This window comes from Cyprinodon tularosa, unplaced genomic scaffold (assembly GCF_016077235.1).
Source record: "Cyprinodon tularosa strain WSP-4 unplaced genomic scaffold, ASM1607723v1 ctg185, whole genome shotgun sequence".
NCBI classification, from domain to species: domain Eukaryota; kingdom Metazoa; phylum Chordata; class Actinopteri; order Cyprinodontiformes; family Cyprinodontidae; genus Cyprinodon; species Cyprinodon tularosa.
The window spans coordinates 206,767-315,641 of record NW_024038643.1 but is presented as its reverse complement, the minus strand read 5'-3'; the positions used below and the strand labels follow the sequence as shown (position 1 = coordinate 315,641).

The window sequence follows — 108,875 nt, the reverse complement described above, 5'->3', positions numbered from 1 at the left end:
ATACTCTGTGCAGACTGTGGTTGTTAGGCAGTTGATGGGGCGGAGTCAGCAGATGAAACGTGTTGATAAAAACAGGCTGTTTGACTTCTCCTTGACCTCCCTGGGTCTGACCATGCTTCCTATGGGGTTGGCTTCTGGGCCACCTGACACGTGGGGTGCATACAGACACATACGCACTCCGCTGATGAGAAGATGTGAGTAGATGCAAGTCAAAGCCGCAGCTTCCTGAATAGAGACAGCCGACAGGAAAGTTCTCGTGGGAACTTTGTAAACTTTTTACCTCTCGACCTCTGAGGTCACGCTCGTGCACACACTGAGTTTCAGTGTAACCGGCTGCAATGGTGTAAAGTGAAATGCAAAACAGTAGAAAATAGCTTCCTGATTAAATATATGAAGGAAGTTATCAGTATTTAAAGTTAAGTGGTCTCTACTGATATAAACCGGATTGTGCCTTATTGAAACTTCATAACAGCTCCTCAGCAAACAGGTGAGCCGATTAGCAGGTGAGAAGGTATTTTTAGATCAAGGTAAAATTTATTAAACAAGAATTTCTCAATTGGGTTAAAGAGTGTTCTAAATGTTTCTGTGACTTTATTTTTATAGATTGAATTTATAAGTATAAAATATGTTTGTGATCTGAAGGAATCCTTTACGTTAATCTGGGGATGACTTAACTGTGTAGCTTATGAACTTCAAAATACAATAGTATGCAAGTAAATAAGTAAAAATGTATTTATATAGCACATTTTGGCCGAAAAAGTGCTTTACATCATAAAAGCATCAGAACAAATGTGCAGCAAATCATTAAATACGTCGATCACGTTCAGCAAAACCTCAAAACACCAGAATCATCGCATAATATGAAAATCTTTCAGCAGATACATGTGATAATCATAGGGAGATGGTCAGTGTGTATGAAGAGAATTTTTTTAGAGCAGCTTTTCATCTGTATTTGTCTTCAGACTACTAATGAAAGGCAGCTCTAAACAGGTGGGTCTTCAGTCTTGATTTAAAAGAATATTTTTTTTTGTTTTTTTAGCAGTTTTTGTCTGAGTTTGCTCAAGATTAACGGCGAATAAAAACAGAAAGCTGCTTTTCCACGTTTGACGCAAAGTAGACTGGACCCAAAAGACCTGAGTGTTCTTGGAAGTCTATAATATATTGTGGCACTAAACATTTGAGCCATTTAAAAACTAACAGAAGTATTTTAAAGGCTATTATCTGAGTAAAGACTTTAAATCCAGGGTGATGTGCTCTATTTTTCCAGTCCTAGTGAGAACATGAGCAGCAGAAGTTTTGGGTTAGGTGCAGCTCATTTTTTTGGCAGATGTGAAGATTCTGTTGCAGTAATCAATGTGACTAAATGTTGCATGAGTTTCTCTAGATCTTGTTGTGACATTAGTTCTGTAATTCTGGAAATCTTAAGGCGGTAGAAAGACGACTTTATTACTGTTTTATGTGTCTTCAAAGGTTCAGTTCTAAATTGATTAGTACATACAGATTTCAGGCGTGTTCTAAGGTTTCTAAATGTAGCATATCAGTATATCAATTTTGCAAAATAACTATTAAGGACTCTTTTACTCTGACTGTAACTTTAAGCTGTGTTACAAGCTTTCTGCTACGTCATCCCTCATGTAGCAGATGTTTTGCAGCTATTTCTGGTCAGCTTGAATCAGCTGCACCGTAAATGTCAGTCAGTTGCAAAGAGTGTAACCATAGACTCTGCATATCAAATACCAGAAATGTGTTTAAAGTCATATAACTGTTATTAGATTACATTTATATTGCAATATAGATATATTGATGTAGAATTACTTTCCAGTCCAATTATTAAAGGTTTATAATTGAGCTGTTTTGTAAAGATGAAAGGGAAAATAGTTCAATCTCTAGATGTGAGACATAGCCTAGGAGACTTGAAGCTATAAATATAGCAAATAAAATGGCTCAGCAGGTGAACATAAATACACACCACACTTTTAAGATTATTTTACTCCCTAAGATTCACAATTATCCACAAGTTTGTGTTGTTCTGTCAGATAAAAGGACAGCAAAATACATTGAAGTATGTGTGCATAACGTAACATAAAAATGCCGGCTATGTGAATATATATATATATTTTTTTTTTTTGTAAGCCAATATAACAGAAATAGCTCTAAAAACCACAATGTTTGTTTGGTGTTGGTCGTTATACTATGATCAGAGGTGTCCAAAGTATTATTAATGTTTATTACTTAATTAGAAATACAAGTCCTATTTATAATCACTTTTGCAGTTAGAAGAAGTGTCAAATTAAGCTTTTAACTAAAATAAAAGCAAAAAAGTACTTTTTTAAAACTGATTAAAGTATAAAAGTAAAAGTAATGCAGGAAAAAAGTTAAGGACAGATGATGTACAGATGCTGGTTACTGTGCTACCCTATTGAAGGAACATTTTTATACAATTCTTTATAGTTAATTTTCTTAGTTTTATAACAGCATCAAATTTAACTTTGCATCATCTTGGAAAACTATTTATCTTGGTATGTGGTAAACAAGAAGTTGGTGCAGCACCGAGTCCAACTACAAAGAAATTAATTGTCATAATAAAACAAATTATTTTGATGGATTTTATTGTTTTTAACGCCATCAGGCCATAACGAAAATGAGCTTAAATGAAACAGAACTAATGAGTTAATTTTTAAAATGTAAGGAGTATAAAGTAGAGATAATTGTAAAAAAAAAAAAAAAAAAAAAAAGTAAGGAGTAGAAGTAAAATGTTGTCAAAAAATAATTAATCCAGTTAAGTATAGATAGTCGAAATTTCTACTTAAGTAAGGTAACAAAGTATTTGTACTTTGTTACTTGACACCTCTATGATACAAGAAAAATAGAACCAGGCTCCCACTGGAGGGCGCTAGAGAGCTTAGTGAGGGATGTGAACCATCCATCCATTTTCCATCAGGCTTATTCAGCTGGGGTCCTGAGGGGTGCTGGTGCCTATCTCCAGCTGTCAATGGGCGAAAGGCGGGTTTCCCCCTGGACAGATCGCCAGTCCATCGCAGGGCAACACAGAGGTTCATTTCCCTGGGGGCGGCCCAGTGTTCCAGTGGGTAGCACTGCTGCCAGGACAAACAATCATTCAGTCACACACTCACACCTAAGGAATATTTAGAGAAGCCAATTAACCTAACAGTCATGTTTTTGGACTTTGAGAGGGAACTGAAGTACCCGGAGAGAACCCATGCATGCACAGAGAGAACATGCAAACTCAATGCAGAAAGACCCCAGGCTTGGAATCGAACCCCGAAACCTTCTTGCTGCAAGGCAAAATTAATAACATGCAAACATTTATATTGCATCAGATATCTTGGTACAATCTTAATTGGTTTTCCAAAGAGCTTCCTCTTAAGGGGTGTTTAGGAAATAGAACAAACAATATCTTTCAGTAAGCCAGATTAGCGCATTAATGATTAACATTATATTTCCTGCATTGATACTCAATTTGCGATGAGAGTAACAGGATAATACAGCCTCATAATTCAGTAATGTATTGAAACTACATTACAGAGTTATAGAAACATCATATTGAGAGAAACCAGGGATGGTGAATTGTTTGAGGGCATCTATACAAATCGTACTGATATATACATATATATATATATATATATATATATATATATATATATATATATATATATATATATATATATATATATATATATATATATATATATATATATATATATATATATTATATATATATATATATATATATTATATATATATGTGTGTGTGTGTGTGTGTGTGTGTGTGTGTGTGTGTGTGTGTCCATGTACATAAATACCCATGTAATCCCCTGTGCAATAACCCTGTATAATAATTATTCTACAAAAAAAGCTGTCATATGTGGACGCACTGTATATATTGTATTTATCCCATGCACCTTTTACTTCCTTTTGCACATTCTTCTCTTTTTGACTATTTGAGCTGATGTAACGAGTACATTTCTCCACTATGAGATAAAGTTAATCAATCAATATTTATCTATATATGTAGATATGTCTATATATACATACATATATTTATATATACACACACTTTGCTAGAGTTTGGAAAATATTTCCAGTATCACACTGTTAACTTGTTAGTGGACATCTCACTCCACCTAGTGGTTAGATGGAAGAATTTAAAAAAGCCTCCCGTTAAAGACTCAGTATTGTGAAGGCTTCATAAAACATTTATTATAATCTACAGATGAATTCAAATAGGTGAATGCTGGAAAGTCTACATGTAGGGCTATTAGTGTGTTTATCTGATTAACATTGTCTGGCTGCTACTGTACATAAAGTAAAGGGTTACTTTTTCTTTTTATTCTTTCTCCAGGCCTGTGTCCTCCCCTCCAGAGGAGGGCATTCAATTCAAGAGTTCTGAGTTTGATCGTTCTGACATTATTGTATTTCATTTTCTTGGTTTTTCTTTCCTGGGACATGTCTGTTATCCTAGAGATTCAATGTTCTGAAGAATCAAAAGAGAGATTTCTGTCCTCATGAGAAAGACCGTAAGAAACAAAGTAAATCCTCTTTCTTTTTATTTATTTAATCTAAATAATGATATTCAGCTCAGTGCTTTGTACAGATAACACTCAGACAGAAGAATTTGAAGCGATTAAAATCTCTAAACTTTTCCACCTTGGACTGATACTTCAAAATGAACTGCAAAGTTGAATTTTATCAGGGAGAAGTGTGCTGCAGTCTGCTTGGGTCACATCCGTAACACATTTTTTTTTATTTCCACAGGACTTCCGGTTACACCCAGCATCTTTGCCATAGAACTTTGTTTATTAACTCTTTGTGGCTGCGACTGCAGTGGAGTTGAGTCAGCAGTTTTCTACGCCACCTACAAAGCTTGTAGGCCATCATATGGCAATACATGTTTTCATTGGTCTGAATGTTTGCTTTTTATTAGCTATAAACAACAGGGATCAAATTGATAGAATAAAACATTCCTACATATAAAACGTTTTTGTGTAATGAACTATATATAAGTTTTTCCAGCCTAATTGTTCAAGTTCAATAACCACTCAGGTAAATATTTATGAAGATTACAAAATCATTCTGGTTTTAGTAGTAATAATTTTTGAAATAAAAAAATGTTTTGTTTTTTTGTAGACATAACTTATAATCGACATAATGGTGTCATCTCTTTCATGTCTAAAATAAGCTGTTGTGAATAGAAATGAACGGGTCTCTGTACATTTAAATTAGATAATCTCCAAACTCAGTTTCTCATTGAGATAACAAAAAAAAAAATAATGATTTGTACAGGTTTGTGGATGACAAGGCCTGGTGACTAAAATGAAAGTGAGTATAGTAGATGGGGAAGGTGAATTACAAGAGGAAGCAGTGGTCATGGGGACTGCTTCAGGAATCAAAACTAAAAGAAAAAAATGCCAACATGAGCACTTTCTGGCAAAGAAAGTCGTTATTTAGCAAAAAGGAAGACAGTTTCTATTCCACTTTAGACAGAAATGTTATCCAGCTAAGCATGCCTTTGCCTTATCACCTGTTTTACTGACCCCCCCCCCATCACACCCCTCTGGCTGGGTGGGAGTTGTCAGTGTTTCAGCCAATGAGAGGATGGTGTCCGCCCTTTAACATGAACCCTGATAAATCAAAGTGTGTCAGTGTGAGAAAAACAGAGAAAGGAAAAGACTGATAAGATTGAACCTAGAGAATGTAGAGTGTTGTGCTTCTGCGGAGATCAGTGTTTAGACTATCTGTAATTTTGTTACAAGGATTTTTTTTAGAAATATAGTTAAATAATAAAAAGTGAAAAAAATTGTTGCAATTAGTAAAAGCCCTTAAAATATTTGCTTAAGCACTTTTAAGTCATTGTCAGCATTCTAATTTTAGGGAACCGAGTCTCCCTGAGTTCATATCCAGCATCAGTTATCTTGAAACAAAAGAAAAATTGGCAGTGCTTCTAATTATATTATTATACACTTTGTCTCTTTGTTACTTTTTGCTAAAGGCCCACAACACAAATTAAACAGACATTGTTATCCCAAAATGTCTACAAATTTTTTTCTAGAAACTAGTCTAAAACTAGTTGAAGATGATGGAAAAACACCAGCAGTCTCCTGCACTCTTCATATGTCAAGACTAAGTAAAGTTCTTTTAAAAAAAGTTTTTCTCTTTAAGTGAAAAAGACAATCATTCTTCAAAATTCTTGTGTAATTTTAATTAATTTTGTAATTGATTTAGAGATAAACTGATTTACTTTGCCTTACCAAAACAACCGCCCCATTCGGAGTGAAATAGAGTGTTGACAGTATTATACTCTGGGGTCACTTTAATTATTTATTTATTTTTGTGTGTATATTGTTTTGCAAATGTAGCTCTTGGAGTAGATGTTCCACAGCTGCATGATATTCCAGCTTTCACAATCAGACCATTATGACTGTTGCCATAATAGATGTTCGTGTATGTGGAAGGTAAAACTCATGGTGATTACACAATATTATTCTGGGGTGTATATATCTGTAGCTGCAGCTAAGTATTTATTATTATAGTGTATCTGTTAACACCTGGAACCAAACACCTGTGATATGCATGCATGGGCATGGTCTTGTGTAAGGGATTAATAAAGCTTCTTCAGAAGGAAAATATATCCAATAGCAGGTGTGGGCAGCCCCAGACTAGCCCTACAGAGCCTAAGGCTGATAAAGATCCCGGCCCCAGATGTCAAGAGGCACCTCAGACCACGGGGACACAGGGAGGGTAGACATACGGAAGGCCATACCCACCAGAAAAGGGCAGACAAGAGCACCTAGAGCCCTACCTCAGAGGGGCCAAACCCCATAGGGGCCTAGTCCCTGAGGGGTCCGACCCCAAAGGCCATAGTGCTTATGTCCCACAGTAATGACGGTGGACCCATATGGAAGCTCAGGGGCCTGAGGGCACACCACCCCCTAGTGGGGATCCAGCAGGGCCGGGAGGCTCAAGTTCGGCCTGACAGCCACTAGGTATAAGACATCGCCAGACATGGGCAATGTGGAGTCAGCAAGTCATCTCAATGTCATGTATTTGTTCTACCCAGCCACTGAAGCAGGTGAGTCCAATCTTCACCGTGAATTAACCTGTGCAGATTGGACTCACCTGGTTAATTGGCTGGGTAGATTAAATACATGACATGGAGAGGACTTGTTGATTCCACATTGCCCATGTCTGGACAGCGCCCACTGAATTACCCAACCCTGCACCTAGAGAACCAACAGTGTGCCAGCAGACACAAGCAAACAGTCAACCTGACAAGTAGAGTCACATTCATACAATCGCACCCTTAGATCCATACGGATATCAAGCAATCAACGGAGATGGACAAAGAGGCAGATATTCTTACACTCCTTGTTCATAGACTATGATCCCGGGTCTAGGGGTCAATCCCCCCATGGGGAACAGGCCCATGGACCCAGGAGGAGATTCTCAGACTCCTCAGAGTGGGAAGGGAGCAGGCAGCTTGAACTACAAATAAAAAGGGTCCAGGAACCAGCATCCCTCATCCCAGCAGAAGGACAAGGCATAGAAGCCATAGGATGGGAACTAAAGGCAAGAGTCCAAGGAGAGTCAGAAACCTCAGCCAAGCCAATCACCAACCCCAAAAGCCCAGCCCTATCCCCAGATAGAACGGAGAGAACAGCGGTGTGAAAGACCCCATGCCAGCCCCCCTCTTGCACGGTTGTTGCCTGTTGGACTACTATGTATTTAAAACCGGGGGGGGACAATCGGTATGCATTGCCCACTTCTTCCACCCTAAAACCCTATCTAAATGCATTACAGCAACCAAAAATGTGCATGAGCATTGGAAGCAAATCCAGAAATGCTTACCCATCTCCAGTGCCCAAGATATGCCCACCCTGATTCCCTAAATATGTAGGACTTTAAAGTGTTATAAATAATGCTGAGTAGGGTGTTCATTAAAATTGGGACATCACCAACCAAACCACCCAGCATGGGAGAACCTGCCCTGGTGATGATCTCTTCTCGTGATATGTGTGCTAGTGTGGTAGAGCAGGTGTGGGGAAGCATCGGAGATGAGGATCAACGAACTGGGCAATGGGGTCTCCCCGGGAGCCAGCTCCCCTACTGACCCCAATAGGTACCCTGTTCTCCACCCTTCCCACCCTCTGCCAGGGAAGCAAGGCGCCACCCCTACTCAAGTAACTAACCCCAGCTCCAATACCCCATCCCCTGCCCGGGATACTCAAAGCCATTCCCTGGAAAAAATAGAGGCCAGGTACAGGGCACAGAGGCCCTGTTCTCTGTATCATTTAGTGGTGGTTTAACCTTTTTGCAGAATGCATCCACCTCTCTTTGTCATTTTGGATGCTTTTTTTCAGTCTGAATCTGCACCTGAGCTTATCTTTATTAATGTTTACTTATCTGTTTGAAAGAACAGAGAGAACAAACATATAAACGTATGAAATCTGTGTACTTTCTTTCCCTGCTCTGGTTTTAATAAGGTAAATGGAGAGGTTGTTTCATCTCAGTCTAAAGTCAGGATATCAGCTTTTAGAGCTGATAAAGTTTATGTTCCCTTCGAAGGGAGATAAGCTCAAGCAACATAGCATTAATTTAATGAACAACCCGATTGTGTATGAACAAAAGAGTTATGACTTGACATAAAAGATAAGTTTTATTCTTTATTCTCATTAAACAGATCTTCACTAACCTGTGTTGTTCTTCACGTAGAATAACGCCCAGTGGGGCCTTTGAGCTCATGCTTTTCATATGATGTTGTGTAATTTTGCACTTGTCCTGCTGTTTAGCTAAATGGATTGATATTTGCACTTGTATCCCAGAAAATGAACCTAATCTTATCACATGTGCAGAGTCCACCAGTGCAGGTTCGGGTCAGGGCCTCATACAGACGAGCTCAGCACTCAGTCAACGCCATTTGACCAGCACACAACTTACGCACAGAATTTTTTATTTTTTTTGTTCAATATGCATGAATGACTCTGTGTTCAGGAATATGAATGCACTGCCTCTCCATTTGTTGAAAATAAAGCAGACAAATTAAGTGGTTGTCTATCACTAACCCATGTTGTAACCCATGTTTTTATCTAGTTACTCAGAGAATTAAAGGCAGACCTGGACAGATTGCAATGCTCTATTGGCAATTTTCTAAAATATATACAGTAGATTTGTTGGGATTTAGACATACAATAGAGATGTCTATGGTTCTTAATTGCCACATGAGAACCTCAATGACTATTTAGCTCTACTGGAAAGACCTGTCCTGTATTGTCTCTAAAAATGACATAGAGCATCAACTGCTGTCTTTTGCCCACATAGGGAACTCTGTTGGAAAATAAAGCTCCTCCCAGTTATCAGTAATGCCAGATGGACAAAATAATTGATATCCTATTTAATCGCCATTGCTCTGGTTGTGTATTTCGCAGGTTAACATCTACTGCGAAATCCAATAACTTTTTTTCCAGGATTACCATACTCTCCTACCCCTTCAAACATATAGCATTCCAACATGATGCTGCCATCACCATGTTTTACTGTGTTTTTTTTCAAGGTGATAGGGTTTGTTTTCCATCAGCGATTTGTACATAAGCCAAAACATTAGTCTTTATTGGCATCAAAGGAATCTTCCACATGTGTGTTTCTTAAAAACTGCAAACAAAACATAATGTTCTTTTAAAGAAATGCTCCCCATAGAGGCTTACCAAACCCAGCCCAAAAAACAGAGGAAAGCAAGCCCTACCGCTCTCTGCCAGTCTTCACCAGATTGTCTCTTCCTTGCCCGTAGGAGGATATCTCCAGAGTCAGTATGCACCGTTTGCCTTCCTGTGTTCTTGTGCTCACCCTGCCCTCAATAGGGTGGCCAAAAAACTTTAGGCAGAAGGACATTTTTCAGGGTCAACTTACACTAATCATGCTGTACCAACAGGAAATTTGATAAGCACATTATTCATATATTCCAAATATATCATTGAAGACAGACTAGATTTTTCTAAAACCCTTGCTAAAAACATATAAATGTTGTCCTATTTAAAGGTATAGAGGACAATCTCTTGGCTTTAAGTTCTGAAGGCATCATCGTTTGTCACACACGCCAGTTTTTGTGATATGCTCACCTAATGCCAATGCATTTGCTCTTGCAACCTAGAGTTAATGTATCCAGTTACCTTTTGGCGTAGCTCTACTGGTATCACTCTATACTTTGGAAATGTCTGAGAGTCTCAAGAAGAAAACTATCTCCAAAGTTTATGGGAAGGCAATGAAGGCCTCAGAAGAAAGAAATAAGTCAAAATAAGTATTTGGGAGTTCCATCCCACTATGGCTGAAGAGCAGGAAGGATGGACTTGCATACATGCAGTTACTCAAATATAACTTGGGCATTTCTTACCTACATTTTCTGGAAATGATCCACTTTACAGAAACTAGATTATGGTTCTGCATAATATTAATATAAATTCATGGCCACTTTATTAGGTACACCTACCTAGTACCAGGTTGGAGTCCCTTTTGCCTTCAGAACTGCCTTAATACTTCAGGGCATAGTTTCTATAAGGTACTGAGCACATTCTTCAAAAACATGGGGAATTATTGATATGATAGCATGCAGAGTTGTTGGCTGCATTTCCATAATGCGATTCCTGTGTTCCACCACATCCCAAAGGTATATCTATTGGATCAAGACCTGGTCACTCTGGAGGCCATTTAAGTACAATGAACCCATTGTTATGTTCAAGAAAACAATCAGAGATATTCAGGCTTTATGACATAATGCGCTATCCTGCTGGAAATAGCCATTAAAGGATGGATGCATTCTGGTCATAAAGGGATGGACATGCTCAGCAACAATACTCAGGTAGGCTGTGATGTTGACAAGATGCTCAAATATTACTAAAGGCCCCAAACTGTGCTAAGAAAATATCCCCAACACCATTAAGCCAACGGCCTGAACCATTGATACAAAGCAGGTTTGACACATGCTTTCATGTTGTTGAGGCCAAATTCTGAGCCTACCATCAGCTTGAACCTGCTGATCACTGCATATTTTCTCTTTTTCAGAACATTGTCTGTAAATCCTAGAGATGGCTGTGTGTGGAAATCCCAGTAGATCAGCAGTTATCGAAATACTCAACCCAGCACATCTGGCACCACTAACTGTTTGGTTTGATTGCCTGAAAGCATTGAGTTGCTGCCATGTGATTGGCTGGTTAGAAATTTGCGTTAAAGAGCAGTTAGACAGATATACCTAATAATAGGGCTGGTGTGTGTAAATATACATTAAAGACAATTTGTGTTTTTTATCTCTAATTAGGTATGATACTTTGAGATGATTTACAAAAACATATACATTTGCCTTCTTCCCTATAAAACACCCACAAAAAATTGTTCTGAAAAGAGATTGAATTCTATATTTGTCATACTTAATGTTAGTATATTGATGTGAAAAAATTCTGTAGCCTACTGTATTTTGGTTCTCACTAATGATTAAAATGTCAAATTAGTTAGGACATTCCACTTGAGAGTACTACTGCTGCCACCATCTGTTTTAAAGGGGGACTGCTTTTCCCTTACGCTTGTTCCCACTCCCGTAACAACTAATCAGGGGGTGTAGGGGTAGCCACAGGGGTGGCAAGTAAGTGTACGTAGTGGCCCTGCAAGTAAGCCAGCCCCGGGCCATTATCTAACTATGCCCCTGCTCCAGGCTGCTCAAAGCCTGCCACCAGCCTGTCTGCCTTCTCATAGTCCGCAATCAATTTGCCAGCTTTTTCAGCTTCGTCAATCGTCATCTACATGTTGAAGCTCACTACCTGTCGGCATTCCTGATCATATCACAAACTCACACTTAACATTTAAGCACATGTCGGCCATATCTGCCAGATCATCAGATTTTGAGATTTCTCTAAAGAAAGATTTATTGATTGCACTACTAATACACCTGGCCTGAGCTCTGCTGCTCCTCAAGTTAGTTTGAGCCTCGTGGTTGCCTCTGATTAATGTGCATGGGTTACATCAAGTAAGATCAGTGGTCTGCAACATGTGGCTTTGAAGCTACATGTGTCTCTGAAGACCCACTACAAATGGCTCTTCTGGACTTAATCCAATAATGTTAAAGACATGAAAAGAACAGCCTTTAAACTTCCAGCAGCCTGAAGATGCCTTGGAATCCCCCAGAATGAGTTGGACAAACAAACAAACCTCTAGTCAGTGGGGCTTTTTTTTCATGAAATTTACTTTCAGAAGGCAAGGCAAGGCAAATTTATTTGTATAGCACAATTCAGTACAAAGACAATGCAAAGTGCTTTACATGATTAAAATATAGGAAAATAAAACAGAATCAAAGCAAGTAGGAAAAAAATGTTATCCTACTGTACCATCACAAAGAACACACACCAGTATAGCTCCTTCAGTAATGATTGGTACTAAGGAGAAAGTTAATGAATGACGAGATCTGGAGCTTCTCTGCAGATCCTATCTAGCTGTGTCATTCACCCAGCAGATGGAGGAAGTGCTGATGACAGCAGGCCTCCCATAGACCCTTTGATCAAACCACAAAGTACAAAACTGTTACCCTGTTGTTACTTTAAGTAAGCTAATGAATGACCAAGCAAGAGTACAGATTGTAACAGAAAGCTTCTGCTCACAAAATACATATCAGTGTTATCTACCTATTGAAGGAAGTATTTTATCAGTATCTACATATTTATTAATAAACTTTGCTGATCAGATATTTTGGTTTATTTATACAATATCTAATTTAGGGGGGTGAATGTGAGCTTGTTGGCATGGTATGCTTAGCAAGTGAAACACACTATAGTGCAGTTATGGTATATAATTCGAAAACACAATATAAAATACAAAATTCCCAAAGGGATTAATTCTCAGTTTCCAAATATACTGTAAATTAGAAAAACATTTTTTTTTCTTTTTTGTGTTCAATATATTTTCAGATATTATAGAAAGTTTTAGGCATTTTTTCATTGTATCATACTTTTTTACTCCCATATTTACTTAAGTAATATCTTTATGGAGGTAATGCTATTCTTACTTTAATATAGCTTTTGGCAATTCTACAGAAATCCCTGAGGACAGTAAACGCTTCTTTAAACCAAACATGCACAGACACAGAGACACACCTAGACTTTTATACACACGCTTCCTTGTTCTAGTGTTATTTTCTGTCTGCTGAGCTCATGTTACAATTCACAGAACAAGTATGTAGCGTATCTTTACACTGGAGCTGGAGCACTGCTCTTACACAGGTTACTTGCTGTAAGTATTAGTTTCAAGTCCTTGAGGTTTTAAATAGCGTGATTTGAACATTTGTGGTATTTGCTTAATTTGCTAATGTATATAAATGTTAGTTGTTTAATAAACATGGCTCTAAACACCACAAATACCGTAACTGCCGGTTCTGGATGAAATTTACCAAAGGGGCCCCAAGGGGACCAGTGTGAGGCCATTGTTTTTTTTTCTAATTTTTTTATTTTTTTTATCAGAACCAAAGAATAACAAACACACACACACAAAAAAGGGCTAAATAAATAACAGAGCCAAGGTTGCAGACTCCTGATGTAAAAGATAAAAACCATGATCCTATCTTAATACAGCTGGAGCTTCAAACGGACTGTAATTACTAATTAAATGTTCATCTTAAAGGGAAAATATAAAAACTGCTCCAAGGGACGTATGAGTTGGGGTCCTTTCCGTCAGTGCATATAATCACAAGATTTGTATTTAGTATTACACTAAAAAAAAAACTGATCTAAAACAGTAAGAATTTCTTAGAATAAGTGTGTGCGCCCATAATTTGAGCAGGTAAATAAGGCTACGTGAACACTGCAGGCCTTAATGCGTATCGGATTCAGGACCACATACACAAGTGGCATGGGTCGGATTGGAAAAATATCGGATCTGTGTTGTTCAGACAGCCATGAAAAGATCAGATTCAGGTCGCATATGGGCAAAAACATTGGATTTTGGTCACTTCAGGCTGCAGTATGAATGTAGCCTAAAATGAGACAACCAAAGTAATGAATATTATCTCCTTGAACCCCAGTCGGCCTCGGCAGATGGCCGCTCACACTGAGCCTGGTTCTGCTGGAGGTTTCTTCCTGTTAAAAGGGAGTTTTCCCTTTCCACTGTCGCTACAAGCATGCTTAGTGTGAGGGATACCGAGTCATTGAGTCGATGCAATCAACCGGTTTTCCTTAGATAGAAAACTTTGAATCAATTTGACTGTATGATCTGGTTAACTGTAAAGCGCCTTGAGATGACTTGGCACTATATAAATAAACTGAATTAAATATTTTTGCCCTGATATTAAGTTAGATATAATGGTCTTGAAAAGGGATAACAGAGTTGTTAGTTGAGTTGCTATTGAGTTTCTCTACTCATTAAAGTACATTACTTAAGTACAGTTTTTGGTAGGATACTCCGTCTTTTCCACACACAAAAAAAAAAAAACAAGAAAAAACTTGACAGCCCTGTAGGACTTTTTTGGGGGGTGGGTGGTATTTAAGCTCGGGAGCGCGCGCTGTCAGTGGACGCGCCCCCGTGCCCTCCTAGCGCTGCCTTTTAAAGCAAACTCTCACAGCATGCTATTTCCCACTTGGCCAGAGGAAGGGACACGGTGCGGAGCTCCTGTGTCTTTCATTCCACCACCCTTTCCTTCGTCACCTCCATCCTCCTGGTTGTTCAGTTTAACTCTATAATAGTCTAATTTCCTCAGTTAGCTTGTTTCCGTCATGTATCGGTATTTCGGGGAGCTGTTGAGCCGCTCTGCGGGAAGTGCCCTGGCCTCGGGATGCGTCGACTCCGCTCTCCCGGCGTCCTCCTCCCTGATGCGGGTTCGCCGCTATGCCGACGCGGCCGAGCAGCCCGACGACCCCAACTTCTTTAAGATGGTAGAGGGCTTTTTCGACCGCGGTGCTGCTATTGTGGAGGACAAGCTGGTGGAGGACCTGAAGACCAGGGAGAGCTCCGAGCAGAAAAGACACCGGGTCCGCGGCATCCTGCGCATCATCAAGCCGTGCAATCACGTCCTGAGCGTGTCTTTTCCAATCAAGAGGGATAACGGAGAGTGGGAGGTGGTGGAGGGGTACCGCGCCCAGCACAGCCAGCACAGGACACCATGCAAAGGGGGTGAGAAGCGATCCCTCTGCTCTGCTCACAGTTAGCTTTAGCATGTAGCTTCAGTTAGCAGGGTTAGCTTCCTAAACAAACTTCCAGGCACTGCAGCAGGTGTCCAAACAGAGCTTAACAGTTTCCTCCAACTTAATAAATTTTATCCCTCTTAAGTTGAAATAAAAAAACACATTACTTCTTTATAATAATCAGTATTTTTTGCTGTTTAGTGTAACAGTTTGCAGTGACCTTCCTGTTTACCTGTAGCTGCAATAGGCTATGTCACCCAGGCTGAACTTTACTCTCATTATAAACATGTTAGGAAAAGTTTCCAAAAGAGTTTAATGTTTCATTTGAGAGAAAATGGAAATATTCTAAAAATAATACCAAGATCATATAAGTAGACTTTGACATATAGATGATTAGAGCTTTTTTAATGTGACACATAAAGGATGTACCCCAAACTGACTTTAGATCAATGAAATTGACATAATGTCTACATTTATTTCCCTAATTTATGATGCATTAAATGTTTGGAGTTTTAACAGTGGTGGGAATAATTGACTTCTGGTGGTCCTTTGTGCATATTTTCTGGCTAAATCTGTTAATCTATAATGGGTCTGAGAAGTTTCTGAATAGACCGGCTGAATCTGGTTGTTTTGGTTTGTATCAATGATGATCTGAAGATTTCCACATATTAAGCTGTTTCTAAGGAAGCTGCACAATTAACACTGCTGTGATCAATCCAGCAGTGAAAGTAGGAGCTGCAGAAACAATGGTGGAAGCATGCTTTTTTTTTTATCATTAACAAAATAATCCTTTTAGCATTTGGTCACAAAGTTCTTTCCATGCCCCATGTATAATATATGCCTCCTTTTTTAAAATGACTTCCACACATTCAAAATAAGATGCAGCATGATCACAGCATCAAATACCTCTTTTGAATACTTTTCTCTGAACCAGAGTTTTCAAGAATGTAGTGAAATGCTAAAATCTTTCCCCACATAAGTCAGTCAGACAGAACATTTTGAAAGTTTAATGTAAGCTTGTGGACAGTTACTACTACTGATTACTAAAAAAAAGTGTTTCATTGAAATTTCAGTCTGACTTAAGTTCTTTTCCTTCTGTATGGAGCATGAAATAATGCTACACTGCTGGTCAGCTGGCTTAAAGAAGGCATCTAAGCATCTTTCCTTTTAGGATTGGTTGTTTGGAATTTACTTTCTAGTTGCAAAAACGCTGTCATGTGTGGAAACTACAGTGGTACGCTTTCAAACAGGCTTGATACAGGAGTAAATAGCCAGCCAATGAAATTCTATTGTATTGCTATGCTTTATTAAAAGTAAGAGTTATAATATTATACACAAAAAGCAATGATAAGCCTTACTAAATATAAGGTGTTAATCTTATCTTTGTTTACTACATACATACTACTTTATTCAATATATTTGTTTACTATAATACAAGCTTATGGTTTTATATATGTAAACGCTTCTTTTGTCACTATTAAAGCTGGGATTCTCCACATGACTCACTGTAGTACCACTAATAATTAAAGTGGCTGCTTTGTATATATTTTAACTTACAAATGTGTTTGGATTTGAGCTGGAATATTTGAATAAATGAGGGACGTGTGTATGGAAACAAATCGTGCACATGTGTGTAAAGAAGGCAGGAGGTGTGTTTGAATAGGCACTCCTATTTATTAGCAGTATTAGAGGAAGGGGGGCCCTCTTTGTAGAAAGGGAGACACCTTTCTGTTTGTCAGCCCTTTAGTGTTCATGGTTCAGTGCTGAGGAGTGGACGAAAAGGTGTGTAAACTCTTCAAACCTCTCCTGTCTGTAGACATATTCGGGGAAAATCAAATGTGCATAATACACAGTGGAGAGTTTGTCTATAGAGAGAGCATTAGCATCTAAACTTTAGATTGCTACTCAATCATTAATGCCACATGATAAGTAACTATTGCCATTTGCTCCTCTAGATGACTGAGTAGTAATGGGTGGTCTTTATGAATAATTAACTCTCTGTGAGTCTGTGTCCCATTGTAGAAATTTAAAAAAGTTGCATAAAAGAAGTCTGTTTGTATAATGAATACCTGTCATGAGCAGATGGGGTCCTTAGATTGCTAAAGTTGTTTTTTGCATAATAACCCCTTATGTGCATACATACATGGTAAGCTAACAGCTGCAGAGGTAGGTCAAACCATTTTCCCAAAGTTTAAGCCGTTCTTTAATCTGTTCTCACAGAGTAATAAAGATATAGAATAAAATATTGAAAGCACTATAGACAGTTGGACACTTTAGTATCAATGAGGTCTTTAAAAATGAAGCTTGAAGAGTCTAAAGATATGTGATTATCTCTGTTAAATGAAACGTTTTTAAGCATTTTTGTGGTCAATTCAGTGCTCCCCTGAAAGAGTGAGAAGAGCTTGAGTAGATGATGGGAAAGCTGCATGTGTTACAGGAAAGTTAACGGGAACGATGGTCGGTGAGGAAGTTATTACTAAAGGCTGAGATACACAGAGGCTGATTTGGCGTCTGATTGGATGGAAAAATGGATCGTATCATGAAAATGACATCTGGCTGAAGAGACACGTGGTGGCAAAGTAAAACATGTCCTCTTTGTGGGGAAAATACAAAGTGAATCATCTGAATTGCAAATTAAATATTAAATTAAACAGGATTTTTTTTTATTTTAAAAGATTTTTAGTAAGGAATTTTGATAAACGTTTTCAATAGATTCATTGATTACTAAACAATCTCTATCTGCCGCCGTAAAATAAGCAAGGCAACAAATGTTTTTTGGAGTTTATTAAAACTATCAGAGATCAAGACTTTCAACCGATTACTGGAATGCTGAAAGTGCTCTGATTTCTCTTTGTTCTCATAAAGAACAACATGAACATGAAGAACAACATTTTATAACAACCTAATTGCTTATTTGAAAAGTCTTTTAAAGGTAAAAGTAAGTCTGTGTTTAATAGTTACTGGTGTCCTACAGGCATCTACCTCATGAATGGTAAAAAAAAAAAATGTTCCAGGGTTGTTCTTATATTTGCTCATATTTTAACTAGTTTAAAACTGATATCAAAGTCGAACACGAACCAGAGATTTGAAATCATTCATAACGCTGCGATAGTTCCTCTATAAGATTTATAAACTGACCTAAAACTGAGGTGTTGGGAGTCACTTTATCACTTGCTGCTCTGCAGCAGTTCCTGGAATCAAAGTTCCAACAGTTTATATAGAAATCCATCAGATCTTACTTTGAGTTAGAGAAAAAAAAATTCTATTGTTTTTTTTTTTTTTTTTTTGACATTTGAGATGTGCAATATTTTGTTTCTGGTTTCCCATTATTCAAATTAGGATGGTGTAGCTGTTGTGTTGATTTTAAACCAAATTAGTTGATGATAAGGACATAAGCAACAGCTGTTATCTTTCATGCCGTTTAATGATTGATCCAATGTGTAGACCCTTGGCTAAGGTCAGATCAAACTACAAAGTGCAGGTGTTTGTGTGTGTATGCGCACTCATCCTCCCCTTTAAGATCCAAAATGACTAATAGACGTCAAACCGGACATTTACATGCTGGATGGGTGGGTGGGGGTATGCAGGATTTTAATTGGCTGCATAAAGATGGAGTAAATGTGTGGGACGATCTGGTGCATCTCTTGTCCTTCAGCTAGCAATGCACCAAAGGTCAGGCTCTGCTGATTTCAGCTCCATCAGCAGGTAAATCCTGAAATATCAGGTTTTGTTTATAAATGTTGCAAAATGAGGGAAAAAAACAACTCCTGCTTCATTCATGCAGTTGCTAGAAAAAAGATAAGATCCAAAAAATGTGGATGGCCATTTAATTAAAGGCATCATGTGGAAGATTTACCCACCTTTTTCTTTATTGTTATTTATATATCTGTGTATGTTTTTCAACCTACTCTGAGAGTAAAGACTATCAATTCCAGCAAATCTATTTGTCTTTGTAGACAAAATATCTTTATTTAAAGCACTGAGAAGTAAAATCAGAGATGCACCTAAAGCTGTTAGACGGCGTTAAAATATCTTTCTAATGAAAGGCCTACAGCCATTCAGCAGTGGTTTAACAAATAGAATCGATGCCTCCAAAAAAAAAATCCTATAAACTGTAATTTAGTTTAATTATGGCACAATGGTTTAACAAGTAAGTTGACTGAACCCAAGATTAGATCAGATCTTCCTTTGTTATTGCTCAGAGGGAGAATAAAATCTTTACAACAGTCAAACTTTATAGCAGATATAAGAATATGGTTTTGGTGCAAGGATGTTTTAATGGTGATAATGAAGTAGCGGTAATTGCAACGATGGAAAAGCTTATTAACTAGCTGGACCGTATAGAAATATGTATAATATCAAAGGTCTGATTGGTAAAGAAGCTTCAATTTTTAAAATGAGATTATATTTAGAAGAAAATACTACATAGTATATTAAATGAAATGTGCAGCTGGGTAGGATAAGCTGAAAAATGGCATGTAATAATTGTGCAGCAAGAGATTACTTCAAAGAAAAATGCTAAAAACTATAATTTCCTATTTGTTCCGAGCAGGGATGTTTACCAGCTGCTGGAAGGGATGATAACAGCCCAATTATAGCCAGATTTTACAGCCAGGTTCTGTCCTCTGTTAGAGCAAAGTGTTGTAGATTTGCTTGGCTGGATGTGTGGGTGGGGGATGGATAGATGGCCATGCCCCCCCCATTTAATTTGATCAGTATGCTCTGGCCTGAGTCAACTCGGCTGATCTTTGGATGAATGGAAAGGAAGAAAAAGGGAAAGGCTCAGCTGCTGCGCTCTCAGAGATGGAGCTTTGTTTTATGTTTCTTTCCTGTGACCTTTTTATTTAAATCTATTCTAATAATGTTAGTCCAGGATTTAAAGGTTATTCTGCAGAAACCAACAAAGAAGGCATTACAATAAGCTTAGATTTGCTTGCTATTGAATTTGCAGATGGAAAAATGCGACGTCACCCTCAGGTTTTTCTCAGAGCTCTTGCTCTGGATGTCCTATTTTTATAATTGCTCTTAAATTACACTCACACAGGCTATGTGCCAGTAAGACGGAGCGGTTTAAAACGCATAGCCTGGTTTATGATCTCACTGCAGGGCATATGTTACTGTAGCGACTGTAGTAAACGCCAGACAACAGGAAGCGATGAGTGCAAGTTGAGGGATGGGTTCAGAACGGAGGCCTGCGATTGGTTCACTCAGTTTTCACCCGTGCAGCAAAGCACACATGAATTCAGCGATGGGCACCTGAGTGTGGAGTGATTTTCGACCCCTTAATGTGGTGTTGAGTAATCATGAGTACAGTGTCCTTTGTTTTACCCTCCTATCTAATCTGTTTGCTCTTTTTTTCTGGCGCTGTGCTGCATTTACAGCAGACAGTATGTGGAAAACATAAACGTTTTAGAGCTTTCAGGTTATCTCACAATCCACTGACACAGCTCTGTGGCTGTGACTTTGATTCATTTAAATCTTAGAAAAAGCTGCTTAATAGTATTTTTTCTTAATAATTGGTCCTAATCAAATGTTGGACATTGAGACAGAAGTGAAAAACGCTGTACAGTCCCACACAGACTGGGACGTCTGTTTATTCGCCATATGTTTGCGGTGTCTGTTTGTCTCTTTGGAGTATTTTTGTTAATTGCTTCCCTGTTGGTGCTTCTTCCTCAGGTATCCGTTACAGCACCGACGTGTCTGTGGATGAGGTGAAAGCCTTGGCCTCTTTGATGACCTACAAATGTGCTGTTGTTGGTTAGTTTTTTTTTTTTTTTTGTATTTTGAAATCTACATCAAAGAGCTACATTTGCATGTTTTCATTACTGCTTATATACATGTTTACATCCTAATTATGCTACCCAATAATAAAACTTGCTTGCTCTGTTTTTTAACTGTAAATAATGTAATTCTGCACCATACTTTCCACAGATGTGCCATTTGGGGGTGCTAAAGCTGGAGTAAAGATCAACACCAGGAACTACTCTGTAAGACTTCTTATACTTTTCCCTTCCCTTTCCTCAGATGTGGAAAATAAATGCATGTTTAAGCATCATACATCTAAAGCTTTACTACTTTTTATGTGCCGCTGCGCTCCAGGATTTAGTTCATAAGGAAAATTTAATATTTTTTGCAGGATAATGAGCTGGAGAAGATAACCAGGAGGTTCACCATTGAACTCGCCAAGAAGGGTTTCATTGGTAAGTCTGTCTGGTTAGGATAGTTTGTTTGGGCTCAGTTTCTTTGAAATTTTATCGAAAAGCTTATTCAGTTACTGAGATAATTTGTATATCCCTTATGTTTTCTAAGAGATTTTATGGACTATATTTTCTCACTTGGTTGGACCTCCTCTTTTTTAGACTTAACTTTTCCTATAAAATTCCTGTATGCAGTACTGTGAACAACCAGTAGAATTAGCTTTTTGTGGCGTACACAGATTTTTTTTAGGCAATCAATGGTTTTCTCATGGATGGCTTTCTAGTTAACAGTGTTCTCTGAAAATATGTTGGCCTTCCCTGAGTCACAACCTAAAAAAAAAAATGTTTTATTAACTTTGATCTATAATCATTGTATCGAGAAGTAATAAATGCTTGAAATGCATAGTTCTGCATGTAATAAAATAGTATGATGTACAAGGTAAACTTTTGAATACCAGTTTGCATTGTAAATTAAATGGGTCAACAATGAAAATATAAAAAAACATTGAACCAGAAAATGAAACGACTGAATAGAAAAGCGAAAGAAAACTTCTGCTTGCTCACCAAAGGAGGAGAAAGTTGATGGAAGCTAGTTGTAATTGCTAAGCTGCTAAATGTACAGCACAAACATAAATTAGCTGGTTTAGCTTTGTGTTTGGGTCCCCCTTAACTGGTCACAGGCAGGTTTTATGTGTGTTCAGTGTTGTTGGTTAATTCCCTAGATCCAGTTTTAACTCTCATTTGGAGATAATTTTCACTCAATTTACCTTGAGTGAAACTAGTCATGTTTGCCTCTGAGTCGGAGCCTTCCTGCACCATAACTCGAACTGTTTAATGGAACTGCCTCTCCCTTTCTTCCTTCCTCTTTGTTTTCCAGGGCCTGGCATCGATGTCCCAGCGCCAGACATGAGCACCGGAGAGAGGGAAATGTCCTGGATAGCTGACACTTACGCCAACACCATTGCACACACTGTGAGTTCTCAAACAGGCATAACCGATCTTGTCTCTTAGATGGAAATGTGGTGCACGCTTTTTTTAAAAATAGGCCGAACCAAAAACAAGGAATGAGTCACATTTAAACCACGAGCACTGATTTCCTGCCTCTCCCTTCCCAGCTGACCTAAAAGACTCCCCTCCCTTTCTCTCTTAAAGCAGCTTTTGAAATTAAAGTCTCTTTTTGTTGTTTGTTCATCAGTTTCAGCCAAAGTCATGAGGGGAAAAACAAATTTCCCTTCAATGCTTCCTTTCTCTCATATATATATATTTGAAAGCATTTGCAAAGCAGAGAGTTCTTTGACCCTCCCAGGAGTTTTTTGTGGTTCTCTTCTTTGGGGAAGTGTATAATGGGAGTCTCTGCATAGAAGAGAAGCTTAAAGGCTGCTTGGTTTCAGATCCATGAAGATCAGACCAGATTCTTTTAGCTAACCAAACTTTTGACCGTATCTCTTCAGTAATAACCTTTTGCTTTTGCTTTTATTTACCTAAAAATGCATGCTTAAATATTTAAAAGAACCCTAGCATGATTGAAGATGTTGTCTCTACAACAAAAATGCTTAAACTTTAGTCATCCCAGCGTTGGTGCAGTACAAACCCCTTGTTAATGAGCTGCAAAAGAAAGCATTGGATTACTGGGAGTCTATTCTGACTTTGTAGAGCTGAGCATTGGGTCAGTGTGCTGCCCCCTCCCTACCTGTTTCTGTTCACTGACAGTCAGGTGACTCACAGCAGTTTACTTCACTTTTTTTTTTTCTCTCCTACCACACGAAAGTCTTGAACTATTTACATTTGCAAAAATCACAGTCATTAATATGGTGGAAACTAATGGAGAGCCACTAATCATATTTTATAGGTGCTGTTTTAAAAGCTATAGGGGACAAAATGGCAGCATGTCTGCTTAGCTGGCATCTGAATGTTTTGACCATATATACTGTTTTTTTTTTTTTTTTTGTAGATATATTTCTTAAGTTTATGTGTCTAAATAGAATTCACAAGAAATAAATGAATGAACTGTGATCATGAAACTGAAACATTAAGTTGTGCATCATCAGCTTATATATGGTAAGTTTTCTTAAGCTCTATAATCTAAACTATTGAACAGAATAGCATTGAAAAAACATTGTTTGTGATCCATTCCTTGGAAACGCAGACAGAATTTTTTATTTTTATTTTTTTAAGATTTATAAATTCCCATTTAAAGTTGTTCATATCTGCCAAGGAAGATCCAGGCTTATCTAGTAGAATATAAAACAATCCTTCCTACTTTTCCGGTCAGTAACCAGCATACTATGATTGACCACTTTAAAAGCATTAGAAATGCAGTTTTTTTTCTCCCATATAAAATTATAACATATAAAATTATAACATATTCAATTATTTGAAGAAATGTCTGAGAATTAGAGGGATGTTGACTTAAAATCATATTATCATATCAGATGATGTTATTGTGATGATTATTGTTGCGCCGATGCCATTTTTTTTTAGCCCCAATACAATATCCTATACCTGGCTGTGCAGTATCGGCCCAATATCAATAACATCTGTTTCAAATATATATATATCTATATATAGATATAGATATATATAGATGAAGAAGTGCATACTTCTTGGATGTAAAATAATTGACTAATACAAAGTGAATCCAGTTGAGCTTTTTTATTGCCTATCTGGGTGACAATAGTTGAATAAACTTTTGGCTCTCAAATGGTATTGGTGCCCTATTTGTTGGTACTGGCAAGATACCGATGCCACCATTTTAGTGCTGGATCGGGGCCCTGTCCGATACTGGTATCTGTATCAGTGCAACACTAGTGATGATAATGATAAAAGTGATGTTTAAAAACACCATTACTCCTTCAGTCTTTCTTAGGTAACACTGTATTTCTGTTCAGTCGTAGCCTCAAAATCACAAATAATACTAGTGGAAAAAAAATAAAACATACTTAAAATCACGCAAGTTATATTGAGCATCTCTTAGTAGCCGCATTTAATCATATTCTTCTACATTTTCAATGACCCAATGGGAAAATAATGAAAGAAAAAGGAAAAAAAATAGTTTGGTGAATTCACGCAGTTTTATTCAGTTTTATCATTTAGTTGATAAATCAAAATGCTTATGACTGGAAATTTATCACAATAAAAATAAACAATATGATAAATGCCCACTACTAGAGGTGGTTGACATATAGATGCACACAATCTTAACAAACATGGACTTTTAAAACCAAAAACAGGTTATTCTGGTATTATGGCTTATTAATTCTGTAGGAGGGGTTGTTAATCCTGCTAACTAATTTATTACATTTCTTTTATTAGGATACTCGTAATCAAGGCCCTTCAGAAGACGTCAAGATAAATAAAAGTTTTTACTATTAACTATTAATCCACAGCAGTTAACAAATGCATCATTTGTACAGGATTGTTTAACTGTGTCTGTCCTTTAAATGACGCCCTTTGATCCAGATGACTGAGCTTTCTGAGAGGTGACAGATTCCTGTGTGGGATAGCTAACAGCAGAGGGCTGTGGGTAGTTTTGTATTGATGTTTGGTGATATTTATTCTTTCTAAACATAAGGTAGTGCATCCATTTTTACTGCAGTCATAGCCAGACCCTCCCATTGATGTCATCCTCAGGCTGTTCAGTCCATTCATTTTCAAAATTCCCACATTCTCCATCTTAACACAAGAAAAGTCGAACTGAACTTTCTACCAAATATAACTTGGGCTGCAGTGATATGTGACCCCTGTGTGTGCTCTGTGCATGTATGTGAACATGTAATGGACTCCTCCTTGCATGTGTTCACAGGACATCAATGCTCATGCATGCGTGACAGGAAAACCCATCAGCCAGGGAGGAATCCACGGCCGCATCTCGGCCACCGGACGTGGAGTTTTCCACGGCATTGAGAACTTCATCAACGAGGCGTCCTACATGAGCATGCTGGGCCTTACACCTGGCTTCCAGGACAAGACCTTCATCATCCAGGTGCATAGTGCTCTGATTTATTATTATTATTATTTTTTTTTTTTTTTCTTTAACAGTGTCCCGTCTGGCAATGTGGCAATAAGAATAATTGTCTTGATGCCCATAAGAGCCCAACAGATTTTACTTTCACAAGTGTAGCAGTATGGCAATTGCCATATTGCTCCACTTGTTTCATGCCTATAAATTGCTTTATTATAATTTTGCAGGGAGTTTTAAAGTTTATTATATCGTTTTCTTTTTTCGACACCTTACATAAAATGCATTTCAGGCATCAACTCCCTTCAGACATCAGATGGTTGCAGAACATAATTGAGCAAAAATATTACGAAAACCAAAGAAATGCAGCAGAAACCTGTCAAATAAGTCATAAACTTTGCTACAATCCATCCAGTGAGGTAAATAAGACCAATATTCAAGTTTCTAGGTTAGACACAAAAACTCTATTTAGAGGTGAAAACTAACAGGACCCAAGCCAACTGTTGGTCGCAGCAGTGATGGCCTAATTCTTAGGGAATCTTTTTCCTTTGTAGGAACTGGTTTAAGTTGATAGATAAATCTTCATTGCAGGAAAATCATGGAGGAAAACCTTATCATGACCTAAAGAAGAGATGTTTTGATGGAAAGTGCAGTATAAATTAAATGTATTATTATTAGGAAGGAGCTCCACTTTGCAGCAGGACAATTAACCTTTTTTTTTTTTTTGCTGCCGGCTACTATAGAAAGATCTAGATCAGAGTTCAGGTCAAGGCTTTAATAAAAATCAAAAGAAGATTTGAACCTGTATGTTCAGATGCTTTCCAGCAAGTCTAACTCAGCTTTAGGTGTGTTTAGGACTGAATGGGCAAACATCTCCAGATGTGCACAGCTGGTAGAGACTTGCAGCTTTTCTTTTCTTTTTTTTTCCCCTTCTTTTTTGCTGCAAAATTTGGTTCTGCAAAGTTTTCATGAACCACACCCATCAGATTTGTACTTGTAGCAATTTTTTTTAAAACCAATTTCTTTCCCTTCCACTCCTAAACCATAATCTTCTTTGTTTCATGAAATACCCCTGAAAAGTGTCTTAAAGTTTTTGGTTGTAATGGGACCCAATGTGGAAAGGTTTAGGGGTAATGAATGCTTTTGAAGAGCTCTGCACTCAGCCTGTGAACTATTTAAACCACAGAGAGAAGAGAGCGGAAATTTTCCCTCCTCTGCTCATGGAAAAGTATGACTCAGTAAGAGAGGAATGAGTAAACAGCAGGAAAAGCCACACTCTTCAACTTCTAACAACTAGATTTGAGTAAGAAGTAAGGTATTTGGTAGAGAAGATGTCAGGTCTAACATGCATTCAGTAAAACGCAATAAACTGCATTAAATGTGTTTCTGCAGCTTTAGCCGCAGAGCTGGATTCTCTACAAGTTCAGCTTTCATCTAACTAATGAGGGTTTCCTCACATGCAACTCGGACATTAACGCATGGGTAGAAAACCCTCAGCAGTGGCCGCGCTGTTTTCCCAGAATGCTTTCTATAATTATCGCTTCACTAGACAACAATGCAATACGATACGCTTTCACTAATGCATTTCACTTGGTTTAATGTCTGTTTGGCAGCTGCAGCTTCTTTTTATCTCCACAGGCTTCTTTCTAATATCAGTTATTTGCCAAGTAGATTTTACTAATGCTTGTTTTAAGGAAGGGTGGTGCTTGCAGAGTTGGTGTTTCTTGGGGACAATGGAGTAGGGAGGTTTGGGAAGAAGTGGAGTCAGGGAGACAGCAGCTCAATCCTGATGGGGATTTTCTCAAACCTAATCCTGGTGTTTGTATCTGGGGATTACTTTGCTCTTAGATTAGTTTTCCTAGAGATTTGTTAGAATAGACAGAACAGGCCTCTTCTACCATATCAGGGCATGTTTTTCTTTTTCAAGCACTCTTAATTTTATGTTTTTCTTTTGTGAATTGTGTGCCTCTTTTTCATTTTTATTGCTGAAATTTATTTTTTTAATTAAAGCATGAGTATTGTTATCAAAGAAATATGACCCCATTTAAAAAGGCAGATTTGTTGTAGGAGTGCAGAGGTTTTTCTGGAAGCCTAGCTTGTTTTAAAAGCTTTCACCTTTACTTGTTTATTGCTTTATTGCTATAGTCTTTATCTCTGAGTATAACCTTTTAAGATAAGTTGCAATAAGATGCATAAATGGATAAAATTGCAAAGAAAACTACAACGGTCACAGAAATAACTTGAATTTAACAAAAAGTAATAGTAAATATTCTATGAAAACAGTAAAAATCAGACATTGCATTTTATCCATGCTTCTACAGAATAATAGAAAAGAAATAGAATTATAAAACCGGCCTGGACTGCGAACATAACAGTTATTTCAGCTTTATAATTCTTTGTCATCTTTTTTAGCCTCAGCTTTGTATTCATATGTTGAAATATAGTCTCTTGAGAAAAGCCTGCTTTGTGTTTCACTCTTTTTGAAAAGAGTGTGTGACTCTAGGATATCTGACTTTTGGTGAAACATGACCATAACAAAACATTTCTTGTGTGGAGATATTTTTTTTTTCAGGTTAGATGTGCAGATTCTAAGAATATTAAATGTGTTTTAATTTGCTCAATGTCTTGATCTTTTAAATTAACACACACAGGCTGTATATCACTATATAGGGCGTAGATGATCACTACTTTTCGCTTCCCGTTGGTCACGTAATTCCTCCTCCACTGCCAGGTGCCTGCGCCATCTTTATTAGTTGCCCCTGTCAGGTAGCGACAACCATCCGCTGTGGCAACAAATCCTATGATGCTGTGTGAGGAGAGCTCCCCTCGCAAAGCATTCTGGGATATATCTGCTCATCTTTTGAGCATGGATGATCATAACTTTTCAAAGTTGTTTATAGAAATTTCTAGTCCACTACTTTTTCATCAAATAGGCGTTCGGACACTCGTCTAAATTGCCGTAACCTCTATATAGTGCCCTATAATGTGTTTAGAGTGGACATTCGGACACAGCCTCAGTGATTTTATGTCAGGTATTATTGTTGGATTTTTAATTAATTACTAAAAACAAAACATATCTTATATTTTATTTTATCAAGGTGATCCATTGAATTTCAATAAATACAAAATTGGATATATTTTTTTGTACAATAAGGTTAAGCATTTATAGTGTCCAGGTTTATTGAACAGCTTCTATTCAGTATAACCGCTCAGAAGAGTTGTGTAATAACTTACTCTGGCCACATGATGGCACCAAAGTGTGAATCATTCCACATTTACCCAGGATGTTTAATGTCTGATGGATGACTGTTTAACTTCATTTAAAATGTAAACCTTTTTTTTTTTTCTTTTTCTGAGGCCATCAGTTGATCATCCTTCTGTGATTTCTTTCCACAGGGCTTTGGTAATGTGGGTCTCCACTCCATGAGGTACCTGCACCGGTTCGGTGCCAAGTGTGTGGGTGTCGGTGAAATTGATGGAGCCATCTACAACCCAGACGGCATCGACCCAAAACAACTGGAAGACTACAAACTGGTACCAGCTCAGCTGCCTTAGCGACCTTTTTGTAGAATGATCTTATCGCTTCATTTATAAGGAATAAATAATGTCTGCAGCAACACGGCACCATCGTGGGCTTCCCAGGAGCCAAGCCCTATGAAGGGAGCATTTTGGAGGCTGACTGCCACATCCTGATTCCTGCTGCTGGAGAAAAGCAGCTCACACGTAACAACGCCCGCAGGATTAAGGCCAAGGTAAAGACTTGCATCCTCTAACTCTAACTGCATTTTGAATTTCAATTAAAGTTGGACTCTTGTTTCTGTCAGATCATTGCTGAGGGTGCCAACGGACCCACCACCCCAGATGCAGACAAGATCTTCCTGGAGAACAACGTCATGGTTATTCCTGTAAGCAAACCAAACTTAGTTTCTTTAAACAGAAATTAAAGCAGTCAAACTCAATGGGAAGTTGTTTAAATGGCAAATTTAAATCAGAATGACTTATTCTGCTTTCCACATCTTGTTAGTTTGAGCTAACAAGATGAATGGCTGTTTGATGAAAAAAAAAAACTTCTTGAAATATTTTTATTTGGGTCCTGCTTGATATAAAAATCTACAGTCAGGCCTTCATCTTCATGATGAAATGGTAAAATGCTGCTTGAAATTTAATGCTGTACTCTGCTAAAGAAGCAGCATATGGATACAGTTCATAGGTGCTATTCTATTCAATTGAGTTTATTTATATAGCGCCAATTCACAACACATGTCATCTCAAGGCCTTTAACAGTTCACCAGATCATACAGTCAAATTAATTAAAAGTTTATCTACGGAAAACCAGTTGATTGCATGGACTCATTAATTTAAAGGCAATCCCTCACACTAAGCATGCTTGTAGCAACAGTGGAGAGGAAGAACTCCCTTTTAACAGGAGGAAACCTCCAGCAGAACCAGCCTTGATGTGAGAAATACTTTATTTCCTTACATTCTATGCCATATATCAGCACAGGGTCCAAAGTATGAAGATGAGAATCTGTGGGACTGTTCACATTTTGAACAAAGCCAATAGCATCTAGGATAGCATTAAAGGCTGCCCTTAACCCATTTAGGCCTAAAACGCCTGGACAAAACACCTTAAAAACCTATGGCCGATTTTAAAAAATACCCCTAAAACCTGAAGTTTTTCTGTAAATTCAGCAACTGTGTCAACGCCTAGTAAATTATTGATATCTCAGCTTCTGTAGCAGATAGAACTCAAAATATATTTTATCTTTGAAATTCTTCCAAAAAAAAAAAGTTAAAAGCAGTAATCAAAAAGAAAAAAAAAATTCAACCTTTTATTTTTTCCATATGTGATCATGTCTTCATTGAGAATGTGCAATATAAAACGTTTTTAAAATAAAGAACAAACATTACATAAATACCTAACTGATGATTACTTATTAACAGTATTGTTATGCATAATAATGCATATGTCTGTGTTATGAATTGCATACAACTTACCTCCAGATGGCCACAAATCTGTCCCGGGACATATTTTGGGGGAACTGCGTCCTGAAGAGAGGTTTACTCTGTCGCCAATAATCTCTTCATACTGGCAACACAAGAAGTCCCATGCCCATACACAGCCCAATAAATGTCTTTATCTCCGTCACAGTCACGGGTGACCACTTTGCCATCTTTGCTCTTGTTGGAGTTTGGTTTGTTTGGTCACTGTACCTATTCGTCTCGGTAACTAGATGCATCCAAAGTTCTTCATTAAAAATATGCTCAAATGCCTGCAGCGGTGTGGCGTCTGCAGGCAAAACAACTTTCACTCCAGGTGTGCGGTTGAAAACACTCCGTGCATTGCGGTGGTAGTTCTCCGTCTTCCAGTCACTATCAAAACCTTCAAACTCATCGTCGCTAGCGTCCGGCTCGTCGTCTTCGAACATATGTCTTAACCACAAATCCCGGTCGATTGGTTCAGCGCGTTCAAAGTCATCATTTTCATCTATACCGTCATTAAAGCTGACGTACTCCTCAAAATCACTGCCTTCCGACAACTCTTCTCTGTCAAACTCCTCCATGTTTGCTTGAAGAAAACTTCTTTCTTCTTGCTTGACTTATATGCTCTCCCGGCGTCAATGGTAGAATTACGCAACAGCGCCCCCGGCTTGAATGGTAGAAATGCGGTAATGCTTTCCCGGCCTAAATGGGTTAAAGCAGTGGTTCTCAAACTTTTTCTGTCATTCCCCACTTTGGACAAGGGGGAATTTTCAAGCCCCGCCTGTCCCCATCGCCCCAACACAATGCTAATGAAATATGAAACAATCTTAAAATGTTCCAATTTTATTGAAGTAACAAGTAGTATCTAAATACAAACTATCTACATCAAATAACAGCAAGCTCAAAAATAAAGAAAATAAAAACAAAAATAAAGAAAATAAAAATGCAACTCAAAGATAGAAAAAATTAAAGTGCCACTCTGCAATCTGTTAATAAAAGAAAAGAAGTGAAATCCATCTGGCAAGACAGGTCTATTTATCCCTGCATTAGTGGCTGCAATGAGCCTGTTTTGCATTGCACAGTTTATCAAAACGGGGTTGCAGGCTTGATACTGCCACTCTCAAGTCATGCTTTGTTTTCAGTGAAGCAACAGCTGAAAAGCCCATCTCACAGAGATATGATGTGGCAAAGGGAAGAAGAATGCACACGGCCCTCTGCCCGATGAGTGGATACTCCCTCTCCACTCCAAACCAGAATTCACTAAATAAATTCAGTTATTTATGATCAACCTGCACCGTCAAATCCCGGCGCATGTGCGCTTTATTTGCAGTCTGGACGCTGAGGGTAAACATGCTGTGTCTCTGACTGCAGCGCTGAGAGGGACTCCTGTGATAGCGGGGGAGAACGGGGTTGGGATGGGGGAGGCGCCCCACGGCAGCACCTGCCGCTGGAGGACAAGAAAAGGAACGATACGTGCTTTCACGTAAGAGTCTCCAAAAGTCGCTAGATTTGTCGCTAGTCGCTTTTTTGAAAAAGAGTCGCTGAAGGGGTCTGAAATATAGCCACAAAGTCGCTGAGTTGGCAACACTGGGGCGCGAAAGTTTATTCCGTTACAAATAATATGCCGACGTCACGTCAATCATTATTTTGGCACTTCAGTTCCAGGGGAAATTTTTCTCATATCTAATGTTCTTTTAATTAGACTGCATGTAGGCTAGTAATGATTACTTTTTGGGTTTGATTGGTCTAAACAGCGGCAACATACAGCTATAAGGACAGTTTGCTCTCACACGTTCTACATTTATAGTCACACAAAACACACACACACACACACACCGGAGCTTGGCGCGCCCCACCTGTCACGTCTCAATTCCCCACCAGTGGGTCGCGCCACACACTTTGAGAACCGCGGCCTTAAAGGAATAGTACACCCAAAACATGATTAGCCTTCATTTTCTACTCACCCCAATGCTGAACAACACTCTGGAGTACTTTTTTGATATCTCAAATGCATCTGGGGATCTGGGAGGCTTCTTGCTGTCTGCTGACATTCAAATAATGGAGGTCTATGGTGACCGAGACAGAAAGGTCCATAAAAGTCCACAAAAACGTGTCAATATTCCTCCATACTGCTCGTCCAATGTATTCCAAGTGTCCTGAGTGGGTAGCATCCAGAATTTACTCGAAACGAAGTCATTTAGAATGTTTTTAGAGCATAAACAGTAGTGTATAGGATTTCCTGAAAGCGCGCACATGCGCGTTCACGAGCCTACGGAAGCCGGCAGACCAAACCAGATGAAAGTGCGCATTCAGCGTCTGCTCTGCCAATAATGCAAGCGTAGAAGAAGAAATGTGCTGTTTACCTGTGCAAAGAAAGAAACAACGAAAGAAAAATGTCTGAGGACTTCAGTGTTGAGGAAGAGCATGAGTTCTTTGCCGAGCTGAATGCGCTGGTTTGGTCTGCCGTGGTTTCCGTAGGCTCGTGAACGCGCATGTGCGCGCTTTCAGGAAATCCTATACACTACTGTTTATGCTCTAAAAACATTCTAAATGACTTTGTTTCGAGTAAATTCTGGATGCTACCCACTCAGGACACTTGGAATACATTGGACGAGCAGTATGGAGGAATATTGACACGTTTTAGTGGACTTTTATGGACCTTTCTGTCTCGGTCACAATAGACCTCCATTATTTGAATGTCAGCAGACAGCAAGAAGCCTCCCAGATCTCCAGATGCATTTGAGATATCAAAAAAGTACTCCAGAGTGTTGTTCAGCATGGGGGTGAGTAGAAAATGAAGGCTAATCATGTTTTGGGTGTACTATTCCTTTAAGCTATAACCTTCAATGTCAGTATGGATGTTAAAATCCCCCACTATGATGACCCTGTCAGTACTTAACACCAAATCAGATAGGAACTCTGACAACTTATTTAAAAATTCAGAGTAAAAACCTGGTGGATGACACAAATTTACAAAACGAAGATTTTTTTCTTGCTTTGCAATTTGGATGAGGGAAGCTAAGGGTTAAATGTTCAAAAGAGTTGTAATTAACTGCCTTTGGACTAATCAGTAAGTAAGACTGAAAAATTGTTGCTACTCCTTGCCTGGAATTTCTGGGTATGTGAAAATGAAAATGACTAGAAGGAGCTGCCTCATTTATGCTCACATAATCCTCTTGCTAATGAGTGATAACAGTAGAGAAGCTGCAGACGTGTGTTAAACTACGACTCTGCTCCCTGGTCTGCACCCTGGGTTGTCAGAGTTTTGAAGGACTAATAAATTCGTCCAGATTCCTAGAAAGAAAAGCGGGATGGATGCCACCCTTGAATCAGACCAGGCTTTCCCCAAAAGGACTGCCAGTTATTAATGTAGCCCACGTTGTTTTCAGGACACCACCTAGACAACCAGTGGTTGAATGACATGTGGCTAAACCTGTAATCACTGGTCAGATCAGGCAGGGGACCAGAGAATATTATTGAGTTTGACATTGTTTTGGCAAACTTGCACACCAAAGCAGTTTTAGTTAGGATTTGATGTCGCCCGTTCTGGTCCCCGGCAAACATTTCACTATGGTCCCTGGTGTCTCTAATGTCACGTTTCTGACTATGGAGCTGCCAATCACCAGAGTGGTCTTCTTACTGAGTGCGTCACAGAGGGGGGGAAAATCTGTTAGAAACTTGCACTGGTTGGTGTTGACCAGTGGGCAGAGATCCGCGACTATGCTTTCTGTGTAGCGTTGCCCAATCGCCTGTGTGCTCTGGCACTTTTGGAGGACAGCTACGTGGGGGGCCTACTTTAACTCCATGATTTTCAACAGCCTGAAGCCTGGATTCTAACTCTGACACCCTCGCCTCCGAAGCTACAAATATACTACACTTATTACGAATACCATTATCACTAAAGAAGGCAGAGGAATAACTCAACATGTGACCTTTTTAAATATTTATTGATTATTTTTGTAGATTTGAGCTAAATTGAATTCTAATAGTCCCCCCAATTAAAGCGTTGCTGATATATCCACACTGTAATTGAAAACATTTCTTGTGCTTTAACTGAAATACCTTTGTCTTAAAACATTGCAAAGATTACATAAATACTCCATATTTTTGTAATCTCTGCAATGTTTTAAGATGTTAAGCCATTTGGAAATGTAACTGTTTTGAAAACAGTTTCTGAACTACTCATATGTCCCTTCAACCATACAAGTCCAGAAAACTGTCTGTGTTTTCAGGGAGAATTTTTTTTCCAGACTAAATAGACTCAAAGTTTTGTCTTTCTAAAGAATATAAAATCTGTTCATATATTTAGTCTGAAATGAATACTGTGAACCCATGTTTTTCAAGGGGTTACATTCTAAAAAGAACCTGTGATAGCTGAAATCCTTGACGTAGTAACCTTTATTTTTTTACAATTATTACAAACTTATTCAGGCTTCCTTCTTGTTCATCAATCCTTCTTCTCCAGCTGTAATCGCAGAGGCAGTTCCTCCATCCACAGAAACAATTTAAAGTTATGTATTCAGTTATTTTTAAAGTAATGACTGTTTCTATAGTTTTGCATTTGAGTTTTATTCCAATCATTATTCAACTAATCAGAGAAAAACAGATGAGGACACAAAGTCCTGAAAATCCCTGCAACTCTTCTTTACTGTTAATGTTTGAAGTTTCTGTTAATAATTCACATATGAAATAAAAAAAACAAACAAAAAAGTCATTTTAAAGAACAATTTATTGGACAGAAAAAGTACAGTTTAGGTTTGAAGAAGACATTTTGTTCACAAACAGAAGGGGAGCTCTAGATAACCTGATGTTTTTCCTCTTTTTCAGGACATGTACCTGAATGCTGGTGGTGTGACTGTTTCCTATTTCGAGTGGCTGAAAAATCTAAACCATGTCAGTTATGGAAGGTTGACGTTCAAGTATGAGAGGGACTCAAACTACCACCTCCTGAGTGAGTTAAAAATGTTACCTGATTCTCACATTACCTCCAGAACATGATTGAGGGGGAAAAAGGTTTGTGAGATTTAATTAGTAAAAACTACATCAAAATTCATAGGAAGGAAAAGAAACTCTCTCTTCTGAAGTCTATATCTAAAATAACTTTTTTTCTGTAATGATCATGAGGTTGATCAGTTTTGGTTTCTATCAGATGACTCGCAGGAGCTGATTTCTTATTCTTGAAGCAGTCGCTTTTTAACGTGGATCAATTGGGCCTCCGTAAAAAATCACTCTAAACCTTCTCCAAAATCTTTCCCTTTTTTCTGCTTTGCCCTGTATGAGACATGTCCCAGTTGTTTGTTATAATTTAATGGTGCCTTCTTCTGTCTTCCATGTAACACAGACTCTTACATCAGACTTTGGCTAGCCATAAGCTGCTATTAGTCTGTTGCGCCATGCTCCTGTGTCTTCGATATAAAACATAAATTTGTCTTCTTAATCTCCAATGAGAGTGGCATACAGAGTGTCCGGGTTTTCATGTAATTGTTCATCTCAATTTTTTTTTTCCTGTTCGGAACCTTGTTGTTGAAACCGGCTGGGCTTCTACTGATGATATTTTAGATTTTCTTTTTAAAACGGAGTTCGATTCATGTGGACTTAAAGTTTATTTAAAAGCTAACCTAAGAAGCTTCAGTTATTCAGGAATTGGATGGGTTTCCGTTCTAATAGATTGCAGTGAAAATTAGCTTCACTCACCTGTTCTTCCATGTTTTCCAGTTTTTGTTTCATAGTATCTTATGCTGGTGAAGATTCTATATCCAATGGACTTTGTTTCCAAGTTTGACAACGTTTTGCTTCTTATCCAGGAAGGTTTTTCAATTCGAAATGTCAGAAATGGTGTTGAGCTTGAGGCTTTATAGAGTGGACCAGAAACAAAGCCTTGTTTGGTCCTCCTCTTAGGAATGGGTGGTTCAATTTGCAGGTTTTCAATGAGCATTTTTCTAATGTGTTTTTTGAACCATTCCAACATGACAGACTGTTTTTTTCTTTTGAACCTTTTGTCGCCCTGTAGTGTCTGTACAGGAGAGTTTAGAGAGAAAGTTTGGGAAGCAAGGAGGACCCATCCCCATCGTTCCCACCGCTGATTTCCAGGCCAGAATTGCTGTGAGTAACATCTGATCTCTTGAAGTAAAGAAACTTAGAGGTAGAAATAATTTATTTCTCACAAGAGCAGCACCAGAAAATATTGCTTCGCTAACCAGTTTGAGTCCTTTCATTTGTTTATTAAAAGTGTGAAGAAAGGTTATTACCTTGACTCATATATTTTAAGTTAAAGAAATGGTTTCTAATGCATTTTAGATATATCAATTTGATTGACTGGTTGTTAAAAACTCCATGTTTGCAGGGTGCTTCAGAGAAGGACATCGTTCACTCTGGGCTGGCCTACACGATGGAGCGATCCGCTCGGGTATGTTTGGCGCCTCAGTTTGGAAGGCTGAACTTGTTTAAAAGACCAATTAAAAAACAAAAACAAAGTTTATTCAGATATTTTCTTCCAGTTTCACAAACTTGAGAGATTGAAGAGCTACAATCATAGTTTTGGACGATGGCATGAAGGAATATTAACCAATATAGTGCTGCTTATTTGGGTTTAGAGTTTGCTGATAATTTAGTTTTTGTATTAAATCAAACAGCAGCAGAAAAAAGGTTTTACTTTCTATTTACAATGTGCAATAAATGCAGTGTGGTTTTAAACCATATTTTTTTTTTTTACAGAAGAAATGCATAAGAATCCTATGTAACAACCTTTTTTTCAAAATATTTGTCTAAAACCTAAGTTCGACCAAGTCTTATACGGTCTTCAATTTTTCAATGTTTTTCAATAAAGAAAAGCAAAATTTTTAGTTTATTTTCTCCTTAATGGTTGATGTATTTCCTGCTGATTCTTGGTTTTGCACCAACTCATTAACTGAAATGAACATTCTGCTCTAGTGAATCATATTTTTCTCATCTTTATGACCAACAAGCCTGTGCCTTTAATGAAAAATTACCAAGCTTCTCTAACATCTGTCTTCATCTGATTTTTGCAGCAAATCATGCGCACGGCAAGCAAGTACAACCTGGGTCTGGACCTGCGGACGGCCGCCTACGTCAACGCCATCGAGAAGGTCTTCAAGGTCTACAACGAAGCTGGGCTCACCTTCACATAAAAGGCCCCTCCTGAACCCGCACTGTCCTCCTTTCCTGCTATCCTTCCCTCCCTCCAGCTTCCCTCTACCTCCTCCAACAGCCTTCCGAACATATCAGTTTACCGCAGCTCCCCACATATGCAGCCACAGCCTCGATCATTCTGTTTGCTCCCACATGCAGTTAACCTGAGTAGGAGGGGATATCTGCGTGCAGATAGAGGACTCCGTCGCTTCCTCTGCAGTCATATAAACGTTCATGTTGTATGGAAGCCATATTCGCGGCGCTCCTATTGTAGTTGCTGTATGCATGTGTAACCGTCTTGTTGCAGCCGTCTCTGATGGCGCTGCTGATGCCTTATTTCAGGAAGAGGTCAAAGCCTAAAGGGAGCTGACCGCTTCAGTCTTATGTTGATTAAAGAGATTTAGATTTAACCCCATTTGAATTAGTAAAATTGGTCATTTTAGTATTTCTGGTGTAAAGATTAGCCATTAGGCCTCTAAATTTTAGGGTTTATTTTTTTCACAAGGGTTTTTACTGTTCTCCTTTTTCCTCATGCTTTTCCCGTTGCTTTAGCTTAAACTCGCTAGCCACTAATGAGGAGCAGAGGGGGGCGAGTCTCTGTGATCGCCCCGTTAAGAGTTCTCCTCACTTTAACCGTCCTCATCTCCTGCATCAAAAGAATTTCGTGGAGGAAATTACTTTTTATTTGTATTGTATTCAATTTTTTTGGAAACAAATAAAATGTTCATACAAAGCCTAGTGTTATTTCTTTACACATTCCCCTCTCATCAGACTCATCAGAAATAGGGTGATGTTAAATAAAATCTGGGATCTTTCTACTTGGAATTTCCATGCATGGATGCTTAGGATTTCACTGGATGCTTCAGCTTCCTCATAAATGCATTAATCTGGTTTTAGCATTTTTTTCAGCCCTATGAGATCTAAAAAAACAAAACAAACAAAAAACAAAACACAGTTTCTCAGGATCGGTGTTTTATTATAATTATTATTTAAAGACTGCAAAAATGTGAGTTTCTGTGAAAAAATTGCTAACGAAGTTCATTTTGGATGTAAATTATATAATATTACTGCCTGATTGGCCTAGACAGCAGAAAGGGGAGACATTCAGCGCAGATAAACACACAGAGCTTTGCTACAATATTCATCCTTTTGATGAATATTTTTACACTGATTCATCGATATGGTTTCAATGTCCTCTCAAAACCACAGCAGCTAGTTTCTCTTAACTCACACATGAGAAAAACTGATTTATTTTGTTTGTCTTCCAAGAGATATACATTTTTTTTTTAAATCATGTTCAATCTTGCATCAAATCATCTGCTCTTCCAGTAGGGTATTGTTTTTTTTTTTTTTTTTTAGCTGTTGCTGAAATCAGCTCATGTATTACTAGAAGTCAGGACTTGGTTTCTGCCATTTCAACATGAAGCTTAGAAAATCCTGACCCTGATTTAATTCCTTTGGAAGAGATGATCCAAGTTTATTCTTCCCCTCAAACAGTCAGGATAGAGGTAATATGAGGGCTTTTTGTTTTAATAAAAAGGTCAAATTTACGTTGGAACAATTTTATTTTGCAGAAATATTGCATGACAGGCCAGCACCAAGCTGATACTGGATCCAGTAACTCCTTTTTAAATTATTTATTTTGATGCATGAAATTTAAATTGTTTTTGAAAAAAAATATTCAAGATACAATTGTTTATCATTGGTTTAAATTCTCAAGTGGAAACAGGCTTCTCATGTTTTCTGAAAATGTTTCACTTCTGATCCAACAGACATCTTCGGTTCTGATGCCTTCATCTAAGCTGCAGTCAGAAGACCAAAGGCGGCCCAGTTCAGTTCAATATTTGGGTCATTGGCGCTGGAAGGCCCAAACATGTCACCTAACGATGCCAACATGTGAGCTGTTGTGGTCATACGATTCACGCTAGGAATGATTATAAAACAGTTTAAGGTGACCAGTCAAAGGTTTTTCACCAGCCACCTGGAGCTCCAGAGGCTTTTGTTTATTTGCAAGTTTTCATTGAAACATTATTTACTTTAAATGACACATAAATTGTCCAAAGTTGCAGGGAAGCTTCCTCTTCACCCAAATCTAACCAGTAAACAAAAATCTGATTGTTGAACGCTCAAAGATCTTTCCTCTTACCCACACTTTGCAGACACAAACACTTCACGGCATGGACAGGTGTCGGAAAATGCTCATGCATAACATCACGTTGCACTGTGGACCACTTCTACTGCGCTAACCCTGTTCCTAAATGCTGAAGCGAACATATACACACAAAGCTGCACTTTGCAACACAGAACAGCCATTCTATAGAGAACACCGTGGGGAACATCTGCTCATGCATTCTACTGTCACAAACTGAAGCACACATCTTTAATGCACATATCCCTGCTGACAACACATGCACACGAGCTTAAACTAAACACTTGGCCTGGAGCACACTCACACCCTCTCATGCAGCTCCTTAGGTTTCAGAATGACTAATTTTTCTTCAACTAGACAGGCCTCTCTTGTAATGTCCTACAGCTACTTGTTTGCCTGGTGATTGGTCTGCTGGTATTTATGGTATGTATTGTTTGTGAGTGTGTCATGCTGGCACATTATTCCAGTTAGTCTCTCTCTGTGTTTGGGTAAGGGCATTTGAAATTTCTCAGTCGGGTGGCAACAACAACAAGGGTTTATCTACACGAACACACAGGTGAGGCCAGGGTGCAACGAGGGAAGCAGAGGGAAAGCTACAGGGAACTAGACGGTGAGGAGAGAGGTGGCACGGGAAGCAGATGTGTTGCATCTGGAAGAGTCTGTTCTGGTTTTGATTCTAAAAAATTTTTTTGCTGGAGTCTGGTACAGCGAGGCGAGGAGGGTGAGGGGAAGCTGAAGGGTGCTGAAGAAGACTAGTAGCCCTAAAAAAGAAGAGATGTAGAATGAGAATGACAGAATCAATCGTGGTTAATGACAGACATATATAGAGCTTTACCTGACACCTATCATTGGATTAGATTAAAGTTTGGTGTTATAGGTGGAAGACCATTGACATAATATTTATATTTTTTTCAGATTAGCCAATTATTTTCCTGAAAAACATCCACAGGTGTTGGAACATGGAGTAAACATATACAAAAGCTTTTTTTTATTTTCTTTTTTGTGTGATTCTTCAAAGAAGTACAGAGATAAAGTGATGTTATACATTTCTTAATTTCAAAATCATTTCCATGCCTAAAAACAAATATGTAAACAGTGGTTTTCCTAGAAAACATTTGGTTTTTCCATGCTGAAGTTGTTGACATGTAGAGCAGGGGTTTCTCTTTGCGGAATTACATAATAGTGCTCCAGTAATTTTGTATTATGGCAAACTCATTAACTTTGTTGTTTGTTTACTAAAAAGCCTGTGTATTTTGCTTTCATCGTTGTGGGGTTTCTTCCCGAAGTTTGCAGGGGGGGGGGGGTGGGGGTGGGGGGGGGTGGGGGGCAGTCCTAAAACATCCATACATACTGCTGATAAAACAGTGACCTTTAGACCTGCAGTATTTTATAAATGCATTAAAGAAATAAAACATACACGACCAACTCTCCTTTTTAGATTTTTCACTGAGTTCCTGCATCAGTCCAGTTGTGCTGTCAAATGAATTCCTGTGATGCTCATAAAGACACTCCAAAAAATGAAAATTAAAAACAATCCACCCGACTTTGTTTACAAGTTTGAAGCCATTTCGCTTCCCATCTTATACGTTGCTGAAGTTTCTGAAAAACTTGAAAAGATTTTCTCCAAACACAAAATCCCAGTACATTTCAAACCTAACAAGATCCTTAGACAAAGGCTATTTCATACCAAATACAAAACCCCCAAACCAAATATGAGTGGAGTGGTGTATGCAGTTCATTGCAGTGAGGAATGCTCTGATCTTTATATTGGAGAAACCAAAACCTCTCCACAGATGCATGGCCTAACACAGAAAAGCAACCTCCTTGGGACAAGACTCTGCTGTCCATCTACACCTTATGGACAAAGGACATTCTTTCAAGGACCAGAATGTTCACATTTTGGATAAATAAAATAGGTGGTTTGAGGGGGGCATGAAAGAAGCCATCTATGTTAAGAAAGAAAAACCAACCTTAGACAGAGAGGGTAGTCTCAGCTCCAGGACTCTGTTATCATTGCAGCCCCACCTCCTGTACAGTAGAGCGGAGGTCCTCGTCTTTTCAGCAAGGCCAAAAATCCAATTTAACGACCAACCTATCAGATACTTAGATGGGTATGGGGCATTGCAATCTAATAGAAGAAGCCAAACAACCCTCATTCCAAATGGGTGGACCCCTTCGTCTGTTCCAACTTGCATGTATTCTAAACAAAAACAAGTTGGACTACTGTAAAAACCTCAAACTCAACACTATTCCTGACATTTTGAATTGAAAAAGCTTCTTGGATGTCATGAATATCATCGCTGTCAGTTTGATATAGACTTCTAGCTTTTGTTCAGTTAATGTTCATATCCAGCGTGATGTTCTTTATTTCTGCAGTCATTAATTCACAAAGCTAATGCACACTCCATCCTTACCATGGTCCTGTTGCGGAGAGTTGCAACTCTTTTTCACATCGTTATTCCATTGACACACAGGTAGAGAAGAAAGGTGGAGACTGTTTAGCCAATAGGAATGCAGAACACAATGCCCCATGCAAATCCGTGAAGCAACGAGGCCGTGAAAAGTGAACCGCATTTTATCGAGGATTCACTGTATTAATCTTGTAAATGTTAGTGACTTTAAAAACAATAAGAGCAGAAATACTTAGTAATGAATGTTTTTTGTTTTTTAAATTTGAATTTATTCTGGTAAAATTTGTCTAGGACCCAATTATCTGTCTGTATTTAGTGTCTTTGTTTTTTATGATTATTTACTAGAAAGAAAAGGAAATGATGTGTTAAGTTTTTTTTAAACCAATGTCTGTTTCTATAGTTTTGCATTTGAGTTTTATTCCAATCAATATTCAACTAATCAGAGAAAAACAGATAAGGACACACAGCCCTGAAAAATCACTGCAACTCTTCTTTACTGTTAATGTTTACAGTTTCTGTTAATGATTCACATATCAAATAAATAAAAAACAGCCATTTTAAAGAACAATCTTTATTAGAAAGAAATGAAAAAGTACAGTTTAGGTTTGAAGAAGACATTTTGTTCACAAGCAGAAGGGGAGCTCTAGATAACCTGAGGTTTTTCCTCTTTTTCAGGACATGTACCTGAACGCTGGTGGTGTGACTGTTTCCTATTTCGAATGGCTGAAAAATCTAAACCATGTCAGTTATGGAAGGCTGACGTTCAAGTACGAGAGGGACTCAAACTACCACCTTCTGAGTGAGTTAAACATGATCCCTGGTCAAAATTCATAGGAAGGAAAAGAAACTCTCTCTTCTGAAGTTTATTTTTAAAGACATTTTTTTTCTGCATTGATCATGAGGTTGATCAGTTTTGGTTTCTATCAGATGACTCGCTGGAGCTGATTTCTGATTCTTGAAGCAGTCGTTGCTTTTTATTGTGGATCAACAGCTTCTCCGTTCAAAATCACTCTAAACCTTCTCCAAAATCTTTCTCTTCTTTCCGCTGTGCCCTGTATGAGACATGTCCCAGTTCGGAATAATTGAATGGTACCTTCTTTTGTCTGCCATGTAACACAGACTTCTGTAGTAGAACTTGGATCTCCATAAGCTGCATTTAGTCTTTTGCGCCATGCTCCTACATCTTTGGTATAAAACATAAATTTGTCTTCCTTATCTCCAATGAGAGTGGCATACAGAGTTTCTTGGTTGTCACGTAATTGTCGATCTCGTTGTCTTTTTCTTGCCCGTTTGGAACCATCTTGATGAAACCGCCTGGGCCTCTACATTAAAAGGAAAAACAAGAGACATATTAGACGCACCCCAGCTACTTTGACATGAGGAAAAGCAGGTCAGGTGATATACAGGTGCTGGTCATAAAATTAGAATATCATGAAAAAGTAGATTGATTTCAGTAATTCCATTTAAAAAGTGAAACTTGTATATTATATTCATACATTACATACAAACTCATATATTTCAGATGTTTATTTTGTTTAATTTTGATGATTACAAATGACAACAAATGAAAATCTCAAATTCATCATATCAGAAAATTAGAATATTACTGAAGACCAATAAAAACAAAGGATTTATAGAAATGTTGGCCAACTGAAAAGTATGAACATGAAAAGTATGAGCATGTACAGCACTCAGTATTTAGTTGGGCCTCCTTTGGCCTGTATTACTGCAGCAATGCGGCGTGGCATGGAGTCGATCAGTCTGTGGCACTGCTCAGGTGTTATGATAGCCCAGGTTGCTCTAATAGTGGCTTTTAGCTCTTCTGAATTGTTGGGTCTGGTGTATTGCATCTTCTTCTTCACAATACCCCATAGATTTTCTATGGGGTTAAGGTCAGGAGAGTTTGCTGGCCAATTAAGAACAGGGATACCATGGTCCTTCAACCAGGTACTGGTAGCTTTGGCACTGTGTGCAGGTGCCAAGTCCTGTTGGAAAATGAAATCTGCATCTCCAAAAAGTTGGTCAGCTGCAGGAAGCATGAAGTGCTCTAAAACTTCCTGGTATGTGGCTGCGTTGACCCTGGACCTCAGAAAACACAATGGACCAACACCAGCAGATGACATGGCACCCCAAACCATCACTGACTGTGGAAACTTTACACTGGACTTCAAGCAACGTGGATGAAGTGCCTCTCTTCTTTTCCTCCAGACTCTGGGACCTTGATTTCCAAAGGAAATGCAAAATTTACTTTCATCAGAGAACATGACTTTGGACCACTCACCAGCAGTCCAGTCCTGTTTCTCTTTAGACGCTTCTGACGCTGTCTGTGGTTCAAGAGTGGCTTGACACAAGGAATGCGACAGCAGAAACCCATGTCTTTCATACGTCTGTGTGTGGTGGTTCTTGAAGCACTCACTCCAGCTGCAGTCCACTCTTTGTGAATCTCCCCCACATTTTTGAATGGGTTTTGTTTCACAATCCTCTCCAGGGTGCGGTTATCTCTCTTGCTTGTACACTTTTTTCGACCACATCTTTTCCTTCCCTTCGCCTCTCTATTAATGTGCTTGGACACTGAGCTCTGTGAACAGCCAGCCTCTTTAGCGATGACCTTTTGTGTCTTGCCCTCCTTGTGCAAGGTGTCGATGGTCGTCTTTTGGACAACTGTCAAGTCAGCAGTCTTCCCCATGATTGTGTAGCCTATAGAACTAGACTGAAAGACCATTTAAAGGCTTTTGCAGGTGGTTTGAGTTAATTAGCTGATTAGAGTGTGGCACCAGGGGCCATCAATTTTGAACCTTTTCACAATATTCTAATTTTCTGATATGATGAATTTGAGATTTTCATTTGTTGTCATTTGTAATCATCAAAATTAAACAAAATAAACATCTAAAATATATGAGTTTGTATGTAATGTATGAATATAATATACAAGTTTCACTTTTTAAATGGAATTACTGAAATCAATCTACTTTTTCATGATATTCTAATTTTATGACCAGCACCTGTATTAGATTTTTTTTTAAACGGAGTTCGATTCATGTGGACTTAAGTTTATTTAAAAGGTGCCTTAGAAGCTTCAGTTATTCAGGAATTGGATGGGTTTCCGTTCTTATTGATTGCAGTGAAAATTAGCTTCACTCACCTGTTCTTCCATGTTTTCCAGTTTTCGTTTCAGAGTATCTTATGCTGGTGAAGATTCTCAATCCACTGGACTTTGTTTCCAAGTTTGAAGACGTTTTGCTTCTTATCCTCTCAATTCGAAATGTCAGAAATAGCGTTGAGCTCGAGGCTTTATAGAGTGGACCAGAAACAAAGCCTTGTTTGGTCCTCCCCTTAGGACTTAGTGGTTCAATTTTCATATTTTCAAAATGCTTGTTTTTCTGGTCCAACCGCTTCTAATTTAACACATCCTGTTAAAGCGACGAGTTAAATTTTTACCTAATTTAACCCCATTTGAATTGGTAACATTGACCATTTTAGTTTCTAAATTTTAGGGATTATATTCCTCCTCTCCTCCATCACCTCCTAGGACTCGTCAGAAATAAGGTGATGTAGAATAAAATCTGGGATCTTTCTACGTGGAATTTCAATGCATGGATGCTTAGGATTTAACTGGATGCTTCAGCTTCCTCATAAATGCATCAATCTGGTGTTAGAATTTTTTCAGCCTGATGAGAGCAAAAAAAAAAAAAAAAAAAAAGCTCTATATATATATATATATAGATATATCTATATCTCTCTCTCTATATATATATATATATAGATATATCTATATATCTATATATATATAGATATATAGATATTTATATATAGATATATAGATATATATATCTATATATCTATATAGTTATATATATATTAATGAATAAAATATGTGAATTTTAGTGACTGAAACCATTTTGTACGAGTTGTGTTGCCATAGATGCTGGTTTTGAACATTAGATAGTATTAAAGTAACAAATTAATTTAGAAATATTTTAACAGTGACGGTAACAAAATAAACCTTAAGAACATAAAACATATTTTGCTTCCCTTGGAGCAAACAGATTATTTCCTCTAAGTATCTTTCAAAATGTGTCTAGCTTGTGCATATGGTAAAGTTCAAGCGTTAGAATATTTTATCAAATTTTCCTTCTCTTTTAGTAATTTATTTCCTCTCTGTGTGCCTTTGATTGGCAGAGTCATTGGTTTCATTTTACTCTAAAATCAAAATGCCTGTTTTTCTTGTCCAACCTCTTCTAATTTTACACATCCTGTTAAAGCGATGAGTGATGCTGCCTAATCTGAAAAACAAGTACTTCCAGATTATTTGGATTGTTTTGAGACATCGTTGTTCAAACATTGCCAGACTCTCTGATTTATCTCTGAGTCTTTCTGAAAATCTTCCTAGAAAATGAAACTGAACCAGGCTTTGGACAGTTTCTGCTTTGAACAAGTTGTTTTCCAGACTGAGCTGTTTTCAATCCACCTTCCCATTAGCTGAGCCGCTCAGCTTCCCTGTTAATGAAACATATCCCCGTAGCATTACTGTGTCTCTACTTTGCTTCATGATAGGGATGAAGTGCTCAGTGTAACAATGTTTACCTCACATACTGTAGTATTTTGGTCTGATCTAACCAGAGCCTTCCGTCTTCCACAGGGCTTATGTGGCAAACCATAGAGGTTACTTCTTAATTTTAGCAATTAAATATTCTTGTCAGGCTTCCATAAAGATGACATCGATAGATCTACTGAGGCTGTGGTTTCCTAAAGCTCCTCCAGAGTTGCCAGGCTCTTCTTTGGTGATTCTCTGATTAATGTTCTGTTTCTGTTTGTGCAAAGGAAATAAATATTCAAACCAAGTTTTTCTTCTTCCAGTCCCTTAAGCAATAAATCTTCCTTGTATTTCTACAGCCTGCTTGTGAACTGAAGCTCTCAAACAGGACACCAAATAAAGACGTTGACTCCACAGCTGGACTTCAACAAAACCTTTTTTTTTATTATTATTTCACATTTACCGTTTATAAAATTAGCGAGTTTGACATGATACCAACTTAAACACAGTGCGTGACTCGGGTTTGTCGTGTTTTGTGTGGTTGGACTTGTGTGTCTTTTTTTTCTGTTTGTGTGCCTGTGCATTTGAATGTGTGTGTCGTTCTTCTGTAAGGCATCATGCAGTCGTTGGTTTCTGTTGTCCTTCAAAATAAAAATATACACACGCTTTTCTGGTAAATCCTCTATTATGACTCATACATACACTTACGCACACTCCTAAAGCGCTGGGTGGATAATCAATGGTGTGATTCTCAGCTACAGGGGAAGGGACTATCTGATTGGCCTAGACAGCAGAGAGGGGAGACATTCAGCGCAGATAAACACACAGAGCTTTGCTACAAGAAAAACTTCATTCCTTTCTTTTTGATGAATATTTTTACACTGATACATCAATGGTTTTTTTGTTGCTGAAATCAGGACATGTATTACTAGAAATGAGGACTTGGTTTCTGCCATTTCAATGTGAAGCTTAGAAAATCCTGACCCCGATTTAATTCCTACGGAAAAAATGATCCAAGTTGATTCTTTCCCTCAAACAGTCAGGATTGAGGTAAATTGAGGGTTTTTTGTTTTAATAAAAAGGTCAAATTTACATTGAAACTATTTTACTTTGAATAAATATTGAATGACAGGCCAGCACCAAACTGATACCGGATCCAGCAACTCCTTTTTAAATAATTTTTTATTAATTTTGATGCATGAAATTTAAATTGTTTTGGAAAGAAAAAAGTCTAGATACAATTATCATTGGTTTAAATTCTCAAGTAGAAACCAAACAGGCTTCTCATGTTTTCAGAAGATGTTAAACTTCTGATCCAACAGACGTCTTCGGTTCTGATGCTGTCATCTAAGCTGCAGTCAGAAGACCAAAGGCGGCCCAGTTCAGTTCAATATTTGGGTCATTGGCGCTGGAAGGCTCAAACTTGTCACCTAACGATGCCAACATGTGAGCTGTTGTGGTCATAAGATTCAAGCTGGGAATGATTATAAAACGGCTTAAGGTAACCAGTCAAAGTTTTTTCACCAGCCACCTGGAGCTCCAGAGGCTTTTGTTTATGTGCAAGTTTTCATTGAAACATTATTTACTTTAAAGGACAAATAAATTGTCCAAAGTTGCAGGGAAGCTTCCTCTTCACCCAAATCTAACCAGTAAACCAAAATCTGATTTTTGAACGCTCAAAGATCTTTCCTCTTACCCACACTTTGCAGACACAAACACTTTACGGCATGGACAGGCGTCGGAAAAAGCTTATGCATAACATCACGTTGCACTTTGACCACTTCTACTGTGCTAACCCTGTTCCTAAATGCTGAAGCAAACATGTACACACAAAGCTGCACTTTGCAACACAGAACAGCCATTCTATAGAGAATAGGGATGCACGATATTGGGATTTTGGCCGATATCCTATATGCCGATATTTTAAAACTCATGTAGCCGATAACCGATATCAATACCGATGTTAAAGCTGGACAAAAACAAGTAGTCATTGAAAATAGCAGTTTTGTTATCCATTTCTGACACTTTGAAAAATAATATACTCAAATATATTTTCATATGCTGATATCAAATTGATTTTTAAAAACGCGGTATCGATCTATTTTACTTTCAAAATCTCGTGAAATTTCATCGTTCTGTTACAAACTCTCGTGATATTTTGCGAATTCTTGTGAGATTTTGTTAGTAAAATAGATCGATACTGCATCAATATATCAACATATAAAAAAATGGCAAACTTTTGTGAATTTTCGGGGGATTTCGTAGCATAACGATGACATATAGCAATATTTCATTAGTAAAAGAGATTGATATGGTGTTTTTAAATGGCAATATATCAGCATATGAAGATATTGTGATATTTTAATGTATCAATATTTTTTCCCTTGTCTTTAGAAGTTTTTTAGTCTGTAAAAAAGAAATTTTTGAAGAAGAAGAAGTAGCATTTTATTTTTTTTTATTTTTTAGACTTTAGAAACTCAGAAGCTGATCAAATATCGGGTTAAATATCTGTGGGGTGGCCGATGTCGATAGGGGGCCGATTATATCGTGCATCCCTAATAGAGAACACCTTGGGGAACATCTGCTCATGCATTCTACTGTCACAAACTGAAGCACACATCTTTAATGCACATATCCCTGATGACAACACATGCACACGAGCTTAAACTAAACACTTGGCCTGCAGCACACTCACACCCTCTCATGCAGCTCCTTAGGTTTCAGAATGACTAATTTTTCTTCAACTAGACAGGCCTCTCTTGTAATGTCCTACAGCTACTTGTTTGCCTGGTGATTGGTCTGCTGGTATTTATGGTATGTATTGTTTGTGAGTGTGTCATGCTGGCACATTATTCCAGTTAGTCTCTCTCTGTGTTTGGGTAAGGGCGTTTGAAATTTCTCCGTCGGGTGGCAACAACAACAAGGGTTTATCTACACGAACACACAGGTGAGGCCAGGGTGCAACGAGGGAAGCAGAGGGAAAGCTACAGGGAACTAGACGGTGAGGAGAGAGGTGGCACGGGAAGCAGAGGTGTTGCATCTGGAAGAGTCTGTTCTGGTTTTGGTTCCGAAAAGTCACAAAAAAAAAATGTTGCTGAACAGCTGGAGTCTGGTATGTCGAAGCGAGGAGGGCGGGGGGAAGCTGAAGGGTGCTGAAGAAGACTAGTAGCTCTAAAAAAGAAGAGATGTAGAATGAGAATGACAGAATCAATCGTGTTATTAACAGACATATATAGAGCTTTACCTGACACCTATCATTGGATTAGATTAAAGTTTGGTGTTATAGGTGGAAGACTATTGACATAATATTTATATTTTTTTCAGATTAGCCAGTTATTTTCCAGAAAAACATCCACCATGTTCCATCCAGGTGTTGGAACATGGAGTAAACATATACAAAAGCTTTTTTTATTTTCTTTTTTGTGTGATTCTTCAAAGAAGTACAGAGATAAAGAGATGTTATACATTTCTTAATTTCAAAATCATTTCCATGTCTAAAAATAAATATGTAAACAATGCTTTTCCTAGAAAACATTTGGTTTTTTCATGCTGAAGTTGTTGACATGTAGAGCAGGGGTTTCTCTTTGCGGAATTACATAATAGTGCTCCAGTAATTTTGTATCATGGCAAACTTATCCAGGAAGCTTTTTCAATTCGAAATTTCAGAAATAGTGTTGAGCTCGAGGCTTTATAGAGTGGACCAGAAACAAAGCCTTGTTTGGTCCTCCCCTTAGGACTTAGTGGTTCAGTTTTCATATTTTCAAAATTCTTGTTTTTCTGGTCCAACCGCTTCTAATTTAACACATCCTGTTAAAGCGACGAGTTAAATTTTTACCTAATTTAACCCCATTTGAATTGGTAACATTGATCATTTTAGTATTTCTGGTGAAAAGATTAGCCATTAGGCTTCTAAATTTTAGGGATTATATTCCTCATCTCCTGCATCACCTCCTAGGACTCATCAGAAATAAGATGATGTAGAATAAAATCTGGGATCTTTCTACGTGGAATTTTCCTGCATGGATGCTTAGGATTTAACTGGATGCTTCAGCTTCCTCATAAATGCATCAACAATCTGGTGTTAGAATTTTTTCAGCCTGATGAGAGCAAAAAAAAAGCACTATATATATATATATATATATAAATATAAAAACTGTTTTCTCAACCCTCGTGGGGTGGTATGTGTCATCCTCAAGCTCGGGTCCTCTACCAGAGGCCTGGGAGTTTGAGGGTTCTGCGCAGTATCTTAGCTGTTCCTAGGACTGCGCTCTTCTGGACAGAGACCTCTGATGTTTTACCTGGAATCTGCTGTAGCCACTCTCCCAGTTTGGGGGTCACAGCCCCCAGTGCTCCAATTACCACTGGCACCACTGCTGCTCTTACTTTCCACATCTTTTCTAGCTCCTCCTTCAGCCCTTGGTATTTCTCAAGCTTCTCATGTTCTTTCTTCTTGATGTTGCCGTTGCTTGGGATTGCCACATCTATCACTGCTGCCTTCTTCTGCTGTTTGTCGATCAACACGATGTCTGGTTGGTTGGCCATCACCTGTTTGTCAGTCTGGATCTTGAAGTCCCATAGGATCTTAGCTTGGTCATTCTCAACTACCTTAGGAGGTGTCTTCCATTTTGACCTTGGGACTTCCAGCCCATACTCATGGCAGATTTTCCTGTACACTATGACAGCTACCTGGTTGTGGCGTTCCATGTATGCACTTCCTGCCTGCATTTTACACCCCGCTGTTATGTGCTGTATTGTTTCAGGGGCATCTTTGCACAGTCTGCATTGGGGGTCCTGCCTGGTGTGGTAGACCCTGGCCTCTATTGATCTTGTACTGAGTGCCTGTTCTTGTGCTGCCATGATTAGTGCCTCTAGGCTGTCCTTCAGTCCAGCCTTTTCCAGCCACTGGTAGGATTTTTTGATATCAGCCACTTTTACTATTTGTCTGTGGTATACGCCGTGCAGCCGCTTGTCCCTCCATGATGGTTCTCCTTCCTCTTTCTTGTCCTCACTTTCGGTTTTCTCCTGCCTGAGGTATTCACCAAGCCATTTGTCTTTGGGGGCCATCTTTCTGATGTACTCCTGGATCTTAGTTGTTTCATCCTGGACAGTGGTCTTGACACTCACTAGCCCTCGGCCTCCCTCGCTACGCTTGGTATACAGTCTCAGAGTGCTGGATTTGGGGTGGAACCCTCCATGCATTGTGAGGAGCTTTCTTGTCTTGATGTCAGTAGCCTCTATCTCCTCCTTTGGCCAGTTTCTTATACCAGCGGGGTACTTGATGACTGGTAGGGCATATGTGTTGATGGCTTGGATCTTGTTTTTCCCATTCAGCTGACTTTTCAGGACCTGCCTTACTCTTTGTAGCTATTTAGCTGTGGCAGTCTTTCTTGCCATCTCCTCGTGGTTTCCGTTAGCCTGTGGCACCCCAAGGTATTTGTAGCTGTCCTGCACATCTGTAATGTGGCCTTCTGGTAGTTCAACCCCCTCGGTTCTGATCATCTTCCCTCTCTTTGAGACCATGCGACCTCACTTGTCCAGTCCGAATGACATCCCAATGTCGTTGCTGTAGATCCTGGTAGTGTGGATCAGTGAATCGATGTCTCGCTCACTCCTGGCATACAGCTTGATGTCATCCATGTAGAGGAGGTGACTGATGATTGTTCCGCTTCGGAATTGGTATCCGTAGCCAGTCTTTGTGATGATCTGGCTGAGGGGGTTCAGGCCTATGCAGAACAGCAGCGGGGATAGTGCATCACCCTGGTATATGCCGCACTTGATGGTGACTTTTGCTATTGGCTTTGCATTGGCTTCCAGACTTGTTTTCCACAGCTTCATTGAGTTCTTGATGAAGGCTATTAGAGTCCTGTTGATCTTGTACATTTCCAGTTATTCCAGTATCCATGTATGTGGCATTGAGTCATAGGCTTTCTTATAGTCAATCCAGGCAGTGCACAGATTTGTCTGCCTGGTCTTACAGTCTCGAGTGACTGCTCTATCCACCAGTAGCTGGTGCTTGGCTCCTCTGGTGTTACTGCCTTTTCCCTTCTGGGAAGGGTGCATGTATTGAGCCATGTGCCTATTCATCTTAGCCGCTATGATGCCTGACAGGAGCTTCCATGTTGTACATAGGGAAGTTATTGGCCGGTAGTTGGATGGGGTTGTTCCCTTCTGGGGATCCTTCATGATCAGGATTGTCCGTCCTTGGGTTAACCATTCTGGGCGGGTCCCATCCATCAGCAGTTGGTTCATTTGTGCTGCGAGGCGTGCATGAAGTGCGGTTAGTTTTTTGAGCCAGTAGGTATGGATCATGTCAGGACCTGGTGCTGTCCAGCTCCTTATACCTGCCGCTCTTTCTGGGACACCTGCCGTTGTAACGGTTACTGGTTCTTGTTCTGGGAGATTGCTGTGATCTGTTCTTAGATCTTCTAGCCACTGAGCATTGGTGTTGTGAGATGCCTTCTTCTCCCATATGTTTCTCCAGTACTGTTCAGTCTCAGCCCTGGGTGGATCTGATCTTGAATTACCCTGCCACTGTGAGTACACTTTGGATGGGTTGGTGGAGAACACCTGGTTTATTCTCCTGGCTTCTGCTTCTCCCTTGTATCTCTTTAGGCGGGTGGCCAGGGCGGCGAGTCTTTGTTTGGCAGTTTCTAGAGCCTCGGGAATCGACAGCTTGTTGTACTTAGGTAACCTCTTCCCTACACCTTTCTGCAGGTCTGAGAGCTGACTAACCTCTCTTCGTGTTGCCTTGATCTTGGCTTCCAACCTTCTCCTCCATGGGGGCTCTGCTTTGTGGCCTGTGGTGTTTATCTTATAGCCAAGCATCTCTAGAATCACTGTAGCTGTGGCGTAGGTCAGCTCGTTGGTCTCAGTTCTATCTTTAGTAGGGATAGTATGTAGTGCTGCATTTACATCTTCTAGAAGACTTTCAGAGGGTACTCTGTCACTTAGCCTTGGCAGTCTTGGTCGTCGTACTAGGGAATCCAGTTTGGTTATGATCTGCTGTCGTAGGTCAGCCGCCCTTATGTTTAGTGGGCTTGTTGTTGTTGGGGCTGGGGACCCAATCTCTGTGTGTTGGGATGATGATATCTCCCTACTGACCTGTTGTCCTGACTCCCCCTTGCTGCAGCATGTCAGTTGTACCTCATCAATTTCTAGTTGTGATAGGAGCTGCCGTTTGCGGATGTTAGAACACTTAGTAGTTGTTTCTTTGTCAGTGTCGATGATGGTTGTTGGAGCTGCCATAATTCCCATAGTCTCTGCATGTAATCTCTCTCACTGGGGACGCTTGTATAGTAGCATTTCATCAGTACCAAGTTTTCTGCTCTAGTCCATCTATGTCTTGTTCCAGTAGCCAATTTGTCATCAAGTTGCCCTGGTTCCCTAGCAACTGACGCGGACCTTGTTAACCTGGGCAACGTCCGAGCCGGTATGGCTCTTGTATTTTTTTATTTGCCTGAGGTAGGCCACTAAGCACAAAGGACCTTGCCTAAGGGTCCACCTGGATGTCACCTGTCACCTGTGCCGAAGTCGTCGGTGTTACCTACCGAGCTATCCAGTTGTTATATATATATAAAATATGTGAATTTTAGTGACTGAAACCATTTTGTACGAGTGGTGTTGCCATAGATGCTGGTTTTGAACATTAGATAGTATTAAAGTAACAAATTAATTTAGAAATATTTTAACAGTGACGGTAACAAAATAAACCTTAAGAACATAAAACATATTTTGCTTCCCTTTGAGAAAACAGATTATTTCCTCTAAGTATCATTAACAATGTGTCTAGCTTGTGCATATGGTTAATTTCAAGGGTTGGATTATTTTATCAAATTTTCCTTCTCTTTTAGTAGTTTATTTCCTCTCTGTGTGCCTTTGATTGGCAGAGTCATTGGTTTCATTTTACTCCAAAATCAAAATGCCTGTTTTTCTTGTCCAACCTCTTCTAATTTTACACATCCTGTTAAAGCGATGAGTGATGCTGCCTAATCTGAAAAACAAGCACTTCCAGATTATTTGGATTGTTTTGAGACATCGTTGTTCAGACTCTCTGATTTATCTCTGAGTCTTTCTGAAAATCTTCCTGGAAAATGAAACTGAACCAGGCTTTGGACAGTTTCTGCTTTGAACAAGTTGTTTTCCAGACTGAGCTGTTTTCAATCCACCTTCCCATTAGCTGAGCCGCTCAGCTTCCCTGTTAATGAACCATATCCCCATAGCATTACTGTGTCTCTACTTTGCTTCATGATAGGGATAAAGTGCTCAGTGTGACAATGTTTACCTCACATACCGTAGTATTTTGGTCTGATCTAACCAGAGCCTTCCGTCTTCCTCAGGGCTTATGTGGCAAACCATAGAGGTTACTTCTTAATTTAAGCAATTAAATATTCTTGTCCGGCTTCCATAAAGATGACATCGATAGATCTACTGAGGCTGTGGTTTCCTAAAGCTCCTCCAGAGTTGCCAGGCTCTTCTTTGGTGATTCTCTGAATAATGTTCTGTTTCTATTTCTGCAAAGGAAATAAATATTCAAACCAAGTTTTTCTTCTTCCAGTCCCTTAAGGAATAAATCTTCCTTGTATTTCTACATCCTGCTTGTGAACTGAAGCTCTCAAACAGGACACCAAATAAAGACGTTGACTCCACAGCTGGATTTCAACAAAACCTTTTTTTTTATTATTTCATATTTACCGTTTATAAAATCAGCGAGTTTGACATGATACCAACTTAAACACAGTGCGTGACTCGGGTTTGTCGTGTTTTGTGTGGTTTGACTTGTGTGTCTTTTTTTTTTTCTGTGTTTGTGTGCCTGTGCATTTGAATGGGTGTGTCGTTCTTCTGTAAGGCATCATGCAGTCGTTGGTTTCTGTTGTCCTCCAAAATAAAAATATACACACGTTTTTCTGGTAAATCCTCTATTATGACTCACACATACACTTACGCACACTCCTAAAGCGCTGGGTGGATAATCAATGGTGTGATTCTCAGCTACAGGGAAGGGACTATCTGATCGGCCTAGACAGCAGAGAGGGGAGACATTCAGCGCAGATAAACTCACAGAGCTTTGCTACAAGAAAAACTTCATTCCTTTCTTTTTGATGAATATTTTTACACTGATACATCAATGGTTTTTTGTTGCTGAAATCAGTCAGAAGACCAAAGGCGGCCCAGTTCAGTTAAATATTTGGGTCATTGGCGCTGGAAGGCCCAAACTTGTCACCTAATGATGCCGACATGTGAGCTGTTGTGGTCATACGATTCAAGCTGGGAATGATCATAAAACAGCTTAAGGTGACTAGTCTAAGTTTTTTCACCAGCCACCTGGAGCTCCAGAGGCTTTTGTTTATTTGCAAGTTTTCATTGAAACTTTATTTACTTTAAAGGACAAATAAATTGTCCAAAGTTGCATGGAAGCTTCCTCTTCACCCAAATCTAACCAGTAAACAAAAATCTGATTGTTGAACGCTCAAAGATCTTTCCTCTTACCCACACTTTGCAGACACAAACACTTTACGGCATGGACAGGCTTCGGAAAAAGCTCATGCATAACATCACGTTGCACTGTGGACCACTTCTACTGCACTAACCCTGTTCCTAAATGCTGATGCGAACATATTGAGATTGTTTAGCCAATAGGTTGCAGAACACAATGCCCCATGCAAATCCGTGAAGCAGCGAGGCCGTGAAATGTGAACCGCGTTTTATCAAGGGTTCACTGTATTATTATTTTTTTTTCAAATTGTTTTTAATGAAGCAAATGGTAAGATAATCACATTAAGAAATACAATTCGCCTTTTTTTTTTTTTGGGATAAACATACTTATGCAGGTATAACTTCATATATATACACATAAGTACAAATGTTGAAATAGTCACACCTACTACATATACAGACAATAAAAACAAAACAAAATAAGAACAATAAAAGAAGAGAACAAAACACCCCATTCCCACCCTGTCTCAGCCCGACATGTTCAGCAGAGAAATAAAATAGATAATAATAATAGGGGAAAAAAAACAGCAGCCAAATGCAGCAACAGGCACATATGTTTAGTTAGGTAGGAGCTCCACATTTATCTTCAATTTCTGGATAGATTTTACTGAGTCTGGACTTCGAGAAATGGACTCTATGAAAAACTTTGAATTGAATTATACCGAGACGAGCACAAGAGGTAGTAGACCGTATTCTTTCAATTGCATCTGCCCAGAGATCTTCATGTAGCTGTATTCCTAACTCTGATTCCCATGCAGTCTTGATTTTGGTATCCCACTGACAGTTTAGTTTCAGAATGGAATTATATATCTTTGAAATGAGTCCTCTCTAAGAAGGACTATATAAAAGCAAGTTTTCCCAAGGCAATTCCTGGGGCATTGAAGGAAAACTGGGAAAGAGTTTTGAGACAAAACTACGAATCTGAAAGTAGCTAAATAAATGAGTACCTGGAAGATTATACTTAGAAGACAAATTAGTAAAACTATCAAACACTCCACGTACATACAGATTCTTTACATGTCTAATTCCTTTATCATACTAAACTGAAAAAAGTGAGTCTGAAAGAGATGGGGGAAATAAGTGGTTATTAGTTAAGGAATCAGAGAAGATGCAGTTAAAAATTTATGTCGCCGTCTAAACTGGTACCAGACCTTGAGGGTGTTAAGTACCACTTGATTATCTGTATATAGAGAAGGTTTTGTAGGCAGAGAAGAATATAACAAAGCAGGTATGGAGGACCCTATGCAAGATGATTGTTCTAATTTACACCAAGGGAAGTGAGGAGATTCCAACCAGCAACAGAGTTTTTGGATGTGAGCAGCCCAGTAATATATCTAAAAATTTGGTAATGCAAGTCCACCACTGAGTTTACACCTCTGCAAAAATGTTTTACGGATCCTAGGTGGCTTTCCATCCCATAAAAAATTAGCAATTGTTTTATCTAAAGAATCAAAAAAAGTTTTTGGCAGAAAAAGAGGTATTGATTGAAACAAAAACAAGAATTTTGGTAAAATATTCATCTTGACAACATTTACTTTGCCAATCAATAAAAGTGGGAGACTACGCCATCTTTGAATATCTGAGTTTATCTTCGAAATAAGGGGGGTAAAATTAGCTGTTAGTAGGCCTGATAAGGAACGTGTCACATTTATACCCGGATATTTGAACCCAGATAAAGTAAGCTTAAAAGGTAAGTCGGATTGTTGGAGATCACAAGCAGCACTGTTTACAGGAAAGCACTCACTTTTCTCCATTTTTAATTTATAACCTGAAACAGAGTTTTATTTTTCCTAGAATACTTAAAATGATAGGTAGGGAAGAAGCAGGATCAGTTACATATAACAACAAATCATCTGCGTATAATGACAGTTTGTATTCGGTTGTATTAAGTGTTATCCCTCTGAATAAGGGAGAAGATCGTAATGTTATAGACAGAGGCTCTATAGTGATAGCAAAGAGTAAAGGCGATAGCGGACACTCTTGATGAGTTTGGGTTCACTGTATTAACCTTGTAAATGTTAGTGACTGTAGTAATTTGTAAACCATTAATGAAGGACTCCGACAACAGCTTGTCTTTAGCCGGCAGGCATATTTACTCAATTGTCCTTTACCGGGCACCATACATGTACACAACCCGCCTCTGGTACGGAAAGCCCCGAGGGCCATAACACACCACAATGACTTTAAAAATAAGAGCAAAAATACTTAATAATGAATTTTTTTTGTTTTTTAAAGTTTAATTTATTTGGGTACAATTTTTCTAATACCCAATTATCTGTCTGGAAATAGTGTTTTTGTTTTTCACGATTATTTACTAGAAAGAAAAGGAAGCAATACATTTAGTTTTTGGTAAACCAATGTCTGTTTCTATAGTTTTGCATTTGAGTTTTATTCCAATCATTATTCATCTAATCAGAGAAAAACAGATGAGGACACACAGCCCTGAAAAACCACTTCAACTCTTATTTACTCTTAATGTTTGAAGTTTCTGTTAATAATTAACATATGAAATAAAAAAAACAACAGCCATTTTTAAGAACAATCTTTATTGGGCAGAAATGAAAAAGTACAGTTTAGGTTTGAAGAAGACATTTTGTTCACAAGCAGAAGGGGAGCTCTAGATAACCTGAGGTTTTTCCTCTTTTTCAGGACATGTACCTGAACGCTGGTGGTGTGACTGTTTCCTTTTTCGAATGGCTGAAAATTCTAAACCAGGTCAGTTATGGAAGGCTGACGTTCAAGTACGAGAGAGACTCAAACTACCACCTTCTGAGTGAGTTCAAAATGCTCCCTGGTTCTAACATTACCTCCTGAACATGATTGGGGGGAAAAGAAGGTGTGTGAGATTTAATCAGTAAAAACTACATCAAAATTCATAGGAAGGAAAATAAACTCTTTCTTCTGAAGTTTATTTTTAAAGACATTCTTTTTCTGCATTGATCATGAGGTTGATCAGTTTTGGTTTCTATCAGATGACTCGCTGGAGCTGATTTCTGATTCTTGAAGCAGTCGTTGCTTTTTAACGTGGATCAACAGCTTCTCCGTTCAAAATCACTCTAAACATTCTCCAAAATCTTTCTCTTTTTTCCGCTTTGCCCTGTATGAGACATTTCCCAGTTGTTAGGAATAATTGAATGGTACCTTCTTCTGTCTTCCATGTAACACAGACTTCTATAGTAGAACTTGGCTCTCCATAAGCTGCATTTAGTCTTTTGCGCCATGCTCCTACATCTTTGGTATAAAACATAAATTTGTCTTCCTTATCTCCATCAAGAGTGGCATACAGAGTTTCTGGATTGTCACTTAATTGTCGATCTCATTGTCTTTTTCTTGCCTGTTTGGAACCATCTTGATGAAACCGCCTGGGCCTCTACATTAAAAGGAAAAACAAGAGACATATTAGACGCACCCCAGCTACTTTGACATGAGGAAAAGCAGGTCAGGTGATATATTAAATTTTTTTTTAAACGGAGTTTGATTCATGTGGACTTAAAGTTTATTTAAAAGCTGCCTTAGAAGCTTCAGTTATTCAGGAATTGGATTGGTTTCTGTTCTCATAGATTACAGCAAAAAATAGCTTCACTCACCTGTTCTTCCATGTTTTCCAGTTTTTGTTTCAGAGTATCTTATGCTGGTGAAGATTCTCAATCCATATTATTTCTTGAGGAAATTACTTTTTATTTGTATTGTGTTCAATTTTTTTTGGAAACAAATAAAATGTTCATACAAAGGTGAGTGTTATTTCTTTACACATTCCCCTCCTAGGACTCGTCAGAAATAAGGTGGTGTGGAATAAAATCTGGGATCTTTCTATGTGGAATTTCCATGCATGCATGCTTAGGATTCCACTGGATGCTTCAGCTTCCTCATAAATGCATCAATCTGGTGTTAGAATTTTTTCAGCCCTATGAGATCTAAAAAACACTGGTGTTTCTGAGGATCTGTGTTTTATTATCATTATTTTTTAAAGACTGCAAAAAAATTTAGTTTCTGTGAAAAAATTGCTAGCATAAAGCTCATTTTGGAGGTAACTTATATGCAAGCCAAATATATATATGTATATGTTCCATTAAAGTAAATCAGTTTTTTTAAGATCAGAGAATGATGTGAAAAACGACTGACCATCAGGAGCTATTCAGGAACTATTTTTTAATTTAAATATGTGAATTTTAGTGACTGAAATCATTTTGATCAAGTGGTGTTGCCATAGATGCTGGTTTTGAACATTAGATGGTATTAAAGTAACTTAAATTAAATTAAAGTAAATTAAAGTAATTAATTTGGAAATATATTTACAGCAACGGTAACAAAATAAACCTGAAGAAGATTAAACATATTTTCCTTCTCTTTTAGTAATTTATTTCCTCTCTGTGTGCCTTTGATTGGCAGAGTCATTTGTTTCATTTTACTCTAAAATCAAAATGCCTGTTTTTCTTGTCCAATCTCTTCTAATTTTACACATCCTGTTAAAGCGATGAGTGATGCTGCCTAATCTGAAAAACAAGTACTTCCAGATTATTTGGATTGTTTTGAGACATTGTTTTTCAAACATTGCCAGACTCTCTGATTTATCTCTGAGTCTTTCTGAAAATCTTCCTGGAAAATGAAACTGAACCAGGCTTTGGACAGTTTCTGCTTTGAACAAGTTGTTTTCCAGACTGAGCTGTTTTCAATCCACCTTCCCATCAGCTGAGCTGCTCAGCCTCCCTGTTAATGAACCATATCCCCGTAGCATTACTGTGTCTCTACTTTGCTTCATGATAGGGATAAAGTGCTCAGTGTGACAATGTTTACCTCACATACTGTAGTATTTTGGTCTGATCTAACCAGAGCCTTCCGTCTTCCACAGGGCTTATGTGGCAAACCATAGAGGTTACTTCTTAATTTTAGCAATTAAATATTCTTGTCAGACTTCCATAAAGGTGACATCCATAGATCTACTGAGGCTGTGGTTTCCTTAAGCTCCTCCAGAGTTGCCAGGCTCTTCTTTGGTGCTTCTCTGATTATTGTTCTGCTTTCTTCTGTAAAGGAAATAAATATTCAAACCAAGTTTTTCTTCTTCCAGCCTGTTAAGCAATAAATCTTCCTTGTATTTCTACATCCTGCTTGTGAACTGAAGCTCTCAAACAGGACACCAAATAAAGACGTTGACTCCAAAGCTGGATTTCAACAAAACCTTTTTTTTTTATTATTTCACATTTACCGTTTATAAAATCAGCGAGTTTGACATGATACCAACTTAAACACAGTGCGTGACTCGGGTTTGTCGTGTTTTGTGTGGTTGGACTTGTGTGTCTTTTTTTTTCTGTTTGTGTGCCTGTGCATTTGAATGGGTGTGTCGTTCTTCTGTAAGGCATCATGCAGCCGTTGGTTTCTGTTGTCCTTCAAAATAAAAATATACACACGCTTTTCTGGTAAATCCTCTATTTTGACTCACACATACATACATGTACGCACACTCCTAAAGCGCTGGGTGGATAATCAATGGTGTGATTCTCAGCTACAGGGGAAGGGATGATCTGATTGGCCTAGACAGCAGAGAGGGGAGACATTCAGCGCAGATAAACACACAGAGCTTTGCTACAAGAAAAACTTCATTCCTTTCTTTTTGATGAATATTTTTACACTGATACATCAATGGTTTTTTTGTTGCTGAAATCAGCTCATGTATTACTAGAAGTGAGGACTTGGTTTCTGCCATTTCAACGTGAAGCTTAGAAAATCCTGACCCCGATTTAATTCCTTTGGAAAAAATGATCCAAGTTGATTCTTCCCCTCAAACAGTCAGGATTGAGGTAATATGAGGGTTTTTTGTTTTAATAAAAAGGTCAAATTTACATTGAAACTATTTTATTTTGAATAAATATTGAATGACATGCCAGCACCAAGCTGATACCGGATCCAGTAACTCCTTTTTTAATTATTTTTTATTAATTTTGATGCATGAAATTTTAATTGTTTTGGAAAGAAAAAAGTCTAGACACAATTATCATTGGTTTAAATTCTCAAGTAGAAACCAAACGGACTTCTCATGTTTTCAGAAGATGTTAAACTTCTGATCCAACAGACATCTTCGGTTCTAATGCTGTCATCTAAGCTGCAGTCAGAAGACCAAAGGCGGCCCAGTTCAGTTCAATATTTGGGTCATTGGTGCTGGAAGGCCCGAACTTGTCACCTAACGATGCCAACATGTGAGCTGTTGTGGTCATAGGTTTCAAGCTGGGAATGATCATAAAACAGCTTAAGGTGACCAGTCAAAGTTTTTCACCAGCCACCTTGAGCTCCAGAGGCTTTTGTTTATGCGCAAGTTTTCATTGAAATATTATTTTTTAAATTGTCCAAAGTTGCAGGGAAGCTTCCTCTTCACCCAAATCTAACCAGTAAACCAAAATCTGATTGTGGAACGCTCAAAGATCTTTCCTCTTACCCACACTTTGCAGACACAAACACTTCACGGCATGGACAGGCGTCGGAAAATGCTCATGCATAAAATCACGTTGCACTTTGACCACTTCTACTGCGCTAACCCTGTTCCTAAATGCTGAAGCAAACATATACACACAAAGCTGCACTTTGCAACACAGAACAGCCATTCTATAGAGAACACAGTGGGGAACATCTGCTCATGCATTCTACTGTCACAAACTGAAGCACACATCTTTAATGCACATATCCCTGATGACAACACATGCACACGAGCTTGAACTAAACACTTGGCCTGCAGCACACTCACACCCTCTCATCCAGCTCCTTAAGTTTCATAATGACAAATTTTTCTTCAATTAGACAGGCCTCTCTTGTAATGTCCTACAGCTACTTGTTTGCCTGGTGATTGGTCTGCTGGTATTTATGGTATGTATTGTTTGTGAGTGTGTCATGCTGGCACATTATTCCAGTTAGTCTCTCTCTGTGTTTGGGTAAGGGCGTTTGAAATTTCTCCGTCGGGTGGCAACAACAACAAGGGTTTATCTACACGAACACACAGGTGAGGCCAGGGTGCAACGAGGGAAGCAGAGGGAAAGCTACAGGGAACTAGACGGTGAGGAGAGAGGTGGCACGGGTAAGCCGAGGTGTTGCGTCTGGAAGAGTCTGTTCTGGTTTTGGTTCCGAAAAGTCACAAAAAAAAAATGTTGCTGAACAGCTGGAGTCTGGTACGGCGAGGCGAGGAGGGCGAGGGGAAGCTGAAGGGTCCTGAAGAAGACTAGTAGCCCTAAAAAAGAAGAGATGTGGAATGAGAATGACAGAATCAATCGTGGTTAATGACAGACATATGTAGAGCTTTACCTGACACCTATCATTGGATTAGATTAGGTGTTGGAACATGTAGTAAACATATACAAAAGCATATTTATTTTCTTTTTTGTGTGATTCTTCAAAGAAATACAGAGATAAAGAGATGTTACAATTCTTGATTTCAAAATCATTTGAATGTCTAAAAATAAATATCTAAAAATATTTCTTTCCTGGCTTATTTTTATTAGATACTTTTCCTCTAGTTGAGCGTGGTCCAATCGTTAACATAAAAAAGCTGTTTTACATGGTTTTTGTTGGTTCTTGTGAACTATTCCGGAACTAAGAACTGTTTGATTTTAATAAACCTAAACTTAACTGTAGGAATCTCTATACACCTGTACATTCAATAATTAATGAGACTCATATCAGGATGGTTTCACTACCATATTTAACAGTTGGTTCCATCTAATGAGCTACATCTTGTGATTGTTATAAATTATTCTTAATTTCCGTGTGTCATATAAGCTTTTCTTAGAATGAATTTGGCTTTTCCATGCTGAAGGTGAAGTTATTTACATGTAGAGCACGGGTTTCTCTTTGCAGAATTACATAATAGTGCTCCAGTAATTGTGTATTATGGCAAACTCATTACTTTATTAGTTTGTTCACTAAAAAGCCTGTGTATTTTACTTTCACCGTTGTGGGATTTCTTCCTGAAGTTTGAGGGGGGGGGGGGGGGGGGGGGGGGGACACATTCCTGTAACATCCATACATACCGCTGATAAAACAGTGACCTTTAGACCTGCAGTGTTTTATAAGTGCATTAAAAAAATAAAACCTACTAGACCAACTCTCCTTTTTAGATTTTTCACTGTGTTCCTGCATCAGCCCAGTTGTGCTGTGATCCTCATAAAGACACATATCAGCAGTTGTAATCACTCTAAAAGAAATATAACTTCTACTACCAACTCAAATCGACGTCAAGTGTTGTTTTTTTGCAGGTTTTGCCTCAGCAGGTTAAAACCATCTGCAAACTGAACCTTTGCGTCACAGAAGTTTACAATTACAAAGGAAAGAAGTATATATTTAATCTATAAATGTATCTACTTCCCATACAGGACTTCCTGTTTAAGTTGTTGCTCATACTTGGCCGTCAGATAATATCCTCCTGTTTTCCTACCTCTTCTCCTTCGCCACCTTGCTCCATCCCTCCGTACTCTCCCTGTGGAAAAGAAAAAAGGAAAACGGTTTCAAAAAGATACAGGAAAACCGCTTCATTATTAATATTATTATTATCTGCTTTGATGAAAGAATAGGTTAATGGCAGGTCAGAGTCTTGTCAGCATCACCAGGTGTTTAACTTCGACATGCTTGGAGGATCAAATCAGCGGTAAAGAATGATAGGTTAAAAGATGTGTAAGCAATAAGCCATATTTTTTAGTTTATGATGTAAAGCCTAAGTGGGGTATAATTGGTAGAAATGATTTACAGCGTTGAGGTCAATCACGGCCGTATCTTTTATGTTTGACAGGAGATACAGGATTATAAATGACAGATTTAGCATCATCTAGTAAACTTACATCAGAGTGAGCAGCAGAAAGGAAGCTGAAAGAAGCTGCGTCTTGCAAACATATTTACAGGTGCTGGTCATAAAATTAGAATATCATGAAAAAGTAGATTGATTTCAGTAATTCCATTTAAAAAGTGAAACTTGTATATTATATTCATACATTACATACAAACTCATATATTTCAGATGTTTATTTTGTTTAATTTTGATGATAACAAATGACAACAAATGAAAATCTCAAATTCATCATATCAGAAAATTAGAATATTACTGAAGACCAATAAAAACAAAGGATTTATAGAAATGTTGGCCAACTGAAAAGTATGAACATGAAAAGTATGAGCATGTACAGCACTCAGTATTTAGTTGGGCCTCCTTTGGCCTGTATTACTGCAGCAATGCGGCGTGGCATGGAGTCGATCAGTCTGTGGCACTGCTCAGGTGTTATGATAGCCCAGGTTGCTCTAATAGTGGCTTTTAGCTCTTCTGAATTGTTGGGTCTGGTGTATTGCATCTTCTTCTTCACAATACCCCATAGATTTTCTATGGGGTTAAGGTCAGGAGAGTTTGCTGGCCAATTAAGAACAGGGATACCATGGTCCTTCAACCAGGTACTGGTAGCTTTGGCACTGTGTGCAGGTGCCAAGTCCTGTTGGAAAATGAAATCTGCATCTCCAAAAAGTTGGTCAGCTGCAGGAAGCATGAAGTGCTCTAAAACTTCCTGGTATGTGGCTGCGTTGACCCTGGACCTCAGAAAACACAATGGACCAACACCAGCAGATGACATGGCACCCCAAACCATCACTGACTGTGGAAACTTTACACTGGACTTCAAGCAACGTGGATGAAGTGCCTCTCTTCTTTTCCTCCAGACTCTAAGACCTTGATTTCCAAAGGAAATGCAAAATTTACTTTCATCAGAGAACATGACTTTGGACCACTCACCAGCAGTCCAGTCCTGTTTCTCTTTAGCCCAGGCAAGACGCTTCTGACGCTGTCTGTGGTTCAAGAGTGGCTTGACACAAGGAATGCGACAGCAGAAACCCATGTCTTTCATACGTCTGTGTGTGGTGGTTCTTGAAGCACTCACTCCAGCTGCAGTCCACTCTTTGTGAATCTCCCCCACATTTTTGAATGGGTTTTGTTTCACAATCCTCTCCAGGGTGCGGTTATCTCTCTTGCTTGTACACTTTTTTCGACCACATCTTTTCCTTCCCTTCGCCTCTCTATTAATGTGCTTGGACACTGAGCTCTGTGAACAGCCAGCCTCTTTAGCGATGACCTTTTGTGTCTTGCCCTCCTTGTGCAAGGTGTCGATGGTCGTCTTTTGGACAACTGTCAAGTCAGCAGTCTTCCTCATGATGGTGTAGCCTATAGAACTAGACTGAAAGACCATTTAAAGGCTTTTGCAGGTGGTTTGAGTTAATTAGCTGATTAGAGTGTGGCACCAGGGGCCATCAATTTTGAACCTTTTCACAATATTCTAATTTTCTGATATGATGAATTTGAGATTTTCATTTGTTGTCATTTGTAATCATCAAAATTAAACAAAATAAACATCTGAAATATATGAGTTTGTATGTAATGTATGAATATAATATACAAGTTTCACTTTTTAAATGGAATTACTGAAATCCATCTACTTTTTCATGATATTCTAATTTTATGACCAGCACCTGTATATGCCCAAAAGGAAACTATGCAGGTTTCTTCTGCCTCTCTACACATAAGAATCTAAGTTTTTACTTTGCAAAACTTTCGCTGTGTTTTACCTGGCAAGTCTTTTAGGGTGTATTGTTAGTTAAGGGTTTTGTGGGCCAGAGAAAAACATTTTTCTATGATTGCTGTGTCACAATCATGGATGTGAAAATGGTATCTTAAAGCTACAGTGGAGGATTTTCGCTACTTTTTGAAGAGACCCACCCTCTCCACTTAAAAATAAAATGCACTTGCACAACCCTGTACCCACTCCCGAGAGGGAACACCTATTAAATGTGTCTGAGAGCATGCATGAGCCCATTCTCCTCAAGCACGCTGTGTTTAAAAGTTAAGTGAAAATGGGGACGAGCACGTGGGACGGCCTTATGTAAATATATCACCAGAATGATTGACAATTAGAAGGACCACTTATTTTGATGATCCCTGTGGAAAAAGAACATCCTCCACTATAACTTTAAGGCATTAAAAAAAAAAGCTTTCTTCTTATAGGTCTTCCAATATAGCCAGATATCAATCTATGACATATAGTTGTCCATTTAGGAGGTTCTTCCACCAGAGCTACGCATCGCTGATGCTCCTCCAGAGTAACATGGGTCATTCCCTTTCTCCCTGATAAATCCTCCTAATGTAGGTTGATATTTAGGTCTTGGTAGGTTTGATTATTCTTTTGGGTCTCCTTTCATCCCTTCTGATGCTCACCTTTGTTGCTGAAAGCCAGTTATAAACTGTGGATATAAAATGCATTATATAATAAATCAAACCCATTTCAATGTATCAAGCAGCTGGCATGTTCCATGCAGAGCATTCCCTCCCTACCACCAAAAATGGTACATCTAAGACCCCCACACTGCTTTACAATAGGTACCTCGTATATTGGCTCCTCCTATCCAGGAAAGACAAATGAGACACAAACAGCATAAAGAAACAAAAAACAAACAAATAAACTATGAAACAAACACAGCACCAACAGATGGTTGTCATCTCACCCTTTCACCATTTTTACTTCCTCCGTATTTGCACCCAGATTTTTGTGTCATTTGTCTTGCAGTGTTTTCATCTGTTCTCACCTTTGGGATGCACTGTACATTTATTTTAAGCCCTCTATTACTATAGAAATAGGTTGTTGGATGTGGAATCTCTTTAGAATATGTTAAATAATTTGCACTGTCAATTTGTCTGTACTATATGAATGGCGGAACACAAACTGATCTGGTTTATGAGTGTCTCCAAACTCTTCATTTATCCATAAGGGTGTCCTCCAGGGGTCCATAGTTGCATCCTGTTTTTTCTACTAGCTATACAAGTTATGTTTCACTGTAAGTGGACAATACTTCAATCGCTGCAGATAACATCTGTCCCTTTGATTATCAGAGACCTGCCTACAAATATATGGAAAAGTTTAAGAAAATGTCTTTAACTCAAGGCTGATTGGAGTTTTTAATTAAATATTTTAATGTCTTTTATATATCTTTTATTGTGAGCATAAGACTAACAGAAGCATTTCTGTCATTAACCCATACAGGGACATTTTGAACATGTATGTTTGAAAAATGATTGGTACAGTGTTGGTACAGTGTTTCTGCATTATTTGTTTGGATGAAGGCATTCTATCTACGATTGTTAATTGAAACACCTGTAAATTCCTCTTGAGAAATTACAAAATCCAGAAAAAGTCTTTCTGGAACCACTCACCAGCAGCTATAAATTTAGACCAGACAGTGGTGAAAAAGCTTTTCACTTATTGTAAAAAGTTTAAGTGCTGTCGTCAATTTTGCTTTTTGTTTTATGGTATCTGTTTCAACTGGTTTTAAAGCAAAACTGTAACTTTTAGCAAGTGTTTGTTACAACGTTGTATAAATAAATGGCCTCCCTGCGTGTTTTGTATTATGATAGTTGACTGGACCGGCAGACTTAGAAGCCATGGAATAACTAATAGATTAGACTAGTAGATCTAAAGCGTAGGTCACCTTCACCCCTTTAGATTAAATCCTTAATAAGAGAACCTAAAATATGTCGGTTCATGTCTGTTTTGTTGCATAACAACAAGTTTAAACTTATTTAGATCTCCTGTTCAAGGGGAGCTCAGACAGCTGTAAAGCAGTGATCTGGGTCCCATGACATAGGCAAGTTTTTGAGGAGGGGAGCCAAAACAGAGCATCAATATGCACCAAGTGCTGGATATACACCTGAAAAATGTATTTATATATTTCAAATTAATCTGATAATTGGTTCAGAACTTATACAATGTTGCTTTATTGTGGACATTTTTTGCTACCTTCTCAACCCAGATTACATCATAAATGACATTTAAGACTTGGTTTATATTTTATAAAAAAAAAAAAAGAAAAAAAAAAAAGAAATCTGCTTATAGTCAAGAGTTAAGATGATGTTAATTTGACTCCAGTGGAAATCCTTGAACAGGGAATCCTTTAGTTGTTTTGGTTTGATGATCGCTCATAATCATGTCATTGGGTTATATTTCATAAGAGCTAACTGTCCCAAACAGGGATCAGAGTAACAATCAATGATTATATAAAATGAACGTTTAAGACGAAGAAGTATATTTGACAAATATAAAATCTAAAAAGTAGAAGGGAAGAAGAAGGGAAGGGGTGAATTGATCGAAAGCACACAAACAACACAAGAGACAAAAGCAGTGACACAACAAGAAACCAAAAAACCCTCTCACAATCAAGTGCAAAGGTCGTAAGAGTTTAATATGAAAAAAATGAACAGATAAATTTATAGAAAACAGCAGGAAGTATGATCAGACTTCAGAAGTTGCTGAAGACACTTTGATTATAACTTTAACTTTATTATTGAACACCTTTGAGATGGAGAAAAAAACGATTAATGACCAAAATATATATATATTCACATGTGTTGTGAATTGGCGCTATATAAATAAACTGAATTGAAATTATATTTTGTATCATTAGATAAACACATTTCCTCCTGCTTCATGAATAACAAGCAAATTCCCATTATGATTGAATATCTCGATAAAATCTGAAGTTTCTATAAGTGTTATAGGATGAGGAAAGGTAGATGAAAACTTAGATAATGGTCTAATCACAGCTCCCCCTTTATAAATCTAATTATCATCATACTTTTTTCATAGCTCTGATTTAATTTTTTCAAAAACAAAAGCCTGAAGATTGTTAATTATTTGAATTACCAATAGGTAACAGCTATTACAAATTAACCTCAGGACACTTAATTTTACTGCACTTCCATACCATATATATTTGAGTTCATTTTCTATTTTGCACAATATTGTTCTTACTCATTTATGTTTCAAAAAAGTAGTTAATGTTGCAAACTTAGGCTCTATTCTGTATTTCTATTTATTAACTGGTGTTACTATATTTCTATTTTTAATTCTCTTTTCATCAGTGCGGAGAGCAAATAGGAATTTTATTGTACAGGAGGATGTTTTTTTTTTTTTTTTTTTTTTTTTACAGTGCGTAGAACAATAAAGCTATTGATGTATTTACACACAGAGTTAAATATATTGCATCCATGAACTCACAAAAAATGTGTTTGATTTTGGTTTACAGAATGAAAAAACCCTAAATCCATATATGGCATTCGATTCTGCAGGCTATTGTTTTCCCTGCTATTTATGTCTGCTAACAAATGCTTTCCTTCAACTCAGCTTTCCTTTAATATGCTTGGATCTAGCGTTCTGTGAAAGTTTTCTTTTAAGAATGACCTGGCATACCCTCTACTGAGGATCCAAGTAACTCTCTGCTGGGTAACTGTCTTCTTTATGATTATGTAGGCCATAAGGTAATAAAAATATGTTTGTGAAGGAAATGGCTTCATCTAGTGGCTAAGTACTAAACAGCAGCTCATAATCAACCTAGTAGGTTTCTTCAAACTGATCAGCTCATGGCATAATCTCAAGTTGCTGTTGTGCAGTCTTGAAGAACCCCCCCTATAAAATGACCTATGTGTTGTTATCATAGTAACTGACCTGACTGACCATCCCGGTTGATGCAGCGACGTTCTCAACCCCTTCGACGGTTGCCTGAGACACCTCGTTGGCTCCGGCCACTGCTGTGTCTCCGACGATGTTGGCCTGGTCCATGGTCCTGTTGGCCACTAACAGAGAGAAACACAACAGAGATCAGAGCACCCTGAAGATGTCCAACTAACAAGCAGAAAACAAGCACTTATTTTCAACTGTTAGCTATATTCATGCTGAAACACGTTCTAGACCTCTTCATCTTTACATTATATACTGTGGAGTCAAGAAGCTGAGACAGAGGCGTTTCTTGCAAGAAATAATGTTCAAATTTAAGTAACGTCCTCAGACGGTGAGATTGGGCTCTGACTGGCCAAAGCTCAGTACATACATTTGTACCTTACAAAAATCCCAACACACACTCCCCCCAGGGGAACCAACCCACCCTGTGCATAAAGAACTTTCTCACACTTGAACATTCAGAGGAAAAACAACTTGAGTTCATCAAGACCATTCACTGTTAGTTTAATATATCTTTCACTGGACAGATGGATCTACTCAAAACAACAGTCCTCCCCTTCATGCCATGAAGGAGAACATGTAACTCATTCTTATCTCTATCTCGAACAGAAAATCTCAAAGTTTTTTACTCCACAATACAAAAAACAAAAAGAAGAAATGCTGAAGAGAGGATCTGATGCTTAGAGAACCTGAAGCAATTCTAGTTAACTGAGGAGTTCCTCACCTGGATCCTTGGATGTCATCTTAAAAGCTGGCAAACTACTGAGAACAGTAGATCGTTTATTAGCAGCTTGATTGATCATGATCAATATTTAAAAAATAAGTGTTGAATAAAATAACATATACAGACAGATGCACTTTCCATTACCTTTCCTAACTATACAAGTTAGCTAATGGTGTCCTTAATTATCTTTCCACATTTAAAACAAACTAGATTTGATTATTATTGACTCAGCTTATTTCTTTTTATATCAAGTCAATAATTTAAAGTTTAATGGAAAAGGGGTGGTTGTCCTAATTTAATAATTATTGGCAGCTCATATGGAGTTAGGCAACAGGCTCCAGAATGCCTCGGAAGTAATGAAGCATAGGTTCCCATCTAGATGCAGTAAAAGCAGGACGTTTCTCCCTGTATTCCTGTTTTTTTATTCTAAACACTCATTTCTCTTACTTTACACATGGAGCTGCTGTGAACTTCATAGACCTTTAAAGCTTGCAGATGGACACTGCAATAGGGAAAATGTGTATCTTGACTTTAATGTTAATCCTGAACTGTTCTGCAAGGTTTCCTATTTTTCTATCCATTGTATAAACCTGTGTTTCAATCAACAGTGCAGTCTCGTAAATGTCATGCTTCATCATGGCAGCTATGCTTAAAGGAACATACAGTAAAGCTTCTTAGAAATGTTTGGCTGGAGCTCTCACCTTTGCTTTCTTTGGTCCATGTTCAGTGAGCTGCAAACAATGCAGCATGTTTGCTCCACTTTAATAGACTAAATGGAGATAAAAATACTAAAGGCAAATTTGATATGAATTATGGTTAAATCCACCTTAATTCATAAAAAGAAAAACTTTTATTGATCCCAAAGAGGAAAATAATTCTGTTGCAACAACTGTGTTTTTGTTCTGAAGAGATATTTACCTCCTCAAACACCTTGACTTCATCTCCCATGAAGGTAATGGTGTTTCACCTGTTACCCTTCCTTCTGCAATCTATGTCTAAAGCGAAATAATCTTCCTTGTGTTATTTACACTTGGGCTCCCAAAAAGTGCTTAACCAATAAACTAAAAATAAATAAACAAATAACAAAAGAACTGCAGTGCAAGGACAGCCTTTGTGAAGTACAATAGATCAGCCCAGGCTGTTGTAAAATATGCAATAGATAACTTCTGTTTCCCTCTTCTATTATTTACATTTGATCATATATAATATATACCACATTCATGTCTGCAGGTGTAGTGGTATAAAATTACAGCATAGCTCTGTGATAGTGGAATTCATGCATTTGTGCTTCACTTTAAAAGTTGGCAAGTTTTGCCTTTAAGGTTTTCAAACCTTCTAATGAGTGATTGGAAATATTCAGGGAGAAGAAAAAGCCATCTGGAATTTATAATTGCCTAATTAATCACCATCTTCTGTTCAAACAGCCTCTTATTTGGGATTTACCACCTTTCAAATCAAGTGTTTTTACAAAGTGGACACATGTATGTTGGTATGAAAGCAGTCAGAGCATCCTTTTTCATCAAAGCTTATGTTGAATTTTGTAAAATATTGTTTTGTCCGAATGTAGACAGCAAAAACAGGCATGAGAGCGAACAGCTTCAGAATGCCAGCTTTAGTCTTTCACTGAGAGACACAACCGACATATGGTGCCATATTGTATTTTGATGCTTCAATTTTTTCTCTGTAACATAACCTGAGAAAATTATCAATTGTTATTGCATTTACATAGTTGATAAAAATATCTTTAAACTTTAACTGGCATCTGGAGGTCGGTGCTAGCCAGTAAAGGGCACTTTTCTTACCTGTGTTTACCGATGACACAACACCTTCCCTTGTCTTGTTCCCTGCAGACAAAAGAAAACAAAAATTACAGCCCTCTATAAAACTTCATTCTGTGAGAAAATTCACATTTCACAATTTCTTATTGATTTTCTTCAAAGAAGAAATGTTTTCCAACTTCTTTTTTTTTTTCAACTTCTATTCTTTAACAAAACAGGCAAAAGACTTTCACCTAAACAATGAGCTTTTATTTGGGGTTTGCTTGTAAAATAATAGGAGGATTGAGTGAAATACGAGTTTTGAAAAGGCATTTCAACATTTTTAAACCATTTCACTCACACATCTTGTAGTGTTTTATTATAGTTATTGTGATAGACCAGTACAAAGTGGTATCTGTGACAGGGGAGGAAAAACTGCTATTACCGTCTTTTCACGACCATAAGGCGCACCGTACTAAAAGGCACATTCTCAGTTATGTGTGCCATTACTGTATTTAACACACACATAAGGCACACCGGAAAATAGGACGCGGGTTTTATATACAGGTACATATCATCTACTACGTTTAAATACCTCTACTGCGTATTTAAAAATAGAGCGGGAGCAAAACTGAGTATGATTGTGCTTTATTCAAGTATTTATTACAAAGTATTAATCAAACCCATCAAAGTCATCATCCTCTGTTTCTGAATTAAACAGCTGCGCTAAATCAGACATGCCAATTTCCCCTTCTTCGCTGTCAGAGTCACTTTCCGTGCCGGGCGACTCCTCGGAAATGATGCCGGCTTTTGCGAAAGCTCGAACAGCAGACACGTTAGCCCAAGCATCAACAATCCATCCGCAAACTGTGGCATAACTTGCCCGGTGCTGCCTTCCACTTTTTGTGAAACTGTGGTCTCCGTCTGTCATCCATCGCTCCCACGCCGCTCGCAGCCTTACTTTGAACGGCCGGTTCACACCGATGTGGAGCGGTTGAAGTTCCTTTGTCAGACCTCCCGGAATAACAGCGAGCACAGCGTTCATTTGTTTCACCTTTTTTTCACATTAAGTGAACTATGAATTAAGTTAATATTTATTCTGATCTGACAAGATCAGATGCAGCAATTGAGTTGATCTATTCCCACTATCATTGCATACATGGGAGAAGAAGACCTGTCAGCCAGGCCAACAATTCCCTTCAACGACCCCCCTTTCTGAGACTTAGACAGGTTTGGGGCATTGCAGACTAACAAAAGAAGCTGAATGACCCCCACTCCAAAGGGGTGGTTCAGTTCGTCAGTTTGCATGTTTTCTAAACAAAAACAAGGCTTTGATGGGCTAGATTATACAACCTCGAACTCAACGCTATTCCTAACATTTGGAAGTGAAAAAGCTTCCTGGATAGGAAGCGTAAGCGTTTTCGGAATGATCTGACAAGATCACCTTTTTCCTCATTTGCTGCATCCCTAAGATTGCCTTCAGCAACCTTCAAGCAGGACTTCTTCTATTATTTTTCCCATATTCTGTAGAGATAACCACTAATAGTTGTCCTGTTGACCCAAACTTTCAGCTGAGCTGATGGCATCTGGAGGACTTTCTCTTTACAACCCTCCAGAGATACTATGAACCTCCTGATCAATATGCAGTTTGTTCACTGATATTGTTTAATGAGCCTCTTAGATTTTTGTTGAAAATGTGTCTTTATACTTACATTATGTTCAAATCAGGTGGAGTCTGTTTGTTACTCAGGGGACCTCCTCAAGCCTTTGTTTACTCTACGTTTTATTAAGGAGTACCAGAGAAAATGGGCCTTGGTGAAATTGCACCTTTTTTTTTCCCTAAAACATTAAAACAAAAAAATTTATCATTTTCATTGCCTATGTGACAAAAAGAGTAAAGAATTAAAGAGCCATTTTTAATCAGTTATCTGTTTGCTCACCATTTTTAACCCTTTTTTCTTATGGGTGCATCATTTACTTTTAAATTACTTTAATTTATTCTTTAAAAGGGATGTATTGGACGTTCTACACTTTTTAGAAACGCTTTGATGACCTAATAAATTCCTAAACAATTAAAAACCAGCCCACTCCCCTCTCCCCAGCTCTGTGCTCACTGCAGCATGATCCCAAACAGATTAAATTCTTGCTATATAATCTACAGAAGGAAAGGATGGATGGAGGGAAATATCCACTCTAAAAGATCAGAGGCAACAGTTAAAGGAAGAGAAAATATGCAGAACAGTCAGCAGCAGTACCATCCTGAGCTCTCTCTCCCTGTGGATTGTCAGAGCAGATGCAGAACCTGTGATGGGGCTGCCTCATGCCTCCATACCACATTCTCCCTGCTGCCTGTTCCCCTTCTGACTCTCTGCACGCTCTCAGAGGTATACCATCCACGTGCCTGAGTACGAAGCAGTACCGCAGAACACCACACACACACTTCCTAGTGAAACAGATGTTTTTTTGTGTGCTCATTTTAACTAAAGGAGCCCCATGAGTGCCATGGCACACTGTCCGTCACCACAGAACAAAATGTACTGCTGACTGACTGTTCTGATCTTTTAAATTATAAAGAAGAATTAGATCTAAGGAGGAATTGGCACACTGAACACGGCAGATCAGAGCAAGACACAATCCAAACATAAATGGTCATTTAAATCTGAATAAGGTTGTTTGGATTACATGGAATATTATTGGAAATATCCATATATAACATGCAAATATTGAGCTCTAATATTTGTTTTTCCATCAGTAGATTTACTCTATATTTCTCTTAATTTATTAAAGTTGTGACAGGTCCAATAAAACATTTGAGAAAATTCTAACTAAAATATTGTATGTAACGGTCATTTGGATCTTTTATTAAAACGAAAAACAAACTTTGTCATCTTCCATGAAGACGTTGTTACTCAGTAGGAGCTCTTGCTAAGATGATGCTTCTTCTTCTGCATCCCACACTTTTTTTGTCATGCAAATACCCCAAAAAAGCTGTTAGGATCCCTTTTTTGTGTCTTTAGGTTTATTATGTTTGGTTTCTATCTTATATTTAACTTGTGCATTCGTTTACATTTTCAGCTGATGTATTAGAAAAGATTGAATTAACTGCAATTTATGGCTATTTTATAATTATGCAATGACATTTTAATAGGTTATACAGTAATACCTTAAGCAACTGTCCCACTGTTTCAATTTGCTACCTTGGTGTAAATCTAAGGAAATTAAATGGATTTTATTAAAACTTCAAGCCCTGACATCTCAGAAACACATATGTTGCATTTGATCTGCTCCACTCTGAATAGTGCAGGTGTATTAGGATTAAAGGTGTGAAGTCCACAGTGTTCTCCAGTATTCATGACAAGTGTACGCCGCCTCAAAAGTTAATGACTCAGCTAAATTAATCAGATACTGTAAGTTATACAGTCAGTTTTCACTCTGCATGTGAGTTTCTACCAGACCTTAAACAAAAGACAGAAATGCAATATGATGATGGTGCACTGCAGTAGAGACACCATGCAGAACACTGGGCTGCACTGACCCCCTTTTGAGGGGGTAATTGGATCGCAAGCAGTGGATATCTTTAAAATAGATGCTGAAGGGTTCAGCTGCAGCCAAGGCTGTACCTCTGCAGCCCGCTAGTGCTTCATACTGTCTATTTGCATACCGATGCCTGCGCACTGGACTGGAGGTGGATACAGTCATCTTCATCAGACACATTTACCCTCCTCACTTCAGCAAGCGTATCTTTTCTCAGTCTTTATACCCTTCCTGCTCTCCCAACCCTCTTTTTATCAAGTGGAATATTTTTTTTTTATATTTCTGCATGTTGGTTTAAAAAATGGATTTTGCAGACAGATTCGACCACAGCTGACAAATTCAGTTCATTTTGAAGAAAGGGCAGGATAAGATGGCGAACACCTTATTCCCCTCATCCTGCAGGCTCCTGCTTAAGGATACCACCTTGATTATAATTTTGAAGTCCCAATTTAACATAAGATAAGATGCAGAAGGAAAGGACTGCGGCCATCAAATAAGACTACCTCTTAACCCTCTGATTCACCGTCCCTCTTTCCTATCTCCCCTCCCCTCCTCTCTGATGGTAACCTTGAGATGTGACGCAGTCTCTGCTGGAGCTAAAATTAAAAGCACAGGAAACGGCAGCAAGATCGGGCAAGAATGGTTGCAATTAATTTTTCTTTTTCTGCAAAACCTGTTTAAATTATCAATAGTTTTGTAGGATAGCCTAATAAAGCAACATTCAGTTACACGTTTAATATCTTCCCACCGTCTCACTTGATTGATTGTAAATTCTGGTGATGTAGTAAAAGCCAGTAGCACTGTCCCAGGACTCCTCTGTATCTGCTTTTCTTTTTCTCATATCCTTTTTTAATTTTCTGTTTCTATGTAACCCACCAGTTTTCCTGCTACAGCCTCTTTACCCTATCTGATTGTTTCATCGTCACTTTTTGAATCCCCACACCCTGTGTCCTGCACCAGTCCTGCAGCAGTATCCTGACAGTGCTCATTTCTGCTACCTCCTACCTACTCCTCCCTCGTTTCTATCCACATAGAAAACCAATGTAAGAAAAAATGCTTAAAACGATTGCAGATCAAACCAATAATCGAACCCTTCAACTTCTCTAAAAGGTATTTGTTTTCCATGGTACATACCTACATACATCACCCCTTCTTTGGTTTTGGCTGCTGCCTCCTCCATCCCTGCTTTGGTCTTCTCTGCAGCAGCTACCACTCCCTCCTTGGCCATAGAGAACCCTTTCATAAATACATCCATGGTGGGCAATGAATTGGCTGGGGTCCCCTGCTCAGAACAGGCCTGGCTAGTGCTTACAGTGAGCGTGCGGAAGAGATGATAATGATGGTGATGATGTGGGATGTCAGAGAGTGTGCGCGTGCCTTTTTTTCTTTTTAGCTCCTCCTCTTGTTGGTGCTACAGCAGAGCTCTAAACGCAGTGCACAGCAAGGCCACAGCATGCAGACTGAAAATGAGAGGGGAGGAGGAGAGAGCCAATATGGAGATGGAGAAAAGAGGAGGAGGAGGAGAGACGGCTGGATGCTGCAGCATTTTCTCCATGCAGCATCCCCACCCCTACAACCACCTCTCATTCCTTATTTTCAAGTTATGATCAGCTTAGCCTCTAAAGCTCAATATTGACTGACTTGTCTGGATGCAAAGCCACATATTACATAACAGCCAACCAGCTGACATTTTGTCATGTAATCTTAACACGTGATGTCACTTCCTCCCTTTTGCTCATCAGTGTTTGCTCTGCATAATTCTGGTCCATCACCAACCTTAGTGGAGCAAGTTACATTTGATTTATATATATAAAAAAAAAAGTACCCAAAGACGTTTTTCTTGTTGTGAAGGAATCAAGAAGTGCTTCGTCATCTCCACCTGAATGAGTCACAGCCACCTTTCTCCTCCTCTTCCCCCTCCTTCATCTGTCTCACACCGACATACTGACTCGACAGCATTGCAGCTCTGAGAGGACACTGATCCAACTGATCAGGTTTTGTGTCATCGGATTTGAAGATTGAGTGACAAAAGGAAGAATGTATCTGTTACACAATGGAACCTCCTGCTGAGTCTGAGCGTTTTATGAAATTACTATTTAATGTTGATTAAAATGACAGCTGTGATATTTGTGACCACATTGTTTTTAAACACGTCATCGTGACACAGCATTGTAGCAGAAATCAGCCTCCTTCGGAAAACCCAGTAGACAACAAAACCACACAAAACAATTTACATAACTAAACTACATAAATACATGGTTACCCTAATATAACACATTGTGTTTTGCCAAGTCAGTACCTTTTAGCACTGCCTTTTACTACAGTTACAGCTACAAGTCCTCGGGACACACCTAAAAACTAAAATACTGAAATGCAGTCAGACTAGATGGAGTGAAAATGACCTTTTTAGGTCTTGCTGTCATGATCTTAGCACTGATGACTGGATTATTGACTTGATTCTTCCACCTGCTTAGCTCCGCCTAGTTTTCATTATCACTCATCTGAACCACCTGTTCCAGTTCCTATTTAAACTGCTTGGTTCCAGCCATTAGTGCAAGATTACTCGAGCCGTAGATGAGAGTTCTCAAGTGTACACCAGTGTGATTATTTTGATTGCCTTTCCCTGACTAGTTTCTGCTCCTGTAATGCTAAGCCTACCTGCCCCTGTTCTGATCTTTTTGTCTGATTTGTCTTGGGACTCCAATTGAATTCTGGCTGCTAACAACGTTGGATCTGTCTCCCGAACCCGACTTGGATTTCCCTTCAGTGTCTCTTCTGATCTCTGATCTTCTGGCCTGGACTTCTGCTTACTCATTGATGCCGGCTACCAATTCTCTTTTTGGATTCTTCTAATCTTCCTTGTCAGCTGACCTCTGCTCGTCGGTCTGCTCTACAGCACCTTTGGCTTCTACTCCTGGAACTTTCTGGGCGGCTTCCGCCGCATGCTGGATTCTATTCCTTCCTCTGGGTTTGGACTGACTTAATAACCAGGTTAATAACTCAAATGCTTGCTATAATTTCCTGTCAGATTTACGTGGTCACTAACCTGTGTTACTCCCTCTACAGAGATTCCGAGACGCAGAACTCTGAGCATTTAATGAATGCTTTTTATGAATCACTTCAGTCTGTCTGCCTAAATTCTGGGTCCAATGTTCTGAGTCTTGACACTTGCTACAGAATTATTCTTTGCTTTATGTCTGGACTTTGACTGCTCAACTCTAACTCAGAAATACACTTTAACCTAAACTGTTCCATTGTAACTGTGGCTAAATATTTAGGGATGTTTTCCTGCCTTTAGCTGGTTTTCTTCTATCATCTTTGTTCAGCAGAAGAGATGCATCCCCACAGCATAATGCTGCCATCATCTTTCACACTACGGATGATGTTTTCTGGGTGTTTTTTTCCCGCCCCAGGTTTTTAATCCAGTTCATAAAGTTCAGTTGTAGTCTGACCAGATCTGCTTTTTGCAGCTTTTGAAAGTGACTTCTTATGACTCTCTCTCAGCAACTACTTTATTTTTGCCTCCTCTTCCACAAGGGCAACATTTGTGGTAGCCAATGGTTGCTCCATAAAAACAGATCTTCTGCTCTGTGCTTTAATTTTTTTTTGTGTGTTATGTCAAACCCCCACACCTTTATGTAGAGTTAATAAAACATTTATTCACATTGATATCAGTACATTTCCGAGTGCATTTTTACATACTGTTGTGCATATAGATAAACTGTGTATTCCTCTTGCTGTCACATCTGACAAACATGCTCATACAGTCTTTTTTTTTATTCATAAATCTTCAATTTATCTCCAGGAGCAACAAAAAAAGAAAAAGAAAAAAAATAGCATTTGAATATTTGTTTTCTTTTGTACATTTTCCCTTTAATCTAAGAGAACTCCAATAATCAGGACATTAAAAGAAAGAACCTAAACATGAGAGAAGGTCTGAATAGTCGGCAGATATATTGACACCTGAAACGTATAAACACATAGCGTTCTCATACTAACATGTATGCATATTAATACATTTTTAACTAATCTAGGCAACAGCTATAGCTCACTCTCCTGGGAAGTTTCTCTCTTCATTTTCCCTCATAATTTAACTCCACCTCCTGTTCACTCCTTGGATTCTTCCCATGTTTACATGTCCTCCTTCTTTCTGTTACTTCCCTCGCTTTGATACACCTCTCCTCCATTTTACTGGATATTGAGGATCTGTGCAGACAATCCGTTGTGCCAGTTCTTCAACTTGGCGAAGCGCGGCCCCTTGACCTCTGACTCAAACCGCTCTCTGTTGGTGAGGATGACAGCAGAAGGCAGTGATGTCAGGGAAAAGGGTTTACGTTATCATCATCCTCTGATAAAAAGGCATGCTTCAGCTTCTGTTCTAACTTTGCATGTTGGTTCTTATTTCTATAAAATCTGGTCATTAAAAATCCTTTTGTATTGATATGCACAGATATTCACAAATGTCTTTAAATTTTCCCTGTCTTGAATACCCATTCTGTTCGATGTGTGTCTACATGACCTTTAAAAGGGACAAGAGAGCAGTGACGTGCGGTCAGGGGAGGCAGGTGAGGCAGTGCCTCACCAGCCATCATGGAAAGAAAGAAAATATATAATCATAAAGTAATTTAAATTGTTATATTCATCCGGTGGTTTGTACTAAAAAATATTCATTTTTCATGTAGCTTCACCAATTTCGATTTTTATTTGTTCAAAATCACTGAATTTTCTTATTTTCCCATTCAAATGCTTGGAAGCGATGCCGGTGAGGCAGCAGCGAGCTCTGCCTCACCTTGGATTGCGCAACCCCTGGCTCTGCGCTGGCTGCAAAGCGGAGAGAGCATGTTGCTGTACGGCGTCAATAAAATAGTTTAAACAAATGTAATATGTGAACTTATTTCTAATAATTTGGCTTATGTATATAATGTACAGAGCTTTTTGTCACCAACTGTGTTTGTGTAACGTGTTTCGTGTAATGAGCGATTATAAACGGCAGAGAACAAGTTCGAGGTGAGGCAGGCAGTTCTCTTGCCTCATGGCAGGGGGTGCTCAAGAGACTGAAAACATAAGGCAGGAACAGGACGGATCAAGGAAGGCTTTCTTCCCTGGCAGTGATCTCCATTGAGACAGAGAGACTTTTAAAACTGAAGGAAGATAAGGAGGACTTCTATTCATTTATAAGTAAAGGTAAGACAGTAATAACATTTATTTTGTTTTGTTTTTTAAGGAAATGTGTGTTTTGTGAGCTACAGTTTGTATGTGTAAGGATGCAGAAGTGAAACATAACCTGTAAACTGCTGTCAATCTATGCATCTATTTGCAAATCTGATTCTGATGACGTCAGTGCCTCACCAGCTATGAACCTCACCGCACGTCACTGCAAGAGAGTAATACTATAATAAAAATGTCCCCTCTGTACATTTCCAATACTAGAGTATGCAGGCTACTTAGCAGAGTTTTACCAGTCATATGCATATATTTCATGGTATGAGTGCAGCAACATTGTAAACCTTAAATTGTTGAAAATACAGGAGAATTGTGACCTGAACTGTATGCATTGGGTCAAATGTTGTATCCTTTCATAAGCTTCTAACAATCATTTACTTGAATTATGACCTATTACTACTGAAAGACCTAGTTTAACAAATATTGGCACTTTGTGATGCTCAAAAAACTCACTTTGTCACCTTCAAACCATTTGGTGCTGTTAATAGTTACACTTTCCATGTTGGAGACCCAATTGTGACCAAGATTAAGATGTTGTTTCAATATTTCCACTCATCACCATCATGTCTTCTGTGATGTGAAGTGCACCAGTCTCTCATTTTTTCAATTTATGTTACTTTTAGCGTAAGTACTTCTTCTTTTAGAGTTAATTTGTACAGGACTCATTGTATAGCTAATAACATAGTTATCTTGCTCTCTCTTAAACTAGTGTCATATGCCAAACATAACATCTTATTAGAAAAATAACCTTTCTAATAGACAACGTTTTTGTAATTTTTAACTGTCTGAAAACAGAAAAAAGGCTCAGTCCAATTTGACGTCCAACAGTAAGAAATGAAGGTGGATTATTTTTTTATACAAGGCATATTAAAAATTATGAGATGGTTTCAGGTTACCCTGTGATTCAACATTTAGTAATTAGGTTAGAACAGCAGGAAAATAAGAAGAAATATTTTTCTGTTTGAATCTAGGTAGTTTTTTGCCACCCGCTCTCTACAACATTGCTCTAGATTATTGAAATTTGCTGAAATTTACAGCCTCTTCAAGGTTCTATAGGCAATGTTTAATCAGGCTGTGGTCAGGGCTTTGTATGGACCATAACTGAAGTATCAGTTTAATTTTTAAACTTTTGGTTGTAGATTTGAAACTGTGCTTTGGATCATTTTCCAGTTGACAACCGACAAATGCTATTTTATCTGACTGCTATATACTGTATTATACCGAGGAGCTTAATGGATAGTGCACAGGAACTGAGGTGGAAAACAAGCCCAAACCATCCCGCTATTACCACCGTGCTTGGCAACTGGTTTTGTTTAAATAAAAAACCCCTCTAAACTTCACCTTGATTTCTGCAGCGCTTCCTCATCTGGATCTTGCACTGTGAAGAGAAAAGTACAGAGCAGGATTTAAAGGCCCAGAAATGCAGTGAAAATACAAATGTAGAGTAGAGAGGAAAGAAATATGCCAGGGCAAAGATTTGGCGGTGCAGGGGTACTGACTGTATTCAGTGCCAGTGATGTGAGCTAGCATCCTGAAGCTTTTCGATTGCAAGTTGGCAGCACGGCGAGCCCACTCAGACATGTCCTGGTTTTTGTCTGCTGGCCTGATCACTGCTTGGTAGACAGGAGAAGCACAGTCCACCACTGGCTCCTTGATTGGGAGAACTCCACTGCAAGAGTGAGATGATGCTTAGTCATACAAAGATGTAACATCTTAAAAATAGATTTATAGATATAGATTTATATTAGCTTTCTAATCCCAAAGGGACATTTTTGTAAATGTGGTTCAGAATATGTATTGCTTAGTATTAGTTATTGCCCACTAGGGGGGCACTAATGATCTGTTTTACATCTCAAGGAGGTCAAATAATACCTATCTGCTTTGGAAGCCAGAATCTGTTAATTGAATAATAGAGTAAACGTGTGCTATAATTTTTTATTTGGTTTGTTATATTAATAAGGTACAAAGTTAAATATGATTATGAAGATCTGTGTCAAAATTTTGACATTAAAAATCTATTGTTTTGTGACTGAACTCATGATTATACAATTTAATGAGACAGTTTTCTGTAAAACACTTCAACTGCACCACAAAACATCTCATTGCTACTAAAAATGCTGTCCAGTAACATTATGTTTGCTAAAGCAGGACTTTATTCAATCTACTGACATAAAAATCTCTTAATTTTTCTTTTTTTGCTCTGTTACACATGGATAGACACAGGTTTCTTGCAGTAAAAAAATTCAAAGCAGCATGACTAGAGCCCATTTCGCATTCTCCAGAGGGTACTTGCTCATAACCTTCCAGTTCTATTAAATCACATTGGCAATGCTAAACATCTTAAACAAAAGCTGCAGTTTCAGACAAAGCTCAAAATACTTGAGAGGATGCCCTTAAAGGCTCAGATTTGGATGGTTTGTGCTTCAAACACATCTATGCACAACTTATTATGAACATATAAAAGCACTTACATAATGAAGTGAATAAAATGAAGGTGTAGGATTCTTGGAGCGATTAGTTTATAGTCCATCTGAAGCAATGCACATGCTGCTACAGCACAAAGAAGCTGAGTCTGAGGAGAACGGAAAATTGATGCTGTTGTACTCACGCCAAAGGAGAACCGGCCTCCTCGCTGGGGCCATGTTGGGGAAGGACGGATGGGGTGGGATGTTTGGAGGACAGATCATAGGACAGGTTGGTTTGTTTGATGGAATGAAGAGAGGAAAGTGGGTGAAATGCAAATATGAGTATATGGCACAGATATCGACAAGCCTAAAAGGGATTATGTGATTCTGTTTGTATGGTATTGATCTGGTCCAAATATGATCACTACATAGAAATGTGTGCAACTACTATTTAGCAAAGTTTTCTTTATTATTATTGTTCAGTTATTCTACATAAATAAGTAGTTAAGGCATCTGATCAGGATCAGCAACATTGAGCAGGAGAGGGTTATTGGGCAGAGAGGTGTCTAATTTTGTTCATCTCACCTCTGTGATCCAATTAAAGTTAAGCAATGGATTCATGGAAAAAAAAAAACACATTTTAAAACTATCAGACCCAACATTAGCCCAGGGATCTTAGAGGATAACAAAAGCTATAAAAATATTTTTGCCATTAAGCATCTATCAAAGATTCTCAAATGTTGATAGAAAAATATACAAAAAGATCAGAATTTTTTTTATTTGTTTGGTTTGTAAATGAAGTAGACACCCCGTCTACTTTTAAGACAAGGTTTAAAAGTTTTCCTATTTGATAAAGCTTATAGTTAGTTAGTTTAGGTTATACTGAGTAATCTATGTAGTTATGCTGCTTAAGGCTTAGACTGCTGGGGGGCATACGTAGGGACCACTTTTCATTATTCTACCTAATTCTATCTCTAATCTCCCATTCTGCTATATTTGCTAGTCCAACCCCTAACTCTATGTGTTCCCTTTCATCCATTTGATGAGTGCTTCTATTTTCAGTTTGCATATCTGCCCCTTTCTCACTGAATCCCAGTCAGCCTCGGCAGATCACACTGAGCACTGAAGGTTTACTTCTGTTAAAATATTTTTTTTTCCTTCCCCACTGTCGCTACATGCATGCTCAGAGTAATAGGCTGCTGTGACAGTCATTGCAATAGCTGCAATCAGCTGGTTTTCCTTAGATAAAACTTTGAAGCAATCGAGCTGTATGATCTGATTGAATTATTTTTGTAAAGAGCCTTGAGATTATATGTGTTGTGAATTGGCACCATATAAATAATCTGAATTTAAATTAAAAGAAAACTATACCTTATAGTCTTAAAAGCATCTTACGCAGAACCATAATTTGTTAGAGTGTTCTTTCAGTAACTTATTCAAATATATTTATCTTAATGCGATTTTAAACCTGCCTGTTTTAATTGCCAGTCACACTCAGATTGACTAAAACAACAAAGCAAGACACATTTGGCAGGATTGAACACTTTGTTTATGAAGATATCAGAGTAACATTAGCATACTGAGCAGAAGAAATAGCTAGCTGCCACCTATACATCACAGTCCTCTCTAATCTGTTTGACACTTTAATGATGTGATTGTGCTAAAAATGAGACGATGTTAATGTGTTTTGTACTAAATATATCAAATTTATTGTTGTTGTAATGTGACATTTTTTCCTTCCAGTTGTTTTAGACCTTCTTTTAATTACTTGATAAACTGACTGAATGTAATGAAATATTAATACACGAAGAAAGGAGGTGAAGGAATAAAATTGGATTAATTTTGATGTTTCGTCTCACCTGTCGTGTCCTTTGGCCTGTGACTGTCCTGCAATGGCGTCCATGATGGCGTCCTGTGAGTACATGCTGATTGGTGTGTTGTACTGAGCGTGAACGATAGTGGCTTTTCCTCCCGGGCCCCTCACTTCGATGGGTTTGTGGGTAGACAGGGCTGAGTCTTTCAGAGCTATGGGGTTGAAGCTGGGGGTGTACTCCATGCTGTCAGGTCACAGGAAGGTGTGGGAACAGGTCACAGATCAGGGAGTCAGTGAGGGGTATGATTTGACCTTAGAGGTCATCAACCCCAAACATACAAACCAAAAATAGAACAAAGATGTAAACAAACTACTCGGCCTACCATAATAGATCATACTTTATTGAAATTACTAGCACAAAAAAAATCACATCACACAAAGTAAGGTAAAAGGACAAATGCTGCTTTCAGTAAAATGACAAATATTATATACAATTGCAATATTACATAGGACCAATTCGATTTTTTAAGATACAAAATTGTTAAATAAGTGACTGCCCGTACTTTACAGGGCAGTATTACATTACATCCGTGGTCAGTGCTACTTTTACACAAATGATCTCATCAGTTAGATTTTACTGTGTGAGATGTTCAGAAAACACAGGATGTTTTATTAATGGCCTTTAGCTTGTTTGAATGTTTGGGTTTGGACATAGTCATCATTAAATCCAGAATTTGTATTTTTTTTAAAGTATGTATAACAAGCTTTTCAATAGAAGAAGTGTCTCTTTCTTCACTGAATCCTTCTTCTCCTCTAGATTCTGGGACCTTGGTTTCTCGCTCATTTTTTTAAATATGGCATTTAGTCTGGTTTAAGACTGGTTTAAAACAAAGAATTTGACTATTGTAGCTCATATCCTATTTATGTCTTTGTTTGGTATTTCTGAATAGATTGATTCCAGCTGCAGTCAGTAATCATAGTTGGATCTGGCTTCTAAACGCTCAAAGCTTATATTACTATAAGCTTGGAGAGTTATGAAGCCTAAATATTACTATATTTGTTGCTCTCGCACCTCTTTCTACCAAACTTTTACCTTCCTGAGACATCATTAGTTAAACTTTTTTTTTATTTTCTTTAGTCCAACTGTTTTTAATATTTTTTTTTGTTTCTGCATTTTTTATTTTAATTTTATTTTTTTTCCTACTCGCTTTAATTCTGTTTTATTTTCCTATGTTTAATCATGTAAAGCACTTTGTACTGAATTGTGCTATACAAATAAATTTGCCTTGCCTTGCCTTCCATCTAATTACCATCGTCAGACCTTTCATGGCCTGCCCTCCTTGTGTAGGGTTCTAGTTCATGTCACTAACACACCTGTAAAGTCTGCAGTCTTTCCAATTATGCTAAAGGCCATAAAATACTATTTCAAATGAAATACAAATATACTAAAAAAAAAACATATTTTTTTCTGTGATATGATTTATGTAATATCACAGAAGAAACATTTATATAAGTTTATATTCAGGTTTTACTCATCAGATAAAAAAAATCAAAAATGTTTTCCTTTGAATAAATTACTCTGCCTGCAAACCTTTAAACTATAAGGATTGAATTATTTAATTAATTTCAAATTTCTGTGATGCTCTAATTTATTGAGATGCACTGGTTTTATCTTCAGACATGAGAAAAAAAAATAGAGTAGGGCACAGATTTCTATCCAGCCGGGATATTTTTAATTTAGAACTGATTTAACATCAGTTACATATGGAAAAAATGTGGCTATACTCACTTTGCAGCTGTGTTTGCAATGACCTGAAGGAAAACATAAGAAAAAAAGAACACACAGACAAAGAGAAACAAAGAGAAGGTTATAGGCTGATAACTTTGATAAGTTCAGCTTATTTCCAACAATATTCTTCTTTTATCACATGTTTAGGTCAGAACCGCAGCTATTTACCATCAGGGAGATGTTTCCCTGCTCCTATTTTATCACCAGGCAGGAATGACTGACACCAACAGAAGTGTTTCAGTCACATGATGCAGGACAGATTTAGCACAGAACAGACGGAAATATTCACAAACGTGGTACGAACTACCAGATCCATTTATGTCAGAAGTGGAAATACATTCTGCAGCTCTGCAGGTGCTCTCTATCTCTACAAACGGTCTTAACACAACTAAATCACAGTGGTCGGTAGCTACACACTGAAAAAAAAAATTACTTTGGATCAACTTAAAAAATTTACTGTAATTTGTTACACCTAAATTTATTACTTTGTCTCAAATTAAGTTTCTGATGTGGTTGAAACTATACATTTTGATTTACTAGCAATTTATTTTTACCTTAAGGAAATTAAAGAAACTACATTCATACAAAGTAAAACTATAACTTCTAACAGATCATAAACAAGTTTTATGCTTTTCTATAATCTATTTTTTCTATTTGAAAAAATGAAATCTGTACCATTACATACAAGTATAAATGTAATTTGGAATAAAGTAGTGACAAAAATGTAAAACTGTATTTATTTCAAAGAATAAAAACATAATTCTGATCCAACTATATTGACCACAGACAGGATTTAGAATTCATGATAACTTAGAGCTTGACCTTTAGTTGTTAAAAGATCATTAGTTCGATCCTATTTATTTTTAAAGCTAAGCTGAAGTTCCTCTGAGTTCGTACAATCGTCTCCATATGATAACAGAGCCATTTCTCTTGATGATTGCAATGCCTGCCCATCATAATCCTTGCTATTCTGAAACTGAGCAGACTGCGTTAGTTGGAACAGCTGCCTTGCTCATGGTGGTGCTGTGCTGCTCACACCTATTTTCAATTAGTCAGGTAATGAGATCACATTCACGTGAGTTACAGCATTTGGAAGGATAAACATCTAGTGACACTATTATCTTTGACTTGAAGTAGATATTTACTTGGAAAATAATTGTTTTAGTTGATTGTTGCTGTGATAAGGGATTTTTAATTCCGGGTAAAGAGAAATTATTGGTTTCAAACTACACATGCATTTTTTAAGTTGAAACAACATCAACTTTTAAGTTGACCGAATTAAATGGACATTTTACTTCTTTCAGTGCAGGTTACTTTTAATGATTTGCATACATTTCTTTTTGACAAAAATGTACTTTTAGGAGATGTTTTCTTTCACCATAATTTATTCTTTTACGGATAATATTTTAATGAGATATTGCATATTTTAGTTTAATTAATCTTTTTTTGTACACAGGCATTGTTTTCTTATTATAAGCCTTCTATGACACATGGCAGTCATACTAATATACAGTAAAATGTATATGTAGTTTACCATACACTAAAATAAAGTACATTACATACTGTAAGTATTGTTTTCATAAGTTTTATGCTGGATTAATTAGATCAAGAGATGGGTTTCTTCTACTTGAGTTTGACATTTTTTTAATTGTGCGTTTAATTATTAAATTTTCATCTTTTAAACACCAGGCTTTACAAAAAAAAAAACAACAACAATTATGTCTGTTTGATTAAATCATTTATTAAAAGTAAATCAGATGCTAAGATAAGTTACTCCTTTTTTTACTTTTTTTACTCCTTCTTTTACAGTTTCTTGAAATAAATAAAGATATGTTGGTGTAGTGCTATTCTCACTGAAGTCCAATGTTCTGGTAATTTACACACCTCTGAATTTAAAATATGTTTCTTTTATTAAACTGTCACTACAAACATGATTCAAACAGAGCTCAAAAATAAGGTACAACATTGATAAATACTATACATGCTTATTTGCCTTTAACTAATACTAGTGCAGAAATATTCCCGTACTCCCTGTACAAATCAACTCGGTATTAAGCAGTGCTGGAAAGTAACAACGTACATTTACTTGATTACTGTACTTAAGTACATTTTTTGAGTAACTTTACTTTTTTGAATCATTTTTTGGGGGGGAACTTACAACTTTTGTTCCACTACATCTTAAAGTTAAATGTACTTTCTACTCCAATACCTTTCTAGGAAGCTGCTAGTTCCTTGTTACTTTTGGCTCATCTTAGATTTGTAATCAGCTGTTGCTGTTTTTCTTACTTGAAATGTAATTTCAAAATGCAAGATAGCAGCATGTTAGTGCTGATGAACAAGATAGTAACACTGAACAAATGGGAGAAACTATGGGTAGATATTATTAATAGTATATAAATTCTATCAAGGCATTTAAGTGGTCAAGGTGTTTAATAGGAGGAGTTCTCAAAGCAAAGTTGTGTTTTTTTTCGTGGTAAACGAATTCAACCTCGAACCTCTGTTCCATAGTGAAAGTGTGAGGAGAATCAAGACACTCCTGCTTCCTATTAATAAGAAATTATATTTAAAATAGCTTTCCTTTTTAGTGGCATTTTTATGCTGATGTTCTACACAAGTGGTGTAGGATTTGTAGCAGGTACACTATATTGCCAAAAGTATTTGCTCACCTGCCTTGACTCACATATGAGCTTAAGTGACATCCCGTTCCTAATCCATAGGGTTCAATATGACGTCGGTCCACCCTTTGCAGCTAGAACAGCTTCAACTCTTCTGGGAAGGCTGTCCACAAGGTTTAGGAGTGTGTTTATGGGAATTTTTGACCATTCTTCCAGAAGCGCATTTGTGAGGTCGCACACTGATGTTGGACGAGAAGGCCTGGCTCTCAGTCTCCGCTCTAATTCATCCCAAAGGTGTTCTATCGGGTTGAGGTCAGGACTCTGTGCAGGCCAGTCAAGTTCATCCACACCAGACTCTGTCATCCATGTCTTTATGGACCTTGCTTTGTGCACTGGTGCACAGTCATGTTGGAAGAGGAAGGGGCCAGCTCCAAACTGTTCCCACAAAGTTGGGAGCATGGAATTGTCCAAAATGTCTTGGTATGCTGAAGCATTCAGAGTTCCTTTCACTGGAACTAAGGGGCCAAGCCCAGCTCCTGAAAAACAACCTCACACCATAATCCCCCCTCCACCAAACTTTACACTTGGCACAATGCAGTCAGACAAGTACCGTTCTCCTGGCAACCGCCAAACCCAGACCCGTCCATCAGATTGCCAGATGGAGAAGCGCGATTCGTCACTCCAGAGAACGCGTCTCCACTGCTCTAGAGTCCAGTGGCGGCGTGCTTTACACCACCGCATCCGACGCTTTGCATTGCACTTGGTGATGTATGGCTTGGATGCAGCTGCTCGACCATGGAAACCCATTCCATGAAGCTCTCTGCGCACTGTTCTTGAGCTAATCTGAAGGCCACATGAAGTTTGGAGGTCTGTAGTGATTGACTCTGCAGAAAGTTGGCGACCTCTTCGCACTATGCGCGTCAGCATCCGCTGACCCCGCTCCGTCAGTTTACGTGGCCTACCACTTCGTGGCTGAGTTGCTGTCGTTCCCAAACACTTCCATTTTCTTATAATACAGCTGACAGTTGACTGTGGAATATTTAGGAGCGAGGAAATTTCACGACTGGATTTGTTGCACAGGTGGCATCCTATCACAGTTCCACGCTGGAATTCACTGAGCTCCTGAGAGCGACCCATTCTTTCACAAATGTTTGTAAAAACAGTCTGCATGCCTAGGTGCTTGAATTTATACACCTGTGGCCATGGAAGTGATTGGAACACCTGATTCCAATAATTTGGATGGGTGAGCAAATACTTTTGGCAATATAGTGTAGTTCTACACATCAATATATCAGGTGGTTTCCAAAAGTTACAAGGTTCTATAAATTACTCTGAAAATTAGACAGAAATTTACTGATGTTAGAAAATTTAATTTCTATTTTTCAATACTTAAGTATTTCAAATGCATGTACTTTTGGATACTTGAGTATTTTCAAAAATTAGTACTTCAATTTGAGTTGATGTTTGACCGTGTAACTTTTACTGGTAGTGTAGTTGAGTAAGATTTGAATATGAGTATCATTACTTTTAGTCAAGTACTGCTGTTGAGTACTTCGTCCTCTGCTGGTATTAAGTCAGGTTCACATTGTGGGATTTCTTTCCACATAAGGAAATCTTTTGCAGTCAGTATCATAAGAAAATCTTCAGTTTTGTCACAGATACTGATGCTGCCTCAATTTATTGTGGTAAAGAAAAATTTCTGTCAAAAAGAAAAGCTCCTCATTTTATGAATGTCCAAAGTTTATATGAATCTGACCAAAATAATAATATCCAGTATTCAGGTAAGATCACCTTTTGGACTTTAACAGGTTTTAAGTCACAGTAAACACCATAATTTTTTACGTACAGTATGTCAGCATTGTAAATGCTCCACAATGAAAGAATTGTTTTCATTTTACGTCTATTTATACAGGTTGTCTCATTGAGATTCAATATCTCAGTTACAAGAGAGACCTTTTTTGAAAAAAACAAACAAGGTTTTCCTATGTCTAAATAAGCTTCTAAAATCTGATTAAAATGGTTACCTTCTTTTGGACGTTTTCTAAGGCAAGTTTTTACTGAGAGGAAACACAAATGTAATTGAAGCACCCAGTGCTTTAATCACAAATGTTCTAAGATCTTTCAGAAGGATTCTTAAAGTGTCACTGTGGAGAGAGAATTCTGGGTCTCCCATTTTTACCTTAGAGTTGGATAGATACAAAAACATTGAAAATTATGCTGTTTTTTTAAACCACATTAAAACACAAATAAACCCTTTTATGCAGTTTTGTTTTCATATTAAAAGCATATTTCAAGCCTTTTTTCCATGTTTAGGCAGAGGAAAGTCTAATTGCTTCTATTTCTAAAATAATACTGTACTCAAATGACAGAATGTGCATTCAACTATGGCAGCTTAATTTAATTAGTCATTTGAGCTGCATCATTAATTTTTTAAACAAAAGCAAGACTGAAATTTAGAAACACCGTTGCTATCATAATGCTATTTACTAACAAACCTTTAGATGAGGTTGTTAGCAGCTTGGCAACAGTAGCTAGCATAAAATTTTAGACCTGTGGTAACCGATATGGTAACTAGGGTTCACAGATTTGGCTGAGAGTTTCAAGCCTAAAATACATGTACAGTACTTGCCCATTTCAGTAGAAACTAGCCCAAATGTTAACCTATCTTGAAAATCATTACAGACGTATACAACTACAACATCCAAAATAAATAGGTCCAAATCTGCACTGAAAGATAAACACACCCATGATGTCAACCCAAATGGTAATGACCCTCACCAATAGCCTAAATTTTGGAAAATTAATACTGTAAGTGCTTTAACTTTTCAAAATTAGCTTCTTCGGGACAGAGACTTGAAAAAGCAATATAGATGCATTAAAGGATTCACTATTTATAAGCATATCACACATTTGGAGAAAGAATCAAATGAATAAATTAGCTCTGATCTCCATCAGAAAACAGTTGCATGTTGAAATGTTACAATTATTCCATCCATCCATCCATCCATCCATCCATCCATCCATCCATCCATCCATCCATCCATCCATCCATCCATCCATCCATCCATCCATCCATCCATCCATCCATCCATCCATCCATCCATTTTCTCCTCCACATAGTGATCATACCTGCCAGCTGTGTGCAGTGCTGTTGCGAACTGTGGCTGTCTTTTAGACATGCAAAGTAAACTTATTCTGCTTCACAATAATCTCCATAGTGGATGCCAGTAGCACAAACAGAATGCTGATCTAAACAGGGCGATCTGCGCCACATTTGGTGCTCTCAGCTCTCATTCTTACAAGATCACCTGAAACATTCCTACTATTTTCTTATTTTATATCTTTGTAAATCCTGCCCTTTGTGTTAACATCTACCAGTAGATGTTATGACGGAACTACCTAATAATAAACAGCAAACACTTGTTTTGAGGATATAATATTACATATTAAACAACATAATGCAATTGTCTGTAGTTAAATTATTTTAGCTACCCAAAAATGTTGATATTACCGGTATGTGTTTTTAGATGGGAAAAACATACATCTTAAAGACACTTAGCCTTTCCCTTGCTTTCATATGTTTTTACAAAATTGAATTATCTTAATGCAAACTAACATCACAAATCATATAATAGAGCCATATCATGGATGTATACCAGCTACAATTAATACTTTATACAGAAAGTTAAATACAGTATTTATCGATTCGGCAAGAATTTTTTCTCTCTGTACACTAATAAAAAATATATAAGACATCTCCCTATAGACTCGTCTTTTTTCCTTGGCTTTTGGCACAATTTGAGAGGTTTATCTTTGTTTTATTCTGTTTGTATACTAATATATATTTTATACTTGATCCTTTCTATTTTATAATTGCATTGTGTTTTATGATTGTGTACAGCACTTTGGTCCTGTCCGGTGTATAAAGTGCTTCATAAATAAAGATGGTATGTCATGGTATAGACTGGGGGTGCCTTATCTTTGGGACGGCATCCCGGGGATTCAGGATGATGGTTTGAAACCAGAGCGGAAAGTTCCATTACAGAGAGCAACAGCTGCTCTGACCTATCAGGGTGTGTGTGTCCCTGTCCTCTGAGAGCTGGAGCCACTGGCATGAATGAGATCACCATCCTTAACTCTGCCTGCTGCTTGATTCCTGAAGCCTGGTGTACTTTTGGCTGTTACTATAAACCAGCTCTGCCCCAGAAGGGAAGGACATTAACAGAGACTGATACCTTGGTGTGATGTTAGCCGACCAGCAGGTTCTACTCCAAAACACATCCAATATAAATAGTACTTCTGACATTCAGTGTCTCGCAAAGGTATTCGTAGTTATAGTTTTATTTATGGATTGTTTTCAAAATTCTCAAACAATTTATAATTTTTTTGTAAATGCAATGCAGCTATATTTAGCCACCTTTACGTTCAAGTCCCTAAATGAAAATTCAGCGTCTAAATGCCTACAGCTATAACATAATAATGAAACTGATGAGGATCCCGCAACCATGTGAAAGAGTATGAGCGCAGATGTTTATATTGCCATGGTGCTGACAGTATCATGCTGTAGGGATGTGTTTCTTTAACATGGATAAGAAGGACCATGCCGGAAACGTTATGAGGTTGATCCAGATTATCATCTAACTGATAATCTGTGGTACAGTAAGACTTGAAAACTCCCTCCATCGTCAAAAGGCTGCAGATATTCAACAAAATCCAAAGAAAAAAAAAACAAGCACCAGTCTAGTCAAACATATATTACCAAAGTGGTGCTTTGCCTTTTAAGAGGAATGAAACATCATCCTAAAGCAGCACAGAACCTCTTCTATGAGAAGAAAATGTTCTCTGAAGCCTCCATACTTGTCCCAAAGGCACAGCGCTCTCACGTGTGATACTATTTTTGAAGATTGCACAGAGAAACATGCCTGGCCTTCAACAAGGTAACAGAATAGCAGCAGATAGAACTACAGTTGAACTAGGATCATTATTACAAGCTGGTCTGAGACTCAACACTAAAGGTTAAGCCTCCAGGTTGGGAGGGAAGGAACACAGAGACTTTTTTAAAATAAATTAATATTTTAATGAAAGAGTAAAAGGACCAGACCAAGGAATAAAATGTTTATAAGATCAAAAAGACCATACAAATTTTTGTTCCTGGTTATTTTTTCTTAAAGTCTTATGAAAATTTATAAAAAGGAACAGATGCAGTTGCTTAAAAATCCTCAGTCGTCAGTAATTGATTAAAGACAAATGCAACCCCTTACTGTAAATCTTCAATGTGTTTTTAGTGTAATTAAATGTAGCATCTTTCTTATACAGGTGCTGGTCTAAAACCTCCTTGCAGTAGTTTTTTTTAGTTGCACTATGCATTTCTAACACTAGATGGACCTCTGAGCCTGATGATATAGAGCAGTTCCCAGATGTTGTCACTATCATAAGCAGACAAACCACACAAACCCAGATTGTAAAAAAAAAAACATTACTGGTTGATTTATCTGATTGTTTCCTTGAATACAGATCGGGAGTGTGTTGTACCTTCTGGTGTGGGATGACGGGCATTGGTGAGTCCATCCTTGGAGCTGCCGTGGGAACTGGAACAGGACGTCTGGATCTATACATATACAACACGTTTTATTTTCACAAGTTATTGATTTGACTGAGATTTATTTTCCCATCTAACTTTTAGTGGTTTGAGCTGCCGAAAGGAAAGGAAATAGGCTACCACAGTTTTAAAATAACTTTAAATTACTTTGATTCTACTCAATAATGGCTCTTGTAGATTTTAAGTGTCAGCCATTGAAAATCCCTCAAGTCTTCTGAAAAAGTTTTTTTATTGATACTTAAAACTTGCAGGGGCAGAATTTTTTTCTCAACTCTAAAACATTCTTAAAAAATAGCCATGAACGACTAAGACCACCAGTGTCTATAAAAGCAAACTTAAAATATTAGATTGGCTTTAAGATGGCTTGTACGGATAAAGATAATTTATTCCTTCTCAAACTTGTTGTCTTTGGGTTTATTAAACTTTAAATTTGCTTCATATAATTTCTAAATAACTTTGTTTGTTTTTACTTGTTAATATAAATATTATAATAGCTTCCTTTAATAAGTTTAAGGAAAATGGACAAAATATCCAGACATTAAAGAATAAACGCCCCCCTACATATGTATAGTAAAAAAAAATAGAGGAAAACAAAAATTTAATTAAAAGTTTTATTTTTACTAGGAATAAGAGATGATAGAGTATAAACCTACTTCTGCCATCATCCTTAGTTTCCTTCTTAAAAGGTATGATTTCCCTAATACTTGTACATATTTGTTTTAAACCCACACACCCTACATTCAGGCACCTGTAAATCCATTTTGCTAAACAAAACTGAAAACAAGAACATTTTAGTTTGAATTAACTATAATATGAAATGTAAGCTAACTTTACATTTATATAAATTTGTACATCTAACATTTTTCTGGGAAAACTCAGTTTTCAAACATATTTTTTATTGCTTTTGAAAGAAAAATCACCACGGCCCATCTAGTGGATGCTCTGACGTTCTGTTTGCACAGAGCAGCTAAGCCACTGTCTACATGTCTATCGCCATGGTAACAAAAGTAGACTATAAGCACTATAATGCTCTACAAGTCTCTCTTCAGTTCTTATTCTTACCTCACCACATTCCTGCCTGGAATAGCTACCCCATCATTCAGTTATTTACGTATGACTTAAATCATGCCCCTGTATGTTTACAGGAACCTTGTAAAAGTCTCTTCTCATGTGAGCAAGGCCTAAAAATCTTGGAAGCTTTATTAAGTTTTTAATTCAAAGGTGTACATTTTTTATTTTAGTTTTTAGTTTTTTTTTATGTAGCAGCAGAGTTGGCTGCCTTTCAAAGACCGGAGGCAACTAAAATCTGGACCTGTAGAAATGAAATTACCAAACTAATTTATTTCCACATAACATCCTATGTTGAACATTTTCCTGTGCTAGTCTTCATCAACTTGAACTAGTGTTTTTTATTTATTTTTCAGGCATGCTTGTCGCTTACTTCTGCATGGTGAGCGTAAGTTTGTTGATTGCTGACTTGATCTTGTTCTGGGCCTCCAGGTGGCTCATCCCCTCAGTGCTGACCCCGTCGATGGCTGAGATGATATCGCCCTGGACCAGAGTGCCGCCTGCTGCCTTGCTGCCAGGGGTTATCTAGTGGGTTATGAAAAGCAAATTACACACACTTCGAATTCTATATTATGATTGTACTAAACAATCCACCAAAAACAAAACAGTTCCTTTCTGTCATACATTTTTGGCCCCTGGATTTTTTTAACAAACTATTGCTATAATTAACTTGTATCAAATGCTATATTTCTTTTATTCCATCTGTTGGCAAATCTGGGTATTATTAGATACTTTTCTTTTTAACTCAAAGAAATTGAAGAGTGATATGGAGGATTAGGAGTGCCACAATAAAATAAAAAAAAATCCTAAAATAACTATTTAAATATGTCAGTAATTTATTCAAACTGTCAACAATTACAGCATTTATTTCAAAAATATATAATTCATTACATGGCCCTCTATCAAATATATTGATTTTATTCTAAAAAGTGAATATCATTATTTCATGATTTAAGAAAATATTTCATGCTCCTGTGCAGAAGCAATATATTCATTTATTTAACTGTCACATATCCAAGTTAAGGACCCTGGACTGGAGTTGACTTCATAGCTGCCAGACTTCAGAAGAATCGATATTAGCCCCGCCCACTGACCGGGCACACTTTACCTCATTTACACTTTACAGGCCAAACTATGTATATAAGGAATTGAGTTAATAAGTAAATTCTGATTATAATTTCAGTTCTGATAGACTAATGACACATTTATATAATTATTTCAGAAGTGTTTATTCATTATATTGTGTAATTAAATAAATAAATGTAAATATGTTATTACATGAATAAATATACACTCAAATAATAAAATGTAGAATTGAATAAAGAAATGTACCATTTGTTGTACCATTAAATAATTATATGTATAATCTATACATAAATGGTACATATAGTTAAATAATTATATAATTAAACAATGGAATATACGTTGAACAATGAAATTTCCAATTGAATATCCAATTGAATAAACCTTTTTGAAATCGTTAAATCACTCTTTCAATTAAGAACTTCCCTCCTTATTTGTTTATCTCATTGTGTCACCCAGGTAGACTAGGCATGAAATTAGTTAAACTGTAAACTCCACCCATCAAACTCAATAGGGGGGACTAGGGGCGCTCCACAGCAACTCTTTTTTTTTTTTTTTTTTTACTTTTTTCAGTGATTAAGTTGTTTTAATATAGATTTTAATATGTTTTGTTGTTTACTTTATTTATTGTTGTTATTTGCTGTGTATAACACAGAGTTAATATTCTAGAAGTAATATTTTTATTGTGTTTTAAACTTCCCTGAAGAATATATACTTTACGTGGAATTTGACCATAAATCCTATTCCAGTTTTAGGTCACTTAGGACTGTCAAAGTTATTTATTTTCAATGTTAGTAAAATAAGCTATGGTTTTTTTCTTATTCTTTAAAATACTTTCAAAAGATTTTCTTTTTATATATAGTTAATTCCCTTGACTGTAGCAGCCATGGGCTTTCAAGCTTTTTTATGACATGTTTTATAAGATAACATAAAGCTGAGAATTCTGCTATATTTTTTGGCAAATATGAGGAATTAAATCATTTTAGATGCCATTAGATGCAAGTATAAACACTATGGGAATGTCCAGCCATCAGAGTGTTCAGGAAAAAGATTAATTTTGAGTCCCAGAGTGAGTTTGGTGCAAGATGTTCAGATAATATAAAATATAATATAAAGAATCTTAAAAACACAAACTATTATATGAAAGTATCAAAAACTTGATACATGAACCAGTTTAAATAGAGGTGATAACATACAAAGGGATGTCCTGTAGTGGGATGAAACAAGAGATAGAGTTTGTCCATGATAATAATAATTATATGGGAGGAAAAAGGAAGTGAATTAGAGAGGTGTCAAGTATATACCATAGAAATGCTTCCTTACCTTCCTTAAGTAGAAAGTTTGGCAATCTAGACTTTATTTGAGTAATTATTTTTTTTTACTTTTACTTTCTACTCCTTACATTTTATAAATAGACTTGTTTGTTGTGTTTCATTTAAACTCATTCACATTATGGTCTGTTGGTATTTAAAAGAAATCAAAAGCATCAAATTAATTTGTTTCATCCAGACAATTAATTTCTTTGTGGTGCACCGACTTGTTGTTCGCCATAACCAAAATAAACAAACAAGATACAGCACAGTTAATTTGGCACTGTTTTCATTAGTTATAAAGCTAAGAAAATTATGGAAAAGGAAATTATCATCCAGAATTGTAAATAAATGTTCCTTTGAAGGGTGAGTATTGCAGTGTAAGGTTTAAAGTTTCTGTCCTTATTTTTGTTTTTTTTGTTAATTACTTTTATTTTATACTTCAATCTGAAAAACTCACACAGAGAGAAAAGATAATTAGAAGAATTTATTGATAAGAAAGTATAGTCTTTGGCGCTCAGACCTAGGCAGGAACATTCATGCTGAATTATGCTTTAACATGCATGAGTAGATGAATGTGAATAGGGATGTTCCCCCCGGCCTGAAACTGGTGGTGGTTTGATCCGAGCTGGTTGACAAGGTGATCTGCTGGGCAGAATTGTGGGACTAGAAGACTGAGGGAGCTGACGCAGGTACCGTGAACTGTCCATGATGAGCAAGCATGAAGCGACAGTGGAGAGGAAAAACTCCCCTTTGGGAAGAAACCTCTGGCAGAACCGGGCTCAACATGGTGGTCTTCTGCCGGACCAATGCGATGAGACGAGGGATGGTGACAACTGGGATTAATACTCTCTGATGAGGTTGAGGTGAAGTTGTGTCATGAAGGACGATTCAGCTGCGATGGCGGAGAAGGGGATGGAGGTGGGTGAATTGTCGTCTGAATCGAAATCCGACATTGCGATTGCAGGATAGCGGCTGGGGTGAGATTTGAGGGAGTTTATAAAGTGGAAGCAGGACGCTGATTGGGCTTCGTGGTGGAGTAGTTCGAAGCTGATTGGATCGCTTCAGAGACGGATCAGCTTCTGATTGATGGAGGTAAGTCAGAGTTTCTTCAATTGAACTTCCGCTAGAGCTTCATTTTAAGTAGTTTTGAAACTAGTACTTTTACACGTTACTTGAGTGAAAACCTTAAGTTGACACTCTAACTTCTACAAACGTCTTTTAAAACAGTAGGATTTATACTTCTACTTGAGTAATAAACATAAATACTGTTGAAGTACAGGGTTGGCTGTATTATGTTGTGGGAATTGTTTGCTGCATGAGGGACTGGGGTACTTCACAAAATAAATGACATCGGAAGAAATAAAATTATATTAAAACTCTAAGATGAAGGCCAGGAAGCTAAAGCTTGAGGGCAGATGGGTCCTCAGGTGGAACATGACCATAAACATGCAAACTTTAAGTGTAAAAGGTGTTTGGTGACACACTATGCATGCACCAAATACACCAAAACCCACATATTTATGTTAGAATACAGCAATATATGGCAATCGTTCATTCTGAAAATGTTTACTTGGTCATTTTTTAACCTGATGTGTAGTGCTTACGCATTCTCTTGGCATCAAATGTCATCTTGGACTTTCTCTTTCTTTTAACACCTCCTCTGGAAGTTATTTGGCTTCATTACTTTGTAGTTTACTCAGTTCCTGCATGCATTGCATCTCCGGTCATACAATCTCGTTGGGGTACATACTTCAAAAGCTTTAGTTTACCAACATATAGACCAAAACCAAAATGTAAAATATTATAAGCCAATAGGGCCCCATAAGTGATGACAGTCTTTGTTTGTAACCAGATTGAGCTCTTGGTGTAAATATTTGTAGTGATGGTGCGTGACTGATCCCGTTTAAGGATAACAGGGTTCAAAGGTGATCTAAGTCCTATAGACAGTATACCTGGAAAAGTGTATTTGAATAGAGCAGACACAGTTACAAAAGTTATGTTCTATTATGAGAAACTTATGGAGAGATGTATAAAATGTTTATTTCAAATACCTTTATTTTAATAACAACCATCCTAAAGATGACATCATGCATCAAAAAATATATTTAATGATGGACAGAGCCAGCAAAAAGGTTATGATTAATGCATGCAAATATCTGTATGAGCTGTATGTTGCATGAATTTGATTGATCTCAAAGTGAAGCCTGGGCAGAATGTTAAAGTGAGCTCAGAGCAGTACAGTGTTAGTCTAGACTTACAGTCAACTCATTAAAGAGTTAAAAATAAAAAATGCTGTTGATGCCTATGGCTTCATAGTTATTGACTCTGCTGAGCCAAATTTCATTGCCCCACACACAAACACCTGCCACTGACCTTCACAAAAGATAAATACTGCTGAATATAAAAAAGAGAAAATATATACAAATTTTAACCAGTTTTCAAAAACCATCAGTCTTTTCAATCAATTTCATGTCTGTAATGCGTCCTTTATCAGGCTCTGAAGCCTCTATGCTTTGGTCTGCTCTTTGCACTCTTTTACTGTATTTGTAACTATTTGAATTTAGGGGATGATATCTGGGTGTATCAGGATGATCAGTGAAAAGGAAATGGACCCTTTTGGAAAAATCTAAGTAAAAGTAAGTAGATAAGACAAAACTCCTCTTAGGAATCAAACAGATGTTAGATTTTTCTGTTTTTAAGCATTATTTCATATAAATTAGAGCCCTCTGCAATTTAACAAGATAAATTTAAATCAGTTTAAAGCATAAAATGTACTGTAGCTACATGAAACCAGGATTAACGTGTCTTACCATAAATAGCTTGACCCTGTTTTAATGATAAAATATATTTCACCAAGATACATTTTTAATTAGTTATCTATCTTGACTAAATTCAGCTAACCAGAGACAATAAATTTGATTTATTCAGAGCCAAGAGAGAGCTTTTAAAGTGGCTTAGAATGTGGGAATTTACATAAGAGCTCTTATTCATTATTAAAATATTTTAAATCATTATTTTTTCCACTGTTTTTTTTTTGTGCTTTTTCTAACAGTATGTAAGGAATGATCTTCCTTCATGTTGCTTTCTTTTATTGGTTCTTGGCAAAATCGGATGGAAATCCAACCGGCAGAGTTACGTCAAACTGTAATGCCACCCTGAGCTGTCATGTCAAGTCGCAGTGTTTTATGTTATTTTAACCTGCTGGGGTCCATTACAACCAGGAAGGCGGCGGGGGGCCAGAAAAACTTTAAAAGAACAGGTGTCAGCAGCTTTGTTTGGTGACCGAAGAAGATGGAGATAGGGGAGAATTGACCCCCTTACAGGTGAGCATCTCACCTTTATTCACTCACCTCCTTCATTCATCTGGTCGTTCACAGGCTCAACTCCAGAGGATGAACTTGAAACTGACCAGCAGTGAGGAATTAAGCTTACTAAAGGTAACACAAGCTGTCATTAGCATTTAGGCACTCCTTACTTCTTTCCCACCCCTCCATCCATCTCTCCCTCATGCTATTTAAAGCCAATGCTTTCAATACAGCAGCAGACATACCAGTGTTCTGCTTAACTGGGATTTGCTACCTTAAATCATTCTTTGTTTTGAAGTTATAGTCACTGGATAGTTTTTTCTCTTTTTTTTCTCTTAAAAAAGCTGTATGGGTCACCTCCAGAGTGCCAAGATAAAGGGGGGATGGCACAGAAATATAGAAGAAAAAAAAAGTTCAACGCTATGTTTGCATGAAGTAAGTTTAGTTTTTCTGTTTCACCCATTTTGGAGAAGTCACCTGTTCTGTGTTGTGCCCGGTGTAAACATAGTTTAAAGTGTTGAAATTAAAGGTATCTAAGTACGCTTAACTTACTCAGTTGCTATCAACTCCTTACAAAGTTATTTTTGCATTCTGACTTCATTCCATAATTTCTAAGTCTAAAATTCTGATCTATATTTATACAGAATGTATTTTGACAAAGTCCTTAGATCAAACTGATCAATACTTTTAGGCTGCAGATGGAAGGTTTTGCCAAGAGCCACTGGATCATATAAATAAAAGAAATGCACACAAACAAAAATAATCTATCTATATACTTTTTAATATATATTTTGCGATTAATACAAACTGCTATATTGTAGTAAACTGTATGCTTTGCTTTAGAATAATAGAGGCAGAACTGCACTATATAAATGTGCAGATGAGAGCTTAAATATAATATAGTATGTTATATTTCTAGTACCATCCATTCAGTAAAGGTCAGGACAAGAAGCTAAAGCTCACAGAGAGTGGAACAGACATCTTTGTTGATGGTACATAAAAAGTAGACTGAGGAAATGTGCACCAGTTGTATTGTCATGGCAATGTTGACCAATAAGATTACAGTTTTAAACTGTTCTAATGCTCTTTACTGGTGGGAGCACTGATTAAATCTCAAGGTTTTGCAGGGAAAGTTGAAATCTCTGTAAAATGTATGGTGGCTTTTCTCCAGTGCTGCTCTATTATGGAACTATCTCCTGAGATCATATCAGAGCCTCTTGTCTTCATCCCATATGGTGATATTACATAATCTCTGTCATTAGCCACTCCCTAATCTGTAAATTGCAACCTTTCCTCACTCACAATGCATCTACTTTTAGTTTGAACATGCATGAATGTGAGCTGCAAAGAGTTTAATTAGGACCTATTTTTTTAGACTAGGCCAGTTGTTTCAAATCACCAAATATATTAAAGGCAAAACATATGTAGGGTATATAAGTTTTACAGGTTAACAGGGATAATGGGCCAGATTTACATGCATCCAAGAGAAAAATGTTTAGCTTCTGCCTAGAATCAAAAGCACATTGCTTTCTGCTTTTCATTTCCAATTTTCTGGAGAACCCTCAGTCAGTGAAGTTCTCTTTCCTTACCCTGGAGATGGTGAGGGGCATGTTGAAATCCTTTCCTCCCTGTAGTCTAAAGCCATATGGAGCGGGGCCATTCAGAGTCACTGTGTATGTACTCATCTTCTGTTTAATGTCAGCACTCCTCCTGCTAACAACTCCTTCTGTCGGTGCACTTTCTCCCCCTTATGCCTTGTTGCTGGTTATCCTTTTTGTCCCAGTCCCTGGTGCCCTGGTGGGTGCTGGCTTCTCCACCCTCGGTTAGCTTCACAGCCGTCCCTCTTCGTCTGAGTCCAGCTCTCAGTGCAAACACTACAGGGGGTGGGGTGATGGTGTTTGTGTGGGTGTGTGATTGTGTGTGTGTGGGGGGGTCAGGCGCTGTAGAACCTCTTAGACACACAAAAAGGACACTCACATACGGACACAGAGGGCAGAGCAAAGCAGAGCAGTTGACGATAAACAGACCCTAAAACCAAAAATCATCACGAAACACCAAATTTGTGAGGATCTCAAGCTTTAAATGTTACTAACAAACAAAACTAACGTAGAACTTCTTGCCTTCGTGGTTGGTAAGGTTGAGGGACACACAGGCTAAGAATAGCAGAGAGCAACAGAGACTTGGGGCCCCTGGCCCCGTATAAGGTCTGTAACACGAAGCCCCAGAATGCTTCACTGCCCGATTCACGTCGCTAATATAGACCCCTCTTACTGCAACACATTCTTTCTCTCTCTCTCTCTTGGTGTTATCGCTTGGTGCTGCCAGCACCATATTATCTGTTACCAGGTTCTTTTTTTTTTAGTTGGCGAGGTTTACTGCAGCCCAAGGTTAATTCTGCATGAGAGAGGAAACAATAAACTGGCTGACTCCCTGGAAACACATCCAGCTCCTGCTCTCTGTGGCACTGTGGGTCATATGGAGCAGTTTAATTAGCTGTCGACCACAGTTGTTAAGGTTAAATGAAGAGAAACTACAGACTGTTTAATGGGTGGTTAAAAGCTACCCTTTTCTAAATGTCACATCCAGATATGGCTTGGAATCCTTTACCAGCTTCCACATGTTTGAAGTCAAAGGTTCTGTGCAGGTGGGATTTTGCAAATTTGATTCGCCTTCCTTTAATTTTCAGCTCTTCATAGTGCTTGTACTCCTTATTAATATTCATAACAACTCTGTTGACCAGAGGCATGGGGGCGGGTTTCTATGAGATTCATTTCCCAATTTCTGCTCATGCATTAACCAGTGGAGCACTTGTTGACAGCAACACTAAAAGTAAAAGATTTTTGCTCTGCCACTTGTTCTCGTAATCGTCTTCTGCTTATCCAGGACCAGGCTGCAGGGGAAACAAACTCAGCAGAGACTTCCAGACTTCTCTCTCCCCAGGAATCTCCTCCATCTCTGCTGGGGAGAGCCTGAGGTGTTCCCAGTTCAGCTGGGAGACCTAGTCCTTCTTGCGTGTTCTGGGTTGCTCTGCCACCCCTATTTCTAATGCTGCCCAAGGCTGCAACTAACGAATATTTTGCAAATCGATTAAAAATATTCAAATAAAAATAAAATAGCCAAAGGTTCCTCAAAGAAGATTTGTTAAATTAAACCAGGTGAAACAAACTTTTCAACTTCATAAAGCATATTGACAGAAGAAATAAATATTTTTTCTATCTTAAATGCAAAATGGTTATATATATATTTTTTGCAATCTTGGTATAATTATTGTGGCTGCTCAGTGGCACAGTGTGTAGCACTGCTGCCTTGCAGCAAGAAGGTTCTGGGTTCACTTCCCGGCCTGAGCATGTGTGGGTTCTCTCTGGGTACTCTGGCTTCCTCCCACAGTCCCCAAAAAAACATGACTGTTAGGTTAATTGGCTTCTCTGAACTCACCTTAGGTGTGAGTGTGTATGTGAATACTGTAGCCGTTTGTCCCGTTTGTCTCTATGTTGCCCTGCGATGGACTGGTGACCTGTCCAGGTTGTATCCATAAACAGCTGGAGGTAGGCACCAGCACCTCTCACAACCCCACTTGAGATTAAGTGTGTAAAGAAAATGGATGGATAGTATAACTACTGCTCTACAGTATGTGGGGTTCTCTGTCAAAAGGCATGTTTTACAGTCTCTATACTCCGGTTAACTATTAATTGATTACTAAATTAGTTGACGATTAATCCAATAATTGTCCGATCGTTTACATGGGAAAATAAAGTGACTTACATCAAAGACTGTTTTAAGTAAATATATTCAGCAATGGTGTAGAATTTGGTATTTTTTATTAGAAAAATAAATAGAAGCAGCACAAACATTGTGTACAACAAAATCAAAGAAACCATCACTTCAATAAAGCAGAATTTAAATTCATCACATCTAGAACTTATACCTAAACTGTCAACAGGACAGCCATACATCAATAAAGTTAATACTATATGTAATGTTTTGCAGGTTTACTGACAAAGAAAATTCTATAAAGAGTATTAAGTTGAATTAAGCTTCAAATTATCATTTCACCCCAGTGTCAGAGTTTTTTTTTTTTTTTTTTTTTTTCTGATTCCATTTGGACTTGTCAGGAAAAACAATCAAGGTACAATCAAAGACAACGATGACATGTATCATAAAACGTTCTTAGAAATAATGAATCAAATAACAGAAATAATAAATAAAAAACAGAAGTTCCTAGTTTATTTTTGTCATTTTACTGATAGTTTACTGTGGCATGTTAACAGACTTTATATTTTAGAGCCCAAAAAAGGTGCACAAAATAAGTGGAATTATCTTTGCAACAAATGCAAAAGATATATACTTTTGCTGCATATAATCATTTTAATACTCCATGGTGGTATTTTTTTTCTTCCAAATTTATCCTAAAAATCAGATTTCACATTAATTACTATGACACACAACTCAGTTTAATTATATGCTGTCTCAAGGCACTTAACAAAAGCAAGAATGTTCAGTCCAATAGAGACAGATTTGAAGTTGAGTATATACAATTCATTCTTACTTATGGAACTGTATGCATTAATCCCTCTTCCTGCCCACAGTCGTTTTGCAGCAATGCTTAGCAAGCATGTGGAAACAGCAGAAAGCAACATGAAAAGGAAAGCTTGTGGATATAAATGTCTTCTTTTCTCTTCTTTTGCAAAGGTTGTTTGCATATATTTTTCATGTTTTAACGTCTTATTGAATTTGATACCTCAGCTTTTTGATAAGAAATTACAGAGTAAAATGAAACAACAGGTTTCTTTCTTTAGCATTGTGGTATGTATTTTACTGTACATACATCTATATCTCACTTAGAAATAAAACTTTTCAGTAATCACAAAGCTTGGCTCGATAACATGAGTCACTGATTCTTTTTATGGAAACACTGCATGTTTCCATGTTATCAGTAATTGCATACATAGCTAGAAAATTCATAGAAAGTTTAGATCTTACATATTGTGCAAAAATGATCACGAAATCTTGTGATTTTTAGACATTAACTGTGTTTTCTAACAAAACAACCCCACAAAAAAAGACACTTTTACCAACCACTTAGGTCATATGCATGGAAAAAAATGCTTTTTTAAATTCTCAAATCATGAAGTCTTCCAACAATCCTTGACACAGTTATTTTAAGGCTGATTTCTTCCATTCAGCGTTGAGGTAAATCTTTAATGATGATGATATTAAAAGGTAGAACATTGTTCTGCATACTATAGGCATGGGTCAGCATGGGATTAATACCCCTATTATAATAGGAACTAGAATGTGCATTACAATATGGATCATTTTACAATTAACATATATTTTTACACCCCACATTTCTGTATGTAAAAGCAGGGATCTGATGTAATATGATAACCTTAAATATAATATCTTCATTATCTGTAAGCAGAAAATCAGATCAGATCAAAATAAAGGCTGGAAAACATGAAATATGATAACAGGTCTGTAGGTAATTCATCTTTAAGGTGCATTACACAAAAAATGTATTACGACTTGAAACCGGTGAAACCCAAGATGACCAAAGACGGAAGCTAGCCGTGTAAATTATGGAGCAGCCTACTTGAAGTGGAGGGCTCTGCGGGGGCTTCCTTGGACTGAATCTGGACTTGAAAATTGCTGTAGTCCTCCCAAACAGGTATCTTCATACTTTTATTATGAGACGTGGGATTTTTCACCTTCACCCAGAGTGGGAGGCAAGTTTATCAATGAAGGTTAGAGGCATGATTAGAGGCATGGCTAATACTGCATTCAAACCGGATGCGCTTTAGGCAGCAAAAATGCACCTGCTGCTTGATTTTTGAAGTTTGTACACATTAAGGTCAGATGTGCATCAAGAGCGTCCTTGATGCGATTCAGCCATTGACTTTGCATGTAAACCAGCTGCTTCTGCTGCTTTAATTGCATGCGGTGTGAACGTACCATAACAGTTCAAACTGAGCTGTTCAGCTTGCTCATGGTTAAAAGCTTTGTTGCAGGAGTGGTACTGAACGTTCGTGGCTAACTTAGGTAAGGGGGATTGGCAACATATAAAACAGCGCATTGAGGAACAGGAGTGAAGTGGGCAG

At 37.9% G+C, this 108,875-nt stretch overlaps 3 protein-coding genes and 2 long non-coding RNA genes across 7 annotated transcripts; 1 reads left to right on the top strand and 4 right to left on the bottom strand.

Annotated features, from left to right (window-relative positions):
* Nucleotides 1-14,597: 14,597 nt before the first annotated feature.
* glud1b (glutamate dehydrogenase 1b) lies at nucleotides 14,598-38,183 on the top strand. The gene is made up of 13 exons (XM_038282556.1): nucleotides 14,598-15,152; nucleotides 20,840-20,920; nucleotides 21,095-21,150; nucleotides 21,300-21,363; nucleotides 22,238-22,332; nucleotides 25,163-25,342; nucleotides 28,715-28,852; nucleotides 28,933-29,070; nucleotides 29,143-29,223; nucleotides 35,129-35,252; nucleotides 36,312-36,403; nucleotides 36,645-36,707; nucleotides 37,330-38,183. The coding sequence occupies exons 1-13, from the start codon at nucleotides 14,756-14,758 to the stop codon at nucleotides 37,447-37,449; spliced, it is 1,629 nt and encodes a 542-aa protein (XP_038138484.1). The 5' UTR covers nucleotides 14,598-14,755; the 3' UTR covers nucleotides 37,450-38,183.
* A 4,380-nt stretch (nucleotides 38,184-42,563) lies between these two features.
* Nucleotides 42,564-45,335, bottom strand: LOC119781913. The gene is made up of 2 exons (XR_005280618.1): nucleotides 45,153-45,335; nucleotides 42,564-43,332 (listed from the first exon to the last, which is right to left on the bottom strand). It is a non-coding gene; the product is annotated as an uncharacterized LOC119781913 (long non-coding RNA).
* Nucleotides 45,336-58,561: 13,226 nt separating this feature from the next.
* On the bottom strand, nucleotides 58,562-59,819 carry LOC119781914. The gene is made up of 2 exons (XR_005280619.1): nucleotides 59,624-59,819; nucleotides 58,562-59,406 (listed from the first exon to the last, which is right to left on the bottom strand). It is a non-coding gene; the product is annotated as an uncharacterized LOC119781914 (long non-coding RNA).
* Nucleotides 59,820-63,131: 3,312 nt separating this feature from the next.
* sncgb (synuclein, gamma b (breast cancer-specific protein 1)) lies at nucleotides 63,132-78,028 on the bottom strand. 3 transcript variants are annotated; one of them, XM_038282576.1, is made up of 6 exons: nucleotides 77,699-78,028; nucleotides 73,076-73,117; nucleotides 70,538-70,665; nucleotides 67,424-67,441; nucleotides 64,450-64,491; nucleotides 63,132-63,246 (listed from the first exon to the last, which is right to left on the bottom strand). In XM_038282576.1, exons 1-6 carry the CDS (start codon nucleotides 77,817-77,819, stop codon nucleotides 63,238-63,240), a joined length of 360 nt encoding a protein of 119 aa, XP_038138504.1. In that variant the 5' UTR covers nucleotides 77,820-78,028; the 3' UTR covers nucleotides 63,132-63,237. The 3 variants fall into 3 exon arrangements, with proteins under 3 accessions (XP_038138504.1, XP_038138506.1, XP_038138505.1); XM_038282578.1 differs by lacking the exon at nucleotides 67,424-67,441 and having other exon boundaries at nucleotides 70,547-70,665; XM_038282577.1 differs by lacking the exon at nucleotides 67,424-67,441 and having other exon boundaries at nucleotides 77,699-78,024.
* Nucleotides 78,029-80,208: 2,180 nt separating this feature from the next.
* ldb3b (LIM domain binding 3b) lies at nucleotides 80,209-104,661 on the bottom strand. The gene is made up of 9 exons (XM_038282547.1): nucleotides 104,367-104,661; nucleotides 97,450-97,601; nucleotides 95,942-96,017; nucleotides 87,795-87,817; nucleotides 86,052-86,249; nucleotides 84,396-84,419; nucleotides 83,287-83,456; nucleotides 83,129-83,165; nucleotides 80,209-80,846 (listed from the first exon to the last, which is right to left on the bottom strand). Exons 1-9 carry the CDS (start codon nucleotides 104,460-104,462, stop codon nucleotides 80,753-80,755), a joined length of 870 nt encoding a protein of 289 aa, XP_038138475.1. The 5' UTR covers nucleotides 104,463-104,661; the 3' UTR covers nucleotides 80,209-80,752.
* Between the last annotated feature and the right edge of the window lie 4,214 nt (nucleotides 104,662-108,875).

Bases quoted from the DNA above. Each gene is read 5' to 3' on its own strand.
- glud1b (XM_038282556.1), top strand. From the start codon at position 14,756: ATGTATCGGTATTTCGGGGAGCTGTTGAGCCGCTCTGCGGGAAGTGCC. The intron at 25,343-28,714 runs GTGCATAGTGCT...TTCTTTCCACAG, and splicing joins ACAAGACCTTCATCATCCAG to GGCTTTGGTAATGTGGGTCT. The intron at 29,224-35,128 runs GTAAGCAAACCA...CCTCTTTTTCAG, and splicing joins ACAACGTCATGGTTATTCCT to GACATGTACCTGAATGCTGG.
- sncgb (XM_038282576.1), bottom strand. From the start codon at position 77,819: ATGGATGTATTTATGAAAGGGTTCTCTATGGCCAAGGAGGGAGTGGTA. The intron at 73,118-77,698 runs GTATGTACCATG...TTTTGTCTGCAG, and splicing joins AGAAGGGGTGATGTATGTAG to GGAACAAGACAAGGGAAGGT. The intron at 70,666-73,075 runs GTAAGAAAAGTG...TCTCTCTGTTAG, and splicing joins TGTGTCATCGGTAAACACAG to TGGCCAACAGGACCATGGAC.
- ldb3b (XM_038282547.1), bottom strand. From the start codon at position 104,462: ATGAGTACATACACAGTGACTCTGAATGGCCCCGCTCCATATGGCTTT. The intron at 83,457-84,395 runs GTGAGTACAACA...TCACTCTTGCAG, and splicing joins GAGGCCGGTTCTCCTTTGGC to TGGAGTTCTCCCAATCAAGG. The intron at 83,166-83,286 runs GTCAGTACCCCT...TTCTCTTCACAG, and splicing joins CATCACTGGCACTGAATACA to TGCAAGATCCAGATGAGGAA.